Below are 138146 nucleotides of genomic sequence, written 5' to 3'. Positions count from 1 at the left end.
GTGGGGGGGGCGGTCTCTGCAGGGCGAGCGGAGGGACCGCGGCCGCGCTAAACTGAACCGGCAAACTTCTGCGCCGGGAGGAGCGGGGCTCCCGGCGCTGCCGCTGCTACCGGGCCGGACCCCCCCCCCCCCCCCCCCGGCAAGCGGCTGCGGAGACTCCGCGGCCCCGGCAGCAGCCACCGCCCCCCGGTGCCGCCCCCCGGCGATCCCCCCCCCCCCGCCGCCCGCCTCCCTCCGCGGGTGTCTGCGCGGAGGGGCCGCGCCGAGCCGGGCCATGGAGCAGCACCTGCGGCGGCTGCGGCAGGAGCTGGTAAGGGGGCGCCGGGAGGGACCGGGGGGTCCCGCACCCGCGGACACCCGCGGAGCGGCGGCGGTGCCTGCGCGGAGCCCCAGCTCCAGCGGGGCTCGGCCCTTTGTGGCAGAGAGCAGCCGGGCACAGCCCGAATGCGCCTGGCCGGGGGTCCCACCGGCTGCCCCCGCTCTGCACGGCCGGGAGGCGGGGGGGGCGGCTCTGGGGGTCCCGGTCCGCTCGGGTGAGCAGCGCCGCGCAGGGGGCTCCGCGGGCGGCAGAGTCGGGGTACCGGGAGCGCTCGGAAACCGGGGGAACCTCTACAGACATCTCCGGTAATAACAACTTTACAGGAATCAAAACGATGCAGAAGGAGCGCGCCTGCCGCTTCCCATACCCCGCGAATACTTCTTCAATGGGAAACCCTTTGTCATAAATCAACAGTGTTTTCTCCCTCTCCTGCTCCTACTCGGATGGCAGCCTCGCTCGCTGAACTTGCATGGGCTTGTCCAGGAGCCAGAAGGTGTTGCTACAGTGGGGCATGCTAGGGGCGGATTAGGAAAAGGGAACTGATACTTCCCTAAATAGGGTTCCCCTGCTTGGTAGGTCTGGCTGGGGAGTCGTGCCTTGTTCGGATACATAGATAATGAGAACAAAAGGGGAGGACAAGGCAGAGCGAAAGCGGGTGGGTGAAGTTTCTGGATGCACAAAAGCCTCCCGGTTTAGGACCTACAAGGATGTTGATTTCAGATGATCTTTGTGCAAACTGGAGTTTTATACAGTAGTGCTGTCCTGCCTGCATCACAGCAAACGTTCCGTGTGCAAGCAACACCATTTGAGTGAACACAGACGCACAAAGCTGTGGCTGTGCCCAGGGCAGGACCAGGCCCCCACTGGGGACACCTATGGCCGGCTGATGGGACAAATCTCATGGAGCAGAAGCTCAACAGCAGCATTTTATCCCCAGTAAAAGTGCCAGCAAAGAGTGACGTTTAACCTGCCAGCAATACAGGCGCTCCTGAGCAAAGAGAGGAGCTGGAAGAGACACTAAAACAAAGGAAAATGAGTCACGGGTGTACTGTACACCAGGGTGATGGATGAGATGCAAACTGTAAACTGGGATGTGTACATGTGTACTCCCATGCGCTATCCCTGGAAGTGTTCAAGGCCAAATTGGACAGGGACCTTAAATGTCACCCAGTTCCAACCCCCTGCCAGATGCAGGAACACCTTCCATTAGAGCAGAGTGCTCCAAGCCCCTGTGTCCAACCTGGCCTTGAGCACTGCCAGGGATGGGGCAGCCACAGCTTCTCTGGGCACCCTGTGCCAGCGCCTCAGCACCCTCACAGGGAAGAGCTTCTGCCTAAGAGCTCATCTCAGTCTCCCCTCTGGCCGGTTAAAGCCATTCCTCCTTGTCTTTTCACTTCATACCCTTGCTATAATGCAGTAATGAGTTTTCTCAAATTGTAAAAATGCAACAAGTTTTATTATACCAATAAAGCAAGACCTCAGCCTGGCAAAAAATTTCAGTATATGCTTGACTTGAAAAAGTGGGAAGGAGCCACTGTCACCTTCGCCACTCGTGACAGCTGAGAGCAGCCTACACCTTCATACGTTTGGCTTTTACAAGTCACATTCTTTCACTCTTCCACCCCACAATTTTTATTACTGCAACTTGAAAACTTCCTTTGACAACAAGTTCTCAGGGTATCAGTGTGCAGCCTGGGCGCTGCTGTGAGTGCAGGCATGCCAGGACAGTCTGGAGGGGGACAGCAGGGAGACCCTGTGCTTTACAGCAGATCAGGAACCTTCAGTAGGAACCAAAGTGAGCTGCAGGTTGCATTTAGTGAAGGTAGGAGGACTGTATTAATTAAAACAAGCAGAAAGGATATCCTGAACAATAATGGCTTTAAAAATCGATCCTGGCAGGATAGCCTGGAATTAGAATAGATTAATGTTTCTTTAAGGACCAGCAAGCAGTGTGGGAGACAGCTGGGACCATCTGCATTGAATGGCGAGTGGGAAGTGAGCCTCCTGACCCTGCTTCTTTACCACTTTCTCCATTACTGGGCAGGTCATGCCTCCAGACATTAAATGCACCATAACCAAGACTCATGCTAGAGGAATGATGAGAAGGACTTGGCCAGATTGAGACAATGAGCCACCTGTGTGCAGCAAAATGGGAGTCCAGTTGCAGGGCATCACTGAATTCAGAAACAATGGTTTGTTTGCATTATGGCCAAGGAGCAGCTCTGGTTGGGGGGTGCTGAGCACCCAAGGGGTGTCATGCAGGGAAGCTCTGCAGAAGTGCCCTGTTTGAGGAACCGGCCTTGCTGAGGCTGGTCAGTGTGACACGTGGAAGCTGGAGGCCGTTCAGTCAGCAGTAGTTTAGTTGGTCTTGATGTAAACCAGGCTCCGAGTGGTTTTGAGGAGGGGATTTTCTCACTGAAGAGTGGGTGTTGGCACAGCTCCCGGTTCGCAAGGGAAGGTTATCTTCAGGTGGAACTCTGTCCCCCACTAGAGTGGGATTTGAGGATTCCAGCTCTGTTTTTTCTTTCTCCTTTGTGTATTAGACCCACATTTACATAACTGTGCTTATGCTACTGGTATGCCCAGACATTCTTATGCTGGTCTTTGCCTTACCTCTGGGAAAGCTTTGCCATGACTCCCAAGGATGAATCTGACCCTTTTTAGTCAATGAGATCTCCCCAGTTCCAGTCGCATGTTTTCCATCGTAAGCTGATAGCTTCTGGCATGTGTGGTGTCCCTGTGATTGGAATTCATTCAGAAGCTTCCACATGCAAATGCTTTACAGCCAGGAGAGCCTCAGCTGACACAGCCATTCATCCCAAGGGGATGTGGCCTTGGGGGCAGCTCTGCAGTCAGATCGATTGCTGAAGCCAGGGTCCTCCTCCCAGTGCCAACACCAGCCTGTGGAGCAGTTCTGGACAAGCCATGCCAGCTCCCTGTATGTAGAAAACAGACAAGACCTTGTTCACCTCCTCTGGAAACCACTGGAGATTTATGGACATAGTGTGGTTTGTGAGAATATGCAGTGCTGCTTTGTAGCTCTGGTGTGCTTCTCCACTCCTGTCCTCTGTCCTTCACATAACAGTTGTGAAATGTGCCACAGAGCTTGTGAACCTTCCCTTAATGCAATCAATTCCAATACCAGAAGTCCTCTTGACTTTGCTGTCTGGATTCAGAGTCTGCAAACATCCTTCTGAGGCACAGAAGTAATTGTGTCTGCTTTCTGAGTTACAGAATGTTATCTCAGCTGAAAGATCAGATTTAACAAGAATTGTCTTGCTTGGGGATTAGCAGAGAGGAATTTCATTTCTATGTCTCATGCTGCAGATGGCATTACCTCCATAAATGTTCTGACTCGGGGATTGTTTGCATTTATACATAGCAACATCAGCACGTGTACCATGGGATTGGCGTTTTGAGGCTCTTCTGCAGCAGGAATAAATCATTTAGTATCTAGCTAGGGACTGGTGAGTTCATGGGCAGGTCTGTCTTGCACTTGGGGTTTGTATGGCTGTAGTGGGCAAAGGGTCACAGTCGAGTTAGCTGTAACTGTAGTTTGCATGTTTTGGTCTTTCTTGAGGAATCCAGGATATTTCTGGGTTTTCTGTTGCTTTTTCTAGGAGGAAAGCCATTAAAGTAGGTATTTAAAACCAATCTCATGACTCTGTCTTGAGCTTCTGAATGTTCTCCTTGCACATTCATCATAAATGCATCAAGTTATTGAGTCTGATAGAGTCTGACTCCCTTCTTACACTAAATTATGTCCTGGTAGATAATGTTTCTTGCTATGAATATCTTGCAGGAATAGAACATTTGGTCTGAGTGAAAAATACAGCAATTATTTTTACTCTTTGTCTCACACTGGCTCCTATTCTGGTAACTGTGTCATGCCCAAAAAGGAGTCTGCTGTGCTTTCATCACTGCTGTTTCTAAAGGGGCAGCTCTTGTAACGTGCAGTGTGCATGAGTGACAGCCTCCAGGTCTAACATCACTGCTCGCAACTCCAACCGGTGGAAACACTCAGCTCCGTTTGTGTCCCTGATGATAAAGTGGTCCCTTTAAGAGTGGCTTCAGCCATCACTGCTTAGAAACTTGGGTGGTTATCTCAGCATCTCATTCCTTACTTATGCCTTAAGAAAAGGTGCAAAGGAGTAACTTGACAGCAGATGTCCTGTCACATATAACCTGGGGAGAGGAAAAGCAGTTGTGGGCTTTGTCTGCTTGTTTATTTCCATTAGAAGACTCCTAAAGAAGATGGTGGAATTTTTTAGCCTCCCAATTGCACATATTCAGGAATGTTAAAAACCAGATCCCCAAGGAAGCAGACTGCTGGGCTGAAAGCCAGCACATTTAACCATCATCTGCAATGGTCAGTCTGTGCATCAAGGCTTGTAGTGTCTCTTATCCTTGGGCTGTGAGTGAAAATCTGAAGGTTGGGCTTCTTTTTGGTCCATTTATTTCTTGGTTGTAGAGAACTGATTTTCTAATTTGCCTTTCAACACAGCAAGTGTGTTTGGGAAGCACAGAACAGTATCATTGTAATGGAAAGGAAGGCAATTGAGTAAGGAGGATGGTTAATTGAGCAACAGAACCATGGCTTTCATGGTTAACATCTGTTTAGGATCTATTTAAACTCTGGAGAGAAAAGAAGAATCTTTGGTAAAGTGTCATCATCCTTCTTCTTCCAGCTAAATTATGAGTTCATCTTTAACATCCTCATTTACACCTAAAATACTCTGGGAGGACAAGAAGTAAAAATGAGACTTGGCATTCTTGTGATAAAACGTAAAGACAGAAAGAAGACTGCAGGCCCTTGGCATCCATCAGGGGAAAGAAGAGAAAGGGGCAACATGAAGCAGGAAAGCAGCTCTCTGAGCCCTGCAGCATGCTCTGCAGAGTTATGCCCAGCCACAATTGCAGGCTTGTTGAAGATTAATCTAGTGAGTGACCCAAAGGGAAACACGGAAACAATACAATCAGCTCAGCAGTTCTGAAATAATTTTGGTCTCTCTTATGTCATCCTCTTTAAATACCAATTGTTTGTTGCTGGTTCTGTTGCCTATCAGCACTATTATTAAGTACTGCTATTTGCCATTTGTTCTTTCCTGTCCTCTTAGTAATAACTTCCTCTCTTTGCTTGTCTTTTACCTAAGAGCTGGACATCTGTCTTCCTCCTCATGATGACAAACACACTCGGAGCTCTTCTTTTCAGTTCTCTGTGCTCAGCTGAAAGCTGTGGTGCGTTAGTTGGGTTTTTCCTTTTCCCCTTCGGCATCCCCAAGCTGCTGCAGCCCTGGGCAGGCCAGATGTGTGAATGGGCTGGGAGTGCAGACAGCTGTGGCTCAAGGGAAATGATGGGAACTGAATCCTGAGAACTCTCCGAAGGTAGATGCTAATAGGAAAACATTAGTGCCCCAGGTGGGTTAGAAAAGTTACTTATTTACTTGGGAAGTGACAAGTAAAATGTCCCTTACTTGCACATCGCAGGTATTTGGGGTTGAATTTGATAAAATGCCAGTGTCCGGTAGAGACTATTTCTTGGGGCAAGTTGTCCTTCTGCTGTGTTAATCAGTGCTGGAAGATCACTGATGTATAAACTGTGTAAACCCATTGTGGTTGTAGGCTGGGAATAAGTATGTTGAGGCAGTCATTGAAAAGGCTTGGCTTACAAAGCGGGCGATGCCTTTGCTACTCAGAATGTAGATTTCCAATATAAAAAGCCTCCATATCTGAACTCCGACAGTTTTGCAAGATGCTTCCTGTTTGATTTCCCCTCTCATGTTGGATATTCCTTCATGATCATTTGAAAGTGCTCAGAAAGCTTTTGAATCTTACACTCAATTTTCAGTGTCTGGGGTGACTGTCATTTCAGCAAGCTTTGCTTTGAAGAGGCATTTAGCCAGAGCTGCCTTGTTTGTGCCTTCACAGAAGGACTGATCTGGAGGTAATGCCTTATTGCTGGAGAAAAGAACATTTAACATCACACACTGAATCCCAGCCACTAACATAGACCACGCACATCACAACCGGGCTTAGCCCTGTGTGTGCCTGTCTTGCTATAAAAGGCACGTGTTGGCTTGTTCAGAATCGGGCTAACACTTCTTCCTGCCAATTCTTAGGGTCTGCAAGAGTTTCAGGAATAATAGTAATGAGATTCGATTTGAGGCACATGATTTTTAAGTGTTGTATAGAAATTTGAACATCTGCAAGTTGTCATAGTCCTAACAGGGCTTTTCTTGGAAGCAGACGTGCCAAACAACCACTTGAAGCACAAAATTAGACACCAGAGTCCCTTGAAATGCTGACATATTTGTGAACAGAGACCAGCAGCTATAAGAAGGGAGGATGCTGCTGAGCAATATCTTTGCTAGACCAAAGGTTTTGCAGTGACCACAGTTTCCCTTGTGCTCTGCGGCTCCTCTGAATATGGGGCCCATTCAACAGCAAGTTTGGGGTTTACAGCTCAAACACACACAGGACAACACATCTCCTGATGCCCCGTGGTGGCCAGCTTACATAATGTCACTTGCATAACCCCAGCAAGTACAGTCAGGGTCTCTCACTGTGCCAGATTAAGGCTCTCTGGGGTTTTACATCACATTCACGCTCTGTTTGGAATTGCACTTCATCACAAATTCAAGCTCCAGCTTTCTTGTAGGACAGGCCAAGGGGAATGGCTTTAAGCTGCCAGAGGGGAGACTGAGATGCGCTCTTAGGCAGAAGCTCTTCCCTGTGAGGGTGCTGAGGCGCTGGCACAGGGTGCCCAGAGAAGCTGTGGCTGCCCCATCCCTGGCAGTGCTCAAGGCCAGGTTGGACACAGGGGTTCGGAGCAAGCTGCTCCAGTGGAAGGGGTCCCTGCCTGTGGCAGGGGGCTGGAACTCGATGAGGTTTAAGCTCCCTTCCAGCCCAACCCAGTCTGGGATTCTATGAAATAGCTCCTTTGTCCTGAAAGAAAAGTGCTGGATTCTGAGTTTTTGGGGTTCAAGTCTTTTCTTGTCGGGGGAGACTGGTTCTGCCTGTGAGAAAGAACCACGCTGACAATTAATTCTGCCTATGAGAAGCTAATGCTTAGTAGATCCTTGCTGGCTGAGGCATGCACTGTAATGCTACCACCCATCATGGGCAGTTAATTGAATCAAGGAGGTGAACAGTGGAGCCGGCAGCATATGCTAAGGGTTTGATGAGCCCAATCATTACCGCAGGACCCTCGTCACTCACCACGGCACAATTACAGCCCTGTGCCAGCTGGGGGATTTGATGGGAAGTGGCCAATGAGGGGCCAAGCTGGCTCCAAATCCAGCTTTTTGCAAAGCCCCAGATAAACCAGACTCGCATTAAGAAGGCGAGAAAGGTTAGGACGAGAAGCATTACAGCAAATCTGGAGAGGTAAGGTGATAGTTTTGTCTGAGGCTTGTAGAGCATATGGCCCCAGGTTTTGAAGGGGTAACCCAAGAGCTGGGCTGGGCTGTAAGCGGGGCATTATTTGCATGTCTGCAGAAGTAGAGGTTTATGTGCTGACGTTAAACAATTGGATAGCTGGAGACACTTGATAGCGTAATTGGGAAGCTAGACACAGGTTTTCTGTACCTTCATAGCTTGTGCGCTCATTCCGGGTGATAAATAAGTTTCTTGGGAGTGAAGCCCTGGAAACCAGTTGTAAGCTGGTGGCTGGTTTTAGGTTCTGGGTTTTGAAAAGGAGATTTGTGGTCAGAAACTGCTGAGGAGCTTTGTGCTTACAGAGCGAGGGTGCTACAGAGGGGTTTTTGATGACTGCTCTTTCTCACTGGTCAGATCCATGCAGAGAAATGGAAACGGAGCAAGTAATTGACCTGACTTAGTTAAAATGAAGGCGATGTGAAGAGGTGTGATAATGTAAAGCTGAACACAAGATGCATTTTTCCTTTCTCACCTGAAGCTTCAGATCCATTGCTGTACAGAAATCGTGACGAGCCTTTTAAACTCTTTATGGACAGCAGAGGCTGAAGCCTTTCCTAGACAGTGGTAATCTCTTTGGCAAACCGCCTTATATCAGAGCGACGTGGCTTCACCTCCAGCCCTGCTGTTCCTCCCCTCCTTCCCATTCCCTGCTGCCCCTCTCTGCTTAGAAAACAAGTGGCAGCTGTTGGAAAGTATAACCCATTTGTTTTATGGTGCTGCTTTGGGAATGTGATCCAGATCCTGCATGAGAGCACACAAGCAACAGAGCGAAAGAGCAGTGAGTTTAGAAGCTCTGGAAAATAACTTGCTTATTTTAAGTCAAGTAAAGGAACTTAAATCTTTATAGCAAGGCTCAGGGGTAAAGCAGAACTACTCAAGATCCTAGTGTGGAAATCGAAGGGATTGCTATTTAATGTAAGTAATTCTAGAGTTTGTTGGTTGTTTTGTACAAGATTAAGCACATTGAAATATCTTGGATTATCCTGCAGCGAGAGGTGCCTGTAATGAGGGTGTTGAGATCTGAATGCATTATTATATAGTAACAATGCGATTCTTGTTGGGGTTATTTCTCATTTACTTGAGCACTTTAGGTAAAGAAACAAGGCTCTGCATGGAAGGCAATTGTGTTCACTGCTCTGACTCCTGACTTCGGTTGGCTTCAGGCACAGAAGACACAAAGGAGAATATGCTAAAACTGGCAGCAGCCAAAACCATTCATAGTTCTACACCTTGGCCTCTGCCAAGCAATTAATGGAAACAAACTGTTTTTGTTGTCAGGTCAAAAACCCCACTCCTGCCCGCTCCTCTTCTTCCTAGAGGGAAACTCCTAGAAAAGTCTAAGAAAAATCAATTGCTGTTCCATGAAATGGATGTAGTGCAGGTAGGATGCATCTAAAACGTAGTGGGTAGGAAGAGGTGATGTTTCAGCAAGCTGCTCAGCCCAGCTCTCCTGCCCTTGGGTCGGGGTTTTCTTGCTCTCTCCTGGCAACACTGACTCTATCCCTGCTTCCCTCCACAGCTATCCATGAAGGAGGTCGGAGACGGGCTGCACGAGCAGATGAACTGCATGATGGGTGCACTGCAGGAGCTGAAACTCCTCCAGGTCCAGACAGCTCTGGAGCAGCTGGACATCTCAGGGAGCCGAAGCCCTGTCTCTGGCACTGAGCAGCACCAGTGCTGCCGAAGCAGCAGAGACGGGCCCAGAGCCCAGCAGGATGAGCAGCCACATGGGGAGGAATCGGAGGACCCCAGCCCCTCATCCCTCGCCTGCACTGTGCCACAGTCGGTGGGTTTGTGCCGTCCCACTGCACTCCCAGAGGTCAGCCACCTTGGAGACAACCTCTCCTCCTTCAGGAGCCGCTGTGGTGAGGATGCTTATCTCCCAAAAGGACCTTCCTCTGTGTCGAGCAGAGCACAGCACATCCGCCGGAGGACATTTGAGCCCAGTAGCCAGGGCACAGCTGGGGGGTGGCCAGCATGCCAGGAGTGCCTGGGGTGTGATGATGGCCATGACTGGACATCCTCCCTAATGTCCCAGAGCAGGAATCGGCAGCCGTTGGTCCTGGGGGATAACATCTTTGCAGACTTGGTTGGGAACTGGTTGGATCTGCCAGAGCTGGATAAAAAGGGGGAGAAGAGCGAAGTGTCCCTGTCCATGAGCAGATCCCAGGAGCTCTGCAGGAAGTTCTCCCTCACAGCCAACATCTTCAAGAAGTTCCTGAGGAGCGTTCGGCCAGACCGAGACAAGCTGCTCAAGGAGAAACCTTGCTGGCTGCCACCTGAAGACAAACAGCCCGAGATTTCCAAGAGACCCAAAAAGCTGAACAAACTCAAGGGGACATTTTACTTCCCACTGCATGGGAACATCCAGAACCATCACAGCAAAGCAGAGAGGTGCCCAAAGGCAGAAAGCAGTAGCGAGAAACCCAGAATCGGCACTAAGAAAGTCCACGATACCATAACCTACACCCAGTCTGGGTTTGACATCAATACCGCTGTTTGGGTCTGAGCTTGTTGCTGTTCTCTGCTCTGCCAAGCAATTGTTTCACACTGGAGAGGAGCTGGAGGCTGTACACGACTCCTCAGGAGACCTCTGAGCTCTCTACATAGACTGAGATGAGTCCTCTGCAAAGCACCGCATGGGCTTCAGTCACCTGCAAGTGGCATTTTCCAGAGGACTGCGGGACTGATACTGCAAAAAGAACCAGAATCTTGAGCAGCTTTAGGGTGAGTGGTGCCCCAGCCAACCCGCTCCTGGAGCCTGGCTTATGAGCACCACTTCAGGCCCATTCCATCGTCTCCGAGATAGCTGCAGCACAAAACTCACTGTGTGCATGTGTGTGTACGTGTGCAAATTATATAGTTTTTTAAAAAGGTCTATTCCTGCTTGTGTGCACTTAAAGCTGGGTCAGAAGCCGGGCACCTGAAGCACTTGTTAAATGGGAAGAAACCAGTTTGAATTTGTAAGACTTGAACAATTGCTCATGGGGAGGGGGGGGACCCCCAGTTTTGGTGCATTTCAGCTTTGGGGTTTGCCCCTTAAACTGCATCTCCCTTGTGCTCCCCCCCCCCGCGTATCCCCTTCCTCTGCCAGTGAAACCAATAGGACTCAAAGATCCTTTCACGGAAGCTGGTGGCTCCAAGCTGTGCTTTTACCTCTCCCCCCTTTGCCCTTCTTCCCCGCGGGTCACACCAGATGCCGTATTGCAAGAGTGTGTTGTTGAGGTTGCACCAAGATATGAAATTGCAACAGATATTTGTATTTGTTGTTTCCTAGTGCTGTTGTGTACGAACCTGCTCTTGACAGAACCTCATTCCTCACTGTCCAGCTCTCCAGCAGTTACCAATAAAGCCACATGGGTCTCCAGCGTGCTGCAGGGCATGGGGTGACCGCAGTCCTGCTTTTCTCCAGCACAGAAGCCTCTGTGTTTCACCATCACGAGCCCAAAGGGCCAGGCTGGCAGGGGATGGAGCAGAGAGCGCGCTGTTTGTGTCAGCCTGTTCCCAGCCGGGAGCTTGGGGAGCAGCCAGGAGAGTTTCCATTCAAGGAGAGGTTATAAATCACAGCAGGGAGAAGAGCAGCAGCCAGAGGTCCCTGCCAGGGTCCCAGCGCTGCTCCGGAGGAGCAACAGCCCATGCGCATCCCTGAGGGCCTTTGGGTAGCACTTTAATGTCCATTGCATGGTAACGCTTCAATAGCACAGTGTGGGGAGCAGCAGAGGGACAAATGTCTTGGGGGGGGGGGGGGGGGGACAGAAGGAAGGGGCTTAGGGCTGTGCAGCCCCTGGCTTGTGGCTGGGGACTGCACAGGCCCTGCCGTGGTCCTCTCCTCACCATCCCTGCAGTTGAACACAGCCGCGGCAATGCCCTGCCAGCTCCGTGAGCCACAGTCCTGAGAGCACAAAGCCTGTGGGTTGCAGCTCCCCCCTTCCATTAGCCATGAGTCTCACCAGATGCTCTGCGCGGCAGTGTTATGTTGCACAAACCTGTTCCCCTCACTCCAAGCTTGGGAAGGGGCTTATGCGTGAGCGGTACCAGTAGCTTTTTGAACCATGCAATCCTATTCCGGCTGTAACTTCCCAAGACAGAGGCCGCTGGAGCACAGGCATGAAGGGAAGGGTTTTTTTTCTCCCTTGCAAATTAAATATAGGCACAAGACAAGCCCCATTTGTGCCCATACAAGGAGAGGAGTGGGTCAGCATCTGAAAGCTTCGCTCAGCACATTTCAGGAACCTGACTTACAAGCTTTTGGTTTGCCTCCTCACACGCCGTAGGTCTGCTTGCTTTCCCCCTTCATTTCTTTGCATGCTAAAAGGCTGTTTCGAAAGCATTTTGTTTTCCTCCTCTTTGGTCAATAGTTCCTCCTGTTTGTTACAAATACATCCTCCCCCCCCAGCTCCCACCAACCTTCCCATAGGGTCAGCAAAGAGAAGGAGCTTGCTATGAGCCACAGCACAAGGACAACAGAGTCCCTGCACCAACCTGAGTCCCCAGCGAGCACAGCCTCACCCCAGGGTTTCCCTGCTGCCCAGCACACCCTAAGGAGCACAGCAGCAGGGGGCTGTTCCCCTCCAGCACCGCATCCTGGCTGTACCTGCTTGGCACTGGAGAGAGCCCCATAGAGAGAAGACCACCACAGTGACCAGAGAGAGGCTATGCCCCACACCAGGGGCTTTTTAAGCTTATCACAGAGCATTGCCCTCAGCTGTGATGGGAGGGGAACAAGCAAGAGGCCAGGCTGAGCACGGAGGGGCATGGTGATGGCTACAGCAACACTTGGGCTGAGAGATGAAGGGTACGTTCGTGCAGCCGGTTACCTCCCCAGGGCCACCTATTCTCCAGCAAACAGGAAGTGTTTATGCAGGACATGGAGATCTGGAGCCTAAAACGCACATTGGGAATCTGCTCTGTTGGAAAAGCGGCTCCCAGGGGTTGCTCCCTGATCCTTCCTGTTGGTGACACCTTGTCTAGCCCCCAGCACCGTGCAGAGGCCACGAAACCCAGGCCTTTGTCAACACAGAATCAGCCTGGTTTGGGTTGGAAAGGAACTCAAAGCTCATCCAGCTCCAGCCCCTGCCACGGGCAGGGACCCCTTCCACTGGAGCAGCTTGCTCCAAGCCCCTGTGTCCAACCTGGCCTTGAGCACTGCCAGGGATGGGGCAGCCACAGCTTCCCTGGGCACCCAGTGCCAGCGCCTCAGCACCCTCACAGGGAAGAGCTTGTGCCTCAGATCTAACAGAGCTCATGGGCTCTGTGCCCGCGCCCGTGCTCCCTCGAGCACCGATCCCTCCCTCGCTCCCATGGCGCTGCTCCCGAGCCGGGGCTCTCACCAGGAGCCATCGGGAGGTTTCCCTGCAGAAAGAGCCCTCCTGGCCCCCGGGCAGCACCGGCTCATCCTGCCCTGCACGCTGAGCCCCGGGCGCTGCTCAGGGATCAGCTGCTGGCCCGGCCCTGCCTGCCCTGCTCCCAGCAAACACCATTGTTGGACATGGAAAGGGCAGCTCTGGGCCCCAGCTGCTGCCCTCCTGTCCCTTTCCCACCCAGAACCATCCCATTGCCGAGCCTGTGCCCGCTCCCATCCACATCCATCACCAGCGCTCGGCTGCGGGGACCCCAAGGGGTGAACCCCAGCCCCGCAGTGGTGCCATTTGCTTGATTTCTCCTTCTCCCAAGGGATCAGATCCCCACCAGGGCGCTTGGCAGGCGGCTGACCCAATGCCCAGCGCGGTTTCAAATGCGTTGATGTCCTCCCTGCCTCGGAAGTGTGTCTTCAACAGATGGTTTACACCAAAAGAGGATTGTTCAGGGTGGTTTGCAGTGACAAATTCAGTGTGACCTGGCCTTTAAGCAGCCACGGGAGGATTGCAGGGAAATGTGGCTGGGTCCCACAGGTCTGAAGGGAAAAAGTGCTTAATAAATATGTTTTAAGAGAATAAGGGATTCAAACAATAAAGAGCATCACCCAAGCCAGCATCCAGCCTGATTTAATGTCCAGAGCAGGATCTGTTCATAGACCACAGCAGGACTTGTGAATCACCATTGCACTTCTCCAGGGACTGTTCCTGAAATGATAATGGCTTTTTCTCCTCTTTTTTTTTTTACCATGAAACTGTCATGAAATAGTTCCCTGTTATTAAGTACGAAACCCAACTAATTAGCACAATGACAGCCTCTAATGAGGCCCTGGCTGCGTTCTGCATCTCTAATAGGAGCCGTTAATACCAAACACAGGACAATAATTAGAGGCACACGTCCCTCCATGAACCTGCCCATGGAAGGCAAACGAAGCTTGGGCATTGCAGTTTATTAGAAACCTCTGTTCCTGGGGGATGCTCGACCCAGATGGCATCAAAAGCACCGGAGTGAATTTGACGCCAGTAACATTCAGTCGAACACCAGGGATTAATAAACTGGCACAAGAGGAGCTGCTCTTCCCTGTGCCCTCGGGATCTGCAGCCAAGGGGAGGAGGTGGTGCTGGTGCCAGCTCTGCCTTTGGCAAACAGCCCCCCTCCAGTGCAGGAGGGCAGAAGGAAGGGGCAGGTCAGACACCCCTGCAATGGAGAGGTGCTGGATCTGGCCGTACAGCTTAATGTCTAGAGAGGATTTGGCTCTTACCATTAATAGGGTGCTTTTCCAGGAGCTGCTCCTTGCGCTGCCTCCCTTGGCTTTCCCTGCCCCGCTACCATCCTGCTCTTCCAGCCAGATGGCCTCCAGAAGGCTCCCAAATGTGCCTGTAATTAAAAAGCCTTTATTTTCAAAACCATTTCACAGCTTATTCTTGTGACAATGGGATGGGGCTTCTTAGGCTAATGCTGGGCAAGAGGGAAGGAAAACACAGGCTGGCTGCTGCCTGTTGTGTTTCCAGTCCCATTGACACGGGTTATATTTACTGTGTAACTGCTGAAGCCAAGGCTCCCCTGCACCCTGCAAACCTGCAGCGTCGCTGAAGCCTCCCCAAGACCAGGGCTTGTCTTCCCTAATGATGCTCAGCTCAGTCCCCGTTACCCACCCGTGCGCTTTGACTGCAGAGTGAGCCAATTTAACAAGTTTCCCCTCAATTCCTCAAGTATGAGGATACTGAGTCTGGCAGGAAGGAAACCGATGGTCACATCCACAGGGTGCCCAGGGAAGCTGTGGCTGCCCCATCCCTGGCAGTGCTCAAGGCCAGGTTGGACACAGGGGCTTGGAGCAAGCTGCTCCAGTGGAAGGGGTCCCTGCCCGTGGCAGGGGTTGGAGCTGGGTGAGCTCTAAGGTCTCTTCCAACCCAAACCTGTCTGGGAATCCGTGATCCTCTCTGAACCAAGATCCATTTTATTCACAGTCCAGCACTGTTTTATTCGCTCCAGCACATTCCCAATCACCTCCATTATTATTAATCAGCAGCAGAATCTCTTCTACTTCTTTAAGCAGCGCTGCTACAAGGATGGCGCCTCTTCAGCATCCCTGTCTCAGCAGAAGGACGCTGTGTTTTATTCCTCTTCCCTTTTGCTCAAGTCCATTTGTTTCCACGTGGCATTTCTAATCAAGCAACCGTACCCCCTTCCAGCTGGCAGGCACTCCGTGTGCTGGTGTTACAGCATAAATAAACCCCAGTGTCCCTGGGCCAGGCTGGGCTCTGGCATGGTCTGGGGGCCCCCGGGGGCTCAGCTGGGGGGGGATCAGTCCTCCAGCAGCTTCTCATCTGTGTTTTCCAGGAGCGTTTCCTGCAGTAAGAGCCTCGGAGCTGGCTCAGGTTTCCTGCCTCTGCAGAACAGGAAAGGGGGAAATCAATAGCCCAGAAAGAAGAAACGCCTGATTCAGTGTCAGCGCTCACCTTGGGCAGGCTGGAGGTTAATGCGGAAAGCGCTTTCCGACGTGCTATAAATCATAGACTCATAGAACGGTTTGGGTTGGAAGGGACCTTAAAGATTATAAACGCAGGCTTACATCCCACCAGGGCCAGCAGGACGCAAGTGCCGGGACCTGGAGGGGAAGCTGAAGGGTCCCTGCTCACACTCAGGCCATCCTTTACATTAAACCCATCCAGCGATGCAGGCGGACAGGGCTGGATGTGGCCACAGCACAGGGAGAGCTCCGGGCTGCCCTGGCTCAGGGGTTGTCACCTCCTGCATGGGGCAGGCACAGAGCAGCGCCGGGTGCTCCCGGCACAGGGATGGTTTATCCCGGCTTTACCATGTGGGTTCTGTGCCGGCTCCGGCACCGCCTGGGAGCCTGGGGGTCCCCCTGCTCGGTCAATGGGGAGGGCGATGAGCTCCCTCATTAACAGCCTAAGCAGGCAGCGCAGGCTTGGCCTTCCCCAGAGGGCTGCGCCGCGTTGCCGACACGGGGCCGCGGTCAGCGATGTGACATTTCCAACCTGGAGATAACGAACGTGACGTTCTGCCAGCTCTAATTAATCCCCTCGCCGAGGCGGTGACAGCCGCTGCCCAGGCAGAGCCCGGCTGAGGGCTGCGGGAGCAGAGGGCTGGCACCTCCGAAGGGTCCGCACACAGAGGGAAGCAGCAGGAGGAAGCGCTGGGACCGAGATAAGCGGTCGCCTGATGGAGCGTTTGCTTTGTTCTGAAGCGCTTCTGCTAACAGCAACCTCCTGGTCGGGATAATCCTGCCCAGAGAAGCTGCGGCTGCCCCATCCCTGGCAGTGCTCAAGGCCAGGTTGGACACAGGGGCTTGGAGCAAGCTGCTCTAGTGGAAGGGGTCCCTGCATGGAAAGGGATGAGCTTTAAGGTCCCTTCAACACAAACTGCTCTATGGTTCTGTGATCCTATTAAGAGCTTCCTCAGAGCACTGACTGGGTGTCTCCAGAGAGCAGGAACGTTGCAGGGTATCTTTCACCGCTGGCACCATGCAACGAGCTCTCTTGGTGCCTTGGCAGCAGCATGGGCACAGGCTGTGGCATCCAGCAGTGTAAATGGCACAGAACAAGCTCTCTGAGTGCATCCCCGTTACCTGCTCACACTCTGCCTGCTCGTTCAGCTCCAGCCCAGTCCCCGTGAGCTCGCACCCACAGGCAGGCAGGCAGCCAGGCCTTTGTGTGTGCAGCTGCCCGAGCTGCCTGTGCTCGTGCCAGTTGTGTGGAAGCGATTCATGGGCGGCTTTGTCCCGAGTTTCCTGTGCCCTGAATCCAGCTCCGCTGGTGAAAAGGAGAGAGGGGGTCCTCTGGAGTGAAAAGAGCTCAGGAGGGGATCTCTCTATTTACCCTTTGCCTGGTTGTCAAACACGTCACCGAGCAGTGCTGTTGGGAGGAGAATCCGAGCTTTACACAGAGTATATTGCCGTTTGCCTTTTGAAGGTGTCTCCTAAGAAGAATGGGCACAAACGCTCTGTTTGCAGCTACAGAGTCTTGGGAAATCCACCAGAGATAAGATGTTATTGCCAGGAAAAGCTGAGCGAAAGCCCTCCTTCTGCAGAGGTTTTATGGGGCTCTGAATCACTCAGAGATGGACAGGATAAGATGCTCTTACAGCAAAACCTGTGGTTTCTCCCAGACAAGCGTGCTGTGTGCTGGGGATGTCGCTGGCATCCCACCCGGGCAGGGCTCCGCGTGCTCCTGCCCTTCTCTGCGTGTTTAAATCTCAACCTGTCACTCCTGCAGCGTGTCAGAGGTCCAAATCCCTGTATCCCTACTGGAGGGGATCATGTTCCCAGCAGGGGCTCGGGGTTTTTTGCCATAATATGATTTCATGTGACAAGTGTGATTAGATGTGACACGTCTCTGCAGCAATTCACTACCTCGGAAGATCACAAACAAGCTTTAAATAACCCGGAATGCAGAGAGCCACATCTCCGTGGAACAAATAAGCATCAAGTTAAGGACTTCCCAGCGCTTTCCTTTGGGAGGCTTTGCTAAGTCATGAGCACGAAACTAGAAATTCATTATTTAGATCCCAGCCCTGCAAGAAGAGCCATCTGGGCAGATGCCTTCACCCTTCCCAGAGCCCCCTTGGAGTTGGTAGCACTCCATGCAGAAAGAGTTCATCTTAATGGATTGAGGCTTCAGTTCCTGCCCTGCAACAAGCAGGAATAGAACAGAAATGACTCTTAGCGCTTGGGTTCTTCCATTTACACCCCTCAGCACTGCATGAGATGTATTGTAATACGGTATTAAAGTGGATAGTCAATTCTATCTCTTAGTTTTAGATGTTCGTGGGCTTCAAGCTGCAGCATCGCCGGTGTCCCCCACATAACACAGGGACGGAGACTGTGGGGAAAGAAACCGCTGTGCCTGGAGGAAGCACTGGAGGAAGCAGTGAAGGAAGCAGGCAGAGGCTTTGGAGGTCCTTGAAAACCTCAGTGTTGGCAAGAGCAAAGCAACACCGAGAAGCCCTTCCAGGGGAGGAGACAAGAGGGAAAGAGTTAAAAGCTGTCTCCAGGCAGGAGAAGAAAACGGCTCTTGCACTCCTCTTGCTCACTCCGCTCATCTAATTACGTTATTTAACAGGATACCCTCTCATTGATTTTAATTACTCACATCGTCGGGGAAGTAATTCACAGCACATCCCTGCAGGGCGCGAGGCTGAGCTGGGAACAATGTGCTCGAGTCTTCCTCGCCGCTTGAAAGGAGAGGATGAGGAGGATGAGGCTCGGCCCCGCAGGCTGGGCTTGGGGACGGGACCACGGTGGTCCTCGGGCAGGGCAGAGGCTCTGGACGGCACCAGCGGCACCAGCAGAGCCGGGCACGCTGCAGTCGGCCGTTGCCACGCTGGGCACTGATGCAGCCCCTTTCCTGCCCCTGCTCCTACCCGGCTCCCCCGTGCCCATGGGGTGGATGCGGTGATGCCGCAGCTGCCGCTGAATGCGCCTCAGGCTGCTCCTCGCATCCTGCCTTCCCCGGCCCCCCCTTGCAGAGCAGCTGCGGATTAAATTGTCCCTTTGATACCAACGGGTTCCTGCCAGGGACCCTGCGCCCGTGTCTGTGACAGGGGGAGATGCTCCCTCAAACCACCCCTGGAGCAAAGAGCCGGCCCCCATCCCTGAGCTGCCTTAACCAAACCTTCCCCATCACCGCTGACCATTGAAGACAGCTCCAGCCTAAGCCCTCCTGCCGTTGTGATGCATATTTTAAACGTGATTGCACACAGTTTGGCAAAATAAGGCTGTGCACCCCCAGCACACGCTTGTTCCCTTCCTTCCCGACTTCATTAGGATGCACACGATCCCAGAGGAATGTTTAATTAATATTATGAAGCAACAATGGGATGATTAAGCAAGTCTGGGCAGCTGCTATTTATACACAGGACATGTGGCACTTGTTGGGGGTGAGCGTGTCAAGGAAGAATCACTCCATGGACCTCTCTGGGCCGTTTTATTGCTTGTTGTGATTGTCTGAGGCCTTTTCTCCTCTTTGTGCTCGCTCAGGCAGAGCGAGAGAAACAGAGGCTGAGCTTGTTCTGCTTAATTATAGAGTGAAAGCTTCCAACCAAAGAGCCTCTCACCCACCCCTTCTCCTCTTCCCCAGCCACAAGGTCTCCCGGAACAACCCAGCAGAAGCTTTGGGCAATGGATGCCTTAAAACTGGTCCAGGAATAGCATCCATGAGGACACCGCAGGCTGGGATATAGCCAGAGTTGGAGGGGCTTGGCCAGGAGCAGGAGCAACCGCTTGGGTCCCCATTGCATGGGAAAGAGTGGGATGGGGCACATCAGGGGCTTGGTGCAGCCATGGTGGGGGGGGTCCAGAGCCAGCCCCATGGAACCGAACACGCTCTTCAAATGGTGAAGCGATGCTCTCATTGCACAGCACCTTCACAGTGCTGGCTTTGAGGGCATTTGTTATTGGGAAGAGCTTTCTCCTTCGGTTCTGGGCAGCCTGCGTGCAACCTGAAGTAATTGAATTTGCCTTGGGTTGAGCTCTTCATGCCGCTGCTAAAAATAAATGCTCCATTTCTTGTGCTTCCCAAAGAGCAGCGACCAAAGCAACTGATGAAAAATGAAAGGGAACGGGAAGGCCACGGAAGGGAAGCGGCAGCACCCGAGTGCCACTGGGAACGCACAACTCATCAGAGGAGGAACTGGGCACTGAGAACTGGCTCTGATGGGACTCAAGGTGCTGGGCACCCAGTGCAGCCCCTCCCCAGCCTCTCCCCCTACAGTAATCTCCTTCCAGCAGCTTTTTGGGCTCCATCCCTGTGCAGGAGACACCGAGGAGCCTTTTCCCTCCTTCCCAAGGGCAGCGGCTTTGCCTCCGGCTGCTCTGACTCATCCTTATTCACCACCTCACACTGGATCAATGACTTCAGTCCTGGCCCCGCTCTGGAAGCTTATCTCATCCCAAATCCTTCCTCAAGGCTGTGTCAGAAGGAGAAGGCCAAGAGCTGCCTCTGATCACCCTCTGCATCAGGTACTGAGTCAAAGGGAACACCCGGAGCTCCAGGTCCTGCTCCTGCAATGACCGCTGTGAAACCTGCAGCAGTTTGCAATGCACCGCAGCAACCACCAACCAAGACTTTGCTCTGTTGTCCTCCTGGCATGGGATGGGGACAATGGGTCTTCATGTCAGAACCAAACCAATGCATTTAGGTCAGAAAACTCCACTCCAAACACGTGTTACCGTTTGGTCCTGTGAGATACAGGAGGATGAGCATCCCCCAGTGCTGGAGTCCTGCAGAAAAATGGCAGTTTTGTCTTGTTTCCATTGAAATCCATGCATGTTTCTAACAGGATTTGGGACAAGAAGAGGCTTCTGTTTGCCCTTTAGGTTTCTTGCCGGATGTCTGCTGTTTCTGCAGTAGACAACATCAAAATCAGTTGACCAAGGTGCATGTTATAGAAGAGAAACCCACTGGTACATAAGCATTGGCTTCGCTGTGTTACAGAAGGATGCTCCAGCTCAGTTTGTCTCTGCTGTCATACCCTGGCTTTTGCTGAGGTTTGTCACAGCCCTTTGCTCCGTGGCTGCGCTGTGCCTTTCCCTGCATCCCATCACTGGAGCACGAGACAGCCACTATCAGGTCTCCCTCCTTTCAAACATCATTCATCAGAAAGGCTTAGCCCACAGGAGCTCCGCTGCAGTCACATTTAATAACAGAAACAGCTTCAAATCAAATGAGTTCTCCTATGAATTTGAGCCAAACTGACACAGCAGCTCAGCACTGCTTATTTCCAAAGCCAAACGAAGAATGGTCGTAGGATGGTGGATGTCTGTGACCCTCAAAACCTCACACTGACCATGGGGAACGTTCAGGATAGGTATAATGTAGCTGAAGTCAGTTTGTGCAGCGATTTGTGACAACCTGGTTAGGAGAGAGCAGCAGAGATGCAACACTGCTCGCTCGCCTAGAATGGCATGGTTTGGGTTGGAAGGGAGCTTAAAGCTCCTCCAGCTCCAACCCCTGCCACGGGCAGGGACCCCTTCCACTGGAGCAGCTTGCTCCAAGCCCCTGTGTCCAACCTGGCCTTGAGCACTGCCAGGGATGGGGCAGCCACAGCTTCTCTGGGCACCCTGTGCCAGCGCCTCAGCACCCTCACAGGGAAGAGCTTCTGCCTAAGAGCTCATCTCAGTCTCCCCTCGGGCAGGTTCAAGCCATTCCCCTTGGCCTGTCCCTACAGGCCCTTGTCCCAAGCCCCTCTCCAGGTTTCCTGCAGCCCCTTTAGGCACTGGAGCTGCTCTCAGGTCTCCCCTTCAGGAGCCTTCTCTTCTCCAGGCTGCCCCAGCCCAGCTCTCTCAGCCTGGCTCCAGAGCAGGGCTGCTCCAGCCCTCGCAGCATCTCCGTGGCCTCCTCTGCCCTTGCTCCAACAGCTCCGCGTCCCTCTTGTGTTGGGAGCCCCAGAGCTGAGCTCAACTCTTCCACCATTCACTCAAATGGGCTGCAAGAAACTTTGATTTCTATTTAAAACACTTGTGGAGAAGACGAGCCGTAAGGAGACAAACTCCTTGTTAACTTGCATTGAGCTGAGGAGCTCAGCTCCTGGGGGCTGCGGGTCCCTGCGGGGTTGGTCTGAAGAACACCCGGGGGGTTCTCAGCCTTCTTGGCAGCATCCCATGAGCAGAGGTGGTCCCGTGCAGCTCAAGGTGACGGCCACCGGCGTGGCCCCAGCTCCATAAAGCCGCAGTGTGCTCAGCCCGGAGCCGCCCTGCGCCCCATGAATCGGTCCTTTGTTGGGTGCTGCTTGGCCGCGGCAGTGGGGAGCAGCTCCAGCCGCGCACCCCCCGCTGCTACCCCCGGCCATGTGCCGGGGCCGTGTCCCGACGGGCTCATGGCACAGGAATGCTGCCCGCACCCGGAGCATCCTCCCCTCCGCAGCACAACGGGGTCCTTATCCGCCCCTGGGCTGCTGCAAGAGGCCACTGAGGCCTCAGACCTTGGTACCACCCAAAGAAAATGCCATGGATGTTTGACCCCGGGACTGCGGGAGCGGTGCTGCGGGGGAGACGCGATTCCTTTGTCCCAGAGGGGATGGTGCAATGGGGATTTAGTCATGGCCAAGAGGGCCCGAGGGGCACCGCTGCCTCCAGCACTGCTGCAGCTCCAGCTCTGTCACTGACTGGTCCAAGTGATTTAATCTTGCTCTGCTGCTGCTCTCTCTGAAATGCATCCGGTTGGAGATGGGGAACTGAGGATCCAGGACAATGTGGATAATGGGGCATCACGCACCACCCCGGCCTCTCCCTGCTGCTGGCAGACACAAGGAAGGAGCCGAGCTCACTTGTGTGCAACTTCTCTGCGCAGCGAGGGGGGGAAAAGCTCATTTCAGTCACAGGGTTTTTTCCTAAGAGCTCATCTCGGTCTCCCCTCGGGCAGGTTCAAGCCATTCCCCTTGGCCTGTCCCTACAGGCCCTTGTCCCAAGCCCCTCTCCAGGTTTCCTGCAGCCCCTTTAGGCACTGGAGCTGCTCTAAGCTCTCCCCTTAAGGAGCTTTCTCTTCCCCAGGCTGAGCTACACTACAACATCAGCAGCACCCCGCAACACCAAGAACATGGCAGCAGCAAACCCCACGTGCACCAGCACCGGTGGCCTCACTGAGGGTGCGATGTTTCCTTCCACAGCTCCTGCTTTGCTGCTGCGTTTGGGTCACAATCCAGACCTGCAATCACCGCTCCGCAGTCAGGCAGGGCACACAGGAGCGGGCAGCGAGCAATCCAACCCCAACGAAGCTGTGATTTAAAACAACCTTTAGGTAACACCGAAAATAGATAAATGCAGGCTGAGCAGTGTAAGAGCAGCATCTTTGTACAGGCAGCAGCGAATCGCTTCGGCTCAAGCTCCCAGCTCCAATCAGCACAAACAGGAGCTGGGTGGCTTTGGGCACTGCAGGGCTTCGTTGACATTTTAAATGTGCTCCTCTCCTTGGAGCGAGATGTTACTTTGCTTGGGTGGATGCTGCTCAAAAGCAAGCAGCTACTGGAAGGGCTTTGTTGTGCCCTTTCTTTAGGCCATTCTTCAGTAAAGTCGTTTTTATCCCACTAAAACATTAAGCATCGAGTGCTCCGGGACACATCCGCTTGGACATAAAACTGCAGCATCTGCTCAAGTGTATCCAAGGGCAGAATTTGGGCTATTGTGCTAAAATCCATTAAAGAGACTCTAACCCAGTGAGAGCAGGGGTTCACTGCGCAGGGTACAAAGGGAAGTGCGATGAGAGGTGTCCTCCTCACCCGGATGGCACCCGCGGAGACGGGGCTGCACCCCACGACCCCCAGCGCCTCCGGTTGATGCTGTCCGACACCACCATCTAGTGGCAAAGCCGGGAGCCTTGGGAAGCGTTTCCCCCTCACTTTGACCTCTTCCTCCACCTCTTACCGCGGATTTACTCCTCCTTCTGCAACCTGGGGAGCAGCGCAGGCTCAGGCAGCCGTTCCTGCCTCTCCTGGGACGCCAACACCGCTCACGCTCCCGTTTTGCAGGAGGTGGGATGATGGAGCACGCATCAGGGAGCGCCTCGGGCACCCAAACTGGAGGCGGACTCCGCTTCCACCAGCCCAACCGGTTACACAGTGGGAACAGCCAGACCGGGAGATGCCGCACACAAAACGTTCACATCACCCGCACACGGCATCCGCCTCGCTTTGCCTCCGACACCTCCATCCGCGTTCTGGCCCCCGGTGCGCGCTCCCGATGGTCCGCCAGCACGGCGGAGCTGGTCCCTCGGCCGCCGCGGTGCTGGTTCCGCCGCTCTCAGTGCTGCCGCCTCGCGGACACATCGCGGTACTGCAGCGTGAGGAGCCGCCGCTCGGCTCCCCTCCGCCTCCTGCCGGTACCGGCGCTGCCGTGCTCCGGTATCCCACGGGATAACTCCGCCGTGCTTGTCGCTGCCTCCCGGTGAGGAAACGCCGCTGCCGCTCCACACGCGTGATATCCGCGGTGGGCTGGGGAGGACAGCAAAGGGAGCCGGTGCTGCCCCTGGACACGCGTGTTCTTCCTCGTCCGTGGTGTCCCCTGACAGTGTTTCTGTCCCCTTTATATGGACCTGTGTCAGTTTGCTCTCTCCAGCTTTTAGTATTCCCCTTTCTTTCCATAACAGATATGCAGACACATCTCACAGTCTGCTGTAAGATATACTTTACCCTTAACCAGGAGGAACTGCTGTACCTAATAATACCCTATTCACTTCAAGCAGGTTGTATTTTTTAAATTGAAACTTCAGAGTCTTAACTAAGGGTTTAATTTTAACAAGTTTGTTAAAAAAAAAAAAAAAACACAACAAAAAACCCAAAAAAATCCACAAAAAAAAAAATGACACGGCAAAACGCATCAACTGGCTCCTGCATTTTAAGGAAACTAGTTTGTCTAATGCTGACTTTTAAATAGTTCCATCCTACTTCCACACACAGATTTTGCTTTAATTGCTCCTCTCTGAAAGTTAGAGCACAGAGTGCACGCACACACAGGCATCACTTGCTGGCATGACAACTGGCTCAAATTCAAGAACTGCTACATACCAACACATCTGATCATCTGCAGAGATGGAATCGCTTTCTAACACAGAAGGCAAGTTTTGAAAATGAAAACTCTTCTTGGAAGTGAGTAAAGCCTTGAACTCGGGGTGGGGAAATGAAACATGAACACGGACCTTAAACAATGAAAACCTTTGTGAACACAATATAAAACTATTCCATAGAGGATTTCCATGGCAGTGTCACTTTTTAAGCGTTCTTTTGTGGTTTGTGCTTTTGTCTCTACGTGGTTTTGGTTTTAATGATCTCCTGTCATGAACCACGTTGCTCTTAAAATGCTGTTGCCGCATCGAGCTTTCCCTAGGTAACTGCCCCTGACTTTCCTTCGATCCTCACCACTGTTCCTGATCTGAAGTTTGGATGGTTTTGGGGGGGGCTGAGGTTTCCTTCAGCACTGATCTAGTTCCCTTAAAGGAGCACACAAAGCAGTTTGATTCATGTGTATTAGCAAAATGCATGTCCTAAACACAAACGTCACCTGTTGCCTTTGAAATTCAAGCACAGCTTCAGCCTTCTGCTCCTGTGAACTCTTTGAGGTTTAGCACCAGGCATGTGTGAGAAGTGGGGGGAGCTGCTCCCTCTGCAGCCCAAACACTGCAGGAGGTGGTCAGGAGGCTGGAGCCATGACAGAGCCCCAGTTCCAAAGGTAGGAGCATCTCCCACTGAAGCATCCCAAGAGCCACGAGAGAAGCCAGAAACGAAAGTCGCAGCAGAGCTCTGAGATAGCAGCTTCTGCAGGGGCAGGAACACTCAAGGCCCCCAGTGCATTGACCCACCAGGATGATGGTTTCTGCTGGCACAGACAGAGTGCTGCCCCCATACAGAGGTGTCTGGCTCTGGATGTTAAACTTGTTCCTGTCATTGTCTTGCTGGGAAGTGCTAATCGCACAATGGTGTTTGTGTGACCTGAAACAGGAGGAATGAAGTGCTGTGATCTGTCCCGACCAACCCTGGCACGTTCAGGAGGCTTCACCTTGCCTGGGGCAGGTTCTCTTCCACTGACATAAGCAAGGGAACCAGGCTGAGAGGTGATGCTTGGGCAGCCCTTACTGAGCTGTTCTTCCCAGAGCTGCTGTGATGGAGCTAGAAAACAGGAAGGTGAAGGGCTATGAAAGGGATTGAAAAGAAAAGGCACGAGCCTTGAAGGAGATTAACAACTTTAATTTCCTTTCATGGTTCATAGAACCAATAAATGCATGAGTGGAAATACACCGCAACAGAGTTCCAATACTGCCTAAAACTCAAATTCAGGTTCAGACTTGCACATTACCCAGCTCTACACACAGCAGTCCCCTGTGAGCACACTGCTTCTACCTACACTGTGAGAGATGCTAAGGCCACGTGCTCTTCTTAGGGTAACTGTGGTGTAGTTACACAAAGGATTAAGTTAGCTCTCATAGTAACATACAAAGAGCCCTTAAAGAAAGGGCTCTAACAAAGTAAACTTTGCTAATCACCATCAGTGGAGACAGAGGAGCTTTTGTCCTCCCATGTGTCTGCCCTGTGGAGAGGATGTGGATTTTCTTTTACAGTACTTGTCACTGGTACTTCAAGCCAAAGCAATGGGAGTGCTTCACCCCTAGACAAACCCAGCTGCCTGAAGTTACTGGAGCAAGAAATCTGCTGTACGTAACTTGGCCCCAGCTCTGCTCAGTCTGCACACGTGGAAGGGAGCGGGGAGGAGCTCTGCGGCACTGCCTGTAGGCACCACGTTTGAGTAAACCCTTTGCAAGGGCTGTCGTTGCCAAGCTGGCAGGAGGTGAGGGCAGGCACCTCCTCAGACAAAAAGGCAGGAAAATGTGAAAGAGAAGGAAAGAAACCTCCCATTTTCAAGCAATTATTGATTAAATCGTAACAACACCATCGCATTCCACCTAAAGCATTCTTGTATTTTTTGCTTCACACAAGAAGAGGGAGCAAGCACAAAGGTTTGACTAAACAAAGCTCAGCTTTTGCCCAGCTGAGCTTTGTGCAGTTCGTAATGGTACTTACAGTGAGCTGTTTGCATATAGGTTGGTTTGTCTCAAGTCTAGATACACAGATGCTTTGTTATCTCCCTTCCATCTTGCCATGAGAAGTGCTCATAGCAACAGTCTTACTCACTACAGAAGGTAACTCGCATTTCATGTACGTCGGACGTATGAATGCCCACTGATGCTTATAAAGTTAAAGTGCATTTTCCTTTAGAGAACAGGTCTGACAGGCTGCTCAGTGCCTCTTCAATCACGGGCAGCACAACTCTACCCTACTGAAAGCTGTGCTGAGCAGGGGCTGGGTCACAGAGAAAGCAGCCAGGTTGTGTAACAGGAATGAGGAGTCATCCTCTCCGTGGAGGAGAAGCAAAGCAGCTGGCAGAAGGCGCAGCATCCAAACACCAGCTGGATGGGTGATGCCCATGCAGCTTCCTGCAGCTCCACTCCTGTGCCTCTGCCAAAGGCAAGTACTGCTCTCAATTCCTCTGTGGCTCCCTGCTCACAGAGGTTCCAGAAGGAAGGTCAGGGTCTCGCTGTCACATCTGGTTGTAGGCACTGGTCAGTCAGGTCTGGGCAGTCACAGGCCTGCCAAGGCTGTCTATTGAAACCTAGCATACAAGGAGGAACTCCAATACTGTCATTCAAAGCTACCTTCAGCCTAATGGAGTCAAACATGAAATTCAGAGGATGATCTCAAGAGCAACAATTCCTTTAATCACCATCCCTAATATACCCTCTTAAAAGTGAAAGCTAACAACCACAATGAATTCACTCTTGGCTCTCTGCAAACCACAGCCAGCAGCACCTCCACATCCAGCCCAGTGCTGCAAACACATCCCTTCCCCCTAGAGCTAAAGAAGAACTAAAATGATCTCAGGAGTGCCTGATAAGGGGAAGTGACCAACAATTCAAGCTGGGCAAAGAAACAGGTATGTAAGAGCACAGTAGGAAAACCAAAGTTGACTCCCAAGTTACTTGCTTGCTTTTGAATACTTTCCAGGTCTCAGCTCATCCTGGCATGGAAAACAGAAGCTTCTCCTTGCATAGTGAGTTGTATTACTTTAGCTAAACTGATTCTAGTGGAGCAATGAGGAAAACACAAAAATCCACTGGAGTAAGTTTTGGGGAGTTTTTTAGTTTTCAGCTAATAAGAACCCCCAAGGGTTACCTAACCTTTATAGTGCAGCTTCCATCTGATTAATAAAGGAGAATGGCACATAACCTGTCACCTTTCCTAGCACTCAGCACGTGGCCATCGCTACCTGTTCTTGCACACACTGGAAAGCCAATGCACCAGAAATGGTACATCTCCACAAACACAAAAGGCATGGGGGAAAACCCAAATCAAAGTCTGAAATAAGATAAAATCCAGACTCTGCACACAGGAAAGATGCTGCATGTGACAGGGGAGGGAATGGGTGTTTACCCCTAACAGAGAGTGGGCAGAAAGTTGCACTCTTCTTTATGGGAACAGAGCTCTCCTCCGGAACAGCCTCTCCCTCCACAGCTGCCCCTTACGCTGCTTTATCCTTCAGCACATCAACCATGTATTGCCTGAATTAGTAAAGCAAAGAAGCTACATTCCAGTTTGCCAAGAGTGGATTTGATCCTTAGTTTCAAATGACATTTCCTTTTTTCCTGTTTAAAATTAGAGTCTACTTTTGTATTTTACTCTTTTAGATGTAAAAAAAAATGTACATATTTCCCCCTTCCATGCTTGTAGAGGGTACTTCTTTATAAATCAAGTCACTCACTGACCCCAGACATCACTGTCTTCTGGGAAGAAGTGCTTGTGCTGACAGTACTGCTCTCCACTTCAATTCTGGCATAGAATGGTTTGAGGACAGTGTATACAAAATGTATAGGTCATTTTGTGACTCCAACCAACTTCCTTCACCCCTGGTTTCCTTTTGATAGTACAATTAAAGAAAGTTTAAACAGGGCTTTGGAATGAAATAAATTAATTCCTTTGTGTTTCTGCATAAATAAAAGCCAAACATCGCAGGATTAAGTGAGAATGAACTACACCAGATCTAATGTACTGCTGATTCTGTCTCGACACAACAAATTCCTGGTGGAAGAAGTCCCAAGGAATTTCTTTTCTAACCTGACCCTGCTCTTGAGGGAATAGTGACCTATAACCTCCTTCTTCCACAGGGGGAAATCCCTTCTGCATCTCCCACTGACCTCTATTTTTCATGTGACAGAACATGCTTTCACATAAGAGCTCCTAGCAACGTTTTCTGCTATTCTCTGTCACTCCTGGTGTGCTGAAGTAACCTTTTCTTTGCTCTTCCTCCTTTTTTTTTGTGTTCTTTGGTTTGCATGATCGGGCAAGAACACAACAAGGAAGGCTGAAAGAAGCAGAACCCCCAACAAGGACCATCTCTAGATGTTACAGTGAAAGCTGAAGGCTGAAAGCACACTGCCACTATCACCTGTGGATGAAGAGGCACGGGGTCCCCCCTTCAACTGAAGTTTATAGGCTTGACCTTTTGTTTGGGGGCTGACCATTGCCCTGCTTCAGTAACAGAGGTGGCACCACACTGTCAGGAGAGAGGAAAGTGGCTGCAAACAGGTAACTCCTCCTTGTTCCTTCCCTGTTGCTCAGCCAGACTTTCCTTCCTTTCTCCCTCTTTTGAGTTCATTTTGCAGTCCCAGCTGGTTTCCATTTGTTGGGGTGCTCAGTCTCCAGGAGGCTGACCTGTTCAGCAGCAGCATCATCAAACCAGTGCCTTAGTGCTGGTGGTGTCTCCGCTCCTCCTAAGCGGCTGCAGCCTGCACCTTCTCTGTCAAAGCTGGAAGAGGGGATTATATTTCCTAATCTCCTGCAGAAGGCGAGCCTTGTCCATGTTGGCTTCTGCAAGGGCTATTTTCATGGTCTGAAGCTCCCTTTGCAACTCTGGCACTTCCTTTAACTGCAAGAAACAGAGATTAAAAACAAACCAGGAGTCACCAGAGGTGATCACAGGGCAGATCTGCCTGCACCCACCTGCTCAAAGAGAAAACCAAAGCAGGAGCTTTTGAGGAGGATGACTCTATGTGACAACCACACAAATCTCATTGATAACATGACCCAGTTGGAGCTGCAGAAATACTTGCCAATACTGGTGCCTACTGACTTCCATACCTGTTGTTAGAGCCAGCTCAGGCTGCCAGTTATGGCTGTCTAATGACTGTGTTCTCCCAAGACTTCACATTTCTAGGTGTAGGAACAAGACTTGCAGAGGGCTGATTCTGGCTGAAGATAACTATACAAAGAAAGCAGAGCTTGGGGAGTAAAGGCTCTGACCCGAATTCTTTTTTTCTAAGGGGTCCTGATACATCTCTAAAGAACTATTAAAATGAAGATGATAGCTGGAGCAAGCAGATGCCTCTTGGCATTCCTATTTCTTGTCTCCATGAACAGCATTAATTCTGCCCTTGAACACTGCCAGTGAGATCCCACTACAGTTTCAAGGCACAGGCCAGTTTTTAGCTTGGGCTCTCAGAAATACTTTTACCCAAGAATTTAGCCTTTGCATTTGTTCCTATTGAACTCAGTAACATAAGAAAATAAACTGAAGCTAAGCTATGGTGATGCTTATGTGGTCCAGCTCTGGTCAGGGCCCTCCTCCACAAAATGCTATGAACAGGAGGAAGAGAAAGTCTCTGCACTAAATAGAAAAGAGAAAGATGAGAAATGAAGTGTCACCAACTACTGAACAGAATCCCAAGTCCCGGCCCAGTCCTACATCAGCCACACTGCTCCCTTAATATGTATTTTCCATAGCAAGTGATCAATTTATCAGGTAAAACTGGCATCAAACAGGGAGTTTAGATGAAAGCTATGTGCTTAAAAATAGACCAGTCATCTGAATTCCAGATACAGGGATCAAAATGGAAGGAAGGTTCAAACCAAACAGCAGAATCTTTAAAAAGCAACTGGGAACTCCCTGGTTGTAAGACTTACTCTGCTCTGACAGAACACGTCCTTCTTATGGGTACCTCCCAGTTCCTGTTTTTCTAACAAGGAACTGGACACAGTGGGAAAAGATGGAGTCAGTCAGGAAAAAAAAAATCCCCAAACCATCAGAAAAACACAACAAACCATCAGATTTCTGGAAAGGAACAAGAGGCTGTGCTGGGCAAGGTACCCTTACTTCTCAGAATGCCTGTAAAAGGAGGTACAGGCCTGCTTTTGTGTGCACTCCCCATCTGCAACACCACACCCACAAGTAACTGCAAACACATGAAGACAAACACCTTCATTTTCCAGCCTCCTGTCAGCAACCTGGTTGTCCAGAGGGCAACAGGCAGCAGTGACTCACCTGCAGTCCATGTGCTGCTGGTGCTGGGGCTGCCTCAATGCACTCTGCCAGGGCTTTCTGTTCCTGAAGAACTGACACAGGTTTTTCCTGTTCTGGTGAGTCCTCCCGTTGCAGAGCTGGAAAGAAGCATAGAAAACATTCACATGTGGACATTTATAAGCTGGTTTCTCAGGGCAAAAAGATAACTGGTACTGTTTTTTTCCCCCTCTTTTTAAATAGCAGCCAGGGGAGTTGTGTGGTATGTTAGAATCTCATTCTCATTTGAAAATGGAGAAACTAAAGCAGGGGAAGAAGCAGTAATCTGTCCTGACTGTGTTAGCTCAAGGAAACATCAGGCATGAATTCAGACTGCCAGTACCGTGGTTTAGGTATTAACCTGTTCTTCCTCTGGTATCAAACTCACTGTGCAAACAAAACCACAAAAGCAGCAAGACGTGCATCAATCCAGAGATCTACACAGCAGAGCAGCCAAGGGACCTGGCTGTTTGCACTGAACATGGAAGATTTATTTGCCCATTCTGTTCCAGTTCAGTTCCAGTCTCCTCCAGCATCAGGCACAGCAGAGCACTTTACCTCCAGCATAGCCCAGTGTGGAGAGAATGGGGAGAATACAGGGGAGAATAAAACAAAGTTTCCCAATGTTGCTGACCTGTTACATAGAACACCCCATCATCTCTGCGCTTCACAACGATGTGATCCACTGCCAAGGTGACAGGGATAGGGCCAGGGGAGGTAGGATATACCTGGGGGTTGTCATCCTGGATAAAACAAAGCAGAGACGAGATTAATTGCTGTGACAGCGTTGGCAACTCTGCAAAGGATTCCCCTTGCCCCCAACCTTCTCAGGAGTAGCACTGCCAGAGCTCAGCCACTACATGGAAAAGCTTGGCTCTATATACAAGGCCACATGTGAGCCTTAACCTGTGTAGAAAGCAGTCCCACACATCAGAACCAGGTTGTGTCATATCCATAACAAAGGTTGAGGCCTATGGCTATCATCCTGGAGGCTGTTCTCACAGTTGCCATCCTACAAATTCCAATTCAAACACATAAGCCAACATTCCTTGGCCAAAAAGAAGCTAATATCCTTAAGTCTGGGGATCTTCCTGCTGCTGTGCAGCAGCAACACTGGTTCCTGCTTGACAGTGGAGCCAAAGCATTGGCTGCAAAAAGGTTTCATCAAGAACTTTTGTCAGTGCCTCCCTACTAAATATCAACTACCTTTTACATAACATTTTTCACCTGTAATTCTCTAAATCTTTACAGAAAAGGTAAAATGTTTCCCATTTCAGTCAAGCGCTTGGAGGAAGAGGCAGTTAATTCTTTGAGTCTGCAAGAGAAGGTCATTGACAAAGCTGGGGAGAGAATGTGAACGTCAGGCTTCCATTTCTCCACAACCTGATCACAACAGTTCTATTGTGTTGCTCGTTCATCCCTAAGGCAGTTTATAGAAGCAAAATAAAACAGTATGAGGGACACATAAACTCTATGTAGGACCCACAGCATCATCTCCCAGGCAGAATCTTGCAAGTGAGTTCTGCCCAGGTACCCCCTTAGGGGAGATCTCTGGTCCCTCGTACACCCACCTTCAATGTGATTTTGGCATCCACAACTTCTATCTCCATGGGGATCACCTCTGGAATTATTTCATCCTCAAGAAAGGGGCCAAGGTTGGTCAGGAAGGACATGAAGAGCTCCGCTGTGTAACTGCGGACCAGCATATGAAGGAAGCCGTTCTGAACAGCAAGAGGTGAACGCACAGCAGCATCAGGTCCTACTTCAAAACGTAAGCACACTTCTGGCTGGGTCTTACTAGCTTCACCTCCCAAAGGCTTCTCTATACCCGGATCTCCTAGAGCTATAGCAGAAAGATCTCATTGCAGAAGATATAAACTCAAAATAGGCATCTTGAAAAGCCCTTTACTGTCCAGGTGCAGAATGGAGTCAAGTTCACTGTCCTGGTTTTGGCTGGGATAAGACTTAATTTTCTTCCGAGGAAGAAGTACCCCAGCCCAGAAGCACTATTCTCAGGGCAGGAATAACTTCAGGGTTCCCACAGATAGATTTACTCACTCTTCTAATTCATTTCATACATCCTGGCAGAATTAAAAATATCCCACTCAATGATTACTAAGCACCACAGAGTTTGACTGTGGAAGCACTTTGAAAACGTCTTTCAGATACCAGATTTGAACCACTGATAGAAAAGATTCTTATCCTTCATATTCCCTCACACACAAGTCTTATTCAGTGCTAAATACATTAAACACTAACACTGAAGTACCAGATCAAATGGAATATTCCCCAAGGGTGGCCAATATAAATGCCAGTTATAAAAGTGCAGCTATAAAGCAGCAGAATCCAAGAGCAAGCGTCTTACCCAGATAGCCACGCAGATACTGCCACATTCCAACATTGTTCAATTGCTCTGGAACCACGTTCATTACTTGTAAAGCAACTGACAAATCATCACCTCGTGCCTCTATTCCACAGTTCACCTCATTCATCTTCAGCACAAGGACTGACACCTGAAACAGCAAGTGACAAGCTCACTTACTAGAGCAAACACCACTGCAGGGTTCATTTCCAGATTCACTTAGAGACAGTATTACAGTGAAAAGGAACAGAACTCTGACCAGCTGAAGGCTGGGGTCTCCACTCTGTGAAGTTGAGCTGTTTACTTCAGGAGACATTCCACCCTTGTCTTCTGTCATCAGGCTTGTTCTACTGCATGTGTCATTGTGGACCTGAGGAAGATGCCCTGAGGGAAGAGGGTCCAGGCTGGTTTCTGAAATGGAAGTAACAACAACTCGATTCTGGCTTTTTTTCAGGTTTTAAGTCCTGATCTCAGCATTTGCCCGAATCTCATGGCCTGAAAGCCTACACCATCCTCCATGGAACTCTCACTTCAGCTGTGTATTGCTTAAATTCATCTGAGGAGCTGGAGAAAGATGTTCACTGAAATACTCAGTGTACCTTATTTCCAACCAGCCCTTATTAAACCCTTCCTAAATGCTAGGTACCTTCCATCCACCTGCACACATTTGCAGCCCTTCCTCTAGTACGACCGAAGGCCTTAGAAACACCACTGTTATGTGCAGGGGGCACCCTCCCTACTCAGTTATACTCCTCATCTCAAAGAAAAGGCACGTATAAAAGCAAAAAGAACCATTATGGGTGAACAATTCTTGATCTTCAAAAGGAGGAGTGGTGTAAATGAATTCCACATGAACACAGCACCATTCGATTGCCCATGGCAAAAGACTGTTCACTGATGTGAAATAAGAGTAGGGGAAAGGATAACACCAAGCACTTGTTACCAGAGTCTGTGAGCATCACAAAGCCATCGCTGCCATCACTGTCCATGGACAGCCCATCCTCAGGGCCGCTCCCATCCACAGATGTGGTGTCAAAGGAATGCTGGGATGCTGTCCTCTTCATGGAGAAGAAACGTGTTCGGGTGCTGCCAGCCCCGCCTGGGGTCACTGCTACCTCTTCAGCTTTGGGCACAGGATCCCTACCAGGGAAAAAAAGAAGTGATAAAGACAGTCTTCAGATTACACAGATACTGGGCTGGGCTCTGAACACCTGCAAGCCAGACTATAGTGTACTTAGACCAGCTCCAAGAGATGAAGATCTAACCTATTTCTAATCCAAATGATATGGAAAGAAAGTGAGCAGTCAGCCTACATTTCCCCCCTTCCCTGCAGCCATACTGGTGCTGTTGGGAAGCACAGGAGGATAGCACTCACTTGGCTGGGGGGAGAGAGAGCATTTTCTGCATGGTGGAGGTCATCTTCTCCCGGCTCAGGCTCAGAGCATCTTTTGTTATAGACATGGCTTCTTTGGTGAGGTCCATAGTCGCATGCAGAGCTTCCTTCGTGGCATCCTTTGTGATATGCAGTGCACTAGACAACTCCACCTCTAAGTTCTTCAAAGGGATGAGTTCTGCCTGGCCACTGAGAGTGATATTTCCTCTCCCCAGCGACTGTGTGTCTGAGGTTGGGCTGGAAGGGAGAGCAGGAGGGCTCTGAGGATGGCTACTGGTCTCTGCTGGTCTTTCTGTAACCAAGGCTTCCACAGCTTCATGTGCTTCCTCTACCAAACCTTTCTCCTCTATGTTCTTACTGTTTGGAGCTGTACTCAGAGCTCCATCACTTGCAGATCTCGGGAGTCGCTCCAGCGACACACTGGTACCTGTATTTTCACTCCCACTGTCTTCTGGGACCTCCGCAGTACTGCATACTCCCTTCTCTGGCGTGGTCTCCGATTTCAGCTCCTTCTCTTCTGCTGCAAGCCCCTCCTTACTGTCTGAAGGAGAAAGCTCAGATTCGATCAGGCTTGTTGTGTCCGAGTCAAGGGATCTGGGTTCCAAGACAGACCCTGGTGCGGGGTTCATGACTAGGGCCACTTCAGCTGTGTGGAATGTAACTCCTACACAAGCAGAGATGGGATCTAAAGGAGACCCAGTCACTTCCTGGGTATCTCTGGCCAACTGCTCCTGTAGCTCTTGCAGAACTTCCTTCATCCTGAGTAGCACCAAGTATTGGTAGTGGTTGAGACGAACTTTGACATGAACAGATGAGGATACAAGCACATGGATATCAGCAGAGGCTTCCAGCTCTTTACTATCTACTCCATCATCAACTTCAAAGTTAGCTTCTCCCAAGACATCCATTGTCTCTGGGACCTTGTAGATGTTCTTCAGATCCTGGTCAGTCTTTGATCTTTGACAAACCCCGTGTTCTCGGGAAAGGTGCTCATCCTTTGAGTGATTGCTAAAGCTGGCAGAAGGCTTGATTTTCAACTCGGAGGCTGCCAATTCCTTTCGTTTAGATATCTGAGCTTGTCCCCATCTCTTGGGAAGGCAGGCCCAAATGGAAAGGGGAAAAGGGTCAACAAAGCTAAGGGCTCTCCCCTTGGAGCTTTCAGCCCCCTCAAAGTCCAGGGAAAGCTCAGTGAAATTCATAGACCACAGATCTTCAGAGGCTGAGGGCTTGCGTGGCAGCCGGGAAAAGCCAGGATGCTTGCGAGGCCTCTCATCCACCTCATATGCATGGCGCAAGAAAAGGGTGTGGAGGAGGCTGAAGTTGTCCTGACACCTTGGGAACTTGGTGTAGCTGGAGTGGAAGAATTCTGAACTGGCAAATTTACGGAAGAGGCTCTGGAGGTCCTGGCAGCTGCAGAAGGGAGCGTGGCGGGTGTTGGTGACCGTCATCTCTGACGCGCAAATGCAGAGTGCCTGAGGACGATCCTGATGGTCAGCAACTTTCCTCTCCACAGGGATGTTAAGCTGCGGTAAAGCAATGAGAAGTGGAATTATCGAAGGCTGATCCTGGCATTGACACAGAAGGTCAGCTGTGGAATACATGAACAACCGAGAAGTCTCAGACTAAAACAATCCCGAGTGCTGGACTAGAGTCTCAATTTATCTGAAAGTTAAATAACACTTACAAATCAGGGAAGAGAAATGAATCAGACACAAGGGAATTTAAACTGGTTTTTATTTTAGGTTCTTTTAACATCCACTGCTTATGCAGCAGCTCAACTTATAACATTTGCTTTGTTCCTTCTCTGCAAGGACTTACTATACCTTTAAGGCCTTTAGCCTCCTCTCCAAACTGCTAACAAGGGTGGTCAGTGACAACCAACACAGGACATGGGAACAGTACAAGGGTCAAAGTGGTTTCCAAAGGCCAGAAAACAACTTCTGACTACATTAATTTCTCCTTGAAACTGTTTTCATAAATACTGACTTGCTTGCCTATTCTGAACTAGAACTCAAGCGCCTGTTTTACTGTCCATAGATCAAAGCAAAACTAGCACAAGTGGTAAACAGGAGAAAGTTAGAGAAAGGCAGAGGTTTTGTTTTCTCATTCTGGACTCCAAATATGTCCTGGTCTCATGTTCCTTCCACAACAGGGAGAGAAAGAACACTGAAGACTGAGAAAGGAAGGAAATGACTGGTACCTTCAGGTGGAAGCCATCCAGTCGAACATCAACATGCTCATCACGCTTGCCTGAGTTCTCCAGCTTATAGATGGCTTTGAACTGCTCCAAGCTGCGATAAAGATCCAGACAGAAGAGGTTTATCCAGAGCATGCTTGCTGTATCCAGAGTAAGCATCAGGCCATTCAGCTGTACATACAGGTTTGGGCATGGAACTACAACGAAACAGAACCAACACACATTAATAGCAGCTGGAAAGGCACTTCAGGTGTTCTGCAGCTCAGTGTATAACCTGCACTGACAACACCAGTGCAAAGGGCTTCAACATCCACTGGAAAACAGATCTCCTGATGAAAAGGAGAAGCTGTGGTGCACCACAGAAATGAGGTGCTCCAGGTCTCACATCAAGCCAGCTGCAGAGTACCAAAGGTACAGTACCCAAAGTACCCTACACTCCTGCTCCACTGCTAATCAATAAGGCTGAACCCTGAGAGCTGGGCAGACAGCAGCTCCTTCAATATGTTCCTGAATAGGTTATTTTGCAAGCACTCCCCATTTCGCACGAGGCAAACTCCATTCCATGGGCAAACCCAGAAGAATAGAAAGGCAAACATCAGAAAAGCAAACAAAAATGAACACCCAGAGAATACGTAATAGGCTTAACACACCTGAAGATTCAATTCTTAATTCTGTAAGAAACTTATGAAAGAAGGTGCTAACCTTGGTGTATTACCTGGAAAGTCCTGATTGTCTGGGAAGTAATACTCTGTGAATTCAATGTGGATTGCAGAGACCTGATCAGGAAGCTTGAAGAATTTTCTGCTACACGAAAGCAAGGTGGAGGGTTTCTTACTTTGCTGACCAGCTGTAGAAACCTGAAAACACACACAATGGTATGCACTTGAGCAGAATTCCAGTTTGGCAAAACAAAATGCCCCGGTGGCCCTGCAGTCTCCTGTATTGAATGCATTTCATTTATACCTCAAACATACTTTTTGCATGGTTACGCAATTTCCTCTGAGCATGAAAATTATCAGTAGTTCATACTTGGTTTAAAGGTTTTATGTGCAACATAATAATGGCATTTGGGTTCTCTAGGCAGAGTTTTGATTGTCTTGGATGCCACAGGATTTGCATGATTTGAATCATATCGGATTACATTTCTCTTTTACAAGTGACATTAACATCTCCAGACACTGCTCAGATCCCTACCTGGTGAACATCCAGGTCATCCACTCGAACTACCACACAGCTGGATCGAAGACGGTTCCAGGGAGGGTGCCGGAGTCGTGGCAAGCTTGTGGGAGGCACACGGCCTTTCTCTGAAGGGCTTTTATGAGGACTCAGTGAAGGATCTGTAGGGATGGAGAAGCAGAATCAGCAGGGTTTTAGTCATCTTCTTCACAGCAAACTTCACCATCAATACCAATAAGTAGGTATTTACAGAGCAGATTTAACAGCTCCAAAACTAGAAACAGATGGACACAGCTACACAGGAAAACACACTCAGGACCTTTGAAGGAAGAACATTGTGAAAGATGAGTCTGCTTTATAGCAAGAGAATACATTCTTCAGACAAGCTTTAACTTACTCCTCACATATTTATTTATGGAGAAACTCAATAAAAATCTAAAGCCAGAAAAAGGGACCACTGCAGTCTGTCCATTCCTGCTGCAGTGTTATACCAGTATGGTAGCCACTGCCTCTTGCCATTATATTTAAGTTTTTTAGCATGCTGTGGATCTTGGCACCAAACCAGCCTGCTAACCTGGGGGCAGGCAACTAGAGATATTGCTGGATGGAGCAAAATTGTTACCATCTCCTGCTTTACTATGAGTTTACCATTACCTGGTTTCTTTTTGAAGGGCGAAAGTGGAGTCCTGGCAAATGCAGGGTCCATTTCTTCATAAAGCTTCTCAATCTTGCCTTGAAATTCACTGACCAACTTCTTTGCCCACTGCCCCCGTGTCTCCATTGCTTCACTGTACCTCACCCAGTGCTTGCAGGCATCTCCTGCACAAAAGCAAACATTCTGCCTTTAAAACTGAGGTTCCTGTACACACACATAACCCTCCTGGGCCCCTCAAATACAAGCAAATCTGTACAGCATTTGTCTTTATTGATATCAGACCTGGAATACACAATATGCAGCATTCTAAGTGCTTGTGAAACAAGCACAGGGTTTCACACAACAGAGCTGGTCCCACCAGCAAATGTTCCAAATCGAGTGTTAGGAAAAATGTCAAGGTTGCTTTTCCTTGATTCTTCAGTTAATCACAAAGAGATTTTCACCTGGGATACATCCCATAACCCTTCCAAATTCATCAGGTACACCTATGAACCGGATACAGAGCTTAAGCAACTGAAAAAGAATTCAAAGTTTCAAATGTATGTCCTCACAACAGACAGCAACTTATTCCTTTCTTTGTACTCTGGTCTCCCAGCAACTTGTCAGTCATCCACCAACAGGTAAATGAGGTTAACCTTGCCCATGAGGATTTAAGTCCCTTGTGCAGCCTTTCTTCCGGTCCTGCCTGAAGCCATACAGCTCCACTCTTCTTCAAATTCTTTTTGAGGCTGTTGCTTTTCTTCAAGCCTAAGCTTCTGTCTCTAAGTGATTCTGAAAGGCTCTTATCTTTTCCTCTTATCTATTTGCTTTTTAAGTAGTTTTCTAGCTATCGTGTTTGTAAAGAAACATCCCGAATTCGATACATCAATGTTAAAAAAGCCCAGGTCAGCATGGAAAATAAGCAAGCCTGAAGCCATGCAGCATCACTGTTCTTCAGATTCTTTTTCATCCCCCTCCTGAAGCTGGGAGGCTGCATACTCCCCTACCTGCCCTGTGGAAAGGGTAATAATCAAAAGCCATCCTCCTGAAGGTCAGCTGTATGGCACCCCCCAGCATCCCATGCTTCAGAGCACCTGTGGAAACACAGAGCAAAGGAAACCATGATCAGCTCTGCAATCCAAGTCCTGATTCAGGAGAATTCAAAACATCACTTTGATCACTACCAATGACTGTCACCATGGCCAGTGTTATGTGTATCAAAGGCTGCACCAAAATCTTGGCCTAGGCAGGGAAAAGGACGACTGCATCTGGAATATTGCGTCCAGTTCTGGGCCCCTCTGTTCAAGAAGGACAGGGAATTGCTTGAAGGAGTCCAGCGCAGAGCCACAAAGATGATTAAGGGAGTGGAACATCTCCCTTATGAGGAGAGGCTGAGGGAGCTGGGTCTCTTTAGCTTGCAAAAGAGGAGACTGAGGGGTGACCTCATCAATGTTTACAAATATGTGAAGGGTAGGTGTCAGGATGATGGAGCTAGGCTTTTTTCAGTGATATCCAGTGATAGGACAAGGGGCAATGGGTGTAAACTGGAACATAGGAAGTTCCACGTTAACATCAGGAAGAACTTCTTTACTGTAAGAGTGACAGAGCACTGGAACAGGTTGCCCAGGGGGGTTGTGGAGTCTCCTACACTGGAGATATTCAAGGCCCGCCTGGACAAGTTCCTGTGTGATGTACTGTAGGTTACCCTGCTCTTGCAGGGGGGTTGGACTAGATGATCTTTTTAGGTCCCTTCCAACCCTTGGGATTCTGTGATTCTGTGAATGTGACACGCCAAACAGTTTGTATGGTAAGAACCAGACCTAGAATCTCAAATACCAAAATGCAAGATCCCATTGTTTCCCAGGCCCCTATCAATTATACTTCCCACTACAACAACCAGCACTTGTGTTTACAACACATGCTGGTAGGGCCAGTGAAATGAAGACAGAAAAAGTAATCTAAGATGTTGACAACATCAGCTCAGGAGACAGTGGTACATAGACCAAAAATATCTGGAATAGTGATGGACATGGGTAGGAGAGTATTTTTTTTACTTTTTTAAAGGAAGATGCATAAAAGCAAAGAGTACAACTTGGAACAGAGATGGCTGTGCACAAAAAGGGGGGTACACTTGCCTCAAAAGAGAAAAAAGTACTTAAAAGTGCAGGGGAGAACTGGGAGCAAAACAAGCACTAGTTAGCAAAGGCTTGCTTGAAAAGAACATGGTTGGCAGGTCTGTCAAAGGTGACAAAGAATCCTTGTAGCTCTCCTACTGTGAATGTCCTGAATGTTGTCAAAACAAACGCTTTCTCACCAAGTGGAACAATCATCCTTTATTCCCACTGCTCAAACCAGATTGCTCCTAGAGCAGATCTTCTAACATTTTAACCATGTCAAACGGATGGATTTCCCCATGTTTGTCCAATGAATCCAAGAAAGATTTTCCAATATCTAGTTCAGACATACAGGACTGATCATCAGTCCCCCATCAGCCTGAACAACTGGCTATTGCCTCATTGGGAAACAGTAACATGGAAGATGCCTGGTTTTCAGAGGAAAATCCTCATTCGAGACACAAAATTGATGACCTCCTGCAGCATCCTCCTGATGCTGCCCTCAGTTACCTGACTCTCGAGTGTGGCTGTCATCACAGATGTGCAGATCCAAGCGTGAGATGAGGAGGTGATATGATGACTCTTTCATGTCATGCTTATCAAAATATTGACCAATGCTACTTGCATTCGGGCTGACTCCAAACGACTGAGACCAGGACTGCTGGGTACTTGGTGCAGGTGGTGTGATCTAGGAGGGAAAGACAAGCTTGGTAAGAGCTAATAGAGAAGAAAACAATACAGGGGAGAGGTTACAATGCAATTAAAAGCAACTCATGCAACCTTCCAGACTGCAAGGCATCTATTTCTAGAAAGTAGAGAAATCTGGATCCTTTCCTATGTTCTCCTGAGCAAAAATCTTTGTCTGTGATCATGTTTACCCTACACCAAGTACTTAACTTGAAATACACTTTAAGACTCATGGCCAAAAAAGGGCTAAGTATTCCTGCTAGGAATCCTGATAGGATGCTGCTTGCTATATTGTGTACCTGCACTTGGTGGCCATAGGTACGTAGTTACTGCATCCTGCGCCTGGGACGAAGTGAAACTCTTGAAACAATAAGGAATTTGTGGGCACAAATAAGATCTTGGTTGTGTTTGAAGGATCAAAGGAGAATACTCAGGATTAATGGCACCAAAAGGATAAGTTATTTGACAGGTTTTCTGCCCCAAGAGAGTGGTCAGTGGTGGAGTCAGTGTCCCTGGAAGTGTTCACAAACAGTGTAGATGAGACCCTCAGTGACATGGATTAGTGGTGGCCTTGGCAGTGCTGGGGAATGACTGGACTTGACGATCTTAAAGATATTTTCCAACCTGGTTCATTCTATGATTCTACATGCATATCCCTCCTTCCCCAGAGCTTCCACCACCAGCAGGGATATTCCTCTTCCCTCATCCTTGTCCTGGAAAACAACTTTTGTCCTCTGCCCATATGTATTTATTCTGCGAGTCCTCAATTACTCAGCACAGTATTTTGAAAGTGGTGAGGGGAGCTGAGGGCTCTGGCAGAAGCAGCTGTTCTGAGGGTCTCATCCACTGCAGAGCTACACTTGAACCAAAGAACAAGTGCAGAAATGCTCTCTCCAGGGTATTAGAAAGAAAAAAAGAAACCTTAATAACAACACTGAGATTAGATGCCAACATTTTCCCTTGAGCATCACAGCTCGTTGTGGTTTTATGTTATAATTTACTATCCCACTCCCTTTTCCCAGCCTATGCAGACTGTCATTCAGAGGCAGAAAATATTCTTTCTAGAATGTGTTTATTGCTTATTACCAGATCAAATCCTTGTGGGACCCCCTGAAACTTCCTATGGGCCAGCCAAATCCAGAAAGCCATGCAACTGAACACTACTTTTCCCCTGCCATTGGACAAAATCTAGCCCGTGACTATGTATGAACATTCTCTACTGCTTACTGGCAAGGAAACCAACTCCTTTAGTCGCTTTAATACCCTACAACAGCCCATGCTTTACATGATGCTGACTTGATACCAGGTAAGCCTACCAGTTCCCTAAGCAAGGACCAGGTATCACACAAACAGAAACTGTCTCTTTCCTTTTTCCTGGCAGACCAACATTCAAATCATGACTCCCTCACCTGTACAGACTCTGGTGCCAAGCTTTTCCTCTGCTGGGCAGACTTCTCCATAGCTTCACTCAGAGACTCAGCATATTTCATCATTGCTTTCAACTGAGAGTCTGTTAGCACCCAGAGCAGGTCGTCAAGGAGAAACATCAGCTTAGATGCCATCACATTGCAGTCTTTGGTCTGAAAAAGCAAAGATGAGTCAGGGACTTTAAGAACTGCACCCATATACACACATTCTCCATACTCACAGAAGCTGTAGGAAAATCCCTTAGGAAACAATCTGCTTTGACATTTGGTAAGAGCACAGCTGTCTCCAACAGAAAACAGAGAGCAATACAGCAGCTTGAGCTCAACACTTGCGAAGGAAAAGAATGGCCGCTGAGGAATGTGTGAGAAAATATGCATCATCACCACACAAGGCAGTGAGACTGTATCCTGGGAAGTATGGAAGAAACTCTTACCCTCCTCTTCAGAGAGATCTGGATCCTCCCCTGGTTGGTAATGAGTCTCAGAGGAGTAGTAACAGGATCCTGATCACCATTATCAGTGGCATCTGCTTCTATGCGAAGTGTCTGCCAGGTGAGCTCTTTGAATGTCAAAACCTACCCAGAAGGAGAAAAATAGGAAAATGCTGAAATTTTCAACAATTTCAAAGATTAAAATAAATGCTTGAAAGACCTGGAATGGAATAAGGCCACAGAAAATCATTCAAAACACTTTTCTTCTGCCACTCCAGTACAAAAGCAAAATCACATCCCAGGTAGCATCTAACTCCCTCTCTCGCACGGAGTTTAAAACCAGACTAACTACAAGGGCATTCAGAACTCCAGTTTCACTCTCTCAGTTTAGAGTAGCTCAGAGAAAGCTCTGAACACAAGTCAGCTCTCAGCCACCCTCTCCCAGCAAACAGCAGACTCACCAAAAGCTCCTTACCATCACTATATAAGAACTCAGAAACCAGCCCAATTACCCCAGAGGTCTGGAACATGAGTGCCACTCTTCTGTGCCCATTAGGACAGGCAACATCAGGTAACACTTTACCTCTCCCCTCTGTGGATCAGTAATGCGGGTGAGTCGCAAGTCACTCTGTTGCCAGTTTGGGTTGACACTGTAGCCTTGGAGCTGCCATAGCTCAAAAGAAGCATGAAAGGCCTTGGAATGAATCTTGATGGTGATGGAATTGACAACAATAAACATCCCCTCCACGACCTTTTCAGCAAAGCCATATTCACTGCAAAGAGAAGATCACTCAAAGTCATCACCTCTTACAACAAAAGACCCAGCAGGTGTAAGGCTACATACAGAGAGGCTCTGAGGTTTCTAAGCAATATTAGAGCCACTTAAACCTGACTGCAGAGGGGCCAGTGATTAACCATCAACAACACCCATACCCCAGTAACACATTACAATGAAAACATGGGGCTTAAGATCTGACCTTTGACCTGCAGCAAGAGCAATGGGAGACTGTCCATTGGGTGGCCGAGGCTCTTCACATGTTCGCATCTCCACCTCTACTTTATCCAGGTACTGCAAATACACAACAAGGGAGCAATAAATACAAGACCAGGACTCAAGCTCAGCCTGCCAGCCTTAGATCTGAGACTCTATGGCAGGAATAACCCCATCTCTGCAGCCTCTTGATTCTCCCAAGAGTCTTGCATGTTAAAGCTCTCATTACCTTTGGGTAATTGGAATCCCCATAAGGGGGGGCATAAAAACAACAGAAAGCAAGCACACAGTTCTCCTGGACTTCACCGAGAGCTCAGTCCAGCTCCATCCTGCAGTGAAATGTGGGTTTTGTGGGATTTCTCTTGTGGCAAAACAGGACTATTTTCAGTACTCCACTTCCCCTGTGTGCTAAGGGCCTCGAGGATTTAGGTAAAATGAAGATTTGAGCATGCACTTCATGGTTTCCTTTTGCAGAATTTTTCTTACTTTGGTGAGATCAAAAGGAGTGAGGAAAAAAGGGATGAACAAGAGAGGAAACATTACCAGGCAGATTGGATGTGTCTTCAGCTTTGTCCACTGGATCTGAAACAATAAAGCTGAGGTTACAGAAGTACTCTCTGCATTGGAAAGTTTGGGATACTGCAGGAAACCATCTGAGTCCAAAGTCGGAGCCCCACTTTTCTGAGAAATGACCACAGCAACAATCCATCATGTCTCACTGTATCCAGGCCAAACAGGCTCCCACAGACAAGTGAAAAGAAATTTCAGCCACCAGACTTATAAATCCAGCTTAGCTTTTGGATCTTATGTATCACAGAATCATAGAACAGTTTGGGTTGGAAACGACCTCAAGATCATCAGTTCCAATCCCCTGTCATGAGCAGGGACACCTTCCACTAGACCACGCTGCCCAAGGCTCTGTCCAACCAGCCTTGAGCACTGCCAGGGATGGAACATTTACCACTTCCCTGGGCAACCTGTTCCAGTGCCTCAGCACCCTCACAGTAAAGAACTTCTTCCTTATATCTAACCTGAATCACCCCTGTTTAAGTTTAAACTCATTACCCCTTGTCCTATCACTACAGTCCCTGAAGAGTCCTTCTCCAGCATCTTTGTAGGCCTCCTTCAGATACTGGAAGGCTACTATGAGGTCTCCACACAGCTTTACTTCTCCAGGCAAATCGTCACGGGTAACAGGTATTCTGCAGGTCAAATTCTGATTTTATTATGTTCCTTCCTGGAAAATGTTCTTGTCCTTAAAGTTCACAATTAATTCCTGCTGTTCCTGGCAGTCAGGTAACTCTTTTGAAGACTGCACAAACCAAAAAGATCCACTTTATTTTCTTACAGCAACACATACTTTGCAGTTGTTGTAGGAGGGAGAACAAATGCTCGTTACTAAATTAAGCACATCTGACTCTAAAAACAGAGCAGATCAGATGAGTGAGACAGGCTCATTTTTACTGTCACTTGGCAAAGCAGAATCATATCTCTTTTATAGCAAGTCTCTTCAATATATTAAAAACTTCTGCATTCATGTAATGCAACTACAGTTAGCACCAACTGAGATTAAACAATCTGGCATTTCCTATCAAAAAGGGAAGAAGAACCTATAGAAGAGTTAGTTCAGTGTGCAAAAGTGCAAGTGCATGCACAGTTAGTGATGATGCATGGAAATGGGTGCGAGTGGGCATAAAGGATGACTGACTGCAGAGTGCAGCTTTTCACATGCACTATTCAGGCATTTCTCACTAACTGCATTTTCAACAATTTAGCCTGAAGTTACATTTATTTTTACAGCATAATTAGGCTTTCAGAGAACTGCACTCCATTTCTCCCTGCTTCTTATTCCCGTTGAAGGTCTGTGTTACCTCTTTAGCATTAAAAGAAAACCAAGTCAGTGGGAATAAGGGAAGACACAGAAAACTCCTTTGCTATCAAAACAGCAGGGAAATGGGAGTGAATTACCAGAGAGATCTGTGAAATCTAAAGTGACACGGAGGTGATGAACAGAGAATGACTGTTCACTGTTTCTTCCAGTAACAGTACCATGAGGTTATCAACTAAAGCTAGCATATGAAGGTTTGGTACCAGCACAACCCAATGTAACTGAGCTGTGAAATTCTTTGCCATAGCACACTTTGGATACTAAATACGTGGGTCCAGAAAGCATCTGGGCTCATTCCTGGAAATTCATCAGTAGCTATTAAATAGAGACATTTCACTGCTGGGTTAACAAGTCACCTGAAGGTGAGGAAGAACCACAGCACACTCTCCCTGTGCTTCTTTCAACATCCTCTAGCATGTGCTGCCAGTCACCATCATTGGTGAAACCTCCTGTGTTAGTATTCAATCAGCAAATCTCACCCCTAAAGCACAGGGTTTGATCTGTGTGGATCAAATCACATCATGATTCTCCATCAGAAATTCCCAAGTGATAAACAGAAGTTGCACACAGAAGGCCTCAGCTGCGGTTGGGGATGCATGCGCAGCCTCCTCTGCTCACCCTGATAGATGCCTTGTTGCAGTACACCCGAGTGATGGCAAGCCAGGTGGGCAGCTCCAGCACATTCTGCAGCACCTCTTCATCCAGCTCCAGGTTGGTCAGCTGCCCTTGCCCTTTCAGTGTGCTCAGGTTGATTTTGTCTGGAGAGAGATTCTTAGTAAACCTACGAGAGAAGAAAGAAGAGACTCTAAAAAAACCCCCCAGCAAAGCTGCTAAGATTAGATTTTAAGGGAGCTATTTTAAGTGTAAGAAGCTGCTTGCTATTTTGTTAAACCATTTCTGACACTTCTAAACCCAGAGCATGTTGGCTCCTCCAGGAAAAAAAAACCCAACAATAAAAAAAATCTTTATGCTTTGGCATTTGAAGAACTTTTTTGTGAATTTGGTTTAGATCAAATTCAAGTTTGAGAAACTTGAAAATTCATTCTAAAGCACTGGGAACCAAGAAGCCAGCAATAGGACATAGGACAAAACCAAGAAAAACTGCAGCAGCTCAGCAATTTTACTTCCCCCAAAGTTCCATTCTCTGGATTCTTTTTGAAGCCTTCGACATAGAAAAGTAAAAATTCATTAATAAATTAACTTTTATGGCTGTCTCTTTAAACACCAGCCTCACATCCAGCCTGCTCTTTGGTCAGCTGGCCCAAGCACACGACTAACTCCTCTGACTAAGTCCTCTCCTTTTGGCAACCAGCACCCGCGGCTCTCTCTGGTTGCAACTCCTCCTCCCAAGGGCTTCTGCTGTTTCTACCTCCCTTGTACACAATGCAGTTTGGTATCTTCAGAAACCTTAGGTGCCCAAGGTTTAAATACAGTGGGTGAAACTGTTTCAGCTGGACTGCTCAAGATCCACATATTCTGGTGTAGATCTGAACACCTCTAATTTGTCCTGGTTTCAGCTGGTTTTTGTTTCCTAGTAGCCAGTGCAGTGCTGTGTTTTGGCTTTAGTCTGAGAACAATGCTGATAACACACTGATGGTTTAGTTGTTGCTTACCCCGATCAAGGACTTTTCACTCTCTCATGCTCTGCCAGTGAGGAAGGGCACAGGAGGGAGTAGAGACAGGACACCTGACCTGAACTAGCCAAAGGGATATTCCATACCACAGCACATCATGCTTGGGATAGAAACCTGGGGGGATTTGGACAGAAGAAACTGATCTCTTCTCAGGTCAGGCTGGGTAGTGGTCAGCGGGTGCTAAGCAATTGCATTATGCATCACTGCTTGTTAGAGTTTTGTTAGGTTTTCTCCCTCCTTTTCCCTTTTAATTTTATATTCTCTCCCCTTATTTCCCTTTTCATTATTAGTAGTAGTAGTATTCTATTGTACTTCAGTTATTAAACTGTTCTCATCTCTACCCACAGGTTTTACACCCTCCTGATTCTCCTCCTACCCAGTCCGGGGAGGGGGAAGGTTTTGGGGTGCGCAGGTGGCTGCCGGTGCTGAGTTACTGGCTGGGCTTAAACCATGACATTTGATTTAAACCACCATGGCCCTTAAGGGCCAGAAGAGCCAGTTCAGAGGGCAGCAGGCCTCAGAGGCTGTGTCTCAGCAATACTTCTCCAGGACAGCTGTCTCTATCAAACAACCCTTCTGCGCAGAAGGGGCTGTCACCAAGGTAGCGTGCAGTCTGCAGTCACAGGATTCAAAGTTGTAGATTTCCTGCCAAGCTATTAACCCACTACTGCAGCTAGGACTTATTCCACACATTCCTCCACTCTAATGCTAATTATAATGCTGTACTGTGGTCCAAAAAGGGGAAGAGAAAGAAAGAAGGGCGAGAGAAAGACCCTTTTGTCAACGTAAGCAGGATTAGGCTCACAGTCAGTCACATGCTGCCACTCTCTCTTTCCCCTGCACCAGCAGTGTGGGGACTTCTCTGTGAAAGGAACAAAGGGCATCTTGAACAAAGTCATTGCTAAAAGAGGGGAGGAGGAAACAGAGCAGCACGGCAGGGATGGCAGCTGATGTGGTCACCACAGGAACACGAGGTGCAGGTGCGGTGCAGAACTGGCTGAGGGGCCAGGGCAGCTGCTGGTCAGTCAACCCAGAGCTTCCTGGGGCAAAAAACTGCCTTTCCAGAGCAAATGCTTTGTCAGGAGAAGGTCTGGTGACTGATGAAGAGCCACTGAAGTCAACTCTATGCTACTGATGCACCAACTCATGGAAGAGGAGGGTGGCACAAACAGCTGTGAGGTTTTTACCTTGATCCCTGCCGCTATAGAGTCTTCTACTGCCACAGAAGCCTGTGTCAGACATTGCTTGTGTAATGCTGTCACCTCCCTCCGCTGAGCCAAAAGTACACACTGACAACTGATTAAAGACCAAGTTTATAACACACCTGTCAGCATCTCAGGCTGACACATTCACTTTAAACTTGTTACTCCCCTTAACCAGAGGCCCTCTTGTTTAAACACACCCAGGAAGGTGGCCAAGTCCAACACAGCTTCTGAGCATCCACACAAAGAAATAACGCCTTCCAAGTGTGCTACAGTAGCTGCTCTGCTGGTGGGGAGATGCAGGTGTATGCAGAGTGTCTGCAATACAGTGCTGTTGGGAGCACCCACAAATCTCAGGTACTGCTGAAAATTAGACCAAATACCTCCAGAGGCAATATATGAGCATCCTTGATCTTGCATTAGAGAACCAGGTCTGTTGAAAGCTGTGGTTATCATAAAATCATCATATAATCATGGCATGGTTTGGGTTAGGAAGGACTTTAAAGCTCCTCCAGCTCCAACCCCTGCCACGGGCAGGGACCCCTTCCACTGGAGCAGCTTGCTCCAAGCCCCTGTGTCCAACCTGGCCTTGAGCACTGCCAGGGATGGGGCAGCCACAGCTTCTCTGAGCACCCTGTGCCAGCGCCTCAGCACCCTCACAGGGAAGAGCTTCTGCCTAAGAGCTCAGCTCAGTCTCCCCTCTGGCAGGTTCAAGCCATTCCCCTTGGCCTGTCCTTACAGGCCCTTGTCCAAAGCCCCTCTCCAAGTTTCTTGTAGGTCCCCTTTAGGTATTGGAATCAAGCAGTCATGTCTACTTTGGGACTGGATACTAATAATAAAACAAACACAAGCTGAACAGGTAGGTAATAAAAAGCACTTGGCCCCATTAAGCACAAAGGCTGCTGTGGGCAGCGATCAGCTTACAGCTGGGGAGGAGGCTAAGACTCAGAGCAGCTTTCTCACACTTGTAAAGAAGGATCAAAACCCTGGTGTCTCAGATGCTCATCCCAAGCTAAGCATGCTTAGATGGGGAAGCTGCTTTCAGCTAGTAATGGAGAAGAAAAACCTAAGGACACATCTAAACCCAGGCAGCACTTTTGCTCAGAGCGTACCAAAAAGAACAGTAACACAGTGAAAGAGCACTAAAGCTGTGAAACAGGACGCTGGTGGGGAGTGGTGGTGCAGATGCACCAGTGGATAAGAGCCTCCCAATGAAATTCAATAAAAATAATTTTGGTAAGGATTTGCACTGCAGTGCTGAGAACTCAAACCCCAAAGCATTATATATAATAGGTTTGGGCAGTTTGGCTTGCCACAGTTTCCCTGTTTAGCCAAATGGGGATAAATACCACCTTTATAAGGTGAGATCAAGGATCTGCTACAGCTGAGCACTGTTAAAAAAGACACTAAAAGAGGCTACTTTCAAACAAAACCAAAAAGACATAAACGCACATCACTGGTTTTATTTTAAAGTGATAGAGGTACTTCCATGAATATTACAGGCTGCTAAACACACCCGAAGTACTGCTCTTGGACAGCATCGGAGGAGTTCAAACCACATCCAAGTTCAAACACAGCGCAAGCAGCTGCTGCTCCAGACAGCTCATAGGGAGAGCCTTTTGTCCCAGCTGGAACAGCTCAATCCTCAGTCACAAGCCCTCTTCCTGCAGAATGTGCCACCCCAGTACTGCAGCCATGTGTCAGTACAGGAGCAGCAAAAAGTGAAGCTACTTCATCTGTTTTCTTTTCTAAGCTAAATATAGGACAAAAGAGTGAAGAGCACAGATGGTGAAAGCACTGCAAGTTTTTAGGTTCTTCTGCTCTAGGAATTTAAGCTGCTAAAGCACAACACAGGCTACTGGCTACACAACACAGGCTAAACCTCTAAGAGACATTCATAACTCAGCTGTGTCACTGACAGCAAAACCCCGCTTTAAGATCACCACAAGTGACCACTGTCATGCAATTAGACATGGGATTCATTCAATCTTAGCACTTGGTGTGAAACAGCTTTCCTATTTCCCTGATCTTGTTCCCTGTAAATCTCCAGACAGAAAGGGAACAAAAGCACACCCCATGCAGAAATGACTTCAAATGAGGACACAAGAGGAACAAGGAATTGTTTCACGTGAAGACTGAACAGCAGAAAATAAAGGCTGTTTAATGATTCGGCAGCAGAATTCTTCCAGGCAAATAAGCAGAACGTAAAGAGCAACCCAAAGGGAGTGTGAAGCTGAGGTATTTTGAGGCAACAAAACCAGGATAGAAGAGCATCATCTGTTTTACACAACATTAAACTGAGTTCAAGATGCGTTCCTGCAAAACATCCACACCACTTATGAAAGGGGCAGGATCAGACCAACCACTCCAAACACCACAGTAAGTCCAACCAGCAGAAAAACAGGTAGAGCTGCAGAATTTTTCAGGACATCCTGTTCCCCTGGAACCCCACAAAGGAGACACAGGGAAATGCCAACAACGGGCCCAATTGGAGGGAAGAAGAGGGGGTGTTTTGATTGGGAACGCATTGCAACAGTACAAGGTTAACAGAGGCCAAAAACCAAAATGAAGTAAAAGCACCAGCAAGAAAAGTGTATTGCACTAAAGAAAATGATCCATATCCTAGGAGGAGTGGTACCAAGGAACAAAGCCCAGCTCTATTTCAGCCTCCATTTCTAACCGCTCTCATCTAGCTCTGCTTGTCTCCTGACAAGATGACTGAGTTCATAACCAGCACAACATGCTGATCTGAGGTGGAATGAGACAGAAAGCTTGGAGATCTATGGTATTAGAAATACATTTAAGTTAGCACAATGAGCAGGTCGAGCAGCAGCTCTATGGCACTCCATTCCAGTACAGTGCCTAACAAGCCGGAGTACTGAACAACCAGTGACTTAGAATTGCCAGAGACGGACACTTCATTAAGGGGACTGCTTGCTTGGAGTTTGCAGGGATTCTTCTGAGGTTCCACAAACCCTCAGGATCTATCAGAGAGCCAGGATTCACAGGCCTTACCTCCCTGCTCCAGCACTGACACCATGCAAGCCTGCACAAGTCACTTCAAACCCCTCACTTTGTGTCTGAGCTTCTTCCAGTAAAACTGGAAAGGACTCGATCACCTGCAGCTCCCAATGCACGGAGAAGAAAAGTACTGTGCAATGCTGTCCCTTCACTGTGCTCAGAGATACACCACCTCTCTCTTTCATGCTATTCTGATCCTCCAGCGATGCAGGGGGGAGGACGTGCCCGTGGCCACGAGATAACACAAGAGCCGTTAGATCTCATGCAGCTGTTTTCTATTCAATGGCAGGGAAACTGAGGCACCGCCATTCACTCAAGGTCAGCGGCAGAGCCACAGCTGAAGCTGCATTTACTGACTCACACATGAAACACCAGGTGATCTTCCTCAGAGCACCTCTTACTGCCTTTAATGAACCCCACTGGAAATGACAAAACACCAATGAAAATGACAACCAAGCGTGCCCCAGGTCTGTCAGGAACTGCAGCATTCCTCCTTGCCCTCCGCACCTTTTACTGGGCACTGTGTTCCTTTCCTCTCTCCAACTCGTATCCACACTGCCCAGCTGCCAGCCGAGCAGGCGCTGCTGCTGCTGGAAGCCGCCCAGGCCCACACCTATCCCGAAGGGTCACAGCCAATGCAGCCCTCAGACACTCGGCACCGAGGCAGAGCACTGAGCACCGGGAGCCGGACCGGGCTGGGCTGGGCACCTCCCGTACAACGGGGGCCTGAGGGGCCTGATCCTCGCAGGACGCAGCCCTGAGAGCCCGCCGGGCTCCACAGCCCCAGGCGCTCCGTCACCACCCCGGGTCCGGCAGCTCCGCAGCCCCCGGTCCTCAGTCACCCCTCCGGGCCCTCACGGCCCGCCGTGCCCTCGGTTCACCACCCCCGGAGCCCGGCAGCCGGGCCCTGCGGTCCCCACGCCCCACAGCAGCCCCTCAGAGCCGGGCCCTCACCCACACCGCTCCGCCTCACCGCAGCCCTGCCGGGGCTGGCGGCGGGGGGGGTACCTCACCGGGAGAGGTGCTTCAGGATCTGCTTCTTGATGATGGCGGCCATGCCGCGGGGTCAGGCCCGCTCGCCGCCGGACCCCATCGCGCCGCCGCCTCCCGCCGGCCCCCGCGCGCCGCCCCGCCGCGCCCCCTGGCGGCCACGCCGCACCCGGTACCGGTGCTCGGCAGCGTTAGTGCTCATCGTTAGGGCTTCACCCCGTTAACGCGGTGATTAGCGGGGCTGCGGGTGAAAACCCGCTTAGCATCACCTTTTATGGCCCCCGGTGGGCCAAAATGAAGGGTTTTACTACGAAGGCGCTCACACTACAACAATCAAATGTGAAACACAAGCCAGCGAGGTGCCTGGATGAGCACACAGCATCCTAACTTCAAGCAGATCCTGTGCTAGTTGTAGCTGTGCATTGTAGTGATGACTCCAGAGCCGGCCACTTCAGCATGATCAGAGATTCCAGCATGGATCACACGGGAGCATTTCGCCTCCAAGGCAGCGCTCAGCAAAGGCAGCCCAGGTGGAGGCACGGTTCTGCTACCTGGCAGTACCCCTGAGCCCTGCCCTGGGCACTCACACCTTCCTTCAGTGCTGGGACACAAAACCCACATGCTCTGTACTCCACTGTGTGTGTTCTGTTTTAATCCTAGGGTAGGTGGGAACACTCGAGTGGCACACAAACCTTGAATCTCTAACAGCTTCCAAACCACTAATTCCTGCCTATTTTTTGCGTTGGCAGAGGCAAATCCTCCTCCCATTTCCATATTAGATGCAAATAAGTCAAGATGAGTTGGACACTTATGCAGGCTGATGAAGATAACAACATGCACAGAACAGCCAGTTATGCCCACCGAATAAATTATCTTAACTCACAGAATCCCATCACAGAATCCCAGAGTGGCTTGGGTTGGAAAAGACCTTAAAGCTCACCCAGCTACAATCCCCTGCCACAGGCAAGAACAGCTTCTACTAACACAGTAACAACATCTTCCTGATATCAAATGTAAATTTCCCCTCTGTCAGTTTAAAGCCATTCTCTTTGCCTCTTCTATCACTACTTGCCTTTATAAAAAGCACAGTTCATTTGGATTTGTGCACCTGCATGATGTACAGTTCATCAGAACCCTTTAAATAAGATAAAGGGGTTGGCCTGTGTCTTCAAGATCATAACCCCTCATGCTAAGGAGGGAGCAGAGTGTCAACAACTACTGACTGAACAGCTCCAGTAACATAATTCTGTGTCCACACATATGTCCCAGTAACAATAGAAAAGCAGAAATACATTTGGCAGTATCAGAACAATTACTGTAAGAAGTAGCATTTTAATAGCAGCTCTTTGCTTCCCTCAGTGGAAAAAATCAACATTTTACTAAATTCCCCCTATTTTGTCTAAGGAAGTCACTTAACCTTGCAGTCTCACGAGGCAGAGATACCAGCCTTGGGTCACTTTGGGTTTTATTTAAGAACATGGGCACTTGTTTTGAAACAAGAATTCAAAATGCAGATGGCAACACATCTCTGGAGGGGTATGACATGGAAAAGAGACCACCTAAGAACTGAGGAGGTAAAAACAAGGAAAATTCTGCACAAGACAGGTAGGGAGGGAACAAAAAAAAAAAAACCCATCTCTTTCTACCAGGAAGAAACACGACACACAGCAAGGCTCACATTCTCTACATGTAAACCAGCATCAATGCTTTATTGTTGTGTTTTAAGATTCAAAAGGGGTGGAAGAGGACCAAAAAGCATCCGTCCAGTGTGCAGCAGGATGCAGGCCAAACCACCTGCAAGCTGCAGCAACAGCACATCTCTTATACACACTATTTTATTACAAAACCTTAGAGACAGAGGTCTGTGGTATTTTATCATACAGAAGATCACAATATGAAAATGAAAAGGCAACTCTATTTCCACCTTTATCTGTCTGGACGGGTCATTCCTGGCCTGGTTGGCACCATCATGGGCCTGGAGGGTGGTCTCATCATTGGGGGCCCTGGCATCATTGGCATGTGTCCACCCATTGGAGGCCTCATCCCTGGAGCTACAAGGGGAAAGAGAAGACATCAGAGAAGAGCTCTTGGGAGTAGCAACTACCCCGTCATGTCGATACATGTCCAGGTTCACCCCCAACCCTCCAGGGAACTTCCACTTTACAGGTCTGTAAACTTAGATCTGGAAGCTGGATTATGTTTCCCTGAGGGGTATTAGCAAGTGAAAGAACCAGGTCCCGGGTTATATGCCAACTTCTAACAATACCCACTGATAAATTATTTTCAGCCACTCAAAGGTGCATTGGATTAATCACTGAATTGGAAAGTGTATTTGGAAGCCACTATGCTGCTTAATGATAGCAGATTATGCACTTATTCTGTGCCTTTAAAAAAGCACTTAAAGAACAGTTTCTACCAGCAAGGCAACCACGGTAGATACTTTGCTACTTTTACAGCGTGTGTGGGTTCTTTTAGATTTATTCCAGTTAACTGCTTCAGTAAGATGCCCTCTTCAAATGCGGGGAAGCTCAGTCCTTGTGCAAAAAAACTAAGCACTACAAACTGAATTCCTGAACAATTACAGGCCGTACTGCTAAAACTTGAGGTAGAAAAGCTACACAGTTTCAGTTATACAGGGAAAGAGTCACTTTCAACAAGCCGTAAAGCAACATAAATTACCAGTTGTAAGACTGTTTTATACCTTAACACACAGAGGATAATGGATCAAATGTGACACAAGCTATAAACTAGTGTGTCACTACAGCTAGCATCTGAACACCGCAGCTGAGGTCTTCTGACATCTCTCTATTGCCCAGTCAGACAAAAACCACAACCCAAACACCCTGCAAAACCAGAGTGCACAGTACCACAGCTGGGGATTTACCTATACTCGGACTTACCAGGTCCAACTGGCATCATTCCTGGTGGGGGTGGGCCCATCATTGGCATCATTGGTGGCCCACCCATATGAGGGGCCGGCATCATGCCGGGTCTCGGGGGGCCAGCTGAACAAATACACACATCAGTTACACATCTGGCTGCTTTCACATTCATCAACAACATGCAATGCAAAGTAGTTTAACTTCACAGGACGTTTTAGTAACTGAACTGTCTTATGTTGTTTTACAACTGCCTGCTAGCATTTTCAGATTCAACTCTGACTTCCCATGCCAAAAAGTGAACTGGAGGAGAAGTATGCAAGCTGTTATTGCCACCTTTGCATACCTAATGCAGGTGGCTACAGCTGCCAACAGCAGGACTGTGAAGAAAGAGCTCAGCCATTTGCCAGCTGAAGCACAAAAGAACATTATCAATCCTATTCTATTTAAAAAGACACAACAAAAACAAGGAGGCACATATTTCTACTAATGTACCTAACGAAAGTATTGAAATAAGACAAAATAAAGCTTAAGATGGTTGCTGACAGACTCTGACAAAACATTCACTTACATTTTGGTATTCACAAGCTCAAAACATCTTAGCTTGATTCCAAGCTAAAAGGACTTTTCTCTACAAGTCCAGGAAACAGGCAACACCACAGCCAGCCCTGTCAAAACCTGTGCAGCGCAGACTTACGGATGCTGGGAGGAGGTGGTATCATGGCTCCTGCGGGAGGTGGTGCCGAGAACGGGGTAGGTGGGATTTTTCCTTGCTGGAAGGCAGCCGCTACATTGGGGGGGAAAAGAAAAGAAAAAGGGGGAAAGAAAGAATCCCAGGAGAAAAGCCAGTTACTAGGCTGAGGAAGCTCCTGCGCCAATCGTCCTTCGCATGCCACGCGGTCAGAGCATACTTCACGTCATGCTGCGTGCTCAGTTGTTCTAACTCTGGAACAAATCCCTGGTTTAGGCTGCGGAAACACCTGATATTCTTGAAGACAATTATTACAGTAATTACTCCAGCTGAGACTAGGCAGCTCCTTGATGGGTTTCACACACCTAACAGGAAGGCGGGTGCTACAAAAAAAATACATCTCGTGATTTTCAGCTGCAGGTTTCAACTGGAATCAGTAAAGACATGAAAATCCTAATTAGCAGCGACTCAAGTAGGTGACAAAAAGCATGAAAAATGTCTTACGTGAAAGGGAAAAGAGGAAATTCAAGAGACTGGAATTGACTAGAAGGCAAAAGATGTGAAATTGAGGAGAACGGGCACAAGGAATAAGGCTGCGCCGGGAAAGCGCAAACTGCGCATCAGGAAAAGGCTTTTGCTGAGGGTGGTTGGTCCCTGGAATGGGTTCCCCAGGGAAGTGGCCATGGCACCAAGCCTGCCAGAATACAAGGAGCATCTGAAGGACACTCTTTAATCATATGGTTTAGTTTTAGGTAGTCTTGTGAGAAGCAGGAAGTTGAGCTCAAAGATCCTTATGGGCCCCCTCCAACTGGGTTTCTGATTCTACAATCTAAACAAAACTGCCATAAAGTTAACCTGGCATTTGTATTCCTTTTCATGAAGAAAAGGACCATTATTCTGAGAACAAGCAAAAAGAAAAGAACCCTATACACTGACAGAAGAAACACTTCATACTTTATTTATATTCTTGCTTTTAACAGCAGGGGAGGGGAATCGATATCCCAGGGAACTGAGGGCAAGAAACTATGTTTTAAAATAAAAAAGGGCAAGAGTCCACACATTTTAATGTCCGTTTTCCTATCTTTTGGATTTCTTACTTGTGGTCTTTCTATAAACATGCTACTACAAAAGAGCAAAACCGTGTTATGTGACCTTTTAGGACGCTATTAGCAGCAGTAGGTAGTGTCTACTGCCCTCTCCACCACACTAAAGCGGTGCCTGCTCCCAATGGGCTGCTTGCCCAAGGAGCGGTGTCTGCTCCTTGGGCTGAGCCCTTGGTGTCTTTAATGGAAGCCACGCTCCAAAAAGTTCAAAATTCAGGTTCTAAGGGAAGTTTTTGTGCACGATTCACAGAGCAAAGACTCACCACAAGAATCAGCACAGAAGAAAAGCAGCTAGAGGAACAACAGAGGAGGTAAAGGGGACACAGTCCAGGGTTCCAGAAAGATTGGCCTTACTTGTTTTGTCAATCAGGCTCTGAGCTTGCTCCTCCATCCATTTCTGATAGTAGTCTTTCACATTCTCTTTGTGTTTTCGGCCACTGCAGTGGGTTTTTCTCACGGAGGGCTGAGAAAGATCATGTAACGCTTACACAAAATCACACAAAACCAAAGATAACTGGGAAATGTGTACCTTTAAACATACACAATCCATCGGCATGAACCAGGTTGGTTTTTGTGCCCAGCCAGAGAATGGGCAACGTGCAAAAACTCTATGTATAAACTCAAAGCGTTCAAACTCCAATTTAAGTGAAAGAGAATGCTCTAACAGCCAGCTGCGTCCTGTTCACTCACTGCAGGACTCACAGGCAGCCGTGACCATCGGCTGCACCCAGATGTCGAAAGCTGGTGACACCAGCCTGGTTCTTTTTAGAAGGGACGTAAGACATAACAAGGCAGTGATACAGGATTAATAAGTGTACAAGGGAACAACACAGGGGATTGTATAAGAGAGTTAGAAGAATTCCTTGCTTAAACAAAAGTATTGTCTGCTGTAACTTCAGGTAACCTTATACAAGGTGTCTTTAAACTCTCTTGACACAACAGTTAACACAGGTAACGCAGTGCTTACCGAGTCATGGGTGAGGTACGTATCGCAGTAATCACAGTAAAACCTGAAAAGGGAAAACTCGCTGTGAGGATTAAACCCCAACGTCCCCCGCCACCACGGCCCAGCCCGCACCCGGCACCGCGCTTCATCCTCCGCTCTATCCCAAGCCTGAACCAGACCCTCCCCAGAGCCTCGGGGCTCGCCCCCCCCCGCCTGGCCCGCACCGTCCCCTCAGGCCCCTCCGCGCTCACTTCGGCATGATGCTCCCCGCGCCCCGCCGCCGGCACCGTCAGGAAGTGACGCGATCACGCAGCGACACCCTTCCGTCGCTTGACCTCCGGCGGCTCCCGTAGCGCTACGGCGGCTGCGCAGAGAGGGGAAGGGCCGCGAGCAAGCTGCCCGTAACGCTGCGTCAGAGCGGGGCCGTGCTCGGGCGGAGCCTTCCGGTGGCGCAGCGGGCTGGCGTTAAAGCCCCGGGAGGGTTGGTTTAGCACCGGCTGTGCGCAGCGGGCCGCGCTGCCGCCTGCGCGGCACCGGAGCTGGCGGGGCGAGAACCGGCGCCTTCGCTGCGAAACACCCGGAGCCACCGGTCACGGAGCGCGCCCCGCGCCGCTGGAAATGGCGGGAAAAGCGTCATTGGGGGGTGGGGCCTCCCTTCGCTGCGCCGCGTTCTGCTGGCGCCACGTGACGTCACAGAGCCCGCCCCCCCTCCGCGGGCTCATTTGCATACATAAACACTCCATATATGGACGCGAGCGTCCCGCGCGCTCCCGTGACGCAGCGGCCCCGCCCCTGCCCTTGCGGCTCTCCTTCCGCCGGACGGGGCCGCCGCCGCCGCCGCCGCTTGCGCGCGCGGAGGGTGACGCCACCGCGCCCCAGCGCCCGGCGTGCTTGCGTCACAGCCCGCGTGCCCCTAGCGCGAGGCGGAGCGGCGCTTGCGCAGTGCCGGTCAGCGGCTGGCGTCGCCCGCGCCCCCTCCTCCTCCTCCTCCTCCTCCTCCCCCCCCCCTTACCCCCCCCCCCCAGCGTGCCCGCGCTCCCCGCTGGCCCCATGCGGCGCTGAGGCGGCGGCGGCGGCGGCAGCGGGGCGGCCCCGGGGCGGCGGGGCCCGCCGAGCGCCATGGAGGGCATGGACGTGGATCTGGACGCGGAGCTGATGCAGAAGTTCAGCTGCCTGGGCACTACCGACAAGGACGTGCTGATCGGCGAGTTCCAGCGACTCCTCGGCTTCCAGCTCAGCCCCGCCGGCTGCGCCTTCTTCCTCGACATGACCAACTGGTGCGGCGGGCCGCGAGCGGGGCCGCGGGGGACCTGAGGGGCGGCGGGGCCTCTGAGGCGAGCGGAGAGAGGCCGCCGGCCCTGAGGCGGCGGAGGGGAAGGGCGGGAGGGCCGCTCGCCCCGCGGGGGCTGTGAGGGGAGCCTTGGGAGGCCGCCGGCCGCCTCTGGGGGCGGCAGGGGCCGTCCCGCCGCCCGCGGCGCTCCGCTGCGGGGACGGGGGACGGGGAGGGGGGGAGCTGCCGTGAAGGCGGCGTTTAGTGCGAGGCCCCTGTTCTCCTCCCCTTCCCTTCCCCTCCCCTTGGCCGGGGTCGGCGATGGCGGGGCAAACGGACGGAGGGGCCGGCGGCGGAGCGGGGGGTGTGTGTGGTGAGGAGGGAGCTATCATGGCAGCGCGGAGGAAGAGGTGGAGAGGAGCCGGACAGGAGTGAGGAGGAGCCCGGGTTCGCCTCCCCAGCAGCTCGGGGTTGTGATTTTGCCAGCTCCAGGAGCTCGTCGGTCAAAGGGCTGTGAAGCTGTTAAAGAGTGACTAATTGATAGGAAGAGGGGCATGTGATCCAGCGGACCCAGAAACTCTTAAAGGGCGCTTTCCTTGCGGAGCGAGAGGATGAGCTGAATCCAGGGGTGGTTTATGGTGCCCTGGACACTGAAGCAGGCTTTGGAAGGAGGGAAAAGCGTGGTTTAAAGGCTCTGTGGAAGTCTTAAAACTTCCACGGTCAGGAACTTCTCTGTCAGGAAAGTTAGCTAGGTGTTCGGTTAAAAGTTAGCATCTGTTTGCGAACCGGGGTTCTCCAAGTACTCTGGCGTTTGTTGCGTATTTTGGCTCTGTAAAGGCTCTGTGGCTGCCCTAGGAAATAGAAAAAGCAGGTACAAGGTATCGGGGAAGCTGCAGCACCAGGGAAAACGTTGGAAATAGGCAGTATATAATGGTGAAGAATTGAAGCCGCGAGTGTGTGTGGTGCGGTGAGCCCAGTGACACACTGTTGTGAAATTGCCACTGTCTGAACTGTGGGGTCTGACTTGTTATTACACTTGTACCTTTTAAACCGTTTCTAATAGCATTGATGTCATGTAGGTTCGGGTATTGTTAAGAGAGATTGCTTAGCTAAGTTGCAGTTGCTGGTTTTTCTCAGTGGTAGCATCAAAACCCCAGAAACCTCAGGTTTGCAACTTGAATTCCAAACGAAGGTCTTGATATCAACAGCTGGGGGAAAGAACTTGCGTGGAGTTGTTGAATAAACAGTAAGAAGACTCTTTACATTTTTCCTTTCATCTTTTCCTCCTTCTACAGCTCTCTGTTGAATTATATTGGTAATCTGCATCTGCAGAGGGAGTAAGGGACTAATAAATAATACTGTGTGCGTTGTGATACAGTGCAAAAGGAGGTCTCTCTCGAGGAGTTCAGGAGTTTGCTTTGGAGAAGTAGCTCACAGCAGAGGATGCTTCATGCATGTGTGGATGAGATTAATAAAATTCCCAGCACTGCAGTGTAATACTGGATTTTTTTCTGTAATGTTCTGGGGGACAGCAGGAAGCAGAGCTGAACCTGAAAATTACTTGTGAAGATAATGTGTATAACTGTATTATTCCTGGTTTGTGCTGAAGAAGCTCTTTCAGGAGTATTCACTCTCATTTCAAAGTGGCAGCATGTCAAATACAATCTTAGAAGCAATGGCTTTTTAGTTGCAGTTGAACAAAATCTGAAGTGATCAAACTGGCTTTAATTTCCCAACTTCAGTGGGTAGTTTGGTGCTGAAATCATACGTTTTCAGGTATTTAAGTTGATAAGCCTTCTAGGTGAATGGGGGGGTGTCAAAAGGAAGTTTGTTAAATTGGTGTAATGTAGACAAGAGTAGATGAAAATTAGTGTCGGCTTGAGCCTGATTACTCTTAGAGGGGGCTTAAAGCCTGTGAGAGTTTAACCTTTGAGCAGCAGGGAGCAGGGCTGGGTATGCTGACAGGTGCTGCTCCATTTGCTCATGTGTTCTTGCCAGGGCATTGCTTTCCTGACCTGTGGCATGGTTCGTTGTGCCGGGGTTTGTACAGCTCTGCTGCTGTGTTTCTATTCAATTCTCCCCCTCCCACCTCTTCTTGTTTGCCTGAATGTACTAACCCTGCTCTGGGTCATTATAAAAAGGTGCAATGAAGACACATTTTCCTTTTCTAGAGACACCTTTACCTTGTCGGGGGACCCTGTGTAATCCACAGTGCCCCAGGTGATGTTAACTAATGGCCTATTAGGTTTGGGTTTTGTGGCCTAGAATTAGAGTTGGAATCTTCTATCACTGTTCTGTTCTGCCGAAAAATTGTCTGAATGAGACTGTCAGGTTGTTGGAGAGGGACTTTACACAAGGGACAGGACAAGGGGAAAAGCTTTAACCTGCTGGAGGGGAGATTAAGATGAGCTCTTCCCTGTGAGGGTGCTGAGGTGCTGGCACAGGGTGCCCAGAGAAGCTGTGGCTGCCCCATCCCTGACAGTGTTCAAGGCCAGGTTGGACACAGGGGTTTGGAGCAAGCTGCTCCAGTGGAAGGTGTCCCTGCCTGTGGCAGGGGTTGGAGCTGGATGAGCTTTAAGGTCCCTTCCAATCCAAACCATTCTATGATTCTGTGAAGTCAGTTTTCCTTTTGTTAAAGGCATGGCACTTTACTGCAGCAATGATCCCATCACCTTCTTTACATATCAGGATTAATGTTCATCTGCAGGAAATGGTGAGGGAGCTCACAGCAGGGACAAGAGAAGTGCACTTACTTGGTAGATTGAGTTCTTTTTAGCCATGTCCAGGTATTGGTTAATTAAGAGAGCCATAGGTAATTCTCACTAGAGGCTTTTCACAAGTGTGGCAAGCTGCTCTTTGGCAGGAATTGTATAGTCTCCAGACCTGAAGTTACTTCCCTGTTGCATGCCTTTCACATACGATGTAGTAAATAATCTGTGCTGTAATGCGTTTTGGAATAATATTTCCAATAGTATTGTTGGTAATTGTGTTTATTTATAGTGAATTTGCACTTTAATATTCCCGCTGGAATAGCGGAATTAAAGTAGCTCCTTCAGTGAATTTGTGGGGAAAAAAATAGAGGTTGATTGTGAAGTAATAGAGATATTTGTCAGTAGCCTTGAAAAGTCTGTCCATTGCCTTGTTCACCTGCGATTGCTCAATGTGCTTTCCAAGTTCTGGCAGATTTGGGACCCTACTAATGAACTGCCAACTGGTTTTATTAACAATATTGCAAAAATGCTTCAGGTAGGAGCTCAGTTTGAGACTGTTCCTTGATCTTCAAGAAATGCAAGTTAAACACTTGGACTTGTCTTTTTCCCCTGTTGTCTATTAAATGCTTTTCCTAGTGTTCTGCTTCTTTTTAATGGCATGTTGAGTTCTGTTTGTAGGCTGTTACAACTTCTTAGCTTTCTTTGCCCTTTCTGAGAGCACAGGCTGTTCATGCTTTAATGGCTGCCCCCATTGTCCCTCTTTACTATTTATTTACTTATCTTTCATTAGAAGTTGTGAGGCTCTAGAGAGAGAGGTTGAGCTTTCATGTGTTGGCCTAAAACCAAAAGCAAACTTCTCCAAAAGATGCTTTGGCACCAAGACATTTCTTCCCTGGGAGGCAAACCCAAGCAGCAGAGTTGCGAGGACATTTTGCTGCCATTGCATCTGGGATAAAATTCCACCTCCGTTAAATGGTATGTTTAATTAATTCTCCCTATTCCTTTCCTCCCTCCAGATGTTAGGCCATGCAGGAGCCTGCACACTGCAGCACATCCAGCCCAGCAGGTTTGAGGGAGGGGGCTCTTGAGAGTGTTTTGTGGTAAAGTTCCACCTGTTGACCAGAGCTTCTCAGTGTTATGTGATAGCATGGCCAGGAACTCATCTGAACTTCAGTCTGGACTCAGGTTACCTACCTAAGAAACTCCTATTGAAAGCCCTTTGTGGGAATGTTTTAAAAATACAAATTGTTCAGGACAGACAGTTGGTGTTGGATGAGTCTGTGCCAAAATACTTCCTCACAGGCTTCCTAACACAACACTGGTTGTAGGTCTCTGGATAGATGGTGCAAGGGCAGAACGAGCTTCCTGAAAACACTTGCAAAACAGAGTTTCTAGAGTTCAGGCCCAGCCCTGACTAGTTTCGAGCTGTATGGACTGGTGTAAATGCAAGAACAGAAGAAACTCTGCACAGAATGTGCATTTTATTTTTGTTGACACTCAGTTAAAGCTTATTTTATGAAAGTAATCAGATTCCTCTAAAACCAGTCCGGAAATTGTATTCTGACAAGGAAGAGGGGTTATTTTCCTTATTTTCAGTTGGGTAGTACAGTAGCTTAGAGGGAGAGAGGCTGCAGCATGATGCTTGAAGGTTCTTCTGTGAGAAAGTGAATTAATTTGATTTGAAGTAGCTAGTGGTGCTGGATTTAAAATCCAGGTTTCAGCACAGTTGGCTGTGAAGGGATTCCTAGTTTGTAGATCTGTTTCAGTAATTTACATGTAAATATTTCTTTACATTCTCTTTTGTTTAGAAGGCTGAGGTTTTAGTAGTCTGCTAGGTGTGGTATTTAGTAGAAATGTGTCACATAATGAAAGTTTCCGGGGGGGGGGGGGGGAACAGGGGGGCATGTTTTATTTTTGCATTTTTTGATCTAGCTCTCTGGTGAGAGATCATTATTTGTAAGGTCAGAGCTCTTCTGGAGGTCCTCAGTTTTTTCATGCACTTAGAAGACTGCAGGTGTATCGTGGTTTAACTCTGAATATTCACAAGTTTCTCTCTGAAAATATGACAGAGATCTGCTGTAAGACCTCTTTCTGTATTCTTTAGGGCATTTGTGTATGTAGGAATGAGGGGAGCTAAGGTGAGATAGGGAGTAGCTAGTGGTGCTAGTGATTTTTACATTAGGAATCTGCAATTTTGGAGTGTAGCAAGGAAAATATGTCCAACACTTGTGCACGTGCTTTATTCGTCTTGGAGAACAGACAAAATATTATTAACAAAACTCAGTTGCCTTATAAATGCTTGGCTTTATCGGGGGGGGGGGGGAGGCTATTTCAATTCTTTATATCAGATGAAGCCCCTGTATTTCCCAGAAGTGGATGTACTTGACTGAGAGTCTAAAGACATGTTTTAGCTTTTAGGTTATTTTAATTTCTTTGACTTTAAGTGTTTGTTTTGCCTTCTAGCAAGGATTATAGGATGCTACTTTAAGTAAAACTTTGTGGGTGAAAACATATCTAGTTACACTTGGTATCAGTGCTGGAGTATGGGTGCTATATAATTACTTGAAGTATATTTAAGTAAGACAGAATTTAACACAGCAGTCTTGGATTAATGAATTCACGTGCCTATGATGCATTTCCCACAGTGGGTAAGACTGGTTCCTGGTCTTGATTTGTAAGCTTTCAGGTGTTTGCAGAGCTGCCATTTAAAAGGGAAAAAAGCATGCAGATGTCCTCCATTAACAGCTTTTATGGACTGCTTTTGAAAAGAAGCTCTCCAACTGTGTGTCAGGAAGAACTTGGGTTTGAAATGTTCCTTCTCAGTTCAGACACGTTCAGCTTACCATGATGGGCAAAGCATAGGACCAGTGTGAGGGAAGGCAGTTCTTTGTCAGTTAAGGTTGGACTGGATGATCCTTGAGGTCCCTTCCAACCTGATTGGACCTCACATATGATTTGATGATTCTTCACCTCAACACCCTTGGCCTTCCTGCACTTTCTGTATTGAAAGGGTTTGCTGATACAATATACCAGGCATGCGATGGAATGGTATTGTTCCAGTCTTCAAGTAGTTGTGTGTTATGTTTCAAAGATATATGGAAAAAGCACAGATAAAAGGCAAATACAAGGACATGCAAAGTGAGACTGTGCAGCTTTAAAGTTTGAAGCATAACCTGTCAGGGTATGAATATTGAAGTGGAATGTGGGGCCTTACCTGCACCATGAAACCTTTGATTGTGGGGTTGTATCAAAAGCCAGTTTGACTGATGACAGTGTGGCTCTACAGTGTGGTTGTTCTGGTAGAGGGGGTTCACTACAACTGACTGCTGCATTAAAATGGCTGCATTTTTATTGCAACCCTTACCATAAACACTAGCAACTCGCCAAGAATTTAGTTGATATCTTAGATGAAAACAGCTATAATTCTGTAGATGAAATTGATTCCCTGGACTATGGAATGTAAACTCTTCTTTCATGTCAATACTGGCATCGTTGGATTTGCCACAGAAGTGATTATGTCATTGTGAGCAAGGAGCTGTGGTGTGTGTCTTTACCTTAGAGAAGTCCAGCAGTTCTTGCTGGCCGCCTCTGTTCACTCTTTGTCTCAGTCTGTGAGACTCTGACTTCGGAGGAGAACTTTCCCACTCTTCTGTGTGAAGTCTCCAGCTTAGTTTTAACACACCTTTCCTTTTGAAAGAGTAGTGGGGGGAATCCTTGTGTCATGGAGGACACAGGAAACCTGAGACCTGATCTTCCAAGTCAGTCCTCCTCCTTTCCTGGAAACTTCTTTGGCTCAGCTCAGTACTCATCTAGGCATCTGTTAGGGAAGTGACAACAGTGGCTGGGAAGTCATGTTACTTTGCTTCTCTTCTTCCTGAATTAGGTGACAAAACAAGAGGGTCTTTTATGTTCTTTATGGCTTTATGTGTCTCCATACACAGGAAGGTTGATTTTTTTTTTATTTATTTATTTTTTTTATTTTTTAAGAAATTTAGATCTTAATGTGACTCTTGAGATTAATATTTCTAGGTGGCGACCAATTGAATTGAATCTGGTGAGAAGGGGAAAGCACTTGGTTTAAAACATCATTTGGATTTTGAATTAGGTAGAAGGAAAGAGGGAAGAAGAGGACTTGAATTTAATGACATTCTTACTCCAAAACAATTGATGAACTGATGCCCTTACAGGTAGAAAAGACACTGTAGAAACGGGTTTAGTAGTTCTTGAGGTGCTGTTTCCAGAACATCGGAACAGGCCAGCAGTGCCTGAGCTATGGCTGCTGCAAAGCACTGTGTATGTGGGGTATCTGCAACCTATGGTGGTGAGCAGAAAATCGGGTTTAAACTGTTAAATCTGTTGTGGTTTGGTATGAAAGCATAGTGGATGTCTCTTACTACATTATATAATCATAGTACTTGTAAGTAAAGGTATATAACATATATAACTAATGTAGACTCTTGCATCTCTGGTGTCCACAACTGTCTCCTGATGCTACTAAAAATAACAAAATTATAGAATTAAACAATTTTGGGGCAGCTTTCACCTAACGCATTAAAACCCCCGGACCAACCCAGTGATTTGACCTGATTATTTTGACTGAAATTTAGACTTGAAATATATTGTCTTTTAAACATGGAGCACACTGTAATTGTGCTACGCTCCAAGTTACAAAACACTTAATAAAGTGATGCATGTGAAATGGGAATGTCAGCAGACAACTGGAACCGAAGGAATTTGGTACAGTATTATTTTAGCCCAGCTAGACTGCCTTACATGCTTGAACTTGTTCTCAGACAGTTTCTGCAGCTTAATCCCCCTTTACTTTAATGCATACAATTATAGATTGGTGACATAGTTTATACCAAGGAATTAGCAGTTGCAGAATCTCGAGTCCTGGCAGCTCTTGGTTACTTTCCATGGGAAGAGCTGTTGCCTGTGTTCGATGGCAGCGACCAGAGAGCATCTCCTGCTGTGACATTCTCAACATATTTCACCCCACATTTAAAGCTTCTGACCACCTGCTTGAGGAGGGTTCAGCTGCTGGGGGTGGCTGCGTGGACTTGTGCTTATGGCAGTGTCCTGGTGATTCTGTCCTGAGACCGCTTGCTGTTTGGCCAAGTGCAGGCACCGTGATAACAGTCAACTGCCAGGGTGTGTGTCTGCATGTGTAGAAAAGCCTGCTCAAGGAAAGTTATTTCCTTTGGTGGTTTTGGGGTGTGCTGAAAATGATGTGTCTTCTGTGGCCTCTCCGTTTCTTTGCTTGTGCAGCCCCTGCAGAGAACAGTATTGCTTCTGGTCACAGCAGGTTTCTGTTGTCTTCCTGGAACATCCCACTTGTGTTTGGAACTGGCTGTTTTCAGCTAAGACAATGAAATGTTTTTCTGTGGCTTCATGTGAGAAAATACAGAAGCTTTGAATTAGCCAGCTTTCCCCCCCAACCTTTAGCTGTGTAAGTTTAGCTTAAAGCTTTAAACTTCCCTCAGTGACAGGTGATCCCTTTTGGATCATCTAAGGTAGTTTCTTAACCTCATGGTTTAGCATAAGAGAGATCAAGAATGAAGATAACTGATACGCACATTTTGCGTTTTAAAATGGTGTCTGTTGAAAGCTGTTCACTGATTAAAATTCCCGTCCTTCAAAACATCTTGAGACTTTCCACTTAATTGCCATGTGTCACCTCTATTGAAAAATGTTTGAATTGAAAACTCCAGGTAAAAGTGCTTCCCTGTGGTGTAAGCAAGTACATCTCTTCCACCTCTTTCAGCTTTCTCTAAGCCTTTGAAGGAGGCATCCCCTGTTTCAGGAGCAATAGGGTAGCAGGTTGAGGGGCTAGGCCCATAGTGTTATCAGTGCAGTTCCCTAATAGCTGAGGTGAATAAAATCCAAATTAGATAGTAGAGACTAAGAAGCAAAAAGAGTGGATTTAAGATTGTCTCATTTGGATGTTCTCCATGTGCATTTCTAGTCTCTTCCACCTCTATCATGCAGAGATATTCCATTATTTAGGAGTGAGAAATTATCTATCTGCTGCACTATTTCTTTTGTACATTTCTGTCTGGTTTTAACAATAGACACCTTATGAGTATTACCGTGGTTACATACTGCATTTGGAGAACAAGAGAAAGGTTGTAAAGGTTGAGAATTCAGTTACGGAAAGAGTACACGGTGTTCTACCAAACATATTATGTTCTTGAGATTTGATTGTACTTTTCTATTGCTGCTCAGGCTTTGCATTGCATTTCTCCAGGAGGCTTAACACCTGGGGTGCTTTTCTCAGGTAAAATATTGCACCATATGAGAGTGCTTGAGGACATACATTGCAGCTGAGGCCCTGCCTGGCTTTCCCCCCACCTCCACAGGGAGAGAGGAGTGTAACTTGGCATTCACATCTTTACAGTTGCCCTGCACAACAAAGTGACTGACTCCATTTGTCAAACTGCTTTCTACTTGACCTAATAAATGTCCTTTACTTACCGTCTGTATGTGATCTAAGGGCTACATCCTGTGTGAAACTCTAAATCAAAGCCTAACTCAGTATTGTACTGACGAGTCTAGCCTTTGATTTTTCTGACAGGTCAGGGCAGTGTTACTGGAGATAGGTGCTGTAGGAATGGGCAGGAGCTAGTAAGGGCAAAATCTGCATGCTTAACCTGTGATGTGATTGGAATTTTGACTCACAAAAATCTTTGGCTCTTTCATCAAAGAATTTGACAGTGAATGAAAACGCACAGATTCCTATAGCTTAGTTCAAATTTTCTGGTTGAAGTTGTTGCTTTCTACTGTATACGTTATTTTGGAGTGGAATTCTTCTGTGTCATCACATACGTTGGACAACCTGCACATCATAAGGGGTTTTTGTTTCTTGAGTTCAGACCTTTGAGCTGCTGTGTTGAAAACAAACCCCAAATACAGTTCCTTGCCTAAGGAACACCAGAGGGGTGGTGGAGCGGCCTGGGGGGAGGTTACAGCCCCTCCAGCTCCCTTTCCCTCTACCTATTTTGAAAGTATCTGTTTGGCAGGACTCTGGTGTCCCTTGTCTCATATGTATGTATTGCTTTCCATCCAAGATGTTAGACTTCTATATGTTGAAAGAGTCACATGTTTTATTGGTAACAGAAGGATTAGGGATTTTGCATCTGCCTAGGTTTGCATGAGGCATGAGGTGAGTAAGTCTCAGTGCTTCATTCGGTTCCTTCTAAAAAGAAATCTGATTCCATGAATAAAAAATATTCCCAATTACCTGTATATATTGCTTTTTGTTTGCACAACAGTTGGGTTGTATAAAGAGGCTCTGGTTTGTCAACTGGTTTGGAAGTGTTTCTTATATATTTTAATACTTCGTGGTGACCCAGTTAATCCTGAGTAATTACTATCTAAATATATTGGTTTAACATAAGAAAAGACTGCTTGGAAAAACGCTGGGAAGGGAAAGAGTGGCTCTTTGCAAACGCTTAAGAGTTGTTAAGGGACGTCTCCAGAGCTATTAGCAGAGAAGGTTTTAACTTCACTATTTTGAATTTAGCTCCTGAGGCTTGAAACAAAGCAGCAGAGCGAAGGACTTAATCTGAAAAGGAACTAAAAGAGAACGTTTTCTCTAGCTTTGGGATAGTCTTTTTGGAAAAGCACTTGACACGGATGCATCATGGGATGCCCTTGGAGAGCAAGGAGTGGGATACCCGCAGTTAGACTGGATCTGGTTGATAAAATGGAGCTATAACCTTTATTTCCTGCCTTCTCCCCTCTCTCTTTCCAGAATCTTGCTCTTGGGACTGGAATTGAGCACTGTGTTGGTTTTGAGTAGGCTCAGTGACTTCTGATTGCAGGCATTTCTCAGGAGTTTGAGCTTAAATCCTGTCAGACCTGCTCTGTCAGTATGGCAGAGCTGCAGTGCTGCAGTCCAGGACTGCTCTGAAAGTGGAAAAATGGCTTAATTTAGGAAAGGTAAGGAGGACTGACACCTGAAGGGCTGTGTTAGCAGGAGATGTATGGCCATCCCTGTAATTAGGAGAGATCAGTCATGTAAATTACACCGGCTGGATTTGGTGTGCTCATTCTGAGTTTCGAAGTTGCTTGGTTTACAATAGTAATTCATCTCATCTGGCAGAGAGCAGAAGGGTAGTGTGGTGCAAGTCACACCGAGGAGGAGTAAAAGAAAGTGGGCATGGATGTGTAAGCAGAAGCCTTTCGATTATAATGCCCTCCTCTAAGAAATCTAGCACTTTGTTCCTGTCCTTGCGCTGTCTGCAGTTGGTGCTATGCAATTACAGCTGGGGCACCAGGTTAAAGGCCTAAGAAATAAATGATATTTATATATATATGTATTTTTAAAAGACAAATTTCAGGGTACTGAGTTTGTTTGTCCTTGAAGCATCTCTATGATGAATGCTTGCACTTGTTTGTAAACTCCGCTCATGTGGTGCCTTTAGCAGGAAGGCAGTGGCAGGGGGTACTACTTACCTGCAAGTAAACAGGTTGCAAATAGTTTGCCTCTGCAAATGGCATTCATTTTCCTCAAGCAAAGTGCTATCAGACTGATACTTGGGGAGGCTGGGATAAGGGGAGGGGTGGGAGCACTGTCTCTTGCAAAGAGTGGAAACAAAGCTCGCAGTGATCTGTTGCTGGCTTTGCTAATTGTGGCAGCGTGGTGCCGTACAGCCCCTCTCAGTGGCTGTCTCTTAGGGTTGGCTGTGTCAAAGAACATGAGCTTAAGTCATGCTTGCTTTGTCATCCTGACTTGCTGCTTTCAATTTCTCTTTAGTTTCTGGAAGCTTCTTTTTAATTCTCTAGTGGGAAGGCTAAGATACATCTGAACATAAAAAAGCTCTCCCCAAAGAAAACCCACCTCATGTTGATCCATAGCGGTAGCAACAGGAAGGTGGGTTTGTGAATATCTGATCACAAAAGGGTAGCAAATCTGGTTTTCAGCATGTGTTCCTCTTTAGTTAGTTTTTAACTAGATGCTGCAGAGGACTAGAGCTGTTTCCCAATGGCGAAGCAAGCAATGAAATATGACACAGGGAGGGGAAGAGGGTTGGCACGGGGCCTGTGTGCACAAATAGCCCACTACCTTTTGAAGCGTATTTGCAGCCAAGCAAACAGTGCAGGCTGCCTTGCAAAGACTTAGAGTGGAAATCTTCCTCTTGGAACCCTCTTTTTTTTTTTTTTTTTTTTCCCTGTCATGTCAATAAAATGTCATTACTACTGATTCCAGAATCATAGCTCACGAGATGTTGTGGTATGTCTGAAAATACCTTTATGTAGTAGTGGATTAGGAAGAGAAAGAGTTGTATTGCTCTCTTTGGTAGCTCTTGGAATGCCTTTTGCCTTGTCTTGCTGTAATAGAGGATGACACCCCAGTGAAACCTAAACTCTAGATCATAGTGTTTGCTGGTTGAGCGAACAGCAGTCTTTTGGCACAGCCCAGTTGGGAGTTATGTAAATCTTGTGCAGTGTGTAAGCAACAGGCAGTTGGTGATATAAAACTGAGCATTTGTCTCTATTTACTAGCTAATGTGACATGCACCCTTCCTGCAGCATTTGCCCAAGCTGGCTGTGTTAAATATAGCCCTGACACTCCTAAGTAGAAAAATGGCTCAAGCTGAATAATGGTTTCTGGTCTGAAATTCATTGTTCTAAACATAGAAATCTTACATGGTGCCTCTTTTGTCTCCCCTTTGTATCAAAGTCTGTTCTGTGGTGGTGGTGAAAGGTCTCAGCGTAAGGCTTCGTTTGCTGAATTTGCCAATCTGTTGCTGTGGTCACATTGTGCAGGATATTCCTCCAGTGCCTCCTAATGCTTTGGCTGGGCGCTGGGAGACTTTAGCAGGATGTCAGGAACTCCTGTGGTTAATACAGCATCATTATCTTGTGTCACTCTGATGGATCACCCGACTGGTATGTGTGTTGTTTAGGTTCTCTCCCACGTGCTTCTATAGCAGAACTGCCTAATTGGGCTATTACCCTCTCTGCCCCAAGCTCCAGTGCTATTAGCTACTACACTATCTGTCCCCTGTGACAAGGAAGCAGTGATACTTCACCCATGCAGTTCTGATTTTATTCCCCTCCCTCACTGAACACTAGAGATTGAACAGGAGGCAGTTTCTTCGCTCACTGTTTTGAGCCTCTTTCCAGCTGGCAAGCGCTCCAGAAAGCCCTTTGTTTGCTCTTTCTCAGGGTCACACTGCAAATGTTTCTCTTGCTTTCACCTTGGCTTTCTGGCTTTGATTTATACACGTGACACCCTGCCACACAATGCAAACCCTCAATATAGCACTGTACCTATCTAGTGCAGCTTCTGACTAATCTTCTGCATGGTTTGGATTAGGTGGCAATTCCCAGTTCTTGAAAGTTTTGGGGTTTGGGGCTTTATTTTTATCCTGCTCAAAAAAGCAATGCAGATTTTGGTAATCGTGAATAAAAAGCAGTCTCTCTGCCTATTGCGTTTGGTGAGATTTTACTCATCTCCATTCTTACAGCACCTAGTCACAACATGTAAATGAGGACCACAGCCTCACAGACATGAGGAATTGCATGACTTGCCAAACACATAATAACTTAATAGTATATCGTGGAATGGCAGCTAAGACTCATGAATCCTCTTCCTGTTGGACTATTCCTCTTCTCAAATGAATGATCACATGAGTGTCCTTAATATATCACAGACTTCCACTGTCATTTGTCTTTGTTAAGTAAGAACTTGTGACTCAGAGGGTTTATAAGTTCCTTTCAGTTGTGACTATCCAGAGCTGAGCAGGCACCTTAATGATTAACAAATAGTCTTGGAGTACTTGTGGCTCATACATGAGAGTATGTTTCAAAAGCAGCAAGGCTTGAGTTATTACCCATAGCTACTGATGCCCTTTGGCCCTGAGAGGTATCATAAAAGCATTATTTGTGTTTTGTTCATCTTGTGGTCCTTTTGGGCTTTTTGTGCTAAAATAAATTTGAGAGATACAGTCCTTTTGAAATCAGCACAGGAAACGAGGCTGATAGAAAGAAACCACCCTGTTGTTTATGTGCTGCTGCAGAGCACTTTCCTTGGTGTCTCTTGAACTTGTCTGCAAATTTCATAAAGAGCTAGTGGGATAGAGGTTTTCAAGGTTGGTAAGTTCCAAAATTTCCAGTGCAAATAAGGAGCAGAAAAGTGGTCTAAAATAGTGTCCCTGGCAAATAAAATGCTATATTTTGAGCTCTCTTATCTTTGAGAATTCATGTGTGATAGAGCTTTAAAAAGCCATGACCAGCAGAGCTAATACAGATTGGATAATATTTTTGCTTAACTGTTTAGGATGACATACCTAAACCTGTTAAGACAGCCTGACCCTCCTGTACTTCAGGTTGTAATCTGCTTTTTTGCTTTCTAGGAATCTACAAGCCGCCATTGGAGCCTACTATGATTTTGAGAGTCCAAATATCAATGTACCCTCCATGTCCTTTGTTGAAGATGTAACCATAGGTGAAGGAGAGTCCATCCCTCCTGATACCCAGTTTACGAAAACATGGAGGATACAAAATACAGGTAAGGCTTTTAAATTGTGGCAAAACCTATGTAGTGATAGGTTGGCAGAACTAATGGAAGAGATGCTGGCTTAAGGCAGGAGGTTCATTTGCACTTAACTTGGACTAGAGCCACCCTGTCACAGGAGAAGGTAGCTGCCAACCTATGTGCTGTCCCTTCCTACATTGGCACAATTCTGTGGTGAGATGTGCAGCTCAGTTCACCAGTCTTGTTCCTTAGGCCACCACACAGAAACCCTGTGAACTTCTAGATAAAAACAAATGGAAGTGCAAGTCATTGGGTGGGCCTCCCACACCCTTTTTGGCCTCCCACTCATGTTCAGCCTCTACTTTGTAACTGGCCTCCCACCCATTTTCAGCCATTTCTCTGATATCTCTGTCATTGGGTTGTTCTGCTCTCTATAGCACTGTGTTCTCTGTGGAGGCGGTGATGCAATGATCTATCTCTGAGAAGATGTAGCGACACAAGGGTCATGTGGTAGATACCCTTTCCTTTTGAAATCTTTCTTGGCAACATTGCTTGTCCATGCTCTGAGAGACCACAGTCCAGTCTGAAATAAGTCAAACAGTGACTGTGACCCAGGAAGTGGGATGAGGCAAAATACATTCTCAGTGCTTGATCTGTTGGGATGTGGTCAGAGAGAAAGATGGGATCCATGGATGTAAAGCAGAACAGCTTGTCCTCAAGTGTTACAATGACAGGACATTGCTTGGATGTTTAAGCTGTGTCTGAAATTAATTGATATGCTTGCACTTTTGTGCAAGCACAACAAGGGATAATATCATGAATCATCATGAGTAAAGTTCAGCCGTGTTAGTATTTCTGCTTGTTAATAACTGCGGTACTCAAGTGCTGTACAGATTTGTGCTGAAGATCAACGTATAACAGGGACTGAAACCATACGAAAAATCTAGGAGTGTTTCATCAAGAAGCAAGAGGTGAGAAGAGGGCCCGTGTGTGTTAGAAACACTAAGTTATAGAGACTACTCTAGAGAAAGGGTTTAATGATTTCAGTTGACTTATTCTGCCTCCATTTGTTTGACATGGCACAATGGGAAGGTGACACATGTAGCTTGCTTAACTCCAGTAATGTTAAGAAAATGCCAGTCAGTTTCTCACAACTGTCTCAAATACAAATGTAGTAAGTTTGACAGGTCTTGTTTCTCCTCTTAGCATCTTCATTAGCGTGTGTTATGACTACAACTATGCCTTGCTTCTTTCAGACTTCTTTCTCTCTTTTTCCTCTGATGTACTCTTTACTGCATGCAAATTCAGCCTGAATTTAACATCCTAGTTCAGGCAATGTTTCATTGTTCCTGGATTGACCTGCTCAAATCCGTGGGCCTTCTAAAAGGAGGAAAGGGAGTTAATCTTGACATATGAGTTCCTGGCAGGGCCAGCATTTGTTTTGGCTTCTGTGTGTGTTGAAGCCTGACTTCTTAAAATGTACATCTATACTCTTAACGGTGGTGCTGGAGGCCAGATCTTATTAAAACCATGCTGTTGAGGCATGTTTTAGTTAAATGCAACTTCACAGACTTTGTTATGACTGCAGTTTAAGGTGAACTGTAGCATTTTAAAACCATTTTTTGATTTAATTAAGGTATAGTATCAAAGAGCTATAGTGTTTCCAGATGATATCTGCTTGTTAGGTGGATAACTGAAGCAAATCCAAGGTTTTTAACAGCTCTGCAGGAACCCTTGATTAAATGACTTCAGTTTTAGAACACGGAATACCTGAGGCATGTGTCACTGAAGCATTCGGTGCATGACGAGTATGACAAGCAGAGTAATGAGAGATTGTCAGTTTTAGGTGTGCAAGCAGTAAGCTAGATTCAGTCAGGTTTTCAGATGTGTTACTAAAAACCAGTACCCTGCTCTGATACCTTTCAGGATGGTGCTTGACTTGTCTGCCAAAGGACCAGTTTGTATAGTGGAACCATTGCTGAAAGAGCAGCAGGATTTAACAGACTTATTTCCTTTTCCCACTCTACTCCCAGCAGCTGCTGGCTCTGCAGGACATCTACTACAATTTATCATCTCCTGAGAGATGAGTGTACTGCAATAGAATGACATAATCATAATTCCATTTTATGGGGCTTATCAGTTGAAGTGTTCTAGGCACCTTGCAAGCCTAAAGCCATTAAACCCGATAAAAATCACATAAATTATTTAAACTAAGCCATGTTGCTGAGCTGCCAGCCTTTCCAGATGAGACTTCATACTCCTGCACACCACAGTCCGGGGTCAGCTCGTCACTCACCTTCTCCTTTCACAGAGCTCCCTATCTCAGTGCTGTTTCCAACTGTAGTGATATATCCCCTGCTCTTGATATCCTACTGTACTTGTTTTCATCACTCTTTCCCTGCTAGATTGTGAATTGCACAGATAAGGACTTGACCAGAAAACCAGTCCCCGCCATGTCTTTGCTGAAGTATCCACAGGGATTAAATTAGCAGGCAAGCTGTTGCAAAGGATGCTCTTTGAGGTAGCATAAGGTCAGATCAGCATCCACCATTCTCGTCTCAAATGAGACAGAGTGGTTCAGAGCTCCCTGGTGGTTCAGGCTTTCCTTAGCTGTTTCCATTGACCTCGACTGAGCAGAAAGTATTCTTCAAGTCATTGCCTTAGTCATGTCTTTACTGGAGAAGCAGCATAAGAAAATTCTGCTAAACTGATTTTTCAGGAATCTCACAAGCACTTTTCTTTTTGTCTGCCCCAGTACTTGTTACATTTGGTGGAGATGGCTGTGCTTGTGTGTGGAACTGCTTCCTGTACCTCTGCACGTTGCCAGATCACATTGTCGGTCCCACTATCTGCAGTCCAAACATTCATCTCCACAAAGAAATCACATGTTCACAGGCCTTTCCACCTTTGCACAAGGCTGAGAGAAGGGTTGTTACAAGAAAGGAAATGAAGCCATTTAGAGAATAGTGCTAGTTCTTTCATTATAGTTCAAACTGTTGGCTCCTCCTGAGGCTGCGAGTGGGCTTAGAAAAGAATTAATCCCTGAAAGAATGTTTCCAGCACCTCGTATTAATAACATCTATGTTGATGTCTCTCGGGAGCTATGTGTAGGGAGGCAGAAAGAAGTGGGGGGAGCCCACCTTTGTCTCTAGCATTGATACAATACACATACATGTTGGTTATGTTGATTTTCTTGCAGCTGTTACACTGGGACTTTGAGAATTTTTCTGTGTAAATATGATGTAGAGGTTATTCAAATAGAACTATAAATTGTCCTGCTGCTCTCTGACTGGACCCGTTAAGCCTTGTCTGACAACTGTATTCTTCAGTACCCGTTGCTAGCGATGTGTGTCTTCGTATTCCTTTCACTGTTCACCAGTTGCATAACTGTTGTAATAAGCATGTTTCATCCAGTCTTTAACAGACACAAAGCGTTTCCGGGTGCCCCATCATTAATTCTTTCTTCTGTTTAATCCCAGGGACAGAGGCGTGGCCCCCAGGGGTTTGCCTGAAGTACGTTGGGGGAGACCAGTTTGGCCACGTGAACATGGTGATGGTCAGGTCCCTGGAACCCCAGGAGATTGCAGACGTCAGTGTTCAGATGTGCAGCCCCAGCACAGCAGGAATGTATCAGGGACAGTGGCGGATGTGCACTGCCACAGGACTCTATTATGGAGGTGAGTGATCCCTTTTCCAGCTCTCCTTTGTGACATTCCCACTGCAGATAACATGGACACTCCTGGCCCCTTGCAGGCACTCTCCTGATAACCAAATGGTGAAAGCAGAGGTCTGCCAGCTCTGAGGCTAAATATAGCAAAGAGAATAGAGGAAACATCCAGAGAGTTGCTTTGCTGTCTGGATCAGCACAGGACTGTTTTCTAACCACTGGAACAAATCACAGATTACACCAAGCTCTGAAAACCAGAAGGGACTTCCTCACACAGTTCTCCTGGAGATTCTTTCCCAGTTGGCCCTTGTCAGGATTCTTTCAGTTTCCCAGCACTGAGCATTAGGCTACATACAGGCATAAAGTGGAGAAAGCCTCATTTGAGAAGTCAGGATCCAGGTTTCAGTACAGGAATTTGGTGCATCTACTGTGACCCATTTTTCTGTGTTTAAAACTACTTTCTGGTATTTTTCCTGGTTTCTCAGCCTAGGCCACCACCATCCTCATTCATGTGGAGTCGTTCAGTCTCTTTGAGCCAGCTCTAGTTTAAACTGAGAACATCTTTGTCTGTTTTGGCAGTTGGGAGTATCCCAAATTACACAGGTTTGAGTGAGAGATGTTGGCACTTGGAGTCAAAAATAACTCTGTGCTCAGGGTTTTGGCAGAATTGTCAGTAAATGTATGACTCTGGTGTCAAAAGTGGATGGAACTTGTCCCTGAAGAGTGAGCCTGAATTCCTTCATGCAGCTTGTTCAGCTGGTGTGTTATTAAATTAAAGCTGAGGTTTTCCCAGCTCCTGACAGTTTGAGATCTTCCTAAACCTCTTCAAGTTGCACATTTTAAAACACAACGACCTACAAATGCAAATCCCTTGGGCTGCTGAGCGTGGAGTCACAGCTGCCCTTCTCTGCAATATGATTATAGAATCGTACAACAGTTAGGGTTGGAAAGGACCTGAAGATCATCCAGTTCCAGCCCCCCTGCCATGGGCAGGGACACCTCGCACTAAACCATGTCACCCAAGACGCCATCCAGCCTAGCCTTGAACACTGCCAGGAATGGAGCATTCACAACTTCCTTGGGCACTGCACCTCACCACTCTCATAGTAAAGAACTTCCTTACATCTAACCTGAATTTCCCGTTTCAGTTTGAACGTCGCCCCTTGTCCTATCAGTACAGTCCCTAACGAAGAATCCCTCCCCGTTAATGGCTTTTATGCTGGTTAGAGCTCCACAGGGTGAGCCCCAGCGCTGCTGAGGGCCTGGCAGGCACCCGGACCCCTCGCCCGGTGGGGTTTCCTACCGGCACTGTCCGGGCAGCACCGGGGCTGGCAGCAGGGGGCACCGCGGGGCCGCCGGTGTTACGGCAGGGGGCGCCGCGGTGCTGCCGGTGTGTCGGCCGACGGGCGGCAGGGGGCGCCGCGGTGCCGCGTCCCGCAGACCGCCGGGTCCTGCCGCGGGTCGCATTCCTGGAAGGTGAAATCTCACCGCTGTGATTGGGTCGTAAATGAGAACTGATGGGCCTGGGGCTTTAAAGGGAGCTTCAATGAGTTAGTGCTGCTTGAGAAGCCAGGGGGGTAAATCCCAACAGCAAACGTACCTGCTGGCTCCTCCCCGGGCCGCCGGGGGCAGTGTTATTCAGCCAACAGCAACCTGCACTTGGCTGCAGAAAACCTGGAAGCAACTGGAGGGTGACTTTTCATAAGGTCTTGTAGGGATAGGACATGGGGTAACAGCTGTGAACTGAGAGTAGGTTTAGATTTGATGTTAAGAAATGTTTACTGTGAGGATGCTGAGGCGCTGGCACAGGGTGCCCAGAGAAGATGTGGCTGCCCCATCCCTGGCAGTGCTCAAGGCCAGGCTGGACACAGGGGCTTGGAACAAGCTGCTCCAGTGGAAGGTGTCCCTGCACATGGCAGGGGTTGGAGCTGGATGAGCTTTAAGGCTCTTTCCAACCCAAACCATTCTGTGATTCTGTGAATTACATGTGACGTGAGGTGCTCTTACCAGACCTGCTGAGATGAGATAAGGTATTGCTGCTGTTCTTTTTAATTCTGCTCTGTGCAACAAAACAATACCAGAGCACATTTAATGGAGAGGTGCTAAAAAAGGAGGGGTGGGGGGAGTACGATAATAAAACTTAATTTGGGTACGTACCAAGATATGTATTAATGTAAATAGGCCATAATGTTTGCATGAAGTGTAAATGAAATGATAAGTAAAATAACAATCTTATCTATGTACAAGAGACAGAAGTGCATTAGGTAAGAACTGCAAATATGTTTCGTATTCTAACCAATAGTTTGTGAACTCATGTTATCGTCTACCAAGCCTTGGCATCTTACCCACCTACCGTGAGTGTTTTGGAGCTGGAGTGGAGATGTTTTACAGTGAATTATCATAAATAGCCATAATTACCTTCTAAGTCACCCGTTTGTTGCTTTATATTAATAGTCCAGCCTTTCAAAGCTAAACAAAAACAACATTGCCATTTCTTTACCATCAGAGTAGAACATTGGCAGCGATATCTCCTGGCTATCATTTCAGTCTTGCTGCATAGCCCTGGATAAAGTCACTTCAGGTTTTCATTTTTCAGTGCGTCATATTGGTGATCTGAAGCACGGAGCTTCAACTTGTCGTGTTGCTTTGGTTTTTATATGTTCTTAGGGGGTTCATGTAAGTTCAGTAGGAGTAAAACTTGCCTGGTTTTCTTGAAAGATTGGACACTAAATTAGTGTTTAGCCAGTGCTTCTGATGTTGCATTAAAATGTACTTTAAATGGTGAGGTTTTTCTTGTCTCTGTAAAGGATGGAATTCATGTTCTGTTTTTCTCCTTCTTTCTCTTCATTAACTCCACCTAGTGACAACCGGAGTGTCTTTTCTTTTTCCACAGATGTCATCTGGGTGATCCTCAGCGTGGAAGTTGGAGGACTTCTGGGTGTAACACAGCAGCTGTCATCCTTTGAAACAGAGTTCAACACGCAACCGCATCGCAAGGTAGAAGGAAACTTTAACCCATTCGCCTCTCCACAGAAGAACAGGCAACCAGATGAAAACAACCTAAAAGACCCTGGGGGTTCCGAGCTAGGTACAATCAGCAAAAACACATGGGGGCCTCCTCCTGACCAAATCGAACAAGATCAGAATGGACTGTCACAAAACTCTGTAAATCTCTCCCCCAGCAGTCACTCGAACAACTTGTCGGTAGTGACATACAGTAAGGTAGGTGCCCTGGGAGAACAGGAGAATGGGTAGGTGATGAGACTGATGTATGTAATAGCTCTTCGTTACAAACTGCAAAGCCCTTCCCTTCTGCTTCTGCCAGACCCGCTAAGGAAGGTTTTGAATTTGACTGACTCTGCCAAGTCCTCATGTTATATTACACTCTTTTTTTGCCTCTGATAGACTCTACTAGTTCCACCTTTTTGTTTCTGCTTCGAGTCCTTCTTAAAGTTTATATAATCTTGTCTGGGTGCTGTAACTATTAGTGGCTGGAGCCTGCTCCAGTTGCGTGTGCAAATAAGTCAAAATATCTCTCTAGATGTGCTCCTGAGTTTTACATCATTTGGAAAAGACAAAAGATAGCCACCCTCCCCAAACCTGAGCTTAACCAGGTAACTTCTTTTAAGATGGTGTGGGGAGACTACAGAGCTCAGCATTTTGAGCCCAGAAGCTACCTGTCAGGAACAGTCAATCAAAGGACTATTCCTGTCTGTGTCCTTGTCTTGTTATAATTGTAGGTGACTTTTAAATTATCTTCCCTTTGAATCTCTCTCAAAAGCTTGCTTGGTGGATGCTATATGAGTCTGAGTGATATTTTGACTGTTTTTATTTGCTTGTGTGTGAAAAATGACTTGCAGGATTATTTACAATTCAAAATCCACCTGTTGATGCAGCCAGTATGTGTAGGTGTGTACTGTCGTATGTCAAACTAGTTTGATTTTTAAAATCCTTTTAAAATGCTTTACTGTACTTTAAGCAGTCTGTGTAGGACAATAACACTTGGTTGCTGAATGAATTAATAAAGCCCTAATGTTAGTTCACCTACAGCACTTTAGTTCCTAACTGGATGAACTGCCTGTCTTCTACCAGTGGATCATATTTTAGTGACCTACTTTGCACCAGGGCTATGCATTTTATACTGATGGCATGCGTGGGATGAACTGTGTGACAGACTTCCAATCGCCCTTCTTGTGTTTTGCACCCCAAACATAAATTGCTAAAAGCTGTACTGGCTCCTGCTTCAAGGCTCTGCTCAGTGAAATGGATGGCTTAGGAAGTGATTTAAAAATAAGGCCTTTACCTGTCAGTTCAAATCCAACCCGAGTTAACAGGGACTGAAGGTCTTCACAGCGGTTGCTTGGTGGATAGCAGTGCTCCCTGAAGGTTCAGGCCATCCTCTGACTGCAGAGGCCACCTACATGCTGATACATCTTCTCTGCATACACTTTCTCTCCAGTGCTTCAGGTGGGGAATGCTGCTCTGTGGCTCCGTTCTACATACCCCAGCAAAGATTGGTAACAGCTCTGTGTATCAGCTGATGGAAAACAAAAGTCGGTTTCTAAGTACAGCTTTGGTGAGATAGTGGAATTACTGAAGCCTTTCAGAGCTGAAATCCTGGGTTTAATTTAGGTGGGGAAACTCAGTTCCATTTTTGGAGGTCAGCTTTAGGCTGGAGATGGCTTTTTTTCCCTTGCCTGTTTTCTGAGTGCAGAGCTTGGCAGTTGCTTCGTAGTTGATATGCACTTGCAGGTGGAGAGATGTGGAACTGCTAATACACTTCTGAGACAGTTCCTGTGTAGAATTCCTGGATGTGGGGCTTTGGCAGTAACATGGCCTTCAGTTTTCACTAGGTCTCTCCCTGTAATATATATCCTTATCCTTACCCTTCCTAGTGAGAGGAGAGTGCTGTGGGCACCAGGAGGTAAAGCATCCCAACACACTCTCCTGGCTGAGGAGTAAGATGCTTTGTCTTTTCTAAGAACATAGGTACAAGAAGCTCATAGTTATTGGAGGTACAGAGGCCATAGCAAAGGTCAACTGTACTGTGGAAAGGAAAAGCCAGAAAGGAGAGTGAAGCACTGCCAGAGAGGAGGTCATAAACTGAAGTCAGCTGCTTTAGCTGGTAACCCAAAGCTCCCGAGCAGTACTCTTGAGATATGAGCCATTATAACCTAACCTCAGATGCAGAATAGGCGATAGGTGGGCTTTCTCCCCACTCCTCAAACACCACCACCCCCCTTTTTATTTTCAGATGGTTTTTGGGAGATTTATTTCTTTTTGTATTTACAGAATATTCTTGGGTGGATTTGAGGTGGATTATCTGAGATAAAAAATACACATCTTGGGTTTTGCTTGCTTGACAAGGGATAACCTTATGGTCCTTTTTGAAGATGGGGTGGGGTATGTGAAAGTTCATTGATACTTGAGGGTTTTTTCTCTACTCCAGTGTTCTTGTTTATAACATAATAAAACAAGTTAGCTTTTCCTTTGGAGGCCATTATTAAGGTAGGTCTGAAGATCAGAGTCCTGTTCCAGCCTTGCCCTTCCTGTCCGGGGCGGGAGGCATTGTGCCACAGACTTAATATTCATGTTGGTACGATCCTGCTTCTGTCGTGAGCATGTTTGAGTAGGTTTGACACCCTAAATACTTGGTGTCATTTCAGTTGCTCCCTGGCTGGGGTCTGGCACCATCACCTGCTGCCTCCTGCAAGCTGGGAAAGAACATACTTCTTTTTTCTTTCTTTTCCAAAGAAGGGATAATGTGCAAGCAGTATGCCTATAATGTGCAAGCAGTATCCCAGCTGCGGGTACCAGTTCAGTGGAAAAGGGCTTATTGGAAGTGATGTAAGAAGTATTAAACCTCCTGAGCAGATGGTGTTCCAGTACCTGTTAGGAAAAGCAGTATTTGACCCATCTTCCCCACTTCCTTGAGGACTTCACCTGTTCTCTGCTGCTTGAGAGGGGCAAAGAAGACTACTTTTGAGGCTGTTGTCTTGTGGTTGAATATTGATGTGAAAGGCTTTATTTCAAGTTCAAGACGGAGAGTCCTGTGGTTGGTTCTGTAGTTGCATGGTGGGGTTCCTGGATTCTGGTGATCTTCAGCAGGACCTCCAGTGTTTCTCTGCTTTCATGTACCCAGAGAATGGAGTGAGTCCCTAGTCACGTTTGAGACACCATTTGGTGAGATACAGTAGTGGGCATGGGTAAGGTCTAGCTAAGGTGTTCAGAAGGGGGACTATGTCCCATATTTAGAAGTAATATAAGTGCTTAAATATTTCTTAGATCAGTGTGGAGGCTTCTCCCTGCCAAGAGATCACAGAGTACCCCAATCATGCAGTTGCATGAGATCTTTGAGCTGAAACTGCAGCTTCTGGCATCTGCAGCTGTAAAACATACCAGAAGTTGCCAGACTTTGCCTGTGTCAGTTCTCCCTCTGGTGCAACTGAGCAGGTGTGACTTGTCCTCTCAAATTCCCCATCGGAGTCAGGATCTTAGTGACAGTGACATGCCATCTGCTGCTGGATTAGACAAGTATATCAACGTTTCACACATGGAAGCATTCAAAATGCTTTTATCCAGCAGCATGTAGAGTACATGGCTTGTGTGCTCACCTAGGAGAAAACCCCCCAACAAAACACAAAACCAACAAAGAATTGAATTCCCTGTAAGCAGATAAGATGAAAACTGTGATCTGGTTGAAACAGAGTGTGATCTTTATTCCTGCTGTAGTGCACACCTTCCCTGGGCCCACTCCACTTACCTTAAGTCAACTGCTGTAACGTGGTAGATCAGGTTCTGTGTTCCCAGCATTGCTTTGAGCATGTTGTCATATCTAGTCCCAGTGGAGTTTTTGCATGTTCTTAGAATTAAAGATGTGCTTAAGTGCAGGATAGGATGCTTATCTCAGGGTAGGGATGAGCTGCATTAGAGTCCAGATATACCCTTGCATGGGTATTTTATTCTCCTTTCTGGCAATCGGTTTCTCTCTGTATTCTCGAGAGAGATGAGGCGAATATAGCTTCTATTTACTCACTCCTGTCTCATAGCAACACTGTTGAGGTCACTGCTGCTCTCTTGTGACAGTCTTTTACATTAAAAGTGCAAGATGCAGTCTTACAGTGCCTGGGGAATTAGAGTTAAATTTCTTAACTAAAGAAAGAAATGTACAGGTTTAAATACCTTAAAAGGTCTGAGGTGGATAGCCATATACTGACATTTGGATTGTACTGCGTCACATGTATATGAAATATATGCATATATATATATATATAAAAGTTGCCCATATGAATTGAGGAATCACTGCTTTCTGTGTAATGCAGGAAACTGCACATGGAAGTTCTGATTCTGTGAAGATTTGCCCATAGAGAACAACATGTACAGTCACTGCCATAGCAAAGAGCGTTCTGCTGCTTGTCTGGTGTTAATCTCTTCATTACTCACACTATTAAAAGCCCAGTGAAATACAAGCAATTTGCAGTTCACAAAATTAAGATCTCAGCACCCTTTTTCCTGCTGTATTTATGCTCCCCATTTCCCTTCATTCTGTGTGGAGCTGAACTCTGATCCATACTTGACAGCTTTCTATATGTAAGGGGAAAAACCACCTCTCTATACTTAGCCTTCAACTGGCTTCCTCCCTCCTAGTTTAAAAGTGGCTGCTGCTTCTAGATGCATGCTTCCTCCAAACCAGGGCACTCCAATTGGTATGTATTTTTAGTACCTCTGAACTTCAGGCAGAATTCTTTTCACTGAGAACTATTTGGGTACTGAACTGTATTTGTGGGTAAGGAAGATGCCCCAGAAGTGTTTGCATCCAGGTAGATCAGAAGTTCCTTTCATCCTGGTATCTGGGCTTCAAAGTGGGTCGTTACCACATGGCTAAATTAATCTAGAACAAAGTAGGAGGGTGTTGGACTCCATTCTACTGTAGCTATTCCTTGACAGCCATGCTGCTGCATAGCATCTGCAGGCTAAACTGATGTTGCATGAGCTGGTTTGCTTATCTGGTGAAAGACTAATGTGTTTGGATGTTGCATGTTAGCTCATCCATGAACACCGGCAGTCCCTGTGCATCTGGGCTGTGGAAATGTGAGATAATCTGGTTTTAGCTTAACTTTGCTCCATTGCAGGCCGACAGTTTCCCTGTTACTTTATCTCTGCAGACTAAAAGCACGCCATTGAGTTACAAGAGCTAAGTTGTTGCATGGTAATTTAATCATGTACTTGAGCCCTCATGTACTTCATCAGCTCTGCACCTACACCAGCCCTATCAGTGGCTGCACTGTGAGAAAGCTCTTACCTTCCTGGTGGCCCATGCCATGTGTGCGCAGCGTGCATGGAATAAACACAATGAAAGTGCTCAAGACTCTGTTCTACTGTCTGTTCAGTTTACACAAGCTGGCTAAGAGAACTCTGTGTAGTTTGGAGAAGCACTTGACTAGGAGCAGCCCAGGAGGTGCCGAGGAAACGGGGACTTGTAGCGTTGTCTGATGCTACTGTCAGTGTGCACTGGGAGACTCCTGTATCGCTTCGCAGCTGTGCATCAGAACCTCCTGTCTCTCTGGAAGTGTACCTTTTCTTGATCTTGACTCGGTCACAAAGGTGAAATAAAGATAGCTGTTTGAAAGCCTGTGTTGTGCTGCTTTATGAAAGATTAACTTCATTTTATTTCTAGCACAGTTGCCTTCGCTTAAAGAACTCAGTATTTACAAAGGCCTTTAACTTTCCAAAATGACTCTGTTCCTTTCTAGATGCAGAAGTCAAGTGATAATTTATACCAATAATTTTCATGTAGAGTCTTTCCTTGAAAGAAAATGTGGTCCTCTGTTCTCACACGCTTACTTGCATGAAAAACCAGTGTGCTCTCACTGGCAAGTTAGCAATTACTTCTGTGGAAGATACTGGAAGACATGAAAGTAGATTTGCAAAGCTGCAGCTGAGCTTTTCATAAAGACAATGATCTCATTTTGAGACTGGAAGGGAATTCACCAAAAATAGTGTGAATAATTCTTCAGATAAACCAACTCAGAAAAACTGCAGTTTATGCAGAATTATCTTTGCATGTTTGTGATGTAAAATATTGCCTACAAGGGATAATTATTCTTGAAAACGTCATATAATGGAGTTTGGTATTTGCAATGCAGCAGTAACTGAAGTTGTCAGGTGTCAACATCGCACTGCATGTTGAATAAATTTAATGGGAAACAAGTGCTTTGCAGGCAGCTTGTATCTTCCTGAGAAAGAGGGAGTATTCTCATTTCACAAAGGAGAGTAAGAGTTTCTTGCTCAGGGTCTGATGTTAAACCAAGTCTAGGCTTGATCTTAAAAAGAAACAAGTGTTTCTTAGTTTCGTACGTTCTCACATACATTAATAAATCTCATGGGTAAGTGAAATGCAGTGAAGTGGCAATCCCAAGAGCAAAGATTTGGGGCTCTTTCTTCTTGGTGAAACTAATTGTATCAGGAAACGCTGACCTTGGTCACAGATTGTGGGGCTGTTCTGGAGTTGCTCATGAGAAGCACACCTAGAGATGTCAGCCTGATAAGTGCAGTGTAGCCAGTGGTGCAAAGCTGTATGTACTTGGTCATTTGACTCTGAAGGTGAGCTGAATTCTGGTTTTAATTAACACAAATAACATAACTGTAGTGTTTTAAATTGGATGCTACAGAAAACCATATCTGAAGATCCAGAGGGTTTCCCTGAAAACAAGGTTAATGCCAGGGTCTCTGTCTGCATACAGCAAGACTTGTGAACTGTAACTAAGGTGAAGACTGTACTGTGTACTGCTGAACTGTGTCACTGCTTTTATGTCACGGGGCGATGCAGATGGCTTGGCTTAGGTGTGCACAGATTAAATGAGCAAGGTGGTGCCTTGCTCATAAGCTGAAGTGCCCGAGAGGTAGAGGGAGCAGCTGGAGCAGCGCCTGCCTGTCAGTACCTGCAGACAAAGCCTGGTGTGCAGGTAACTCATACGTAAAGCAAATTCTGGCAAGGGTGTCTGTACAGGTAATGGGCAACAAACCCTGGTTTTCTGCTGTTGAGCAGTAAGTACAACAGCTTAACCTCTTTGAGTGCGACTGCTAAGGATCTTGATTATAACACTGTTTTCCTTCTGTGTTCTTTGGGGGGGGGGGTGCACCTCTTCACATTACTTTAATGTTTCTCTTCTCCCCTTCCCACTGTTTCAGTGATGCCTGTCTTTTTGAGTATCTCAGTCTCTCTATTTTGGCAGGAGTTTCTCCTTTCCAAGGTGATGAATTATTGTGTTGGAATCTGTTAGAAGTTGTCTTTTGAAAAGCTTGCTTTACAAACCCAGAGCACAGCCTATTCCTAGGGTAGAAGTGTGTTTGGTTTTCCAGGTATTTGTGTCTGCAAACAGTAATTTCCAAGTTTCCAGTCTTCTACACTTCCCATGCAGTTCGTGAGATGCCTTCCTGTCTCTGGGTTGAATTTTGAGACCTGCCAATAGATGCTTCATTTCACCATTGTCTTGTATTTTGCCACCTGGTGTATCCTAAAGAGCTAACTTTTTCTCACCTGCAGCAACATTACAGGCTTCTTAGAGCACTTCCTTCCTTCATAACATAAATACACAGCACTGTGTTGAACTTGGGGTTTTCTGGGCTTAAAGTAATGAAGTTGATGCTTTATTTTATACAAGTCACGTTACAGACTCATTGCTTTGTGGCTCTGTGGCTCATGCAGTGAGGTTGTTACAGAGTCATAGAATGTGCAGGAATTTCTGTTTCCTTTGAAATTTGCCGCATTAAAGGCAAAATGGTGAAGGCTTGAGGTTAGAGCTTCACTTCAAGACAGTAATGGCTTTGTGCTAATCAGGCTTTCAGTTGTCTTAACTCATCAGCATGCTGGAAAGAAGCTGGACTGTGTTTAAAAAAGCATTTGGATAATGGTCTTCTACCTTTGACAATGAAATACAATGATACTCTTCTCACTTCTGACCTGAGCGTGTGTCTGGGCCTTACAGGAGGATTATATATATATATGTGTGGTTTGTACCTTCATCCTTATGACAAACTTTATATCCCTGTGACTCAGGAAATCTCTTGCCTCCCTGTTGATCACTTTTGCTTCCTGATGAAACCCTGGATAACTGATTCGAACAGCAGGAATTGCAGAAAGGAGTTCCTGTTCATTTGAGACCTGTTACTAAACCTGTTGTTTAGGTGACTCACTCTAGGATGTAAAAATGGATTCTGTAGTAAGCATTTTGATTTCTTGGGTTTAATGTGGCTGATCTTTCACTTGAGGAAAATGTATTTTGTTACCTTGAGAGAGCAAAAGTGCAGTTGTGGGGCTTTCCCACCAGTTACAGCCTCTTACTTCACTGTTTGTTGTAATCTTTAGAAGAGACTTGGGAAACTGCAGTTCTTGGCCTCGCAGGTATTGTAGCATCTATAAGGGATTGTTTTGCTCTGGTGTAGAAAATACAAGTTACTTTGTGGCCCAGTAACCCTGAAAGAGGTAAGTGGATAGGATCTGACATCTCGGGAGATCAGCTTCAAGTGTGTCTTAAGGCTGGACACCAGAGGTCATGTTGTGGGTAAAGGGTTGCATTTGGTTTGGAAGTACTGGGATGGGATGGTCAGTGTTGTATTTCTTGCCTATTGAAATTGATTATGTCTCCAACTTTCTTTCAGGGTTTCCACGGTCCTTATCCCTTCGGACAGTCTTAAACCACAAAAACACAAAACGGGTATCGACAAGAGGAGAATTTAACAAAGAACTGACTTTTGGGGGGAGGGAGGGGAATTCACGTGCAGACAGACACAACGTGGACACCCCCCTTCTCCTCCTCCGTGTTCTGGATAACGAAGAAAACTTAAGTAACTTAAAACTCAGTAACTTAAGGCTAGTTGTTTCCAGAGGAAAATACAAAGTCTAAGTATGCATGTGTGAATGCTGAGTTTCAGGAGTGTTGTTCAATGCTATGAGAAAGAAACTATACCAACACCATGGTTTGTTTGGGTTTTTTAGCAATCATTCTCACACGTAATTAGGGAGCTTAAAAAAAATGACTATGGAAAAGCCATCTTAAAATATTTTGCCTACAGAGCGGTTGTAGTTTGAGCAAATGTTTAATTTCTGTTTGTTTCTTGTTCTTCTTTTAAGTAAGGGACAGCGTGCGTTTGTATGGGACCGTCGTGTTTGATTTGCTTCTGAATGGAATTTGCTTCGCGTCTTCTGGGGTTCGTGCAGTGATTTCCTTTTGTCAGATGTTTTTTTAATGACAGGTTGGGCCTGCGCCCGGCCCTGTGTTTTTAATATCATCTGCTGGGTTTAGTTACCAAGCTTTTTTTTGCTCTCTTTTTAATTCCTTGTATTTCCTTTTGGTTTGGTTGTTGCTGTTAGTTAAGTTGTGCTGCGTGTCATTGGAAACCATGCTGAAGACCAGGTCTTGGTGTCAAAGTCAGAGACTCTGGGACTTCCAGCATAACATGGAGAGCTCATTTCCCTTGCTCTTGTACACGAAATACATACAGATACCACCGATATTAATAAGAAACAGATTTATTAAAGATCCAGAGCTGTCCTATGTGGTTAGCATTTTAAAATACCTTTGTGTTAGCTCTTGATGTGCAGTAGCTGGGCCTAGAGCAATCAAGCAAGCGTATCAAGTCTTACGCCAAGAGGGAAGTCTCTCTCTGTAGCTGTAATTCACTTGGTGGTAGTTGCAAAGCTTTACAGAAGTCGTGTCCTTTTAATTTTGAATGTCCCATCTCTCTTTTATAGAGCATAAGTTTGCATTCATTTCTGCTGTGATAAAATATTAGCTTAAAGGCTAACGGTTTGTGGCTTTGAATGCATCATCAGCTGGATTCCACTCTGTCGCCTTGTATTCATTTGCCTTTAGCATCCTGGCTTACAGCACAATGGAGGTTCTTACCTTCAAAATGGGATCTCCAGGGCTTGGTATTAGAGAAGGAATGGTTCCTCTGATGGTTCAGGTTGTTCTGCTGTTCCTCTGATGTAATTTCCTCCAGTTGTGGATTGCGAATGAGGGTTACTCAGAAACATGAACACGGCTGCAACAGCCGCCTGCCAAAGGTTAACAGTAATACGCAAAGCTCCCACTACCTTCTTCCAGATCTTTCCAGTGAAGACTCTTGTTGTTCTTGTTGGAGTAGAACATGGGCTTGCTGCATGGTGCGTGTCTTTATGCTGATGCCCTTGACTAGTTATGTTTCCTTAGTTGCCTTTGAATGGGGCATTTATTTTCATTGCAGATAGCAAGGACTCTCTTAGGTTTTTGTATGCAGATGGATGTTGTGGAGGACATTCCAGAGGAACCTTCCTTGTATCCAACAGAGGAAGAATTGGGTGATCTGGTTTGTATTTCAGAGGCTCAGTTGTGAAAGGCCACCGTTACCCAAAATCTCCCATCAGTAATGTGCTTTTGAAGGGAGAAACAAGCACAGTGTGAGAAATCACCTGCATGAGAGAGGCACTGTAGGATTTGGACTGCTGGCCATTGGCACTTGCGGGCTGGGGAGCCCCTGGGTCTTTCTTGGTACCTTGCTAGAGCTGGGTGGTTGTTAAGATCCAGAGTGAACCTGTGGAAGGTGGTGCTGCACTGCTCAGTGCAGCTGTAGTGTTTTGTTCTTGTCCTCTAACATCATTTTGCCTTTGGCTATCTCTTAGCATTCAGCTTAGGGAATTACTTCCATCACTATAGCATCAAATGGGTAAATGGATTATTTCTGTGATCCCTTCCTTTCCAAGCAGGTGGCTTGTGCAGCAAGCTCTGAAGGCATCAACAGTGACCTGACCATCACACCTCCTGCAGTGCTGCCACTTTTCTTCTGGAGGTGTCTAAACCACTGGAGACTGTTTGTCCAAGTGACGAGGCAATTCCTTATCTTTACTAGCTCCTTCTATCAGGTGTGTAGTGGGAGCCAGGGGGTTGGTGTGAGGATTAAGTTCTGTTGTAGCTGGTGCTGCAACCTTTGCCTTTTGTCAGCTGAGGCATTTGGGAGACCCTTGAACTCTTGATGCTCCCATGCTGGCTTTCTGCTCCCATGCTGGCTTTCTGCTCCCTGCCATGTATGCTTCACCCATAGGTCATGGCTGCCACATTCATGTTCTGTGCTCCTCCTTAGGCTGCTTTTTGCTCTTCTTGAAGAAACCCTTGCATGTGCCCCAAGTAGTGTGTGCTTTCCCACTCAGAAGGCATACTCATTCTGCACAGACTTCAGTTCTCTCCTCTTGAGTGTTTCCAGTCCATGGTGTCCCTATGACCAGGGTCACTTCCTGGAAGGTGTAAGGAAAGGCAGGGCCAGATCCAAGTTGCTGCTGATATCCGCAACCTTTTGCTGCTCACATCACTGCTCCTCCCCAGGTAACCGAGTGTGAGCAACTCTTGTGTGCAGGGACGATCTCTGCAAGCAGTCACACAGAGCTCTGGCTGCTTTGAGGGTTTAGGTTGTGGCTGTGACAGTGGAAGAACACCTAAATTAGTGGTTGCTCTGTCCCTTGGGTTTTAACTTGAGTAAAAACTGAGGCCAAAGGTGGTTTTATCTCTTGTGGCCCTTTGGAGTGGTGCAGGCAGCACTGAAATTGCTCTTGCTCTCAGGTTTCCAGCTTTTAAATAGGTGGGGTTTGAGGTGTATTTAGCAAAACCTTTCCGGCTGACTTCAGGGTGCGGTGATTGTGTTGGTTTCTATATGGCTGATGCATTCAAACTGGTGGAGTCTTAACATCAGATGCATGAACCAAATGGCCTGGTTTTCCAAAAGGGCTGAATGACAGATGTTTTGGTGAGCCTGAAGCGTGGGCTTGGATAACCCTGATCCATGTGAGTTACACACATAAAGCTCGGGAGTGTTAGAAATGGGAGGGAATCCTTACTGGGTTGAGAGTGGTGAACTGGTGAAGAGGCTGTTGCCCCAGTGAGGCTGATATCCACTGCTACAGGAGGATGCAGTGACAGAGGCTGCGGCTGGCTCCAGTCTGATTAATACCCATCTGTCTTGAACCCCTAGGAAAGAGGGAGAGATGTTCCTTAACTGCTCCAGCCCTTCCAAAGGGAAAAGGTAATACAGAACATCTCTGATAGTCCCTAAAGTGGATCCTGGTGTCAAGCAGGAGCTGCTTAGGCTGTGGAACCATATTGCTGGAACAACCTTACAACAGCACCCCAGGCACAGTGTCTCAGCCTAGGCAAACTGGAGCGCAGAGGACCAGCCCGTAACTGGCCATGCTGTGTGAGGAGGGGATGGAGGGAGCTGGAATGTGCTGCCCGCATCTCAGAAGTGTTGGGTTTGAGCTCTCCGGGGTTTGGAGGGCGAAGCTGGGTGGTCAGAGAGGTACACGCTGTCCCGTGTCTCTGTTTCTGTTGTGTGTTTCAATTTCTTTTGGTGTGTGAGTGCGTGGGGGTTCTGCAGCCTGTCTGTTCTCTCCGGGCAGAGTGCATGTGTAGAACAGGATGGTGTGTTGCCTCTTTGAGTCTGGGAGAAGTCCTATGATAGCACATTGAGGGGGGGAAATAAAGGAAGCTTTTTCCTTGATGTATAAATGAATATTTGTATGATTAAATTAACACAGAAAAAAAATGTTCTGTAGCTGTTGAGAGTTTTATTGAAGCTGCAAAAGCATCCGAGTCTGTCGTGGTGTAGTTAAATATACACAGCTGCTTTCTATCTCCAGGGTGCTTCCAGGCACTAAAGCACAGTGTCATTAAACCCAGTTCTAGCCTTGTCCTTACCCCAAATCACATTAGAAGCAAACCACATTTGGTGTGTATTGAATTTACCAACCAACCTTTCCGCTCCAGACAAGGATGGCCAGGAAACCCATCTGGGTTATTTTGTGAGGGGTGATGGGGGGCAGAGCCTGTGAAGAAGGGAGCGAGCTCACCACAGCGGCTGTTTCGGAAGGACTCCCACCGGAGCTGCACCAGGATCTCGGTGCCGGTACAGACCATTGCGGCGTGCAGTTGCCTGCTCACTGCTGTCGGCAGTGGATGTCCCTCGCTATAAGGTCAAGTCACCACAGCAGAGCTGTGCCTCCTGCCCGCAGGAGCCCCCGGTCAGTGCATGCGAGGGGATGTGCCAGAGCTGCAGGCGGGTGATGAAGGTGAGCAGCGGCTCAGCACCATGCTGGGAAGGGCCTGAGGCATCACTGAGGGGTGCAGGGGTGGATGTGAGGAGGAGGAATCTGGCTTCAGTGATCATACGGGGGTCACCATCACAAAGTGAGACCATAGCCACAGCCGCATCCTTCAGTGCCCCTTGTGTGGCTTATTTACATCCCAGCGCTTTACTGGGAGCCTTGGTGTGCTGTGTGGTGAGTCTTCACATAAATGGCAATGGATCAGACCTGCTGCTCTGTGGGTATCGTGGTGAGGCAGGAAAGGAATTCTGAATGATGGGGATTTGGGTTTTTTCTTACTGTCGCTGAGGGAGCAGTGTTCCTGTGTACCAGGATGGGGATGTGTGAAAGTCTCTGCTTCAGTTTCCACTTACCTGGTCATTGCAGGCTGCTCCTTTTTGCTCCTTTCCCAAGTGACACCTGGGTGACTCGAGGCACCCAGCCCAAGCATTTGCCTATATAAACTATATTGTGAAGCAGCTTAGCTGAAGCCTTTCTCTTTGCTTACATGTGATTTTGTTACTAATCCTCGCAAGGAGCCTCAATGTGTGCACACAGGGTTTGCTTTTTACCATTTGAATAAATGCCTGGAGCTTTCAGCTGCTGTTTCAGCTTCACTGAAAGCCTTAATGGGAACAGACATCCTGCTACCTGTGCCTACGGGTATTTGTTTTGTGCCTTGAAAAGAACGCAACCCTTGGGCTCATGGGTGCCCTTGCAACTAATCTGGGTGGGTTGGGGTTGCCTCTCCTTCTCTCTGCCCATCTTGTCATTTCCTATTTCTATTGCTGACAGAACATGTTTGTCTTTAGGGTTGCAACCTGGCGATGCCAGTACAGGGCAATACAGGACAGTACGGGGCAATATCATCACACCTTCTTGCACTGTCCCTTGAGCAGCCGGGTAACCTCAGGGATGCCTGTAACGGAGGTCGTCCTAGCGCTATGGTCCCTGCATGGAGGCTGGGGGTGCTGCAGCGTGGCAGGGCAGTCAAAGGGCTGCTGCAGTCACCTGAGAACTGCTTGGGTTTGCTTTTTCTGCCTGTTGATTATTTTAGGGGGTCCAGGTTGTGGTTTATTGAAAGTTATAAAATAACCCAGGTTTTAAGCAGGTTTTGTTTGGCTCCTGAAGTGATGCTGCAGGAGGCAGGAGGGTGCTTTCTGCTGTGTGCGATGAACTGCAGTGAGGGTGGCATGCTCAGCACACTGGGTAGTGCCCAGGACTGAGCAGCATTGTCCCCTGCTCCTGTGCTCCTCTGCAGTGCCTTGGGCTGCAGGGTGCTCCAGAGCCTCCACAGCATCCTGGTACCTGCAGGCTCGAGGGCAGCGGCTCTGACTGCAGTAGCAAAGGGCAGGGGCTGTGATTTCTTTATCCCCTCTGCACCAGCCACATGCACTAAATCCTGCGGTGCACAGGAGGTGCTGAGGAGGGGTCTGTGCTCGCTTTACCTCTTCCCTTTGCTCTTGCTTCTCTGCAAGTGCTTTGGGGATGCACGGCGAAGTATTAACAGGTCCAGAGGGGAAACCAGGCCATGGTGGTGAAGGGGATGGTGTGAGGGAGTCCCTGGGGAAGCGGTACGGGATCTGCATGTGCCTGCACAGGACTGGGAATAACTTGTGGTGTAGGCTTTCTCTGGCCTCTTTCTCTAAGCTGTGATCTGCTGTTCACCTGCTGTACCTGTGTGCTGGAAAATACCTGGTTAAACAGGAATTACTTAAGGAAATCTAATCTCAGATGCTTCCTACACCATTCATAAAACAGCCGAGTAGTAAAAGCACGCAGCAGAGATGGAGCCAGGAAGCAGATGGCATACGCAGGTAAGGACCAGCCTTGTTTGTCCCATTGAATGACGTGTGCAGAAGCGGTACCTTCCCAACAACTTAAAGGGCATAAGGGGGTGGCGGGGAGGATGTTTTACACCTATTTACAAACACAGTAACCAGTGCAGTGTCCTGCGAGGCTGCTTGGCTGAGTTGGTGACACTGTAGCATCGTGGCTCCATCTTCTGCCACGGTGATGGCGGTGGGACAAGGTGATGCTGGGACCTGGGTTGACCTGAGCAGGGCATCCTCCAGAGGGAGAGCTCCTTGCTTGGCTTATTACAGTTCACAAGCTTCCCAGAGGCAGCATACCCGGCTCCTGCCAGTCAGGGCTCTGTGTTTGAACACCACCTGCATAAAACCAGTTGCAGAACCAGCTTCCCAGAGGCTCCCAGGAGCCGTTCTCCCAGCTGAGGTGTATTCCCATTCAAGCGAAGGATGTTTGAACGAGCCTGAGGTTGTACGTGCTTCCCTTCACCAAGTGATGTGTTTTCTTGCAGCAGTCAAGCGCCAGCTCTTCATCTCTGGGGCTACCTGGTGCTGCTTTGGCTGTTTCTGGGAATTCATTGAGGATCTCCATGAACAAGGACAGACCTCTTCACAGGAGCCTTCTCACTCGCTGCAGGGCTCAGCCCTGTGCTGCTTTGCTTGGCTGGCTGCAGGTGCTGCTGTGTGTGTGCTGTCCTGAGCGAGCAGGACTGAGCTGGGTGATGCTGCTGCTCCTCCTAAGGCACTGTGAAGCTCCAGAGCCACTGACCTCTCGCAGGTGAAGGTGCCTGGCCAGGAGGTCGCGTTGCTTTGCTCCCAGGTACGTGCCCACCGGGGTCAGTGCTTGCTGTGATTTGTAAGTGGGAGAAGCTGAGGCTGGAGGTCCCAGGTCCCCCCAGCCAGCCCCTGGGACTGCCCCACAGGACCCATCTAATGCCAGCAAGTGCTGGTGGGTGCCTTGTCTTTGCTGCACAGGGCTGTGGCTTATCCCTGCTGCCCCGGCTGAGCTTCCTCACCAGGGATGATTGCCCTGAGGAGGGTGGATGGCTGCATGGCTGCGCTGTGTCCTGAGCAGGCTGCCTGTGCTGGGTTGCAGCATCTTCCCTGCTGTGGCTGGGCGGGTGTCACCGTATCCTCAAGGTGAGAGGTGCGAGAAGCTGCTTGGGAATGTTCTTTATAACCAGGTTTTCCTGAAGCAGGAGCCAGCAGAGGGAGCTGAGGCTGCTCCTCAATTGCAAATCCCCCCGGAGCTGAGATGCCCCGAAGGCGAGAGCTATCCCGTCAGTGAGGATGAGGAAGGTGTCTGAACAGCAGCAGGTCCACGTTGTGCTGCAGTTGGGAGGGTGCTGTGCTGCTGGGGGCAATACAAGCTGGAGCCAAAGGTTGCTTGGATCCAGCTGAGCAAGGGTGAGAGCTTCCCCTTTGTTGGGCCCTTGTGGCTGTTGGGGTGCAGTGGGTACAGGAGCTCTGCTGGCCAGGACCCTGCCCTGCCTCTCCACCAGGATAAAGCAACCCTGTGGTCACCCCTACCTACCTCCATGTAGGACCATGGGGGACCTTGCTCCGCTCTTGCTGCCTGCCCCAGGGCGATGCACGGCTCTGGAGGAGGGAGGGGACAACCTCTTGGGTCTGGGATCAGGCAGACCTGTTTGAGGAAAGCCATCCCATAGGAGGGGGATTCAGTGTTTCACTGTATGGGATTCCCATATAGGAGGAATTCAGTATATTCAGAACTCCCATATATTCAGTATGGGATTCCCCCATAGGAGGGGGATTCAGTGGGGTCCTCGCGCTGCTGGCAGGGAGCAGCCTGAGCCAGGCAGGGTTTGCCAAGCAGGGGAACCGCAGCGGGAGCCTGGCGTTCCCGGTTATCTAATCTGCCCCTGCCTTCCCTCCTCCTTGTTTGCTGTGGCCGGGTTTCCTCAATCAGCTCTGACAGCTGCAGGCTGGGCCCTGACGTCAGCCGCTGGAACCCAAACCCCCAGGGTGGTGTGGGGCAGGCAGTGGGGCACGGACCCCTCGCCCCCCCAGCCGAGCCTCCCGAGTAGGTGACAGCAGGAGAGGCCTGTGGACCCACACGAGTCCAACAGCAGCGATGGTCTCTGTCCGCAGATACCCATAGCATGTCCCTTGTCCATGCTCATGGGACACTTGAACCCATCCTGCTCTCATCCCCATTGGTGCTGGCTGCTGGTCTGACCGGTGCTGTTGGTACTTGAGAGCAGCGCTTGGCTGGACCCTGCACAGAGGAGTGTTGGGCAGTTGTGGACATTGCTTCACAGCAATCGGAGCTGGGGGGAGAGGGCTTGGCCAGCACCAGGTTCGTTCCTGCTCTCTCCGGTCCGCAGCAAAGGCCTCTGGTGCCTTTCCATGGTGGGAAACGTGCAGAGCATCACTTTCCTCCCCAACCCTCGCGCTGGCATCACTGCTCCCCTGAGCTTGGCAGCACTTCGCAGCAGCCCCAGAGCATCTGTGTGTGCTGCCATGGCCCGTGGTGGGATGGCGAGAGGAGGATGAGCTCCCCAAAACACAGCTTCGGAGCATCCCGGTTTGTCCATCTCAGAAAGGAAGGGGTAAGCGGGGGCTCGATGCTCCACACATCCCTCCCCAGGCAGGGGACCCCGTCCTGGGACAAGCCTGGCTGCTCCGCCTTGCCCGCAGGCAGCAGAGGGGGAAAGCCGGGAGGAAGCGGGTGCTGGTGCCTGAGAATCAGGTTTGTCAGACTCTTAAAGGGATCTAAATAAATAGCGATAAGGAAACGATTATTTAAAGAGCAAACAAATGGAAACTGCTTAAATGCACTCGCTGTTATTTCCTGCGGGTGAAGGGTGCAGCGCCGATGCCATCGGGCGCTGGGAGTGGGTCCCTGCAGAGGAGGGGACCCCAAGCAACATGGAAATGAGCCTTGCCATGACCGCGTGTGCTTCATCCCACACAGAAAGGGCTTTATGGGTCATCTGCAAACGCCTGTCCCCAGGTGAGCCCCTTTGTGCAGTCACTTCAGAGCAGGGATGTGCTGCTTGCACCTCCTGCATGGTCCTGCTCAGGTTCAAGCAGGGGCATTGGTTTGTGCCTGCCCTGAAGCCATCCCTGCTCTGATGGAGAGCGTTCCCCTGCCCTGCTCCGCTGCAGGCAGGGGGATCCCCATTGCCCTCGTGTCCTGGCCGCACCAGCACTACCAGCCCTGGAGATGCCATCCCCTGCTCCGGGCTGCGGCTGTCAGCACCGGGGCTTTGTTTCAAAGGGCAGCCCATTCCCATCCTCCCCCCATGGCTTTTTCATCAGCTTTTCGCTGGGGATTAGGCAGGTATTGACAGAACAAACATTTTGCTGCCCTCAAAATCCGCCACTGAGGAGAGGAGCGATGTCCTCGCTCTGCCAGTGCCCAGAGCCAGTGCGGGGATGGCAAGAGCTGGGCCCTGGGGCTGGGGCAGCCCTTCAAGGAGAAAGCAGGCCCAGGTCTGTCCGGAGCTCCCAATGCTTGGTCACAGTTCCATTGCCCCCAAGCCAGGCTCTGTTGGGGAGGTAACAAGGATGAGGACTCAAGGCCAGGTTGGACACAGGGGCTTGGAGCAAGCTGCTCCAGTGGAAGGGGTCCCTGCCCGTGGCAGGGGTTGGAACTGGGTGAGCTTTAAGGTTCCTTCCAACCCAATCCATCCCCTGATTCCATGCCCATAAACTGCCCCTCCTAGGACAAGGGTGCCTGACCCGAGCATTGCTCACTCTGCAGCAGCTCCAAGCCCGCTGCCATCTCTGTCCCCAGCTTTCTTCCAGCCCCACAGGTTTTAGCCATGCCTACAGCTCCATGCGATGCTGCGGGATGTGGGGCAGCTTTAACCCTTGTGGGGTCCCTGCCCTCTGTGTTGGGGGGGGGGGACACAGAGGAGCAGTCCCCCCTCTGCACCCCTGAGAGCTCAAAGCCTGGTTCACCAGGGCTGGGGCACTCTGGTGCCAAGAGGAGGGTGGCTCTGGCCCCTGCTGCCTTCCCCTCTCCATTCAGGTCTCAACAGGGAGAGGTGAGCGCGGGGTTTAGGGTGTTTTGCGCTGGGGCAAAGCCTCCTGCAGGCTCCCCAGGGATGGATTCATAGAATCACAGAATGGTTTGGGTTGGAAAGGACCTCAAGATCATCCAGTTCCAACCCCCTGCCATGGGCAGGGACACCTCACACTAAACCATCCCACACAAGGCTTCATCCAGCCTGGGCTTGAACACCACCAGGGATGGAGCACTCACCACCAGGGATGGAGCACTCACAACCTCCCTGGGCAACCCATTCCAGTGCCTCACCACCCTTGCAGTAAAGAACTTCCTCCTTAGATCCAATCTAAACTTCCCCTGTTTCAGTTTGAACCCGTTACCTCTTGTCCCATCACTACAGTCCCTGATGAAGAGTCCCTCCCCAGCATCCCTATAGGCCCCCTTCAGATACTGGAAGGCTGCTATGAGGTCCCCACGCAGCCTTCTCTTCTCCAGGCTGAACAGCCCCAACTTCCTCAGCCTGTCTTCATACAGGAGGTGCTCCAGCCCCTGATCATCCTCGTGGCCTCCTCTGGACTTGTTCCAGCAGTTCCATGTCCTTTTTACGTTGAGGACACCAGAACTGCACACAATGCTCCAGGTGAGGTCTCACAAGAGCAGAGCAGAGGGGCAGGATCCAATTGATTGCGTTGGACTGAAGGAGTAACTGCAGCCAAGAGCCTACCCTGCTCTCTGGGGCATTGCGTGCTGCCCTCCTTGCCTCTGAACCCATTGGAGCTGCTCGTGCTGTGTGCTCCCACGCTCCCCAGCGGCCGCTCTATGGGGCCGTTATGCCCGAGGATCATTTTGCCTGTGTGGGGAGAAACCCCAGCAGCAGAAGAATGGGGAATTTGCATTTCTCAATGGCAACCGGTGTGGGAAAGGGAGCCGGGCCCCGCAAGCGGGGCTGTGTGAAAAGACAACATCGCGTCTGCTGGCCGCGGGCCCGGCCGTCTCACCTGGCTGCCTCTGTGTGCCTGCGAGCCGGCGCCGCAGGCGACCCCGAGCCCGGCACAGGGAGGGGATGCTGGCCCCATTGCCCAGCTGTGCCGGTGGGGTGGGTAAGTGGTGATGGTACCTGGCCTGGAGGCGGGGGTCTGTCATCCTGGACGGGGTTTGGATCAGGAGCATCCCCATGTGTAGGTTTCCCCTCCCCTGCACCCCAAATCACTGGTGACCTGGGAGGGGGGGGTGATCTTTCCTCCTCCTGCCAGGGTTCACCGTGCCACTGAGCTGGCGCACCCGTGCCACCATGAGCCATCTCCTCCTTGGCACCGCTGGGCAGCCAGCGGCCCTTTCTAGGCTTTTTAATCCCAAGAGACAAAAGCAGGATTTTAGTGAGATTGGAGGAAGAAAAGAGCAGGGCTTTGAGCAGGGAACAGCAAACACTCAGTGGATCCCATTGCTCCCAGCCCTGATGGGTGCCCTGCGCCCTCCCCATCTGCGTCACCCAGGGTTTGCACTGGCAGCGTTTGGGATGAAGCATGGGAGAACCGGTGCTGTGGGCATGGAAAGGTGTGGGGGCAGGAAGGGCAGTGTGGTTTGGTGGTCCAGGATGCTGCTGCCATCAGTCTGATGTATTCATCACCCACCGGCTGGTCCTTCCTTGCCCATCCTGCCCCACGGCTGGGCTGAAGGAGTGAGGATGCGGCAACGCAGAGCCAAACCTCGGAGCCTCCCTCTGCTGCGGGGTGTGAGGAGCCTTTGTGCTCACACCTCCGTGCTCAGCCAAGGGGTGGCTCTGGGACCTCCAGCACCACCAGCACAGAGCGGACACTGGCCCCTGTGCTCCAGGATGGAGCTGGGTTCTCCACCACCGCCTGCAAGCACCCTCAAGGGCTGCCCTGTCACGTAGGTGACACCATTTGGGTCGTGGGGCCATTTACTCTGCTGTAGTCTGGTTGGTTGGGTTTTCTTGCTCAGGTCTCCCTGCCACAGCTGGGAATACCGGGAATGCCAGGAGCACCTCGCGCAGCATCAGAGCCCAGCTCTTTATCAGGGTGGGCCCTGCAGGCGGGTGCCAGCAGCAATAATCGTGGCTGTTTGCGTCAAGCATACAAGCATCCCCTGTAAACGGGGTTTATGGCAGCATCTGGAAGATGGGAAGCCAAGCAAAGGTAGCCAGGGGAGGTAATAAAGAGGAGCGGCCCTGCTTGGCCCCGGGGCTGCTCAGGAAAAGGGTGTATGTGGGGTGAGGAGGAGTTTAAGGAGATTCAGTTGTCTCTGCTTTGGAGCGGTCTTAGTGATGCAAGAGCTCCGAGCACGATCGTGGTGGATCTGCACAAACAAAAAGGGTGCTGGCTTCTCTGTGCATGCCTCTGAGCTCCTTCCCTTGCACTCCCTGGCCCTTTGGTTACCTTCAGGGCTGCAGGGACCTCTTCCCCTCCCAGGTTCCCTCCAAGGGTAGAGGAGGTCTTGACCCTACTGGAAATACCCAGTCCTGGGATGCCCAAGCAGCATCTCCCTCCCTTTCCCCATGGTGGTGCCTGCTCACACCCCTTATGTGGAGGCATTTGGGGGGGACACAAGGGGAGCACGAGCGGCTCACGTGGATGCCAGTGTTGTGCTTCCTGCTGTGCGCTCCGGTTTGGTGGCACTGCAGAAGCCAGCTGTGGGGCTGGGACCAAAGGGTGCTGCTCTGCACTGACACCGCTCACCAGCGCATCTCCAAAACTCACCTGCAAAACCCCAGCCTTCGCAGCGCTTCCTGGGCAGCAGGACCCATGGGTTGACCGGTGAGCCGGGCAGAAGTGAGGGGACCCCTCGGAGGGTGGGCTCTGAGCAAAGCACGAGGGAGCTGGGATAGGAAACGTGGCTGCTTCCCACCTCCTGCCCTTTATGGGGAAAGAGGAGCCTGCGGGCAGTGGGTGAGAGATGCCTGAGGCTCCCTGGCCTCTGCCTGCTCCGGGCTCTGCCCCTCTGTATGTGCATTAGCTTGAACCAGCACGAGGGGGATGAACCCTCTTGGTGCGAGCTGGGAGGAAGCGAACTGCTGTCAGCAAACAGCGAGTGAAGAGCGATTAAGATTATGGGTGGCAGGAGGGGAGTGAGCAGCCACCTCTTCCCACCGGGACCTGCCTCCTCCGTGGTGGATCTCAGGCTTTCCTTCACCCTTGGCAGGGATTCCCTGCGTCCTGGTGCCTTCCCAGTAGTGGGAAACTGGTCATTTGTAGGCTGGTTTCTGCCTCGGTCTCAGCCCAGCGCAGGGAGCATCCCCAGAGCTCTTGCAGGTGTGAGGACAGGGGCGATGGTGTTGGAGAGGTGGAAACCTAAAGGATGCTCGGTCCAGTGGCAGCCCGGGAGCATCCGTCCTCATCACACTGCTGAGCGCTGCGGGTCCGGCTCCCATGGGTTCACAGCTGCAGAGCAGGACTGAGCTGGGGGATGCGTTAAAGGCATCCAAACCGTTTCCCTATTTCCAGTCTCGTTGGGCTGCAGGAAAGCCTGGGAGCGGGGTCCATCTGCTCTATGAGCATCACCCAGACGCGCAGATGCGGGATGCAGGACGAGGCCTCTCAGAGGGACCCGAGCTTATGGCTTTGCTTCGCATGGAGACCACGGCTGTCCCCAAGTGCTGTGGGGGAACCAAAGCAGAGGAAACGCTGCTGCTGCCGGGGAGCAGGAAACACCCCTCAGGTCGGACACAAACAGGGCTCAGATCATCTCTGTGGTTTCTGCAGTGACATCAAGCGCCTTCAATAGTTTTATTATCTATGACATGGCTGCTGATCTATTATTCTTGCGATGGAGCCAGAGATTGGCCGCAGGCAAGCGGGCAGAGAGGTTCTTCCAGGCTGATTCACGAGTCCTTTCTCCATCCCTTCCCTTGGGCTGCGTTCCCAAGCGTTGAGGTTTCAGCCATGGCAAAAGGCACCGGAATTGGGTTGTCAGGGAAGACAAGGGAAAAGCGTTGAAAGCTGCGCACACGGAGCAGAACATCCAGGCTGTATTTCCCCTCTTTTGTTGTTTCTCAGGTGTCGCAACCTGTCTTTGCCTGGTTTGCATAGGCAAGCATGTGCCGAGCCACCGATTGCGAAAGGCAGTGGTGAGAGCATCGCACGGCCGGTGACGCCAGGCGGCTGCAGCCACCAAACCTGCTCTGGGGAGGAAAGCAGAGATCTCACTTTTGGGCCTGGTTTTGCTGCTCTCCCCGAGCACAGCAAAGCAAATGTTGTTTGCCTTTAATCTCTTTTGCTTATCGGAATCTGCGGTGCTGCTGATAAGAGGAGCAGGGAAAGCTTTTCCAGACCCAGATGTGAGTTTGGCTTCCAGACGGACCAGGATGAGCGGGGTCCAGGATGCTCCAAAGCAGGGACCCAGCGCCAGGTACTTCCACCGCATCCCCTCTGCTCGGCGGCCTCCTGCTTGCACCCAGTGTCCCCGATCGCGCTCACTCCTGCATTGCTGGCTCCTTTGGGTGACTGTTTTGGTGTTTGCTCTGGTAACGAGTAGTAATGAAACCAAATACACAAGGGAGAGCTGGGGGTGATGTCACAGCAGGAGGTGCAAACTGTAACCTGCTCAGCAAACTGCTGCTGCGGGAAGGTGCGGGATGGCCGCAGTGATTTCCTACCATGGCTTGTGTGTGGTTCATACATGGCTTCACTCTGTACCTTAAGTTTCCACAGCCAAGATGCCTGCGTTTCTCTGCTATGATAAAGGCACCCGCGCTTGGAGGGCTACAGTCTCATCTCTGGAGCTGTGCTGGGATGCTTCCGCCCCCAGTTCCTGCATGGGGATGCTGAGCTGGGAGACGGGAGCAGGTTTGGGCACGGTGCCCGCTGTCCCCAGCTTCCTGCGGTGGCTCTGGCCGGGACCTGGCAGCCCTCAGGAGCTTTGCAATGGCTGCAGGAGCAGGCAGAGCTGCATCGTGCTTGTGGTACCTGCTCTGAAGCAGAGGGGCGATGCCTCCAGGGGTGCAGGGGGGGACCGCGCTGTGGCTGCTGCGAGGAGCAGCACGGAGGGCAGCGGGCGGCTGGGCCCGCTCCTGGCTGCGGCACATCCCCATCTCCTGTGCCTGCCCCATGGCAGAGCCTGGGGCTCCCTCCCCACCGCTGCTGCCCCCCGTATCCTCCCAACCCACATCCCCCCCACCCCGAGCTGCCACGTGTTCTGGGCCTGGCCGTGTTTACCAAAACAGGGCAGAAAAGCTCCCCCCGGGTGCAGGAGCCCGAATCCGGGGGCAACTTTTTCCCCACCGATAAGATAACATTGAGGCAATTCAGCAGGGACAGAAGCTGCTGGTCCTGGCGATAGCGCGGCGAAGCCAACGCACGGGGCAGCCGTGACACCGGGGTCACCTCCTGCCGGGGCTGTTTCCATCCGGGCACACGGTGCTGCTGGGCTGCGTGGTGCTGAGCCCGGCTGTGACGGCCGCAGGGACACGGTGACGTGGGTCTGACCCCGGTTGCACCATGGGTGTTTGTGGCCGGGGTTTTGTCTGGTGTCGGGTTTGGTGTCGGCAGCGCTACGTGCACGGGAGACCCGGCTGAGCTGCTCCGCTCTCTTCGTGTGTTAAAGAGAGACAATAAATACCAGCTCCGTGTCTGTCCTGGTCAAAACAGCTTTTTCCTGCTTATTCCAGTGCAGACAACCCAAGCCTGGAGCACTGCACATTCTGACCGTGCCCCCGGTACCTTGTGCTGCTCCCAGGCAGCAGCAACGTGGACCCTTTGGATACCCTCGGGGTATCCGTGCTGTGAGGGGTGGTTGGGTTGGTGTGAGGGGCTCCTGCTGGCCCTGACAGCCCCGAGCATCCTCACTCGCAGTCCCTATCACAAGCCCCTTGCACTTGCATAGGGGACGCTCCTGGCCCTGAACCACTCCAGCCTGTGCTGGGGGAGCGGTGTCATGCGGCAGGGTCCAGACAGGGGCTCTAATGCATCCAAAAGGTCTCTGTGCTGCAGGGTCTGGCTGCAGGAGGAGCTTTTGGTCTCGCCCCATGATGCGTCCCCATCTCTTAGGTGGGTGTCCCAGATGAGGATGGGAAGGGGTTAATGATGCCCAGGTTTACCCCACTCCACTCCTTGGGCCCATTTGGGTCTGAGCCCCGTGCCTTGATGCACCCATTAAGGGTTAACCCCAGCTTAGGCTATTCAAACACCAGCACCCAGCTTGTTTGTTCAGGTAAATAAGGAAGGAATTGGATATAATGGGCAAAGGAGGCATTTGCTGAGCTGAGCACCTTGTGTTCACTGCCGGCTTCCCCTCGCATGCTTTGCCTGGCTTCACCCACCCAGCACCCTCGGAGCCGCTCGGGGTGCCCTGTCCCTATCCCTGTGCCCTGTCCCCATCCTGCAGCGGGGCTACAGGGACAGCGCTGAGCAGGGCCGGGTGCTGCTGGCTGCCCTCCCTGCCGGTGCTGGGGCACCCTGCTTTGGGCCATGCGTGCGGAGCACCACGGGGATGGCTCTTCCCACCCTGCGCTGGGACCTCTGCGGTTTCTGAGCCTCGAGGTAAGCCCTGTGCTGTGCTGAGACCTTCCCCCCTTCCTGGGGGTCCTACAGCCCTTTAGGTGCCAAGGCTGGGTGGATGTGGTGCCACCCCATGTGTGCCACCCTGCACCTCTGAGTGCCATTAGGGCTAAACAGGGACAGGTTGTCCCCCAGCACGAGGTTCCTGCTGCTTCCTGGCATGGCATCACCTGGAATGAAATGGGATTTGTCAATTGGAACCCCCTCCTGCTCAGGCACCAATGGTGCAATGAAGCAAGAGCCCCTGTGGCCAGCTCACCCGGTACCCACAGGGACACTGAGCATCCCGCAAGCCCCTCTGCCTGGCAGGGAGCAGGGGACAATGTGCTTTGGGGCACTGTGCTCCGTACAGAGCATCGCGGGTTCTGGGCAGCTCAGGGGGTGTCTCTATGCTTTGAACCCCTTTACAAGACCTGCACGAGCTCAGCATTGCTTCCCTGCTGGGTGGTTTTTTTTCTCCGTGCTAAAGGCACATTGGCTCTGGGTTTGATTTTTGTGGTTCTGCTCGGTTAGTGAAACACAAACGCCGCTCAGGTGCCAAATCCCCCACAATATGGGCTTTCTCATGGGCAAGAGCCTGGCGGGGAGGAAGGTGCTGCTATAAATAGGAGCTTGCTGGCCCTGCATGGGGACACCAAGCTCTGCTGCTCCCCTTGGGGACACAGAGCACCGGGGCTCCGCTCAGTTCTGTCCCGTTCCTCCCCCTGCTCCTGCTTTCCTCCCTGCACCGATGGCGAGGGCAGCCTGACCCAGGGTGAGGAGACCCGTGGGGACGCTTGGTCCCTGCACCAGCATCCATGCAGGTAACGGCAGGAGGAGCTGGGGGGACACTGGTGGTGTTGGAGATGGCTGGGTGAGGAGATGGAGGTGCAGTGCCCATGGGATGGGCTGCATCCCTCCTGCGGTACCTCCAGTGTGAGCCCCAGGCTCGCCCTGGCCCCTGTCATTGCCAGAGATAGATCCAAGCCCCTGCCCTGGCTGAGGGCAGGTTTTGGCCTCCTTCTACCCAGAGATAAAGGGGGCTGCGTGATTTGGACCTGGCCAAGCACCATGAGGCTGGTGGGTGGATGGGATGCACTGGCAGCACCCCAAACTGTCAGCAGCTTCTCAGCACCCGGGTCCTTGATGCAGCCCTGGCTCATGCAGGGACCCCAGGTCCCTTCACCTGCTTAATGTTGGCCCCACGACACGGCTCGTGTCTTGCCCTGGCCAGCAGCTGTCTGGCAGAGGCAATGGGCTCCATCGTCTCTCCGTGCCCCTTGGTGCTTGCATCGCCCTCCTTGGGGCCCAGGGAGGTGGCTGGCGCCAGAGGTGCTGAGTCAGACCAGAGAGCAGGGGCAAAGCACCCAGATCGCAGCCGCTCTTTGGGCAAAAGAGGATTCCTGGGTCCATGGGGTCCCTGCCTGCTCCTGCCTTGCTGTGCTGAGGGATGTGGGGCAGGCGGAGCTGAAGGGATGGGTTAAAGGCAAACCCCACTGTCCACGGCGCTGCTTCAAGCAGTCCGGGGCAGCTCTGCATCCCTCATGTGCCCAGTTCCTCCCCGGACAGCAAAGCCACATCCCTGTCCCCATCCTCAGTGTGGGAGCTGGAGGTGACCCCGGAGCCTGGTCCTGTCCCACCACCCGGCGGCTCTTTGGGAAGGGCTTTGGAAGCACTTGGGAGACATCCTGAGTGCCGGGGGCCAGCCCTGCCCCATCTCGGCTGTGGCACAACCTGTTTAACCGCGGATTTAATTCTCATTAACGGGGTCATTGTTTGAGGGTGGCGGTTGGGCCCATTTCTTATTTATTTAATTCCTCTTGCTCCCAAGGGCTAATCCCAGCTCTGCTCCGTCACCGGCGCCGGGTCACTGCCTCCAGCAATGGGTTGTGTTTGCCAGGAGAGCTGGGGATGACACAGGAGATCATTGTCCTCATCCTCAGACCCCTCAGCTGCGGCATCCACCGCTTCCCCAAGCATTCCCTGGAATGGGGCTGAGTCCCTGCGGCCCTGTGGGGCTGAGCCATGACCTGGACCCCTGGGGAGAGCAGGAGCCCTGTCCCAGCCTCAGGTTTTTGGCTTGAAATGAATGTGTTGGAGCTGTTTGGGCCGAGCTCTTGCAGTACCCTTTGGGGCTCAGGAATGGCAGGACCCTTCCAGCTGTGTCCTTAGCGGCAGAGCTTTGCTGTGGGGATGGAGAAACCCCTTGGGTACTCAATGGCTCCATCCTCGTTTGGGATCTGCTCCTCCTCTGCCCTGAGCCAGATCCTGCCCATGGCAGGGTGCAAGCGTTGCAAGAACCAACTCTGTTACCACTTCCCCTCTTGCCCGGAGGAGCAGGATGAGCCCGGGGCTGCGCTGGTTCGGCTTTGCTGCAGGGAGGCTCTGGTGCAGAGCCCGTGCTCGCCATCGGAGCATGAACGGGCCAGAAAGTGCTTGCCGGGGCTGATGCAACGACCAAAGAGCCTCGTTCAGCTCGGGCAGGGCACGGCAGGGTTTCTGCGGGTCCATGTGGGTCCGTGCCCCCTGTGAGCCCGGGGCTGCCCCTCCGGCCTCTGCTTTTCCAGGGAGCAACCCCACGGGAGAAGGGGTGGGGGGGGAAGCGGCTTCTGAGAGCAAACAGGTCCCACCCCGCCTGCGTGCACAGCGGCACAAAGTCAAACAAGGGCCCCCGCCCTGGGCGTGCAGCACCGGCTGCGCGGTGGCTGCTCGGCCCCAGGGATCGGGTCCTTCTGGTCCCAGCCGGGATGGGGAGAGGATGGGAACGGGGCCGTCATCCTGCCCTGCGCCCGGGGCGGCTCCGCAGCCCCGCTGCTCCACGGCAAAGGATGCAGCAGGACCGCAGAGCATCCCGCAGACACTGGGGACAAGACCCCCATCCTCTCCCCACCGAGCCCCAGTGCTGTACATCGGGCTGGAGCTGCACAAGCTGTTACCGCTTCTCTTTTGTGCCGGGAGCAGTATGGGGCTGGATTTAGCGCTGATCTTCTAAAGCTCTTCCTTTAATCCAGAGCGAATCAAGGAGAGGTTTGGAAGCCAGCGCCATCTCTCAGGGTAACTGCTCGGGTGGCGGGGGCAGCTGGGTGCTGTGCACACCCCTTGGGCCCATGGGCAGCCTCTCCCCTGGCACCCGCTTTCTCTTCCCAAAGCCTCGGGGTGTCTCGTGGGGAACTTTCTCCATGGATGGAGCTGCTCCCTGGTGTTGCTAAGGAAATTCAGCAGGCTCATCCTCTCCTCCGTGGCCTCCAGGCCTCCCGCGTGCTGGAGACAGATGGAGATGGGCTGATTTGGGGTGGTTTTTCTTGCAGGAGAATGAAAGGAAAGGTCTCATCTGGGGCTGTCGGGGAGCTGGATTTGGGTGCTGTTGTGCAGGGGCATCCTTAGGTTAAAGCAACAAGTCATGCTTTCCATGCACAGAAACGTTCCTGTATGGTTTGGGCATCCTCTGATGCTCACGGGCTGCCCAAGCGGATCCTCAGAGCCCCTGCAAGGCGCAGGGCACGGGGCTGGGACTGAATTGCTGCCAACCCAGTGTGGAATTCATAGGGAGAGCCTAAGAGCCCGCGGTGGTTGGGACCTGCTTCTCCCTGCTGTCTGCTGCAGCAGTGTCCTCCCCAGTCAGGACAGCCCCCAGCCCCATGGCTGATCCCGAAGCCTGCATTCATCCAGGGGCTTGCAGGGAGCCGTGGGTCTCTTTGGATGCTTTTTCCCCTCTAACAGGCTTAGTTCCTCCCTTTGTGCCTGGCTGCTGGGCAGAGCGCAGGAGCCGGTGCCGGGCTGAGCATCTCCTCTCCTCCTCTCCAGCAGGATCGGAGCCGGTGCTGAGCTCAGCAATGGGCAGCGCCAGCCCCGCGCTGAGCGCTCTGCCCCCCGGCCGCCTCGCCTGGCCGGACACTGCCCCACGGGACCCCCATAACCGGAGCTGGGGCTGCCCGAGCCCCCCCACAACCCCTCACCAGCCCCTGCCCGCTGTGTGCCTGCACTACTTCGACATGATTTACTCCGAGGACATCACCTGGAGCACCAAGGACCTGGGGGAGCCATCCCAAAGCGGTGCCCAGGGTGGCCAAGGGGAGGCACAGAAGGAGCCGGAGCAATGTCCCATCATTGACAGCCAGGGCTTGGGGCTGGGGGCCGAGGGGGACCTGCAGGCCAGCCTGCCCCTGGAGGAGCACTCTCTGGAGCAGGTACAGAGCATGGTGGTGGGTGAAGTGCTGAAGGACATTGAGACGGCCTGCAAGCTGCTCAACATCGCTGCAGGTCAGTGTCCCCACAGCCATGGGGTGGTAGCGATGGAGGGATGTGCCGGGGCAGGAGCTAAAGCCATGGGCAGAGCCCAGTGCTGGGTGCAGGGTAACAGCGTGACCGAGCCGTGCCATAGAGCCAGGAGCTGCAGGGACACGGCAACCTCCTGCTGAGCCCTTCCCCTCTCTGGAGCTGGGGGTCCCTTCCCCTCCCAGGGCATTGATGTGAGGCTGAAAGGCACCTCCATATCTGCACCTTGGGGATGTGCATGTAGTGAGGAGCAGGCAGTGGGACTTGGATTATCCATTTCGCCCTCCCGTTTTCCCTGGACATTAGGAATGGGCAGAGGAGGGTGTGGGGCTGGGGACAGCCTGGAGGCAGCTGGCATTACCTGAGCTAGGGGTAGGGTTGGGTGCAAAGGGAACAGGACAGCCCAGGTCCAAGTCCCCTGGGGTACTGCTGCCATTGGGCATCACTGAGATCCTCCTTGGGGTGTTACTGCCTCCAGACCCTGTGGACTGGAGCCCCGGCAACGTGCAGAAGTGGATCCTATGGACGGAGCACCAGTACCGGCTGCCGCAGATCGGGAAGTCCTTCCAGGAGCTGTCGGGAAAGGACCTGTGTGCCATGTCCGAGGAGCAGTTCTGCCAGCGCTCACCCGCCTGCGGGGACATCCTGCATGCACACCTCGACATCTGGAAGTCCGGTGGGTGCTGGGGACCGGGCGGATGGGCGATGCTGTCAGTGGGAGATGCTCCTCTGATGCCTGCTCCTGCCTTCCAGCTGCCTGGATGAAGGAAAAAGCTACCCCGGGAGATGGGAGATACTGCGGTGAGTTGTGTGCGGGCTCAGCTCCATCGGCCTCGCTGCTGCATCGGATAAGTCTGGGGTGTTTGGGAGCTCGCTCCCTGCTTAATTGCCATTATCTGGTGCTCGAGCAGCTGCAGCAGCAGCATCCCTGTGGCCACACTCCCTCTGCCCCACAGCAGCCCCTGCAAGGTGCAGCCAAGGGGAAATGACCGCAAGACTCCTGCACCCTGTGAGTCCCTATGGGGCTGTGCCAGGGCAGGATGGAGCTGTTTTGCCAGCTCCAAGGTGGGGAGGAGAAAGCGGTGCTTCCAGACCCAGCCTCCAGAGATGGACGAGCATTGAGCTGAGGTTTTCCAGATGAGGACTCCTGCAGGTCCCCAGGACGGTGCAGAGCAGCGCGGTTTCTCTCCTCCCTCATCTCACCCATCCCTCTCCACTGCAGGAGGTGATGCTGCCTGGGCAGACAGCGAGGTGGACTCATCCTGTACTGGCCAACCCATCCACCTCTGGCAGTTCCTCAAAGAGCTGCTGCTGAAACCCCACAACTACGGCCGCTTCATCCGCTGGCTCAACAAGGAGAAGGGTGGGTGCTCCGTCAGCCCCACGGTGGGTGCTGGAGGGTCAGGGGGTGCAGACAAGGCTGTAACCTCCAGGCCTTGTTTCTCTCCCAGGCATCTTCAAGATCGAGGACTCGGCACAAGTAGCGCGCCTGTGGGGCATCCGCAAGAACCGCCCGGCCATGAACTACGACAAACTGAGCCGCTCCATCCGGCAGTATTACAAGAAAGGCATCATCCGGAAGCCCGACATCTCCCAGCGCCTGGTCTACCAGTTCGTGCACCCGGTCTGAGCGGAGGCACCCGCGCCCCGGCAGGGACAGGGGACCCTCGCTGCCTCCCCCTGCCTCCCAGCCACAGAAACCATCTGCCAGCGCCAAGGACCGGGGTGCTGAGGGGCTCCATCCCGCTGCCAATGGACCACGGGACTCCTGTCACCACCCAGCCTTGGAGAGGAGGGATGAGCCCCCAGCTAAGGGATAAGCACCAGGGTGGGGTTGATGGGGGTGAGATAAAGGCAGATAAATCTGCGCCTGTCACGGGGCTCCCCACACCCTTGGTGCCCTTTGGCAGGGATTGATGGAGGGAGAGGAGCTGGAGGACAGAGGAGTCTCTTGCCCTGGCACATTGTCCCCTTACCCTACAGCCCCAGGGCATTGCCAGGACACAGGGGCCAAGCTGGACACATCAAGATCCCCACGAGCATCAGGACCATACTCCCCTCCGATGGGAGCCTGTCCCCATCTCACCACCAGCCCAGTTGTGGGACCAGCTGCCCTCGGTGCCCATTAGGAGTGACCCCGTGCGCTGCAGTGGGGCTGCTCTGGATTGACCCCTAACAAAGCATCTCCTGGCCCTCAGCTCTGTTCAGGATGGGGGGGTTCTGCCCTTTGCTGCACCTCAGCTGTAAGGAAAGGGGCTGCCTGCATTTTGTGCTCACAGTGGCCAGGCTTGTCCCTCCCTCCTCCCTTCCCTCCTGGGTGCTGGCTACAGGTGGCATCGCCCCAGCCATTGTTTGGGGAGGACAAAGCTGGGACAATGGCACCTGAAGGGACGAGGGCACCTGCGGCTGCCCTTGGCTGTGCCCATGCGGGAGCAGCCTGGCACCAGCTGGACCCAGGGATGCTGGGAGAGGGGTGGCTGTGCCCTGGGGACCACAGGCATCCCCTCAGATGGGCCCATCCTCCCTTTGCTTCCCGGCTCTGTTTGCCCCTCTGCAGGGATCTGGGGCATTTTGCAAAGGGAGCAGCTGTAGAAGGCGAGTGCAGGGCTGTCCACTATGGGCATCCCTGCAGTAGCGGGGTGGTCCCCTGAGTTGGGACCGCATCCTTGGGCATGGGGTCACCCAGAGCCTCCCAAAGCCCCCAGGTCCTTGGCCTTGGCACAGAGCTCTTCCCTTGATTTGGATTTGGTTTTTGGACTGCCTGATTCCAGAGTTCTGGAAAAGGGAGGTGGCAGATTTGCCACTTCCCTCTGGACACTAAATCAGAAACGCAACCCCGCAAGCCTGGAATGGGACAGAAACCCGGGGGTTGTTAAACTGCACAGTACCCCACAGCCTGAGTTACCTGGCGATGTCGGTCTTTTATATTACATCTTTATTTGTTTATTTGCTTTCTGGTTCGGGCTGGTGGCAAGTTGTGGTTTAGGTTCAGATGATGCAGGGTGATGGGCCCCGGGCACCACGGGATGCCCTGTGGGAGCTTTAAAAGCAGAAAAACCCCTTTTTCTTGGTATTTTGGTTTTAATTTATCGTAGCTGCCTGTGATGGCTCCTGCCCTTTGGGGTTTGTTCCGCCTGTTTCATACTGCTCCCATGGCAGAGAAGCAGCCACGCTTCCTCCAGCCCTGCAAGCATCCCAGCTGGAGGGCACTGAAGGAGCAGGGGAAGGAGGAAAACTGCCTTGGCCTCTGGAAAAATGGGGGGGGAGATAAGGGAAAGGGGGGAAGATGTGTCTTGTGATTTCCTGTGTGCGACCGATGCTCCTGCAGCGGTGCGGGAAGCACCGGGAGGATGCGCTGATGGTGCTGGTGCCCCAGATCTCGGGTCTCCGTCACAGGTCCCTTGGCTGCGTGTCACTGTGAGGAAGGTGGGCAGGAAGGGGGAGAGCTGGGGCCGGACGGGGAGGGTGAACACGGGGATGTGGGGAGCTGACGCAGCGGATCCTCTGCAGCAGGACTGGGTTTCTCACCAGACCGCTTGCAGCTCCAGCCCTTAAACAAGGGGAAATAAATCCCTTTTCTCTGCCCCCTCGCCATCAACAGCCGAGCAAGTGCCCCCATAACCCCATAATCCCGGTCTCACCGCCCTGTCCCCCTTGTCCATAGCCCTGTCCTGGTCATTATTCCCCAAGGTTTCAGGACTCAGTAAGGAGCCCAAGAGGCTCTGTCACCTCTGTCAGCACCGACTCGCTGTGCCAGGGCTCCCCAGTCTCCCCCTGCCCGGGTTGTGCTGGGCTGGGGGGTGATGCTGGGACCAACCCCAGAAACTGCTTTATCCCCAGTTACCCCATGGCTTTCACAAGGTTTTACCCCACGCATCACCAGGGGAGTCCCCAAAGGCAGCGGCTGCTCCTCCCCTTCTCAGCCCCCCAGCACTACCTCCGAGCCCGCTTCCCACTGCACCCCAAACCCTCAGTGTGGGGGTGTCCCTGCGACTGGGGGGTCCATAACCCCAACAGCCTCCACCATGGGGGCAAGACTGGCACAGGGAGGCACACAAGGACCCAGACCCGAAGGATGCTGACAGAGCTCAGTTGTTTTCGCTTGCTGCTTTTCGTTGTTGTATCCACGGTACTACAATCACGAGATATATATATATTATATATATACTTCTTAAATTACACCATCACTGTACAAAAAACCGGGGTGCATTGCTGAGACAGGAGGTTGGTTGGGTTTTGTCTGACTGTTTTGTGTGGTTTCTGCTTTCTTGCATACCTGGCAGGGGCGAGGGGCGGCGTGGCTCCTGCCCGCCGTGCCCAGCACATGGAGCATCTCCTGCCTCCTGAGAACACTTGATCCCTGGGGCCAAGAAATTCACAAAGCAACAGAGAGGGCAGGAGAGGAGCAGGAGGAGTGAGCGGGGAGATGAGGGCGTTGATGCTGGATGGAATAGGGAAAACAAAGAGGTGATCTGTAGGGAATTGCTCGGGATAGCAAACATGCCTGGGGAGAGGGGTTGGGGTGACCGTGCTGGGTGGCAGCACCCCTGGGTGCTGAGGGGCTCCTATCCATGCCATGGCCGGTTGCAGAACCCAAGTGCAGGAGGGTGAGAGCCCTCTGGGGAGTAGCAAAGGGCAAAGCTTGCATCCGTTCCCCTTTTTGGCATGTCTCGTTTCCAACCATCTTCACCAGGCAGCTGCTCTGCTGCCCGGACTGGGGTCTGCTGCCTGCACCAAGCCTCCTCATCCTCAGGGTGCTGCAGCTCCTGCTGGCACTGTGCAAGGCTGGACGTTGCTTATCCTTCATCCCTGCTCCGCTCCTGCCTCTCTCCAGGAAGGGGGTGGATGGGGACTGTCCCCAGCAGCATCCAAGCCAGTCCCCGCTAGCCCAGGCTGGGTGCGAAGGTGCTTCCAGCAGCATTGACCTGCAGTGGGTCCTCCTCCAGGTGGGTCCTTCTCGGAACAGAGGTGGATTTTAGGGCCATCCCAGCTGGAGCTGGATAACTGCCCTCAGGAAGGGCGATGCTGCTCCCTGCAGCACGCGTGGGGCATCGGCTCAGCAGCCCGGCCATAAGGAGGAAGAGGAAGCTGAGGAGATGCCACCAAGCTCCACGGCAGGGCTGGTCCCACCTCACCTGGGCATCCAAATCTGCCACCGGCCCTGCCCATGAGCAGGGCCCTGCCTAAGGATGGGGCTGGGTGGCTGCAGGGCCGGAGGGGGTGTTCATTCCCTTCCTTTGGGAAGGGAGGATGAAGCAGGGAGAAGAACGTGGAAGCATGGAGTCAGACTCCAATCCATCTTGGGCTTTTGGGATGAATTTGATTAGTCCCAGGAGCTTCAGCGCTGTGCATTTCGGAACAGTTCCAGCCAATCAGAAGGCGGCTCATGATTTCAGTATCTTTAAAAGCCAACCGGTCAGGAGCTCTCACTGGTTGGGATTTAAGATCTTGAGGTATCGGCTTTTTTGTTCAGAGAAAAGATCAACTAACGCAGACGAACAGACGACGTCATCTTTCGCTTCACGTTATCTTCAGAAGAAGAAGAAGAAGAAAGCGGCTATGCAAAATACTCTTCGGAGACAACTCTTAAAAAAATAAAAGCTTGGTCGGAAAATATGTCTGAATCTCTAACAGTGAGGAGTGAAGGACCAGACAGCACCACGGCTGGTTGGTGGAGCGATGGAGGCAATGGAGGGTGGATTGAGCTGCTGACGGCGACGAGGAGCACACCACAAGACTTAGATTGCCTCCACGTAGTTGGCGGGGTAGAGACCTAGCTGCCCGTTGTCCAAGCGCCCTTTGCACCATCCTTGCTCGTCTTCTTCACCAAGTTTGGTTAATTCATCACCTGGGAGGAAGGTGGAAGGGGAGAGGTTTGTTGGGAACTTCTCCTACCACCCTTATTTCTGCACCGGATGGAGCTGTTGGGGGGGGGGGGGGTTAGGACTGATCTTGAGCACGCTGATTTGAAGGGTAGAAAGGCAAGGGGTGACCCATAAGACCGCATGGGCCGCGTCCCACCTGGGTTTGGGCTCCGCTTGTGCCTTCCCCTTTCTGCCCCTTCAACTTCCTGAAGGGCTGGGGTAACTCGGAAGTTATTTGAGGGATCTCCCACCGAAACATGGGGCACCTGCAGCTCCAGCAAAGCCGGCACTGACAATGGACCGTACCTGCTTTGAAGCTGAGCTCATCCTGCTCCTGCCCATCGTAGTCGTACAGAGCCCGCACCCGCACGCCCTTCCCCACCGACTCCTCGTCGAAGGGGTTGGTGCCACCGTTGGCCTCGCTGGTGTTGAAGGAGTTGCTGCCTTCATCATCGGACCACTCGGCACTGTAGGTCTGCCCGCGGTCGTGGCTGCTGACGCTACAGCAAAGAGGAAGAGGGGCTGTAGGAGTGGGCAAGGGATGGAGGACTGGGGCAGGCACTGGGTGCCGCTGGGAGGATGCTGCAGTTTCCCTGAGGCTGCAGTGGAGCAGTGGCTGCAGCACGACCCCAGCCCATGAGGACCAGGACACCCTGCATCCCCATAGCACTCGCAGTGCTCCCATAGCATCTTCCCACCCTGCCAGCCCTCACCTCCCGCGCTCGCCTGCCGGTGCCCCGCTCTCGCCCGTGCCGCTGGCATTGGTCAGGGTCACCCCCTCGCCTTTCTTCTGCTTCTCCTTCCGCGTTATCGTGTGCGTCAGGTCCGGGTTCCACTCCTGCAAGCACAGATAAAGCAGCCCCTGAGCGCCCGGCTGCCCTGTGGGGCTGCCAGCACAGCCGTGGTGCTCAGCCTCACCTCAAACTGCGGCCAGTTCATGGGCATCCCGGGGCCGCTGGTGCTGCGGAACCACCGGAGATCCTCCTGCGCATCCGAGAGGCGGATGGTTTGCTCCAGCTCCCGGTAGACGTTGGCATAGCTGCAGGGAGAGGTGCGGGTCAGGGTGCTGCAGGTAGGGTGCACCCCACTGTGGATGGGGTTAGATGGGAACATGCCCAGGTGCGGTCACCCACTACAAGGCACAGCCTCCTGCCACTCCAGGGCATCTTAGTGACCACGGTGGTGCCCATACCTGTTTCTGGCCAACACCATGGTCACCAGGATGTACTGGAGGGGCAATGCGCTGTCTGGAAGCACTCGGTCCCTCCAGGGCTTGATTTGCTTTGCAGGCACCATAAGGAGACTTTGCATGGGTACTTTCTGCCCAGCCAGCACAGGAGGCACCTACCTGCTGCTCTCGGCCAGGTTCAGGTGCCTCTTGATGTCCAGGAGCACTTCCTTGAGGAAGTTGAGCCTCTTCTCCTCAAACTGCTGGCACTGCTCGAAGACTTGCTCCATGCTCTCGATGTACTGCGGGGTGCACTTGTTCAGCTCATCCAGCACCTTCTCGTACTTCTCCTGAGTCTGCAAAGGCACCTTGGTTATACCCCGAGCACCTCAGAGCCCCTTTGTGGGTGCTGAGAGAGCCTGGGTTGGAGGCTGCCATGCTGGGGAGCCCAGGCTGAGATAAGAGCCTCTGCGGGTGAAATCAAGTCTGTTACCAGAGAGATTTTGCCCCGGTAAAAGGGGTAAATCTCTGCCCTGCTCACGCTCCCCTGAGCACTGTCTGCAAATCATCACACTTCTATAGGAGCGTATGGATGGCAAAATGGGAATGGATGGGGGGAAAAGGGCCACGGTGGTCACTCCCACCGCTTTCCCCTGCCCGATGCCTCGCACCTTTTGCACATCCTGCTTGCACTTTTCTACTTTGTCCTGGAGCTTCTTCTGCTGCTCGGGGGTGTTGGACTGATCGGCCTTGCTGTTGGCTTCCCGGGTCATGGCCAGCTTCTCCTCCTTGCATGCTAGGTGGTAGGCTTTCTTGGCTGTCTCCAGCTGGGGAGAGAAGGCACATCAGAGTAGTCACAGCTCCCTGCCCATCCTTCTGCTTGCAGGGAGCTGCCATTCAGACCCGGAGCCAGGAGACGGCAGGGATGCCCCAGGGCATGCAGCGCTTCTCCTCTCACCTCCTTGAGCTTCTTGGCCCACGGCTTCTGGGCTTTCCTGAAGCCATCCTCAGCCTCCTTGGCCTCCTTGAAGCCTCCCATGATCTGCTTGTGGTAGGCGTCCTTCTGCCAGTTCTTGACCTTCTCGAAGTCATCATTCAGCAGGCTGTTCTTCACGTCCTGGTGCAGCTCACTCACCTTGTCTGCCTCCGTCATGATGGCACCCCACGCCTTCTCCAGGCTGCCGTACTGGGGACCTGGGGGGCAGAGGGGACAGCTGAGCATCACCACACCGCCCTTACCCCTCCACCTCCCAGGTGAAGCTGTGCCGGTGCACGGGTACCCGCAGGACCCGGCTGTCCTGGGGGAGCTGTTTCTCGATGGCACCTTTCTCAATGAGCTGCCTCCACCGCTTGGACCAGTCGGTGAGCTGCTGCGCGTAGGACTTCTCGATCTTGGCCCGCTCGTGCACGCAGTTCATGAGGTCATTGCAGAGACGATGCCCGTCGTCGATCCGCTTCACCGTGCGCTTGTAATTCCCCACCTGGGAAGGGGATGCAGACAGACAGGCATGGGAGCTGCACCCAGAGAACCCGAAACCTCAGCTGGCCTTTGGTGGGGATGGGGGTGGCACCAGGCGCTTTGGGGGTACAGGGATGGAGCTTGTGCTTTGGGGCTGCTCAAACCCAGCTCTGTTTGGTCCCTTCCATTGCTCTTCACCCCCTGGGGACTGCCAAGGGTGAGAGCTCCAGCAGAGCTGGCTTGGGTGCCAAAGCCACCCTGGTAGGGATGCCCGCAGGCAGCACTGTCCCCTGCCACGTGGGGCCACCCTGGGTGCAGCGATGGCAGTGGGGGCCCCACGGGAGCAGAGCATGGCTGGGACTCACCTCCCAGAAGCTGTCGGTCGTTTCCTCCGCGGCCGCTGCCGACTCATCATAGGAACCCGACATGGCTCCCGGTGCTGCCTGCGGCGTCCGTGCGGGCACTGGGTGGCTCTTGGGCAGGCACCAGCCTCATGCACTGCGGGAAGAAGAGGGGGTCATGGTGGGGTTGAGCAGGGGACCCCCATTGCCCCTGCCCGCAGCACCATGGGTCAAGCATCCGGCTGCAGGGGCTGGGGCTGGGACTAGGCATGGGGATGGTGCCCATTCCAGCCCCTGCACTGCAGACTCCTCCAGCGCCTGGACCCACTTGGTGCCATCCAAACCGGCCCCAGAGCCGTGGTGCTGGGAGGGGACATGGTGGGGATGGTGGCAGGAGCTCACCAGCCGGGGTCACCAGCGAGGGGCCATGGCAGGGATGGGGGGGGGGGGGATGCACAGCGCAAGGAATGCTCGTCTGGATATTCCACCCTAATCCGTCCTGATCTTCAGGAAAACGGTATCCCTGGAGCGTCACGTGGCCCCGCTGCATGGCTTAACCCTTTGCCGCTTTGCCAAAAGCTGTGCCTGACGATGGCAGCTTGTGAGGATGGAGAGGGGGCTGTGGTGGCCATAAGCATCTTCGGCATCCCCATCCTGCCCAGGATTTGGACAGTGCTCCCACAGGAAAGCCATCCCATCCTGGGATGAGGACCAAGTAGCCATGAATTGCCCAGGTTTCCTCCTGCTCTGTCCCCAAAAGGGCTGTGGGAGTGGGAGATGCTGTCATGGTCCCCATGCATTGTCCCTTCCCCTGGGGAGGTGGAGCAGGCAGTGGGGGACCTGGCCATCTACCCTACCATGCGCCTGGGCAATGAGGCGGGAGCCCAGGGCTGGGGGGCACAGGGTCCCGGTGACCCAATGCCCACCCGTGGGGAGCAGATGGTCCGAGCTCTCCAGCTGTGCACACAGCTGGCTCCAAGGAGCCCATGGTCCAGGGCAGGACGTGGCTCCAAGAGGATGGAGGGCCGAAACAGTTACAGGAGCGCGGCACAGGGCTCGCTGTGCTGGAACTAACAGGGCCTGGCAGGGATTTAGTGATATAACCAAGGAGGCACCAAGCCCGCCCTCCCCAGCCAGTTAAAAATAAACGCGTGGCTGTCCCTCAGCTGCCGCGATGCTGATGGAGGGGGGACCGCAGCGATGCCCAGCGCAGCCAGCGCCAGTCTGGCACCCACCATCCTCCACGGACACCCATGGGCTGCCCCAGTGCACCTGAGCAGTGGCAAAGCACCCATGGGCTGCCCCTTCTGCAAGCCCCGAGCACGGTGCTGCACTTGGCACCGGGGGCTCGGTTTGTGGCTCTGGTCTGTGGCTCTTTGTTTTGCTGCAGAGGCTGCGTTGGCGAGGCAAGGGCATCCTTGGGGTGACAGCCCCAGTGCTGCTTGGGGCTGGGACAGGGACGCTGGGGAGGGAGCACATCCATAGCTGGGTGTAGCGCCACGGGATCCATGGGCACGTGAGCCAGCCCCAGCCTCTCCCTGCTCCTTCTCCTCGGTGCCACCTGGTCAGAGCCACAGCCTGGGGGTTATTTTTGGCTCTGCATCACCTCTCATCTAACACCGCTGCCTTGTTGCTGCTCTGCTGCCATGCACCCCCCCCCCACATGCGTGTGCCCCACTGCGTTGGTCTGCCCCACAGCACACACCAGCCCTGTGCCCACTGCTGCAGCCCATCGCATCGCATCAAGGCGGCTACGGTGATGGCCGGTGCCGACAGCCAAGCCGAGGGATGGTGCTGAGCTCACACCCCCAGCCACACGCTGCTGCTCGGGTACCCTCGGCCAAGGGGGCTCTGCTGTGCCCTCCCCAGCCCCATGTTTGCACGAGGCTGCTGGAGAGGAGCCACAGAGCATTTGGCATCGAGGGACGGTGAAGTTTGACCCAGCTCCTGCATGCCCTTGGGTTGCTCTGGCAGCAGAGCCCCCCTGCATCTCTGTCCCCATCAGCCCGCCCAGTGCTGAGCACCGGCGCAGCTCATCTCACACAGCTCCTGCTGGCGTTGCAGGGGGTCTGTGCCCTCCACGGGGACCAGGGACGGTGCTGACCCTGTGCAGGCAGGAGGTGCTGCAATGCAGAGAGCTGGCGCTGCCGACACTGCAGGCACGGGAGCTGCCCGGACCCCAGAGCACAGCAGTGCCCTGTCCCCATGCAGCCCAGGTTTGCTGTTCCTGCCCCTGGCAGTGGGGCTGCAGAGCTTTGGGCAAAGCACTGCTTGGGAAGGGTGAATGGGCCAAGCTGGGTTCCTTGGGGGGGCAGCAGGGCCCCTGCCCTCCCTGCTCTCTCTGCCTTTGCCTTTGCTGTAGCACCACCATTACATGTGCAATCCCCAGTGCAGTGGCCTTGGGGTGTGCTGTCAGATGGGGGTGCCCCATCCTGGGCTCTAGGGTCCTCAAGTGAGGTGCCAGGCACCAGCCACAGCTGCAGGGATGCTGCAGCCAGGAGGCAGCTTGTTCTGCCTCCAGGTTTTCTCATTGCCCTGGCCCCAGCATCAATGCTGCAGCCAAAAAGCAAGGGATGGGGATGTGATACAGGGAACAGGCAGCTGCCTGAATGTGTCCCCATCCTGCCTGCCTGCGCATCGACTGAAAATGGTGAGGACCCAGAGCTGCAGAGCCTCCTGGTACAGTTTCTCCGGCTGCAAAGAGCCCCTTGCCAAAGCAGGATGGTGGTGGATGTGCTGCAAGGAGCATCCTGTGCTCCCATCCCTGTCCCCATCCTGTCCCAAGGCAGAAGGTTCACATTTGCAGTGAATGGGAGAGGGCTGAGTGCTGTGGGAGGGGAGTCAGGGGGGAATCGCTGGTGAAAGCACCCAGGAGAGAGGGATGCCACACTGAGCTGCACTCCCTCAGTGGGAAGCACAGCAAGCAGGAGCTCCCCAACACCAAACCCAACACAAACCAGTGCAACGCACGATGCTCCTCTGGTGCAAAGCCCCTCAGGTGCTGCAACCCAACCAAGGGCCCTGGCTGGAGCACATGAGCTGGGGATGGGAAGGTAATTTGCTGCGCGCTGTCGCCTTGTAGTGACCCGAGCCCTCCCAGTAATAAAGCCAAAGCCCAGCAATTGGAAAGGACCCAATGGTCTGAGCTGGTTTTCTTGCAACTAAACACCGAGACTGACCTGGCCGCTCAAATCAAACCATCCATGGGGCTGCAATGTGAAAGAGCTGCTGCATTTTGGCTCCTGTTGTAAGCATAAGGCTGGGGTTCCATGGGGAAGGTCATTTGCTCTCCCTTACCGTGGCATGGAGCTGGTGGAGGGTCTGTCAGGGAGTGCAGCACCAAACGCCACTGCAACGCATCAGTGCTACGGCCACATTATGGCCAGCATGGGAAAGACAAATGGACTAGAAACAGCCAAGGAAGCCCAGGGCAGCCTGGCAGCAGCATCTCCCATCGCATCGCAGCAGCTCTGGGGCTGCCTTGCTGCTGCATCGGCTGCTGGTGGTACCTGACCTCAGTGCTGCATCCACTGCAGGCACCGGTGCCTACGTGCTGCTCCCTCTGTGGCCGAGTACGGGTGGGTGAGATGCCCCGGCACGATGGCAGGGCCTCAGGCAAAGCTGGTGACACCGATGTGCTCTGCAAGAGACTTTGCAGCAGCAGGAGCTGCTCAGCTCGGACCTGGCTGCATGCTGAGGGTTTCCCACCGGCACAGGGCTGGTGCGTGAATCCATGGGGCTGGGGCAGGGGAAAGCAACCCATAGGGCTGGTGAGGGTGGCAGCGGAGGAGCTGGCTCTGGCACGGCTGAGCTGTCCCCCCCTTCCGGAGCCGATATGGACCCTGCAAGGAAACGGTTAAGCGGGCGCTGCTGATTCACGCTGGCACTGGGCATGGAGGCAGGAGCGTGAGGAGGCAGGAGCTGGGGACCAGGGCTCTGGGTGAACAGCCTGGAGGGTCGTGATCAGCCAGAACACCCATCCTGCCCCCTCATTATCCAACTGAGCCCAAGGCCAGGCGGGAGGTGAGCCTGGGCCCTTCCCAAGCTGCCAGCTCCATGCGAGCAGGCTGCAATCAGGGCCCCATCCTGCATCCCCTGGCAAACCCCCTCCAGCTGCAACACAAACAGGGTTGGAGCCGCAGGCAAACAGCCAAATCCTGCAGCCAGAACCATGGCCAGATGGGAGAGGACGGGAGGCATCCGCATGATGGGTGCTTCTCCATGGGATTTAGGCCAGGGCAGTGCCGTGGGGCTGGCCTGGACCCGGTGCACTCAGTTGCTGGAGCAGTGCACGAGGTGGCTGTGAGGGCAGCAGGTCCCTGGGGGTAACACGTAGGGAATGGTGGGAAACATCTGGGAATCACTTTTCCAACGAATCCTGTGCTGGATGCGCCAGTGGGCAGCTGCCTTGCTCCCACTGGGGCTGCCTGCATGGACTGGGGGCAGCTGGGGATTGGGAAGGGGATTTGCCAGGTCAGGGACTGCAGGGTCCCCAAACCCAGGGTGTTTGCAGAGGTGGTTCAGTGATCCGGGGACCCACACGTCCCTCATGCAGATGAGAGGACACCACCTCACTGCCCGGGGTAGGGGCCACGCCGCCGGGCTGCAGTAGGTGGGGAGATGCGTTTCCTCCAAGAAAACAGCTTTGCATCCCATGTGTGCCCTGCAGAAACCTCCCCTTTCCTCCTGCACTCCCCACAGTTCCCCTGCTCAGAGCACAGGGCGCCCATCCGAGTGTTCCAGGGATTTTATAAGCCTTGTGAAAAGATTTCTGGAGATACGCATGGCATTTACAGGTAACACGAGTGCTTCTCTCCAGGGAAGCTGCAGCCCAGCTCAGGTACAGCTGAGGATGTGCCAGGAACGTGGACAGGCACCATAGCAAGGCGCGGAAGCAGGATTGTCAACCCCATGCATAAGCTCAGGCCTGGGGAAGGGAGATGGGGCTTGTGGGGTTTCCACTTGCCATCCAGCCCTGCAGTGTTTCTCAGCCTGCCACCTTCGCTTGCCGCTGTAAACAAGGATGCTCAGGCTCTCGAGCAGGGATTTTTATGGTCCCAGGGGCAGGGTTTAGGCAGAAATCCAAATATGAGGTTTGCAATTAAACCAAGAGGCAGCAAACGACGGTGGTGGAGTGCACGGAGGTGCTGTCCCCTGGCTTCCGCAGCAGGGATGGGGGGGAACCAGAGTGTCACACACTGGCACGGGATGGGCTGTCCCCATCCCCTGTACCTTGGCAGCTCAGACCCAGGGTTGGCAGTGACAGGAGGCAAATGGGGCTGCCAGGAGCAGGGTGATGTGGAGGGACGGTGGGATTACAGCCGCCTGTGGTGGGAGGAGGAGACACGGAGCCGGAGGGGGCTCAAAGAAGGGATGGGAAAGCAGAGGGGAGGATCAGGGGGTTGGAAGGGGGAGAGGAAGAAGGAAGCTGAGGTGACGAGAGGGCCATCAGTGGTGGGATGAGGGATCCGTTTGGGCAGGGGACACAAGGACACGGAGAGCACAAGTCCCCCCCATCGTTTGCAGCTGGGGAAACTGAGGCACAAACCCAGGAGCTCAGCAGCGTTGCAGAGAGGGTGTCCCCTACCCCGGCACCCCACCAGGCACACAGGAGGGGTGAAGGTCATGTCCCCCCCCCGGCCTCCCTGGCTTGCAGAAGGGCCCGGGGGACACCGTGTCCTGCCGGGGGCTGCAGGGGGGTACCAAACCCACACAGCGCTACCCGGCTCTTGCGCAGCATCCCCCTCGCCCTCCCCACATCCCCGCAAGGGACCCGGGTGCGCGGTAGCCCCATCCCCACCCGCAGCCCCATCCCCACAGCGGACCCCAATGGCACCAGCGGCCCCTTCCCCCGGCAAAGCCCCGCGGGGGCCGGCGCTTACCTGGGCCGGGGCCCGGGGCTGCGCCGGGCTCGGCGGGACGGGCCGGTCGCGCTGCTCCGCTCCGCTCCGCACCAGCCGCGGGGGCGCGCACGGCCGCGGGCACGCGCCCTGCCTGCAGCCGCCCGTTGCCATGGCAACCGGGATGGAGCCGCTGCCCGCAAAGGCTGCAAGAGCCGTCGGGGGAGGCGGGGGGGGGGGGGATGCGCGCAGACCATGGCCCGCACCCTGGGGTGGGGGGGCCGGTCAGAGACCCTCAGCGCCCACCCATGGGGTGCTGCGGGAGCACCGCTGTCGCTGCGGGCTCCGTTAGGGCCACAAGCGGGGTCCTTCCCCTTCAGGGTGCACTGCCGAGAGGCTCCTTGGGGAGCTGCGGGAGGATACCCTCGGGGTACCCTCGTCTCCGGCCCTTGTCCCTCCCGCACAGGACAGAGCAATGCGCTCCCTCCTCTGCTCCCCGAGGCGCTCTGCCGCCTCCATGGCCCCGGGAAGAGGATGCAGGGAGGGATTTGGGGCTGAGACGCAGTTTTTGCCGGAATAAACACCCCAAAAACGCCTTCAGAGGAGCAGACGGCGCTGCCTCCATGCCAAATGTGCCAGCGGGGAAAGGCTGGCAGGAGAAGCAGAGGCAGTCCTTCCCACCCAGCAGGGCTAGGGAACGGGGTGATGGGGCGAAAGGGGCTGTACCCCCCTAAGGCTTCTTGGAGGCCATGGAACCAGGCATCTCCTTCCCCACTGCCATCTGCCTGCTCCTGAGCACAGGGGTTTGTGCCTGGGGTCAGTGGAGCTTGGCACAGGACGCACATCCCAGACGGGAGCAGAAGGCTGGAGCCGTCCTGCCCCACGGCTGGGGATGCTGGCAACCCCGGGGGACACAGGTTGGGGTGCAGACAGGCTCTGCCCCTCTTAACTGCCCCTGTGCACGGGGTCTGCGCTTGCCCCAGCTCGCGGGTGATGTCAGGGAAATGAAGAGGCAGCAGGAGGGGAAAGCTTCCAGCCGAGTAACCGAAGCCACAATAATGAGGCTGCCGGGGGCCGCTGCCGCCAGGATCGGGTTGCCCAGAGAATGTGACCCGGTCCCAGGAGGCTCCGCCGCCGGCTCAGCTTTCCCCTGACAAGCGCCTTCCACAGCTTAATGAAGCTCGGTGGGGCCCCATCCTGCTCCTTCCAGCTTCGTGCCACCCAAGGGTGTTCTCCCACCTCACGGCTGGACTTTCTGCCCCCAAAGTGTTTCATTCCCAGCTGTGGCTGGCAGCAGCGTGTGGGACCCCAGCAATGGGATGCTCCCCGATCCCGACATGGGAGCAGGCATGGGCTGTGGTTCCTGCTGGTGCCAGGGCATCTTTGCCCGTTGGCATTTCAGAGCGAGGAACTGGAGGGTGCTGGTTAAATGGGCATCATCCTACATGCAAGGAGCTGGCAGTTCTCAGGGCAGGGTTGCTGCAGTGCAGAGGAGCAAATGCTGTTAGGATTTGCTCTGCAAGAGGGTGACAGGGGGGACTCAATGACTTGGGAGGGCTTTCCAGTGCTGACAGCCCCACTGCCACCAGCTCTGTGGCAGATGTGGCCCATGCAGGTAGGACTGGCTCAAGTCTCCTTCCCCAGCAGCTCAGTGCAAGCTGCCTCCACAGCGTGAGGCTCTTGCAATGTCATCTGGTTCCTTCGCCACAAACTTTTCCCTGGCTCTTGCTATCCCATTGCTTACTACTCCTCACGATAAGTCATTTTCCCCCTGTAAAAGAAGTTTCCTTGTGGGAAGCAGCAGCCAGCACTGGCAGGAAATAAGCCCTGATTTATCGTGCCACTCGCCACTCTGAAATTACGGCTCTGTGAGCACCATGGCAAGCTGAGAGCAGCAAATCAGCCCACACCGTGCTCTTGCGGCTGCCAGCAGCCTGCCTGCGCAGCAAGCTGGTGCGGGCAGGGGAGGAGAGAAATGCCACCAGCTATCAGCCGCTCTGCCCATCACCCAGCCACAAATGCCAGTTTTCACATGAATAAGGGGGGGGTTTTCCACAGTGGCTTCATCCCAGCAAGGAAAGGAAAATGCATTTCCTAAACCACAGCAGAGCCCCCTGTTCTGGTGCTTTCTGCTGAGCTGGCTGGTGCTGGGAGCAAGAGGAGAGCCCCCAGTCCTTGGGAAGGCTGCTTGGGGTTGGGAACAAAGAGGCCCAGCATCCTGCTTATCCTGAGCCCATCCATGGCATCTCGCTGCCCCTTCCCACTCAATACCAGGGGCAAAGAGGAGCATTACGGCATCTGGCTGCCCTCAGGGCTTACGGGGCCAGACAGGGCCAGTGCCCCCGTGCTTGCCCCATGCCCAGGATGCGGCCCCACCGCGGATGTGCCGCCGGTCCCAGGAGCCCTCTGGGGCTTGCTGGGAGAACGCAAGTGAAGCTATTCTGCATCTCTAATTAGCAGCGAGGATAATTGGCCGCTCTGCAGCAATCACACAGAAAGGCAGCCATTGTGGAGGGCCCCAGCGCGGGGCAGGTGCTGCCAGACACCCAACTCCTACCAAAACAATCCCCTTCTTGTCTGCTCATGACTGGCCCTGCAGGCATCCCCCCGGAGCCCTTCCGGGGAAGGGGCTGGGGATGGGATATAAAGGCTCTATTTTCCCTGGGATGCTGCATGGAGCTCAGTGCCGGGACCTCGCTGCCTCCTTCCCCCCATGCTTTGCCATGCCGAGGGCAGCTCGGCTCCTGCCGGCAGCTGCCAGTTGGATGCGGCCTCTCCCTCTCCAAGACTCATCTGCAGAAGCCGGGGAGGGTCCTGTGTTTGCCTTCAAGGTGTTGCACAAGCACCAGTTGGTCTGGCCACCCTGCAGGGACAAAGTCTGTCCCTGGGCAGAGCTGCTCGATGACGTCTCCTCCTCCTCCTGCTGCCTGTGCCAGTGGAGCCCAGCTCCATCCCGGCCCTGGCACTGCCAGGGGGATCACCAAGGCTGAGGACATAGGATTTCTGGGAAGCGGGATCCCACAGAGAGCCAAACCCACGCTTTGGCTCGCTGCAGGACATGGCCCCGGTGTGGATGCACATCCCCTTTCTTTCCCTGCCCTTGTGCACGTCACCAGTTGATGCCCGCCAGTTTTCCTTCCTCAATCCTTTTACAGCTAAACCCAGCTCCCATCCTGCTGCAGCCCCTTTGGTGGCCACACACCCAGGGGAGAGGTGGAGAGGAGGGGGCAGGTCATGGATCAGTGCAAACCCCAGGGCAGGGTCAGCACCATCAGGAGTGGCTGAGACAGTGGCAAAGGGAGCACAAACCCCCGGAGGTGGGAAGGACCCCCAGGGTTTTGGGGTCAGGCACGATGGGAGCCGCAGTCTGGCACCGAGTCCCCATCGGTGCCAGCGATGCGGTCTCCTGGCTGTGCTGTGGCAATGGCCTTGCTCCGAACACATGGCTCAGGGATGGGTTTGCTTGGGGAAGGCGGCGCGGGGCTGACGGAAGCGGGAGCAGCCTGAGAGGCTGCCGGGGAAGCTCTAATCCGTTTAGCAAAGCGCTTGCTTTGCCATTCCCGAGGCAGGTGCCAGAGGAGATGCAGGCAGAGGCGGGCGATGCGGCAGGACAGGCGGACAAGGGCAGCAATCCCGCTCCCTGGGATGAGCCGGGAGATGCGTTCCTCCCAAGGGTTGCTGCAGGATCCCAGGGGCTGCTCTGCGGGAGGCTCCTGCCCCCAGCTCCATCCCTGCTCTCCCAGAGAGGGTGATATAAAATGGGGGCGAAACCCCAGGTTGGCACCGGCAGCTCCAGTGCCTTGGGACGTGCTGCATCCCTCCTGCCCCAGGGCTGCATGGGCAGCCCAAACCATGCAGGTACCACCCCGGGGAGGGGGTAACAAGCCTCTTCCAGCCCCATACACCCCGCAGGGACCCCACTGCTTGCTGCAGCGATCCCAGAATCACAGCTCTAATGCCCCGTGTGCCTCCACAGCCAACACCCTGGGGCAAACGTGGGCTGGGAGGATGAGCACCGGCCCCTGGGCATGCAGAGCCCCCCGGCAGCACCCAGGCTCAGCCTAAGCCGCCTTGCAGAGCCTCAGCTCCTGCCAGCTGCCCCGGTGCCGTGCCCTGCGGCTGAGGGGATTAGGGAGCTCTGGGGGGCTCTGCTGTGAACTCGGCCCCACAGCACCCGGGAGCCGCTGGTGCAGCTGAACCCCTTTGGCTGTGGGGCTTGGAGCAGGAGCCAGGGCTTCGCACCGGGTAAGACGATGCCAAACGCGTCCAAGGGAGGTGAGGGGGGGATGCCAGCCCCTAGACCTGGCCGCAGGCTGTCCCCGCTGGGGTCCCAGCCCTTTATGCATTCACGGGGAGCAGGAGGGACCCCACACCCAGGGCTGAGAGCAGCTGATCCACCAGCGGTGCCAGCCCCAGCCCTGGGGCATCCCTGGCCCCACCGTCAGTGTGTGGGGTCAGAGCTGCTGCCCGGACCCCCCCCACCCCGGGAGCCCTGGGTGCGATGCGTGGGCTATGGGGTGATGGGCACAGCATGCAGAGCAGGGCTACGCGTGCACCAGACTGTAGGTGCCCCGGCAGGCACAGCAGCCGGGCAGGACCTGTGGGACCCACAACTGCCCTCCCACCCGACAGAGACACCCCCAGGAGGACCCGAAACCGGGGAGAAGGAGAGGGGGGCACACACTGGAGGTAGACAGCGATCCCCACTCAGCAGAACCCAGCAGCAGCTGGGGAGTGCTTAAACGACTCAGGGAGCTGCTCTGCTAAAGTGGGGTTCATTCCCCAACAAGCGACCATTGGCACAGGTTGGAGCCCCTTTCAAACCCCCCCCCCCACCAGCCAGGAGGAGACTGAGGGTGACTGCGCGGTCACAGCGCACCGAGCCCCGGCATCCCATCGCCAGCGGGGGACACCGCCAGCTCCATCACCGCGTGTGCTGCAGCAAGCCCCGGCCAACCCACCGATGCCAACCTCCCTCCTGGCCCCAAACCTGCCGGGAGCCGCCGGGGGGGGGGGGAGTGGGTTTGTACCTTTGGACGTGGGGAACGCGGCAGAGCGGGGCTGGCTGCGTCTCGCCGGGGCTGGCTCTGCACATCGGCAGGAAGGTCACGGCAGATGGGGAGGAGGGGGGTAAAGATCAGCATGGAGATTAGGGAAGCATTTTTAGCCAACCAATCGCCGCCCCCGTGTAACGATTCCTTGGCCGCACAAGGTGAAAACGCGACCGTGGGGATGGAGATGGGGATGGAAGGGAATAAGCCCGGAGCCCCGAGGCTGGCGGTGGTGGCGGGGGGTCCCCAGCCTCCCCGTGCTCCTCTGTGTGCGTTCATCCATCCCCTCCCGCAATTCCCTTGCCCGTCAAGCCTGCTTTGCACCCTGCCAACCAGGGACAGGTCGGGGGGTGCCCGGTGTGAAGCTCCCCCGGGTCTGCGGTGTTCGAGGGGTGCTCAGACCGCCGGACAGGGCAGAAGCAACCCTGCTCTATGAGGGGGGACACTGCACACAGGAACACAGCTCCGGTCCCCCCTTTATCACCCTGCCTGGGGCCACCACATCCCCCCCCCCCCCCGGCTATGGGGGGCATTTCGGGGCACAGAGCGGACTCTGCGCCGCTCCAGCGAGCCCCGAGCCCTTTGCCTGGGTGTGAGCGGGGCAGGGAGCAGCCCGGCTCCAAAGGGCACTGCCATGGGGATGGGCTGCGGGGGTGCCCAAGCGGGGCTCCGCGCCCCGGTACCCACTGCCGGCGGCAGCCGAGCGGGTCGGGCTCCAGCCGTGACACGGTCGCGGGGGGGTGCCCGCCCGTCAGGCACCGCCGCGGGCACCCCACGCCCCATTTCGCGCGCTCTGCTCAGGCACCGCCGCCGTCACCCTTGTCTACAGGGGACCTTCGGGAGGCCGGAAGCGGCCGCTCGGCGCTTGCGCCCTCCTTTCCGCTCCTGGGGCCGCCGCCGCAGCCACGGTGAGGCCGCGCTCGGGGCCCGCATCGGGCTCGCATCGGCGCCATCCCTCGGCCGGGCCGCGGGGCCGCTGCTGGGCAGGGGCGGGGAGGCGCGGCCCGGGCCCCCGCGGGGGCATTGCGGCGGTGCGGGGCTCCGGCTCCGGGCTTACGGGCCGGGAGCGGCTGCGGGGCGCTAGGCCGCGGGGAGGGCCCGCTCCCGGCCAGCCAGGCGACGGCCGTCCCCGGTGCTCGAGGCGGAGCGTCCCGGCCCCGGCCCCCTGCGGGGAGCGGCGGCAGCGGTGGGGCTCGGGTGCGCGGTTGTGGGGCTCTGGTGCGCGGTTATGGGGCTCGGGTGCGCGGTTGTGGGGCTCGGGTGCGCGGTTATGGGGCTCGGGTGCGCGGTTGTGGGGCTCGGGTGCGCGGTTATGGGGCTCGGGTGCGCGGTTGTGGGGTTCGGGTGCCCGGTTTGGGGCTCGGGTGCGCGGTTATGGGGCTCTGGTGTGCGGTTATGGGGTTCTGGTGTGCGGTTATGGGGCTCTGGTGCGCGGTTGTGGGGCTCTGGTGTGCGGTTATGGGGCTCGGGTGCGCGGTTGTGGGGCTCTGGTGTGCGGTTATGGGGTTCTGGTGCGTGGTTATGGGGCTCGGGTGCGCGGTTGTGGGGCTCGGGTGCGCTTCCAGATCCTGCTCCCCGCTCCGAGAGTGGGGTGTGAGCGGCTCCGGAGGTGCGTGGATTGGCAAGAGCGGCAGAGCTGAGCTCAGCTCTGTGGCAGTGGAGCCGAAACAAGCCTCCCCCTGAGCTGTGTCTCTGCCCCGCTTGTGTCCACCCTTGTCTCAGCTGGGAGCAGATCGTTCACAGTCTTGAACACAGTGATGTGGCCTAATGTTAGTGCTCAGAAGTTCAGGTTGCCGTTTTCCTTCACAGGAAAACCATGGGAAGGGATGCCCAGCAGCCCAGGTGTTGAAATTGTTTGGCTTTCCTTACAAACCAGCACTGCTTTAGTTGCTTCTGGTAGACTCCTGAACGCGTTTACTTTAAATTGGCAGCATTTACCATCTACCTCTAATCTCATTTAGATGTTGATGCCCAAGAAGAACCGAATTGCCATCTATGAGCTCCTTTTTAAGGAGGGAGTGATGGTGGCCAAGAAAGACGTCCACATGCCGAAGCACCCTGAGCTCGTGGACAAGAACGTGCCCAACCTCCATGTCATGAAAGCCATGCAGGTATGGAGGTGAGGGTGGGCTGCCACCAGCCGCCGCCTGGGCACACCAGGGTGCTGCCTACCTGTGAGCAAACATCATCAGGCTTGAGCGGATAAACACAGTCAGAAGTTGCATTGGCTCTTTCTTTCCTATTACAGCTATTTCCCATTTTCCTGATTTTTGTCATTTCCTCTTTGGTTTATTGTTCCCCGCAGACCACAGGGCATTCTTTTGTGGATGCACATCTCTAGTTCCATTTCTGAAGCTGTGATCCCTGTGTGTGTGGTAGCCTTGTGTTTTTCACAGGGTAGAAACGATGCTGTGATTTAGACCTGTGCCTGTGAACTTTTATCTGTTTCTAATTTCTTTATTCCCCACGTATCCTCGATGAGCTCTTGTGTTCATAAAACCATCTGGTGCGAATATTGATCAGAGGTGTTGAGTGATGATCAGGCTCAGACGTGAAGTAATGCACAATTCTTCCTCTAGTCTCTGAAATCCCGGGGTTATGTGAAAGAGCAGTTTGCGTGGAGGCATTTCTACTGGTACCTGACCAACGAGGGCATCCAGTACCTGCGCGATTACCTTCACCTGCCCCCTGAGATCGTCCCCGCAACCCTGCGCCGGAGCCGCCCAGAGACAGGCAGACCGCGGCCCAAAGGTGAGCTGAGAGGAGCTGTGGAGAAGGGGTCAGGTTGAGCGTTTTGGTGCAGATGTAGTGCACAGTCAGCTGAACATCAGCTTCCGGAGCAGAACAGTGTCAGTTGTTGTGATTTTTGGACTTTTAAACGTGAGCAAATCAAGGAGATGTGTAGGGTTTATTGCTTCAGTATTTGGCACTCATCTGATGGCCACTGGCCTACTGAGAGGGGGCTAAAGAAAGCTGTGATGCTGACTGGATGCGCCGCTTTGAGTGGGAGACTTGGCTTCTGGTGACACTGGTGCCTGGAAGAGCAGGCCTGCTGGAGCTGCAGGCTCTGGGTTGAAGCGCCAGTTGGTTCCCAGACGTGGCTGAGGTCTAGGACGAGGGATGCCTCTGACTGCTGGGGCTTTCCAGAAGTGGTTCTTGTCATTTGGGAAGGACTTGCTGCAATCTTCTGTCATTTGGGGAGGAAGATGGCATGTGTGCTGCCCACCTAGTGCAGCAGGAGCAGGGAACCTTGTCTCTGGCTGAGTTATACTTAGAAGAACTGCCTGAAAGGCTGGTGTGTAAAAGTTGAGTGGCTTTGGCTGGGGTGGGTGAAATGAGGAACAAACTTGGGGTGCAGGATTCAGTGACTGAGTGAAAGCCGAGCCCTGGGTGCTGGATGTGCTTCACATGGGAGTTCGAGCTTGGTACCAGTGGGCAAATTGGATATCCATAATTCTGGCTTTATCCTGTGTGTTTCTGGGCAAGTCCCGTTATTAAAGCTCTCTTCACTTTTCTAAAGGTTTGCATCAAACACGTGTGATGTGTTGGGTTTGTAGCTGGTTTTGTTTTTGTGGTGGGTTTTCATACCCCAAAGTGAAGGAGATGATGGTCGTGAAAATGGATGTGCTGCTGATACTGAGTGCTCGCTTGCCTGCAGCTGCCTTTGCATGGGTGCCTCCCTGCAAAAAGTCTTGTAGAGCCACCCGCAGATGGCTGAAACCTATTTCCAGAAGGTGTTCCGGTTGCAGATAGGAATATTAAATGATGAAATTTTGGGTTACAAACCTGCCTCTCTAGGCCACTCAAGGCAGAGGATACGCTTTTTCCTTGCGTATGGTTGATATTGGCCTGTGAGCCGCTTTGATATCCTTTGTGGTGAGCAAAGTCATAGAGCAGTGCAGTATAAATAAACTTGAGGTGGATGTGCTGAAGCCACCCTGCCCCTTGGTTCAGTTCTGAAAACGTTACGTGTTCCAAGCTAGTAATTCAGAGTAGGAAGGATGATTACGTTGCTTGTATGTGCTTAAGAGGTGCTCCACAAAAACCCTGATGCTTGGTTTTCCTGATTTCTTCTGTCCAGCAGTAGAGAAGAAAAGCCAGTGCAGAACATGGATAGTAAAATTGCCCAGAAGGTCTTGGGGGAGATAAAAACTTCTGGAAATTTAAGAGGAAGGAGAAAATCACTGCAGCTGTGGTTGGCAGGACAGCATTGCAAGGTCTCTAGGGGCAAGAAATGCGTCTTCTCCTTCAAGGCAGGTGATGGTAGGTTTGTCTGCCTTGTGTGGAGTTGCTTCCTGTGTTTACCAAGAGTAATGTAGGATGTCACCCTGCCCATAAAGAAAGACCCACTCTGTGAAAGGGGAGTCCTGCATGACAGAGCTCTTGGTAGCAGTCCACTCTTCCTGCTTCTGAGCTGTGTCGTACCCCATTGGCAAGGTACTAGATGCTGCACTTCACCTCCATTGCCTGCAATTTGTTCTTTAGCTCAACAAAACTGTAGCATCATGTGCTTCAAAGGAAAGCATTGCATTGGAATTAGGAAGGTGTTGGTTTCTTTGATCTCTGAGAAGCTTTGGATGTTGCCAAATTTATTCTTTGGATGCTGTGTTTATCCAGCAAGCTGCAAAAATTATGTCTCTGTTGGGAGCTAGGGGCTAAAACTTGCTCAGGTTTCTGCAGAGGGGCAGCTTCTCTGTACAGCATCGCAGCCCTTCTCAGGGCAGTGCCAGTGACCTCAGCTGGTCCACACCTTGGCGGGGTTAGCTGGTAAGGCTGCACATACTGGCTGTTTCTTGTGTGGATCACCTGCCTGCCGCAGACTAAAGGTTGCAGAGTGCGTGTGGATGGTGGTGCAGAACTTCTGGGTTTTGCTTGACCTCTTGGGGTTTTGGGGCTTTTCCTCTACTTCCATGCAGCGCTACTGCCTTTCTCAAGTCAGGCTTGGTACAAAAGCTGAAGGAGTCTAAAGCAGGTTTCAGACTTCTGTGTGTTTGATATTTGCAATCTATTTCTCTGTTACAGATGTAATTGGATTGTTAGAAATAAAGCATGGGCAAATTTGAAGTTTAAAAAATCCTCCAAATCCATTGTCTGGGGGGTTTAACCCTGGTGGTTTAACCTGACAGAAAGGAAGGGTGTAAAAGCACTTGTAGTATAAGTTAAACTTGTTTGCATTATCAGTGGATGGTGTTTTTCTTTGTAATAAAAGCATCCATTATAAGTACTGTGCTTTTATGTGGGAAAGCTAGTGCCTGTAGTATAAGTGAAGCCTGTAGAAATGCATGGTTCATGTTTCTTGCTGCATGCTTAACACTGCTGGCAGCGACTTTAAATGTGTTCTACCCTTGAGCAGGAAGACCTCAGCCTGGTGCTGTGGGACCTGTTTGATCTCTGATACTGAGGGTGAGCTCTGGAAGAGTGGGGTGGCAGTTCTACCATGACTGTTTCTTTCCCACAAGTGTTCTGTCTGATACTAATCTGAGGTTACATAGATCATCTCCTCTTAGTTTTGTTAATCTATTCCATTGTGGAGGATTTGTGATACCGACACTGCAGCTGTATTGTGGGTTGGGATCAGAATGTCAGGCGATTTGACTGAGCTGGGAACAAGCTTGTTGGATGTGACAGATTCCCTGTATTCCTGATTTACCATCATTACTTTTTGGCCCTTGTTTGAAGACTGTTGAAATAATGCCATAAATCCATTTTTCACATTATTTGACTTTAACCCAAGCACAAGCTGGTGAACTTTGGCAGATTTCCTCCTTAAAGAGAACTTTTCCTTATAACCTCACTTTTCTTATTGAGGTTTATATCCACTGAGCCATCCCAGCTGCAGCTGTGCTGGTTGATCTGATGGTTAACTGTTAAACTGGAGGGCTTTTTTTTCCACCTTAAGATGCAGGGTCACCAGGGAATGAATTTGTGTTCTAGATAAGAACTACATTTGATGTTGCTGGTTTAACTTTCAGGTCTGGAAGGTGAACGTCCTGCGCGCCTGACTCGGGGAGAGGCTGACAGGGACACGTACAGGCGCAGCGCTGTTCCACGTAAGTGTCCATCCTCTTGCTGGGTTAACATGGGGCTGACCCTGCTGTTTGTGCAACTTATCTCTTTGGGAGAATTGTCTTCAGTATTGGCCCCTTTTTAAGAAAAACAGGAAAAATTAGACTCTTAGTGTAGCATAGGCACTTGCACAACAGAGTTCACGTGCATCTGCTCATAGATAGGAGTCTGATCTTGAATTTTGTCAGGCTGCACCATGGGCTTTTCTCTGGGGTGAGTTCAGTAACTCTTGTAACGGTCTCAGTAACAGCAGTTTTACTTGGCTGTGTTTAGCCTCAGTTTTAGTCATCTTTGGTAGAGGTTAGATTCCAAGCAGGAACACTGTACGTGGGGAGTGGATTCTTTGGTTAGTAACTCATTCTTCTCTCTCTTCAGCTGGTGCAGACAAGAAGGCTGAAGCCGGTGCTGGAGCAGCAACTGAATTCCAGTTTGTGAGTATTTGCAGTCAATGCTTGTCTCCTTTATTGAAGCTTTGATTAGGAGAAACTGGCTAGGTGATACCTGCATGCTCTTCAGCGTGATGCTTCTCAGGTATTTTGCTCTGATTGTTTAAGAGAGGCTGGCAGCTGTGCTACCCTTAATGCCCAGCTCCCTTAACCACATTCCTGTTGGGGAAACTATGTGATGGCTGTCACACTGCTGTGACAAAAAGCCAGTGACACGTTTGAGAAGCAAGCTGAGCTCTGTGGAGGCAATGAATGAATCCAAACTTCAGAAATAAGAGTTCTAGACATGATCCACTGAGCTGTTTAGGATGGGTTGCTTAACTTGTGTCAGGAAGCTAGTCTCAAACGCTGTGTTTGGAGCAGGAGGTACTTAACAAAGTAATGCAGAGTGGAAGAAGGACAGCTCATCTGTGATGTTGGTGCTTCTTGCTGCTGTCTGTTTGCCACTGTCACTTGCTTAATACAGTGACTTCTAATGCTCTTCTTTTTCTGTTGCAGAGAGGTGGATTTGGTCGTGGACGTGGTCAGCCTCCTCAGTAGAACTTCCTGTTCATGTTTTGTGTATAATAAAGTAGGTGAAAATGCCACCTGGGTTGCATCACTGTGTCTTAAGCGCATAAATCTAGAGCTTGCATAGCAGAGAAGTGACTCAGACCTCTGGCATGTGAAACAACAGCAGTGAAGTAACTTGTGATTAGAAAACTGGTTACAGAGAAGGAACTTTGTAGGTTTGGTCCTTAGGGTTTTGCTAGTGTGTGGAGGTGTTAGTTACGGGGGAGTGAGGAGCCTTAGTTCATGGCAGCACTGCAGGCAGTTCTCTGGCCAGGCGGATGCTCATTTCTAGTAATTCCAGTGATGCAGGAAAGCGGGGCTGAGACAACGCTGTTTTTCAGAGAGAGAATTCAGCAAATTCAGCTGCGTCAGCCCCTGTGAACTGGACAGAAGCAGCGCAGGCAGGCGAGCACGGCCTTTATCCCAGTTCTGAATCGCTGTGTTAATTCAGTGTGGCTGCAGAAAGGTGGGTGTTGGTGACAGGGAGGTGCAGGGCAGGCGCCCTGCAGTGCGCTGCCCACCAGCAGATGTCACTCGCTGGCTAATGACGGGATGATGCTAGTTGGGAATGGGTTTCTGTAGCCTGGTAAGTGGTTTAATAGCCTAGGTGTGAACCCAGGGGAAAGAGAGTTTGTTCCAGCCCTGGTTTGGGATGAGGGAAATATTGGGCATGGGATTTATTTCTTTCTGGGGGAGTTTATTTCTTAGTAGTTTATCCTCCTGTATAGCAACAATGTTTGCACTTGTATTCATTTAGAGTTGTGATTCTGTTTGGGAAGCAGTGATGCGTTAAGCAAAACGTTTAGCCTCATGGAAAAGTAGGCATCTATTTCACATTAATTGGAGTATTCC

At 51.3% G+C, this 138146-nt stretch overlaps 7 protein-coding genes and 1 long non-coding RNA gene across 10 annotated transcripts; 4 read left to right on the top strand and 4 right to left on the bottom strand.

Moving 5' to 3' along the window:
• The first annotated feature begins 200 nt into the window (after window positions 1-200).
• Window positions 201-11138, top strand: INKA2 (inka box actin regulator 2). 2 transcript variants are annotated; one of them, XM_065698609.1, is made up of 3 exons: window positions 277-310; window positions 9035-9137; window positions 9276-11138. In XM_065698609.1, exons 2-3 carry the CDS (start codon window positions 9123-9125, stop codon window positions 10263-10265), a joined length of 1005 nt encoding a protein of 334 aa, XP_065554681.1. In that variant the 5' UTR covers window positions 277-310; window positions 9035-9122; the 3' UTR covers window positions 10266-11138. The 2 variants fall into 2 exon arrangements, with proteins under 2 accessions (XP_065554680.1, XP_065554681.1); XM_065698608.1 differs by lacking the exon at window positions 9035-9137 and having other exon boundaries at window positions 201-310.
• A 2912-nt stretch (window positions 11139-14050) lies between these two features.
• Window positions 14051-15416, bottom strand: LOC136023778 (uncharacterized). The gene is made up of 3 exons (XR_010616700.1): window positions 15119-15416; window positions 14373-14488; window positions 14051-14206 (listed from the first exon to the last, which is right to left on the bottom strand). It is a non-coding gene; the product is annotated as an uncharacterized LOC136023778 (long non-coding RNA).
• Window positions 15417-25786: 10370 nt separating this feature from the next.
• On the bottom strand, window positions 25787-53207 carry BLTP3A (bridge-like lipid transfer protein family member 3A). Its single transcript, XM_065698228.1, has 21 exons — window positions 53115-53207; window positions 46863-47025; window positions 44900-44938; window positions 44343-44434; window positions 43949-44138; window positions 43369-43509; window positions 42917-43087; window positions 41331-41508; window positions 39714-39800; window positions 38727-38891; window positions 38091-38233; window positions 37612-37753; window positions 36900-37093; window positions 34682-36222; window positions 34250-34446; window positions 33566-33717; window positions 33310-33457; window positions 32516-32787; window positions 31579-31687; window positions 30930-31045; window positions 25787-29537 (listed from the first exon to the last, which is right to left on the bottom strand). Exons 1-21 carry the CDS (start codon window positions 53156-53158, stop codon window positions 29412-29414), a joined length of 4410 nt encoding a protein of 1469 aa, XP_065554300.1. The 5' UTR covers window positions 53159-53207; the 3' UTR covers window positions 25787-29411.
• A 1563-nt stretch (window positions 53208-54770) lies between these two features.
• Window positions 54771-59351, bottom strand: SNRPC (small nuclear ribonucleoprotein polypeptide C). Of its 2 annotated transcripts, none has more exons than XM_065698770.1 (6): window positions 58962-59351; window positions 58732-58774; window positions 58119-58227; window positions 56668-56760; window positions 55992-56096; window positions 54771-55142 (listed from the first exon to the last, which is right to left on the bottom strand). In XM_065698770.1, exons 1-6 carry the CDS (start codon window positions 58967-58969, stop codon window positions 55018-55020), a joined length of 483 nt encoding a protein of 160 aa, XP_065554842.1. In that variant the 5' UTR covers window positions 58970-59351; the 3' UTR covers window positions 54771-55017. The 2 variants fall into 2 exon arrangements, with proteins under 2 accessions (XP_065554842.1, XP_065554843.1); XM_065698771.1 differs by having other exon boundaries at window positions 56668-56757; window positions 58962-59350.
• Window positions 59352-59594: 243 nt separating this feature from the next.
• Window positions 59595-93078, top strand: ILRUN (inflammation and lipid regulator with UBA-like and NBR1-like domains). The gene is made up of 5 exons (XM_065698769.1): window positions 59595-59987; window positions 74055-74209; window positions 77656-77853; window positions 80737-81065; window positions 89505-93078. Exons 1-5 carry the CDS (start codon window positions 59830-59832, stop codon window positions 89538-89540), a joined length of 876 nt encoding a protein of 291 aa, XP_065554841.1. The 5' UTR covers window positions 59595-59829; the 3' UTR covers window positions 89541-93078.
• A 13133-nt stretch (window positions 93079-106211) lies between these two features.
• On the top strand, window positions 106212-113580 carry SPDEF (SAM pointed domain containing ETS transcription factor). Its single transcript, XM_065698273.1, has 6 exons — window positions 106212-106235; window positions 110040-110492; window positions 110986-111183; window positions 111261-111308; window positions 111730-111870; window positions 111959-113580. The coding sequence occupies exons 2-6, from the start codon at window positions 110066-110068 to the stop codon at window positions 112135-112137; spliced, it is 993 nt and encodes a 330-aa protein (XP_065554345.1). The 5' UTR covers window positions 106212-106235; window positions 110040-110065; the 3' UTR covers window positions 112138-113580.
• A 2108-nt stretch (window positions 113581-115688) lies between these two features.
• PACSIN1 (protein kinase C and casein kinase substrate in neurons 1) lies at window positions 115689-130510 on the bottom strand. The gene is made up of 10 exons (XM_065698727.1): window positions 130210-130510; window positions 119364-119496; window positions 118864-119020; window positions 118498-118733; window positions 118211-118366; window positions 117720-117895; window positions 117290-117410; window positions 117085-117209; window positions 116678-116871; window positions 115689-116355 (listed from the first exon to the last, which is right to left on the bottom strand). The coding sequence occupies exons 2-10, from the start codon at window positions 119424-119426 to the stop codon at window positions 116246-116248; spliced, it is 1338 nt and encodes a 445-aa protein (XP_065554799.1). The 5' UTR covers window positions 119427-119496; window positions 130210-130510; the 3' UTR covers window positions 115689-116245.
• Window positions 130511-131031: 521 nt separating this feature from the next.
• Window positions 131032-137329, top strand: RPS10 (ribosomal protein S10). The gene is made up of 6 exons (XM_065698730.1): window positions 131032-131138; window positions 132192-132341; window positions 132810-132981; window positions 136203-136280; window positions 136672-136727; window positions 137241-137329. The coding sequence occupies exons 2-6, from the start codon at window positions 132192-132194 to the stop codon at window positions 137280-137282; spliced, it is 498 nt and encodes a 165-aa protein (XP_065554802.1). The 5' UTR covers window positions 131032-131138; the 3' UTR covers window positions 137283-137329.
• The last annotated feature ends 817 nt before the right edge of the window (window positions 137330-138146 follow it).

The sequence above is a fragment of the Lathamus discolor genome, chromosome 19 (assembly GCF_037157495.1).
Source record: "Lathamus discolor isolate bLatDis1 chromosome 19, bLatDis1.hap1, whole genome shotgun sequence".
In the NCBI taxonomy this organism is placed as follows: Eukaryota; Metazoa; Chordata; class Aves; order Psittaciformes; family Psittacidae; genus Lathamus; species Lathamus discolor.
Note: the sequence above shows the minus strand (reverse complement) of the source record. Positions and strands in the feature narration are given on the sequence as shown.

Coding starts and splice junctions, on each gene's coding strand:
- ILRUN (XM_065698769.1), top strand. CDS start 59,830: ATGGAGGGCATGGACGTGGATCTGGACGCGGAGCTGATGCAGAAGTTC. Junction 59,988..74,054: donor TTCCTCGACATGACCAACTG/GTGCGGCGGGCC, acceptor TTTGCTTTCTAG/GAATCTACAAGCCGCCATTG. Junction 81,066..89,504: donor CGGTAGTGACATACAGTAAG/GTAGGTGCCCTG, acceptor ACTTTCTTTCAG/GGTTTCCACGGTCCTTATCC.
- BLTP3A (XM_065698228.1), bottom strand. CDS start 53,158: ATGGCCGCCATCATCAAGAAGCAGATCCTGAAGCACCTCTCCCG. Junction 38,234..38,726: donor GCCCTTCAAAAAGAAACCAG/GTAATGGTAAAC, acceptor CCATCCCTACAG/ATCCTTCACTGAGTCCTCAT. Junction 34,447..34,681: donor CTCTCTCTCCCCCCAGCCAA/GTGAGTGCTATC, acceptor TTTCCCTGGTAG/GGATCCTGTGCCCAAAGCTG.
- PACSIN1 (XM_065698727.1), bottom strand. CDS start 119,426: ATGTCGGGTTCCTATGATGAGTCGGCAGCGGCCGCGGAGGAAACGACC. Junction 118,734..118,863: donor GAGGCAGCTCATTGAGAAAG/GTGCCATCGAGA, acceptor TCTGCCCCCCAG/GTCCCCAGTACGGCAGCCTG. Junction 117,210..117,289: donor TGAACTGGCCGCAGTTTGAG/GTGAGGCTGAGC, acceptor CTGTGCTTGCAG/GAGTGGAACCCGGACCTGAC.
- RPS10 (XM_065698730.1), top strand. CDS start 132,192: ATGTTGATGCCCAAGAAGAACCGAATTGCCATCTATGAGCTCCTTTTT. Junction 132,342..132,809: donor ATGTCATGAAAGCCATGCAG/GTATGGAGGTGA, acceptor TTCTTCCTCTAG/TCTCTGAAATCCCGGGGTTA. Junction 132,982..136,202: donor AGGCAGACCGCGGCCCAAAG/GTGAGCTGAGAG, acceptor TTTAACTTTCAG/GTCTGGAAGGTGAACGTCCT.
- INKA2 (XM_065698608.1), top strand. CDS start 275: ATGGAGCAGCACCTGCGGCGGCTGCGGCAGGAGCTG. Junction 311..9,275: donor GGCGGCTGCGGCAGGAGCTG/GTAAGGGGGCGC, acceptor TTCCCTCCACAG/CTATCCATGAAGGAGGTCGG.
- SNRPC (XM_065698770.1), bottom strand. Junction 58,228..58,731: donor CGTACCTCACCCATGACTCG/GTAAGCACTGCG, acceptor GATCTTTCTCAG/CCCTCCGTGAGAAAAACCCA. Junction 56,097..56,667: donor ACCACCTCCTCCCAGCATCC/GTAAGTCTGCGC, acceptor GTATTTGTTCAG/CTGGCCCCCCGAGACCCGGC.
- SPDEF (XM_065698273.1), top strand. CDS start 110,066: ATGGGCAGCGCCAGCCCCGCGCTGAGCGCTCTGCCCCCCGGCCGCCTC. Junction 110,493..110,985: donor GCTGCTCAACATCGCTGCAG/GTCAGTGTCCCC, acceptor TACTGCCTCCAG/ACCCTGTGGACTGGAGCCCC. Junction 111,184..111,260: donor CCTCGACATCTGGAAGTCCG/GTGGGTGCTGGG, acceptor CCTGCCTTCCAG/CTGCCTGGATGAAGGAAAAA.